General features: G+C 42.5%; 3 protein-coding genes across 7 annotated transcripts; 2 read left to right on the top strand and 1 right to left on the bottom strand.

The window, feature by feature from the left end:
- Positions 1 to 10,314: 10,314 nt before the first annotated feature.
- Positions 10,315 to 16,397, bottom strand: LOC134414532 (microtubule nucleation factor SSNA1-like). 2 transcript variants are annotated; one of them, XM_063149248.1, is made up of 2 exons: positions 16,287 to 16,397; positions 10,315 to 15,345 (listed from the first exon to the last, which is right to left on the bottom strand). In XM_063149248.1, exon 2 carries the CDS (start codon positions 15,298 to 15,300, stop codon positions 14,956 to 14,958), a length of 345 nt encoding a protein of 114 aa, XP_063005318.1. In that variant the 5' UTR covers positions 15,301 to 15,345; positions 16,287 to 16,397; the 3' UTR covers positions 10,315 to 14,955. The 2 variants fall into 2 exon arrangements, with proteins under 2 accessions (XP_063005318.1, XP_063005327.1); XM_063149257.1 differs by having other exon boundaries at positions 16,291 to 16,394.
- Positions 16,398 to 16,974: 577 nt separating this feature from the next.
- Positions 16,975 to 68,778, top strand: WAC (WW domain containing adaptor with coiled-coil). 4 transcript variants are annotated; one of them, XM_063149219.1, is made up of 14 exons: positions 16,975 to 17,105; positions 17,231 to 17,267; positions 18,653 to 18,848; positions 36,637 to 36,743; positions 37,483 to 37,598; positions 38,161 to 38,273; positions 39,711 to 40,019; positions 52,779 to 53,024; positions 54,940 to 55,062; positions 56,004 to 56,152; positions 58,091 to 58,209; positions 62,957 to 63,140; positions 66,112 to 66,239; positions 68,556 to 68,778. In XM_063149219.1, exons 1-14 carry the CDS (start codon positions 17,065 to 17,067, stop codon positions 68,623 to 68,625), a joined length of 1,938 nt encoding a protein of 645 aa, XP_063005289.1. In that variant the 5' UTR covers positions 16,975 to 17,064; the 3' UTR covers positions 68,626 to 68,778. The 4 variants fall into 4 exon arrangements, with proteins under 4 accessions (XP_063005289.1, XP_063005281.1, XP_063005305.1 ...); XM_063149211.1 differs by having other exon boundaries at positions 16,976 to 17,105; positions 62,954 to 63,140; XM_063149227.1 differs by having other exon boundaries at positions 17,011 to 17,067; positions 62,954 to 63,140.
- Positions 68,779 to 101,607: 32,829 nt separating this feature from the next.
- On the top strand, positions 101,608 to 106,241 carry BAMBI (BMP and activin membrane bound inhibitor). Its single transcript, XM_063149197.1, has 3 exons — positions 101,608 to 101,734; positions 104,703 to 104,993; positions 105,441 to 106,241. The coding sequence occupies exons 1-3, from the start codon at positions 101,659 to 101,661 to the stop codon at positions 105,857 to 105,859; spliced, it is 786 nt and encodes a 261-aa protein (XP_063005267.1). The 5' UTR covers positions 101,608 to 101,658; the 3' UTR covers positions 105,860 to 106,241.
- Positions 106,242 to 121,896: the final 15,655 nt, after the last annotated feature.

The raw sequence follows: 121,896 nt of genomic DNA, 5'->3' as shown, positions 1-121,896 counted from the left end.
ATTACGGTTTATGGCAATGGTAATTCGTTACCTCCCCAAGGCAGCAATCCTGAGAAGGAAAGCGAGTACAGTATGATTGTTTAGGGGAGAGGCACTCTGCACTGTTTTAACCATTTCTCCATTTTAGAGCTGTGTCTCTTCCCCACAGATTGCCCTTGCACACAGCAACACCATGAGCTCCTCCCATGGGAATACTCCACATCCACATCAGAGAAATCACTGTGTCTGGAGGCACAAAAAACTAGGTTGCATATTTAACCATCAGAACAGTGACCTTTGAGAATAAAGTTATGGTTTGGATACATTTTTAGATGCTGTTTTGTGGTGAACAGACTAATGAGGTATCAAGAAGCACCAAAATTTTTTCTTCCAGCTGTAAAGGTCCCAGGGGTTGCCCTCCCCACCTCTTTTTTTAAAAAATGAAGTTTCATAAAAAAAACATGTTCTTACTCAGTTTCTGGAATGCAAGTCTGTGAAAGGGGGATATATTTCCTCATGGATCAAGTTTGTGGCAGCCAAAAATATACTGTGGCTTTGCATGAAGGAACGGGATGAATGAAACTGGGGCTTGCACTGCTTTTCTGTGTAGGCAAAAGGCAGAGGCAAATGTTCCAGTTCAAAGTGTATTGAGAGCATTTGAGACAACGTGAAGGTGGCAGAAAATGATGCCTATGTGCTTTTTATTGTGGGTGGTGTGAGGCATTTTGAGGCAATTACAATTGCAGTAAGATACTCCATGTCAGTTTATAAGATACACCTCATTCTTTTATTGCTTTCACTTTTCTGGCTTAGTTCTACTGGCAGTTCCTTGTGTTTCTTGAGGATTTTCAGTTTGCAATGTGAGAGGCTATTGAACATGCCTTTAGCGCCATTAAAATGCTCCTGGATAGAATATACTCTTATAGACTTGGGGGATGACTTCAAAATTATTTAATTGCCCTTCAGGCACTATAAATACCACCCTGTTAGTGAAGACAACTGATGACTACATTTCTTCCATAAAGGTGACCACAAATATTGCACTGGGAAGTGCAGGCAGCTGGCAAGTTTTACAAGTTTGATCCTGGTGCCTGGCAGAAACACAACAGGCAGAACTGCTAATGATATTTTATTTTTGTTTGCTTGTATAATACAGTTTTAAAAGCTTAAATGTGTTTTTAAATAGGCCCATGCACGTTTCAAATGGGACTTCCAAAGTGCAGCAGGACTTCCCAGGGACACACTGTATCTTGCCATGAAGTCACCAAGGAAATGTGATGAACAGAGAATATCCATAACATTTTCCCAGGAAGAAGGCAATTTCCTAACTCATCATACATAAGCCCTTCATAAAAGTAATGCAAAACTTCCACAGAGCAGGAGAGGAACAAAGCCCTAGCAGCTCTTGCTGCTGCAGTGACACAGCAAACTTGCTTCAAGAGTCCTTTGTAAGTCAAAACATACACTTAGTTAACACTAAGGAAGGATCCCTCTGTTACTTTAATTAGACTTCTAATATTAATGTGGAACACACAACTTGTGAAGAATATCATGTGAAGGAAAAAAGCATTTATTGCATGTGTTTGTCCATTTTCACTGCTATGAAAGGTGGAAGAGGAGGGGGCTCTCGAGTCCAAGCTGGCAGGGAGGCCCAGCACTGCCCTGCCAGCAGCTGGAGGGTGCCCAGCCTCCCGTGGGGAACACCGGGTTAGGAAAGCTCTCCTTCACTGTGCCTCTCTCTCATGAATCAGCCTAATTACTCTAATGAGAGCTGCATCCCTCTGCTGCGAGCCCTGCTGCTTTACAGAGAGGGGGAAGTAAATAAAAAGGAACAATGTTGGCTGCTGCTGCAGGAGGGACACGGGGAGGGAGAACAATGGTCTTGAGTCTCCTCCCTGCCACCGCCCCCTTAGGAGGGAAGAAAGAGATGCACGGCCCTGGAGTTATTCCAGATCAGGACTGAAATCAGACGCTGGGCTTGGCAGCATCTGCTGAAGGAAAAGCACATAAAATAGAGGGCAAAGGCATGTTATTTTCCAGGCTCTGAGAGGATGTTGCTAAAGAAAGAAAAAGGATGGGATACAAGGCCTTGCAATGTCTGTCCGAGCAACCAACACACCATAAATACTGACCTGAGCACTAATAGTGGCATCAAGTCTTCACACCTTTATATTTTTTTAGAGTAAAGGTGGATTTTACTTTTTGTCTCTTAAAAGGATGCATTTTGGTTCCTCTTCTTTCTTTGTATATAAGCATTTCTTTTGCAATTGCAGAAATCAGAAACTTGTTTTTGTGTAATGAAATCTTGGCTTATTTACTACATGAATCTGGGAGCTGAGGCTTTAAGCAAACCACAAAGATTTATTATAAAAATAGGAGAGCCAAAATTATGTGCAGCCCTAATCATTGTTGTCTGTATTTTTGTCATGCTTCCTCTATTGTCCCCTCTTTATGACGACTGAAACAAATCATTCGAGTCTAGATTGCATATTATGACACCCACAAAGCCTCCTTGCTATTGTTTGGGCCAAATTTAAAACATTTGTCAAAAATAATTGTGGAATGGCATCAAAATTCATGTTCATTTTGCCAAGGATTTAATTATTTCTATTGTGATAAATTTTTCTTCATGTTAGATACTAATTTATGTTTTAACAAAAAAAAAATTGGAAAATTATACAATTCTGGCAGTTCTTCTGATGTTCTTCTCTCAGAAAAATCCCTCTAGATGTTGCCAGTTGCTTATTCTCTCTTGATCAGAGTTAGCTTTATTCAAATGTCTTCGTCCTACCCTTTATACAGCATACTTACTTCAATCTCTAGCTTCAGTCTGACAAAATGTTCCATTTCTAAATCACATCTTCAATCCTCAGCTAAATGTTGTGAACATATTTTTGGCCTTTCAGACTCCAAAGCAGGCTCTGCAAGTACTACAAACCCGTTCTGTTCAGTCACCTTCCCATCCACCTTTCCTGCATTCACTCACAGGGAATAAATACATTGTGATGTCTGGAGATCCCTTGGAGCCTCTTTCAGCCCTGAAATTGCTTGTTCCTCTAAGATTCCTGATTCTAGGAGCATCATGTCAGGTTAATAGTTCTTCTGGCAGAAGACAGGCTGCTGCTGCACTGGTGCTGCATGCTCTCTCAGCCAGGAGTCAGCAGCCCTCCCTTCCCCTGCCAGCCCACAGGGTTTCCAGCTTCTGCTCCAGAATTCCATACACCTTGTTCCCTGACACCTGCAGATCACATTGAGGCTGGATTAAAAGCTCTGAGTAACCCATAATGACTGTGGAACGCTGGATGTAGTTGATAAAGGTACTGAGAGGAATTTAAATTCTGTACCTCACAGGTACAGAAAGGCAGTTATGTCCTACAGCCACAGATTATGGGGGCCTTTCTCAGAGCCATCATTGCATCTGGTTTGACTGAAGCAGAACATGGTATGAAATTTTCAATAGGACTTTGACCATTACCAGCTTTAGGCACTGAAAAAGACGCACACCAGGCCAAGCACGAAGTGTGAGACTGTTGTTAAATCATGAAAAAGATTTAGAATTGTTTATATTTGCATTTCTGAGCCTTTCTACTTGCTTTGGCGCTTTCAGCCTTTTCTTTACAAGAAACAGAAGTGTAACTTCAGAGGGTAGGGGGAAGAAAGACAAAGAAAATGCCCTGCTTTCAGGAGCCAGGCCTCTGAAAATGTATGCAGAATCCTGAATCTTAAAAACCAGAGCAACAACAAGCAGAGCACAAGACCCACTAACTTTCAGTGAGTCTTGTGGCATAAAACCCTTAGGCACCTATTATATTCTAATTAATATCTCAAAACTCATTCCAGAATTTTAAGATTAATTTTTGTTACCTTCTTAGCTCTTATACAGGCCACAGCACAAGAATCAGAAGTTTACATTTTGAAATCCAGTGACACTGTACAACTACTGTAGTTAGTTTAAGGGGATTTGTGTTCCTGCTAATGAGATTATTTTAACTACAAGTTACATCACAGCTTCTCAATGTAACAATCCCAGTGTAGCAGAGGTAGCATCTAGTAGCTCAAGCAGCTATTATTTATTTAAAAGACACTTAGATGTGGCACTTAGGGACATGGTTTAGTGGTGGGCTTTGCAGTTCTGGGTTAATGGCTGGACTTGACCATCTGGGAGGTTCCTTCCAATTTAAATGGCTCTATGGCTTTTGATACCTCTTTAAAACATTTGGCTGTGCTCTCCCACCACACAACCAGATGCAGAAGTTATTTGAAACAAAGTCAAGTTCCATGTAAGGCAATATGCAAATCCTAATTTAAATCTGCAAAGTCAAGTTACACTTCCCAATGCTTGGCTGCTTCCGACTTTGCCAACACCTGAAACTATAAATACTTATCAGCTAATCAAAGTTCAAAGGTCATCTTAATGTCTGAGAACCAAGCCTCACTCCAGCTCCATCAGTGTGGTAACACATTAAGTAATTCATGGCATTGCAAACCATGGGGAAAAAACTTGTACTTAAAAGTTATAGGTTAAGTTCCTTACCTATCTAAGTAATAACATACTTACATAAGTAATATATAACATGTATATATAATATACATGCAATATAAATAAAAAATGTATACTGCTTTCTTATGTTTATCTAAAATAAGAAAAGGAATTTTAGACTGAACAAGCCTGAAACCAAAAATCCATGTTTTGGACAAGCAGTACTTGCAGCCAAGAAACTGCACATAGGAGTGAAGTTACTGAAGTATAAAAAGTCTGCAATGACAAGCAAACACAATATTTTGTTGTTTCTCTTTTCCTTACAATGGTTGCTTGCTTTTAGAATTTGCATTTCGAAAAAATAAATAAAGCTCACATGGCTGCCTCCTATGTGGAACTAGCTTTTCTTGAAGCAAATTATCCCATTTATTATTATTCAAAAGAATTTTTTTTTTACTCAGCCCAGTAATGATGTAGGAGGGAGCAAGTTAAAAGAAAGAAAAGCCCTCTCACCTGCTACTCTTGGAGGCAATCCTGTTTGATTCAGACCATGGCCAGCAGCTTGGTTCTTTTGTGCTTTTCCTTGTCTTTGATGGAGGCCAATACCAGATACTGCCCTGCCCCAGGTTCTTTCACTACATTATCAGAAGTCTGCCCTTTCTTTGTCAGAAATGAAATGATGTGCTCTAATATAACAGCATTTGATCTGGAGGAACCACTTTGTCACCAAGACTTTGCTACCAGTAAATAAAAATGGGAACCTTTATGCAAACCAGCAGGACTTCAGCCAGCATGAAAATAACTGAGCTACTGTCCTTGTTCAAAAACTATTTGTGTTTGGTCAGCCCAGCCAGCAGGAAAAGCAACTGTTCCCTAAAACACTGTCAAGGTCTGGACAGACACTGCTGCTACCCAGAGACCTCACAGCATGCAGACTTTTAATTGCCTCTCCTTCTCTGCACACAAAGGCATCTGCAATGTTTATCTCTAGCACATCTTAGTGGGGAATAGATTAGGTTGTAAAATAGAGCAGGATTGCAAAGAAAATTGCTGAATACATACAATGCCTTGACATAACTTTTTCCAAGTAGCCTTATTGTGCCATACTCCACTCTGTCTTAGCACATATTTAATAATTTGCAATACAGATCACACTCAGAGCTTTGAAGAAGACACAGCTGACCTACAACAGGTTCCTCAATGAGATCATTATCTGCAAGATCCAGCACTCTATTTCTTTTCCTCTTTCTAATTTCAAGTTATAATCTTTTCCCAAACACAGAGTAAACATTTCTGAAACAAACTCATATCACTCTGAACACAGCCTTAATACAAATTAAATTACAGCATCTCATATAGACCTTTATCTGCAGAAGATTATATTATTTATGCTCAATGACAAACAAAATGAACTTCTATTCTTTAATCTCCATAGCATATCAGGAAAATTCCCCTCCATCCATTACTTTGACCTACATCCTTTTATTAGGATGAAACTCAGATCAGGTGTCTCTTGTTTCTCTGCAATACAATATTGTCACCCCATCCAATCATAACTTTTGGGGCCCTGTCAAATTGAATGTAATCTGTTTATCATGCAAACAATTTTCCTGAGTGTGCTGGAGCATGCCTGGACAATATCAAGATAAGGATAGTGAAAGCATCTCTGACCCACCACACATCACAAGAGCAGCCTGGTTCTGGTCAGCAGCTTGGGATAACTAAACACATGGAAAAAAGGAGCAAGGAAATAGAGGCAACAAAAGCTGTTGCAGGAGGAAGATGAGGATGGTGCTACAAATGATGGCTTATGTGGAAGCAAGACTGCAAAGACTACTGAAAAAACAGAGTACACAACCTCATGCAAGTTGTTAATGTGCAACCTGTTTAAATTGTCTTTTCTAATGGCAGATAATACTGAAGTATTAGACAGCTTTCTCTATACTTACAAAATGCTGAGTATATTTATATATCCATTTTAATGTATGTGTGAGTATACACACACACACATATATACATACATATGATGTGTGAATATATGAACACTGCTGTCAGGTGCCACCTGTCCTAGGTTCTTAACCTGAATTCATGCAGCCAGCTTATTTTCACTACAGAAGAGTCCCATCCATCCAGATATCCAGAGTTCCTCCCTTGCCATACTACCTCAATCCATTAACCCCAAACAAGCTGTGTTGGAATATGGCTGCCTCACAGCCTGCTCTATGTGCTCTGTATGCTGTATACATGGACTAGAATTCAGACCTCCCACTACCTTCAAGCATCAAGGAGCCTCCATGCCTAAAAAACCTGGTGGTCTTACATGGACTAGTATAAGGTAATAAGCAGCCTGATAAAACAATAGGGTCTATAAAGGCAATGTATCTGAAAAAGGTTAGGATTTGAAAGGTAATTAATTAGCAACTATCATTAGAAGTTCTTTTTGTTTCTCTGCTCCACCTCCTACACGTCCCAAAGCAGGGGCTTGAAAAGAGCAGGTCTGGAAAGTGAAAGTGGCTGCTCAGGAGCTGGGATGCCTTGTCATGCAGGGTCTGTCTATGGAGAAAGGAGTAACACATTTAAACATCATCGTCAAGCTGCATGCAATGTGGAAGAAGCAACAACAAAAAAGTGTGCCTCTAATCAGTTATATCTATCCCTACCCCAACACACAGGTTGAGAATGCATAATCCTGTCCATTTATGTCAAAACACCAAACAGGACATGAATCCCTGGGAACCAGTCCAAGTCAGAGCATTCAATTAAGGCTGAAAAAGCAAAGCCTCTATTCCCAGATCTGTCCCTTATTTGGGGCAGATTACTACTGTCACTGTCAATCAAAGGGATAAAGATATTAACATTCTCTGTGAGGTACTATGTGATCAGTTCATTGGAAGTATTTGTTTATATATCCTATATAAATATATGTATTTATAGATGTGTCATTTCTAGCCACATTTAAAAAGAAAACCAGCATGGCATAAAACCAAATTTTGTTTCAGTTAAATGGCTGCTGTACAGGTAGTTTCCTTCTGACATTCTCAAAGCAAACATTCTCACATGCACACCATGAATGTGTATGGCAGAGTGCCACGGGAGGCCTCAATGGAATACTTCATTAAAAAACAAACAAACAGAAAACCGAAAGCACATTCCAAACTGAGCAAGCAACACTTCATGCAAATCCTTTAAACTAAGGGGAGCCACAGAGTTTGCAACTTGACTGAAGGATTAAGACTGCATTTGACCAAGAACTTGGTGTACTACACAGTGAGTACCAACAAATTACGGGCTTGTGGGCTTCAGTGGAACGTGGGTGGGCATCCGCATTTTTGGTCACTTGAACAACCTGAATCTAGAGCAAGAAGACTTTAGCCTTCTTAGAAAAAACACTAAAATGTACAGGATTTTAAATAAATATCCTTCTCATGGAGTCATGTCACTAAATCACGTATCACTAAGACGCAGGATTCCCTCAGTTTCAAGAACAGGTCACACTTTTCTAACAAGTCCAGTGACTTCAGAGTGTATCAGATTCCTTGAGTGTGTCCACAGGGCCAACTGCTTCTTGGCAGAGCAAAACAACCCTGAGGAAAACAACTAAGCCCAGTTCTGCAGCAGCTTCACTGCTTCCAGCTGTACCTGAGCTCCTGCCTTTAAAGACAACCTGGCTGCAATTGGGTATCACATTCCCTGTGACTGACAGCATGGACTGGGTTTTCTTTTTTTCAGCTTGCTTCAGTGGGCCTTACAACAAGGCTAACAAGGATGCTCCTCTCTTTCCAGATGGTGGTATCTACTAAAAAAGCAGCTCATCTTCCACCTCATGTTCCCTGGAATAGAGTATCCATTCCACTCATGCTAGCAAAAACATTTGAGGAAGACTCAGTATTTAACAAAAAGTACCTTGGAATCATGAGTTACAGCAATTAATCTCACTTACTACAAGGCAGTGAGCAGCACAAATGTCTAGCAGGATTTCTGTTACTGAACAACTGCAAAACCATTTAAGAATTACTGCCAGTTTTTGTTTTAAACACCTGACAGTGTATGATTCATCCCTGAACACTAACTACATTAAAAAAACATTCAAATAACAAACTCTCTCATGCTGAAATTCAACTTTAAGTGCTCTCACTATATAAGGAAAAAGAGGTTTTAAAAAAGTGCAAGCTTGCAGAATATGAAGAGGATTTTGTGTCAGGAACTGACAGACATGCCTGATCAGAACCAGTATCCAACTGTATCAACTTTTTAATAATCATATAACAACAACAAATAGTACTTTGATTTAATTCTGAATACAGACAGAGAAATTTGAAAGCCTTTAGGAAAGAAATAAGATACTTTTTACTATGTTCAACTAAATCAACTATATTTTTTTTTAAAAATGTGAATTAAATTGTCATGAGCTACGATGTAAATAATTTTCTAGAAGTGTTCCCATGTATCCCATTAAATGGAAAACCTGAAGCCAATTATGGGAGCTTTGACTGAAGCAAAAGAACTTAGGCATATGAAGCTCAAAAAGTAACACCTGTGAAGATTTAACTTTAAAATGCTCTGTGACCAGTCTACCAGGTTTCATAATTTTAAACATTTTTCTAAGTTAAAAAGTTAAAAATTGTTCAGCCTCTTTGTTTTATAGTCTCTAACACTCCTGATTTAGGCTGGCCAGAAGCTGCATGCCTACTTCACACAAGATAGCAAAAAAAAAAAAAAAAAAAAAAAAAGAACACAACACTGTTCTAAATCCCTTCAGGACCAAGTACACACACTCTACATGAGTGCTGCTAAGGCTGAGAGGAGAAGCCACTCCATGGAATTTCACAGGCCCTGGAGTGAGGTGGGAGAGAAACAAGCTCCCATCACAATCAGTGGAATCACAATCAACCCCACCTCCAGAGCATGACTGCCAGGACTTCATTCAAATGCCTTTTCCTGAACATGATCTCTGTCAACACATGCTTGTTTTCCTCTAATATGGATGAATCCTTTTCTAAAAGTAACATTTTCTCCATTTGTGACATTCAAATTAAGCATACTTACAAGTATTATCAGCTTTGCATGGGGTCACAAACAATGGGTGTGCTATGATCAAAATGCATGTATTTTATACTGTTATTTTCCACTGTGCTGCTAAATAAGATACCCAAGCATGTACTAAAATTTAGACATTTTCTGTAGTAGTTCCTGCAGCATATCCATAGTCTTGCACAAATAGGTAAAAAACCCCGCAAAGCGTTCCACCCCACAAGATCTTGTAAAATGACTTTTCAAAGCCACTACAAAATGAAGTGTTCCCCTAGCCCAATTCTACTAACACCTTATTTTAGTCAACACACACTGCAACACTGCACTACTTTTCACACAAACCCCACAAGCTAGAGCTATGAATGACCACAGAGCTGCCTGCTCTGCAAGCTTGAACCCCTCCATGTTTCACCAATGCCTAACATGGAAGTAGCTGGGTTTTACAGCTACCAGCCAAACTTCATCAGAAAGCAACTGAGGCAGACAACCATCAAGGACTACTCTGAGGCATCTCATAAAATCCCTGACAGATTTATAAGTAGTTAAAGGGCAAAGAACAAAAAAACCCATCCCAAATTTTAAAAAGGCATAGAACAGACCCCAAGAAATGGCCATGGTGCCTGACTCCACCCCAGTAAAACAACAGACACTGACAAAGCAATTGGTGCACAAATTTATCAAAGACTGTCTGTCCTTCACCCAAAAAAGAAAATATTTACATCTATATATAAAAACACACACATACATTAAAGCTAGAAGAGCACTCTGATTTTAGGAAAATTTGCCTATTCATCTGTTAAGAAAACCACCAACACACACACAAATAAATCAACACTACAGTATTTATTAATAATTCTTTGCTCATTCCTGAAAAGGAAGAAATTAAAAAAGAAAATAACTTATAAAAAAATAACTTTTTTGTCTACTTCTTTGATAAAACCTCAAGAATCTAGGATCTGCTCAAAGTTAAGGCAACAGCCACAAGCTACACCTTATCACTGAAATCTCTCCTAACCAGCAAAATCATCTAAGGAGTAACAGAAATTGGTCTTCTGCACAAGTCTCATCTGTATGATGAACTAACTGTAGACATTTAATCCCTTGGCTAACAATCTTCTGAATGTTCTTGTTACAGAATTACCAGTTCAGCTTAATCCACTTACTGGATTTGGAGTGGAACACACTTGTACCCCAAGTACAGATGGAAATGTCACTGTACCCCTAGATGGAAATGATTCTCAATTCTGAAACAGCAATCCAAGGTCCAGGCACCTGGGCTTAGACTTCAGCTTGCTTCATTGTCTAAATGTACAATTCTTTGGCTATTTGAAGATGCCTGGTCTTCCTGGTCTGAAGAATTCCAAGTCCAAGGAAACAAATCTCTTGCATTCACCAAAAGCCCAAAACCTGCCAATCCTCTGCCTAAACCCTCCAAGGTCAATCTGACATACAGACTACATCAAGAATATTACCGCGCCTGAGTGGGTCGCAGCTGGTGATAGAGAGACAGTGAATCTTGTATCTTGATCAGAAGGCTTGATTTATTAAGATATTATATATAATACATTATGACTATACTAATAGAATATAGAGAGAGGTTTGCAGAGCTGCTAGCTAAGCTAAGAATAGATAGAAAAGAATCTATAACAAAGTTGTCTTCAAGGACTCAGTCCCCTAGCTTGTACTGGTGATTGGCCCTTAATTATAAACATAGAAAATGAGCCAATCAAGGTGAATCCTATTGCATTCCACAGCAGCTGATAACAATTGTTTACCTTCCCTTCTGAGGCCTCTGCCTTCCAGAAGACACAGAAATCTGAAAGAAAGGATTTCTGTGGAAAAATGTCTGCGACACAAGAACACACAGAACTGGAGGTTCTTTATAAAACTCGAGCAATTCCCTGCGGACTGTTCATAGGAGAGCATCCACGACAGGAAACAACATCCTGTGTGAGCCTGGCAGCACACTTACCCAGCACACAGGAGGCTCAGATTGCACAGCTTCCTGCTGGAACAGAAAGAAATAAAAGACAGAAGGAGAAAACAAAACACAGATTGCCTCTTTTGCTGACCATCCGTGGGCTTAAAGGAAGGGGGGGAATGTCCAGAGTTCAGATGAAGCTCAGATGATTTCTGGAATTTGATTTATTGGGTAGCAAGAACTGTAGGCAGCAGCTCAGTAAAGTACACTTAGAGCAGACAGGAATCAGGAGAAACTCCACCTCTCTATCTACCCCCTCATGCTCCAGTCTTCCCTAACCAGGACTTCACATCCATAAATTCTCTTTATTCCCTACCCTCAAAATCAGGGTGAACCCCCAGTGCACTCCCCTCCATTTCTGTAAGGTGATTAACAGAAACTGCATGTGGGAGGCACCTGAACAGCAGGGCAAGCACCTATGAAGAGAGACAGTAACGGGGTGTGAATGGCTGCTGGCATGAGCACTTCACCCAGCGCTTCCTATAAGCACTTCCACACAGAAAATAACTTCTATTCCAACATACCACCCACAAGCAGTTTCTTTGGTAACTGCCAAAATCTCTTCAGTTTACTTGCAGGGAGTCAACAGTCAAATGTTTTGAAAAAACTGTTGATCATTAGTGTGTGAAGTGCTGGGCACATTTTCAAGAAGCATTGCTATAAAAGCAGGGAATCATCAGATCTCTTCCAGTTATCTTCTGTTCTTTGGAAGCCAGGTAAAGTTGCCTTTACATAAATTCAGGACTTTGGACAACTGATCCAGATGCATTTCACTAAACCTCTGAATCAGGCACAGACAGGAGCTTCAAAAACTGTCTCCTCACATACTCAATAAGATACAGAACACTCAACACAGCAGTTTAGATTAGGAACCCAATTTTTCTCAGTAAGGCTCCTAGACTGTAACCACTCCAGTAAAGCACCAGGTCAAACTCAGAGAGTCATAAATATTCAATACAAAAATTAGGTTAGGAATAAGTATACTTTAAACTTAGGGCCTGCCTTATTCCAGGTAGAATTTCTGTTTCAGGCTATCCTTGCAGAGCTGCTGCCATCTGCAAATTATCACTTCCCTTCCAGCAATACTTTGGACCAACTAAGTCTGCATGTCTTCTGAACAAAATGAAGTTGTTTAACAAAAGCTATTCATGTCAAGATTTCTAGTGTCTGGAAAAGCAGTGAAAAAGGCTACCATGTCAATAAAAGGGCTCATTTGGGTAAATACAGAATATAATGCTGAACACTATTTCTGAGGAGCAACTTTTCAGGTGCAGGATGACTGCCACACTAGGGAGTTACTCTAAAAATAGCAGGCCCTAGAGATCTATCATTTCTCTCCACTTTTAAATGTGAATTTAAATGGAAACTTTAGATTGGGATCACTGAATGGAATTCTAGCAACATTTCAGCTTTTTATTTGAATGCTGGGAAGCCCCCAAATGTGCATAAGTACTAGTCAACAGTTACATTTTTCCCTTAGTTTTTTTAGTAAAAAAAAAAAATCAAGCATCTCCAGTTATTTAGTTTTGACACTGTAATAGCTACAAACTATACATAATAATGGCTGTGAAGGAGATTTCTTTAAAGTCTTTTAGGGCTTCTCTTAATGCTTCTTCAGTTTTATCAGCTTCACTAGAGCAAGAAGCATTATTTATGATTACTCTAAGGCAAACAAACCTGTAATTATTGTGTGAGATCAAAACTAGAAATTAACTTTACTGTTCTCTATAAATGAGCCTTCTGTGATACAAATTGCTTTTCACAATTTTGAGTTCCAGTGCAGCTAATAAGAAGCAGCAGCTTACATATGCAACTCAAAGTTCTTGCTCTTTAGGCAGCACTTTTCCTGAATCTTCCTATTTCTTATAAATCAGTTACTACTACGAGTCTAAGGGCAGACAGAATGTCATGAAATGTCCAGTCAAATAAATCACTTTTTGCTACTAAAGAGAGCAAAATTTTCGTGTTTCCCCTCAACACAAACCAGGTGGTCCTGAGTGCTGCAGCACCACAACAGCAAAGCCCCTGAGATAATGCACTTTTATCACCTCTGCATTGCCCACCGGGAACCCCCCAGAGGGAAGCCCAGCCAAGTAAACTCTGATTAGCTCATCCCTGATGTAGCTTGGCAACCAGAAGAACATAAAATTTGCTCTCTATTATTGATGAAGAGCTATTGCCAAGATTATCCACATCTCCATTCCCTCTATATGTGCACCTGACTGACATATCACTATCAAGTCAGGAGATTTCAACTGCACTTCTTTCAATTTAATTAATTGGTATTGAATGAAGATTTGACAAGACACAGTTTAAAAAGTTATTGTTGTAACACACAAATAGGTGGGACAAAATGCACGTGTATGTGCACACACTGCTGAGAGAGATTTCTGCAGAACAGAGAGGTTCAGCAGAAACAAAAAACAGCATTAAATTGAAATTTATGCCATGCTGTTATGTCATCCCTGATCTCTAAGCTAAGTTCTATTTTGATGTCCTCTGTAAGAATGGCTGATAGCTGTAAACCACTTCTCATTTTCTTCTTTCACCTTTCATTTGTATTTCTTTCACATCATTTCAGGGTGTTCATTATACTCCACAATCTTACTATAATTATTTAACAGATCAGTATAGAGCTAAAAGGCACTAAAAAGGCTTTCAGACATTCTATTCTAGCTTTTAGCCAGGATTATCTTCTTTGCTCTTGCATTTACCTCTGTATTTTCAACTGGACCCCAGTGGTTTTTCAGGACTTTTAGTTGCTACTGACACATTTTTTTACCCCCAAGTGAGTTACTGCTCCAGCCTTCCTGGTGTAGCTGTCTGCACTTGCACCAAACCTGACTTTCACTGCAGCACACCTCCTTTCTAAACAAGCTTTGAAGAACAGCCTCAGAAGAGGCATGAACCACATACAGTGCTAAATTTTAAGCCTCCATGCCCTGCATTACTCCTGATTTCTCACCTTATCCCTCTATTATTGAAGTAGGCAATTACTGTAAACGGGTCTGTCTTTGTGCATGCATCAGACAGAACTCCAAGCTCCTAGAGGAAGCTGAATAGCTCATTTCTACTTGGTGCCAGCAGTAAAGCCTAAGCATTTGTAAAGTGAAAAGAAGTAGCATCTGACTGACTTGCATCCACCAGTTTTCAAAGAATCATTTACTGGGAGCCATTTGAAGTCAAGCAATAAAACATGCCTTTTTTCTAAGCCTTGAAGCACAATGATGTCAAAACTGACAGTCTCCCATCTACCTCAACTACCTATCTACCACTTTTTGAAGTCTTCAATTAATTAGATTTTTTAAAGCAAAACGGCAACTTTATTCAATCTATTTTCTAGTGCATTTGAAAATAACAAAACATACAGAAAGACTGGAAGAAAATCCCTCTCTGCTTACACTGTGGCTGTAAGGTTCTGTGGCTGACCACACTTCTCACCTAGTGGAATTTTAGCACTGCAGAGTCCAAACATTTGACTGTTTCAGGATACATTGCTTTTCAGATCTGGTGAATGCTTTAAGCCTCCCACTTCCTTCTTCAGGACATTAAGTAAAGTTCTAGAGCTATCCAAAATCTTCATGTAAGCAGCTTCAGTTTCAGCAAGTATTTTATCAAGCTCATTCCGTGAAGCCACTTTTTGGGCCAGGTTTTCACATACACACTCCAGCTGTTCACTGAGGACTTGGATATCATGCTGGAGTTTATTCTTTTCCTCTTCTGCTTGCTGGATTTGTTTGTTCAGTTCTTCTTTCTGCATACATAAATCTTCAATGCATTTCACTAGTTCATTATTGTAACCCTGAAGAACAGCTCCCTGCTGAGTCATCCTGCACTCACTCCCTCCCTCAAGTCCCTTTTCAGCAACGGCCTCCTGCACTCAAATGAAAGGAAAACAAACAAACAAAGAAACAGAAAAACAATTTGTAAGATGTTGCAATGAATAATGCTTCATTAGCATACACGGAGCCACAGGACAAGGTGCTCTATTTAAGGTTAACATGCCCATTCCCAGATGTGCCACATCTCTTCCCTTTTCAGGAGGGGAACAGGAGAAAACTTGGCAAATGCTCTTAAACCTTTACTGAAAGCTGCTGGTCCCTATGACGCTGTCATGGCAACAGCATCAAAGTATTTATGATATTTATTTATAATACCTTTATACAATCCTGACTATAGGATGCTTTGTACCACAAACTTCGAGGGCCTGGTCAGAAATAAGCAAAAATTACAGAATCACGGAATGGTGAGGGTTGGAAGGGCCTTCTGGAGACCATCCAATCCAACTCCCTGGCAAGACAGGGTCACCTGGAGCATCCAAGTGGGTTTTGAACGTCTCCGCAGAGGGAGACTCCACGCCTTTCCCGGGCAGCCTAATTCAACACGAGAAGTCCTTTCTCACTGCGAGGTGAAACTTCTGGTGTTTTAGTTTATGGCCCTCGCTCCTCGTCCTTTCACCGGGCACCACCCCGAAGCAGCAGGCACTGACAGCGCCAGGGAATCTCCCCGACACGGCGAGCACCCGGAGCTCCCAAACACTGGGTGACGCGGATCGGGGTGCCGGGCCCACGGACGGGTGCCGCCACCCACACCCGCACGGACACAGCGGGGCCGAAGCCCGACCCGCGCGGCCGCCGTCGCAGGGACATTTTAACACCCTCCTCGCCGCGGAGCGCGGTCCCGCGGAACACGCGCCGCGCACAAAATGGCTCCTGTCTGCACATCGAGAGCCCGGGCGGAAGGGGAGGAGGGGGTAGGTAAGAGGAGACCGTTCCATTCCTAGCTCCCCCCCGCAATTCCCCCCGTTGCCCCCACCTGCCTGGCAGGATCGCGATTCCTCCCCACCGAGGGAGCGGCTCTGCCAGCGAGGCCGCGCTGCCCTCGGCTAATCGGCCCCGTGCGCCCGCCAACGACCGCGCCGGCCCGTGAGGGGTCACGGAAATACCCGAGCGCTTCCGAACGTGGCGCCGCCCTGACGGCCGCGCGGAAACGTCTCTCCGGAAAAACGCGATGTTTTCCGAAGACAGGTAGCGCTCGCAAGAGTGGGCCGAGGCGGGAGGGGCAGGGAGGGCCGAGCGTTACGGAAGAAGCCGATGTTTTCCGAAGGGAGGGACTGAAGGGCGTCGTGCTTGGCGGAGGCAGCCGATGTTTGCCGAAGGGAGGGACTGAGGGGCGTCGGGCTCGGCGGACGCAGCCGATGTTTACCGAAGGCAGAGTCGCCCGAGAGCAAAGGGGACAGAGGGGACGGAGCGCGTCGGAAAGAGCCGGAAAGAGCCGACGTTGACCGAGCGCGGCGTCGCCCGAGTTCCCCGGATGTAGTTGGAGCGGCGGCGGCGGGCGCGGCGGGGGGAGGCGGTGGCCGAGTCGGTGCTCCCGGTGTGTCTCAGCGCGCGCGGGGCCGAGCTGCCAGCGTCTCCCCTCTCGAGGCGATGGGCCCGTGAGCGCCGCTCCAGCCGAGCTGCCCGAGCCGCCCCCTTCCCCCGCCCCTGCCCCCGGAGCGCTGCCGCCCCCGCCTCCCCCCTCGGCGCCTGTGGCCCGGCCGCGGCCGTGCCCTCCTGGTCCCCTCACCCTCACACACACAGGCCGGGCATTGATGGTAATGTATGCGAGGAAACAGCAGAGACTCAGTGATGGGTAAATTCACCCCCCGGCCCCGCGGGGCCGCCCCCCCCACCCCCTCCGCCATGTTCGGCCCGGCCGCGGGGCCGGTAACGGGCGCTCGCTAACGCCTCTCTGTCTTTCTCTCGCTTTCTCCTCAGCTGTCACGACCGCAGGGGGGACTCGCAGCCCTACCAGGTACCGCCGGGCCGGGAGGAGGAGCAGGGGAGGCGGGGGGGTGCTACTTCAGCAGAGGCTCCGGCGGCCACTGCAGGCCGCGGTGCCGCGGCCGGCCCGGTCCGGCCCCTGGCGGCGCTCTGGGCCCGGGGCCGCGGGGCGGAGAGGCGGCGGCGGCCCTGGCGCGGGGAACGGGGCCCCGGTGCTCGGCTGAGGCCTGCGGAGCCGGGGCGAACAGGAGCGGCCTAGTGCGACCCGTGCGGGCCTCGGGCCTGGGAGTCGGGGAGGGTGCGAAGGGCGGGAGGGGGAGCCGGGGTCTCCTGCGGTGGAGTGGAGATCCAGGAGAGGTGAATGTTTTTCTTCTAAAAACAAAAGGAGGCTTACTCTTCCACCCCCCTCCCCCCCAGCCCCCTCCCCCAACCCCTCCCCAAAGCCCTTTCTTCTCCCCAAAACTACTGCTGGGGGCTGTAATCTGAGCAGGGCACGGGTTTAGACCCTGACCAACTTGGGGTTGCAAGTGAGGCTTCATTTCTGCAGTTGCCAGCTGCTGGGCATGTTCAGAAACCATCAAATCCTTGACTTGCCGACAATAGCCTCAGTTCCTGTAAGGTGCACACTGCGCTTTGCTGTGTGTAATGAAGAAACCCAATTGTCGAGCTTTCAGTCTGTGGAAAGTCATATGTTGTGATATTGATCTCTGTAGGCCCTGAATTGAACTGTTTTAATGCATTTCTGTGTATTTCAATCACTGGAGTGCAGTACGGCAGTCCAAGGCAGCTGTCAGTGACAGTTCACATAAATGTAAACATTTGCCACTCAGGAGTTCACAGAACCAAGCAGGTTAGAGTGAGGCAGAGCATGTAATTTTTGGTAAAGACTTTAGAATGAGTTATTACATGTTTTGGCCCTCTAGAATTATTTTTTTTAATTACACGTGTTACAGGGGTGTTAGTACTGAAGAAAACATCACAGAAATTCAAGGTAATGGTGAAACTGAGTGGTCTTGACTAGAGTATAGAGGGCATATTCAAAGTCTACACTGATTCAGTGTAACTGTAGGTTTGTTTTCCTAATAACAAGTGGAGACTAGTTCTTCTCCCAAAAGTGTGGAAGAACTGGCCCATTTGCTGCTGAAAGTGTGTAGTCCATCAGTGAAAAGATAGAGAAACTAGGTTCTCCTTAACAAAAAGTGTTGCATTGGATGTAACAGTGGGAGAAATTGGTTTAAGTTCTAATTACAGAACTTGTTGCTTTAATGTAGGTAATTAAAATTAAAGAGACTAATGCTGATTTTTTTAATAGGAAATGAAAATTAATTAAGCTTTAAAAGTACTTTTGGAAGAGAAGAAAAAAACCCAAAATTTCATATCTAATGTCAGTGCCTGTTTTGTTGTAATGTGTTTCAGGCTCTTAAGTACTCATCCAAGAGTCACCCCAGTGGTGGTGATCACCGTCATGACAAGATGCGCGACACCACAGATCCCTCACCACCAAACAAAATGCTGCGGCGCTCGGACAGCCCTGAAAACAAATACGGTGACAGCACAGGGCACAGTAAAGCAAAAAGTGTGCATACTCACAGAGTTAGAGAGAGGGATGGTGGTAAGTTATCTTAACAAACTTTTACTTAAGCAATCACTAATTTCTCATTAAAATTAGCCAGTATCACTCAGGTGATGTCTTATACTAAATGTGCTTTGTACTCAGCAAGGGTGACTGCAGTGAACCCAAAATGGGAATTTATTTGGCAGCAATCATTGAGGCATTGTAACACCTCTTAATTTCCTGATTTTACAGATATGGTGGTTTTCCTTACAGCCCCAAAGATTAAATGAACCTTTTTTTTTTATTATTTAACTAGTATGTCTCATTTATTTAGACATACTGCAACGTTTGATAACATGAAATAGTTTTCTGAATTTTTCATTAGCAATAAATGTTTGCCGTTTTGCATTTTTTTTAATAACTTTGTGTATTATGGTGCTGTACTGTGTAGGTACATGCTCCATAGACTAAATCCCATCAGAAATGAAAAAATCTTCTTTGTATTTAGCTGCTATGTATAACTCTTGTTAGATGATCAAGGGTAGCACATACTAGAGCCTTTCTTGACAGGAGCTTGAAGAACTGTGTTCACAGTCAAGTCAGCCTCCTGTGTTTTTGCAGGTTTATAAACAGTAGTAATATCCCCAGTATTTTAACTGATCTTATTTTGTATCCCTGCTTCCTAGGAAAAGAGTAGGATTTTCCAGGTAATAAACAGTGTTAGGTAACAAACAGCCAGAGTTTAGAAAATTGCATTTGCTGTCCGAAATTGGAAAAATTCTTTTGTTTTGTTAATTGGTCTTTGTGTCAAGGTACAAGGTGAAGTATTCAAGTAGAGAATTTGGAGCTTTAAATCAGTGCTTCTTTGTTCTGTATAAAGCTAACAAATTCTGATGTACATACACATTTATTGCTGCACTACTTTTACTTGATATAGTAGTTACAGTAAAATAAAGGAAATAGCTTTCAAGTACCTTTTTAGGACATACTAGTTTAACACTACAAATGTGTTCATAGGTACCCAATTATTCTTATAAATCCTATTTGTTTTTCCTTCTTTGACTTAATGCTGAGGCTCTGTAGACCACTGTTAATGTCATGGAAGTGTGTAGATGCATTATAAGAACATGCCTCTTTTGTTAATACACTGATTTTCATTGTACCTGATAATAATTGAAAGTGTAGTAATCTCAGAATTAAATGCATGTGCAATGCCCATATGGTGCTATTCTGTGCTACTTTACAGGATACAGAGGTGTCCTCTTTTATTTTCTGTTCACCTGTCCAAAAATTAGTACCACATTCTCTTCCAATTCTACTTAGTTTTGCTACAGTCAGTAATTTTTTCTGCTTGAACAGAGCTGCATTTAGTGGAATCATGCATATATGAAAACATCTGGAGGATGAGGCTCTATATGGGGAGTGCTTCTGCTTATTTGTGTGTTGGAAGTGTGGCAAGATAGGAGAGATATTCTGAAGTCCTTACAAGGTCCAGATGGATTTAATACCTGGGGCATGGTCTGAAGCATGTATGCATGCAGTCAGGATGAAGGAAAAATGAATTGTTTGTAGTTTTGTGAAGGAAAGGAAAACCATCCCCCTGTACCTTCTCCTAGTTGTTAAGACAGTGGAAAGTTTCATTTATTCTGATCTGAAAGCAGGTGTTTTCACATCATGTGTTAACAGACTGGAAGAAGGAAGTAGTCTTCAACAGTCTAAGGGAAATTACTAATTTTAAAAGTTTAACATTTGTACTGTTTAATGTAAATAAGTGATTTTTTTTGTGTGTGTCATTAGTAAGGTTAGTTTGGCCACAGTTTCACCTCTGTAAAATGTAGTCAAAACAACCAAAATGATGTTAAATCCTGTGTACTGTATGTAGTAAACCAAAGCTGAGCAGATGTGGGCAGAAGGGTATTAATTTTTCTTTGATATACTGAATATTTCTGTCAGTATAAATTGAAGGTAGGTGTTAAAATATAGGTGAAATGCTGTAGTGTAATGAGCATTTGCATATTACTAATAGGCAAAAGACATAATAAAATATTTTACCATTTTCTGTATTGAATTACTCTGAAGGGTTGCTATTGCTGTAGTATTCCCTTAGTTTTCCAATTAGAGACATACAGTGGAAGAAAGAAAAACATTACAAAAGTGCTAACATTTTTCATCTAAGCCTTTACAGGACTGAGAACTACTAATTTGCTATGATACTACTGTAAATGCCTGTCTTGTTCTCTTTTTGCATTCTTCATGGAGGAAGGAAGAAGCTGAGTGGTTTTTATTTTTTGTAATTGCTGTGCATTATTTTAAAATTGGTGCTGCTCAGTGTGAAACTAATACAGGTGTTACTGCCTTCCTGTGATCTAGCTGAACTTAGCAAATCTCATTGAAACATCTCTAGTATTTATTTTCCTAAACTGAATTAAAGTCCCATACAAACAATATCTTCTCTCACACCTTAGGAAACAAAATGCGACATAAATTTAGAATATTACTGCTGAACATAAAGCCAATTTAACTTGATCTCTCCCTCTCAACTCAGTGTTTGGAAAGAACTCCTATACATCTCTTAGTAATTTTAGCTCTGAAGAGAAACAGGAAGATTCAGTGGTGTAGCACACTGATTCAGTCATGACTGGTTCATGTTTTTGTGGTAAATGCAAAATGTCATTTAAATGTCATTTCAAGATTTAAGTGTATGCATTTAAAATATAAGCAGGAATTGACTGAAAATTAATTAGTCAAAAATGGTAGAACCACCTGCTATTAATATCTTTAGTATGTGTATAAAGGTATTTTTTGTAACAGCTTATTTTTGTAATATTCATGGCAGAATCTTCTGTAGAATTGTAATCCACGGGGAGAAATTCAATTAAGGTTTTACAACGTGTTATGGGTAAGCCCTCCATACTGATCCAGTGCAAACAAAGCATTTTCAGAACTGCTTACTGCATGGTTTCTGTGGAAAGGGACTGTGTACAGAGACACTCGTTCTCTGGAGAGAGACCTCCAAGTTTACCTTGGACTCAACACCATGGTGTAATTGCAAGTTTTTGTCACATTCCTGGTTTCCTAAGAGCACTTGTACATGCAGCATATCAAAAAAGTGCCTTAACTTTGGTCTTGCTTTCAGGTCCCTGTGCATGGGGGCATTGTCTCTGTATGCAAGTGTTCAAAACATAATGAACAGCTTCCCCCCCTCAGTGCATCTCTTATTTATAGGTCAGCTGCTATAGGCAAGTGTGGGGTTTGAAGAGATTAGGGGGTCTTATGAGACCAGCTCAAGTGTGAAGTTTCTTAACAGTAACAAATAGGGACTTAAAGCCAGCATTGTTTATGGGGAATAGAACTATGAAGGGCCTTGTAGATGTGGAAAAATGTTTCCATTAAAGAAAAAGGGAAATACAAAGATTTGAGGACTCTGATGCTTGAGGATGGAAGGCTGTTGTAGGTCTTTTAAAATGCATGAATGATGAGATACTGGTGTCCAGGAAAGAAAATAAAGAGGCCAGATAAGTAGGGTAACTTTGGGAATAATGAGAGGGAGATACATAACTATAAATAGATACAATTTAAAAGTAAAAATGCTGGATGCAACCCTTGTTATAAAAAGGGCAGAGGGTGTTTCTGCTTAACTGTATGGAGCAGAATGACCCACAGTAAGATACTCAGTAGAACTTTATACAAACAAGGTTTGTTCACTTGAGCCACCTGTACTCAATTGTTTTTACTGTGAAGAAAATACTGCGTTTCACTACATTTGCATTTAAGAGACTCTGAAACTTTGCTTCATACCATGGTCTTACTGAATTGCTTAAAATAACAACTGAAGAGTGTAAATGTACATAGCATAAAATCTGCTGAATTGTGTGCTGTTGTGCAGTGCAGGCTCTTTTAATGAAATTTGACTGTAGCTTGTGGAATTTAAATTCCAAAGTATAATTGAAGCATTATGACTGTTTCTTTTGCACGTGAGTTGTTGTTTTTTTTTAATTGGCAATTAAGATCATTTGTCAGTGAGCACTGTTACTGACTAATACAGTTCTAAGATTAAAAATCTTACTGCTATTAGAGGCTGAATGAAATATTTTAAACAATGAGTTCCTATTTTTATCAAAGTGGTGGTGGGAGCTTCTGTCATTCTTTGTTGACTTGCTTTGTTTCCACTGGTTGCTGAAGGAGTTCAGAGTCCTCATAGCAAGGGGACAGCAAACAGCCCTGAACTGAGAGCTGTGTTAGGTTCCTGTGTTGGCAGCCCTGGCAGCAAATGGGAACTGCTGATTAAATTAGTGTGAGCATTGGCCAGGGAAACAAACAATGAATGGGGTGTTAGGGCAGCCACAAGAGAATGGAAGATGCTCGGGCCATGGGCTTTGTAGAGAGGAAATTGCAGGGTGGTGGAAAGAGGCAAGTCTGAGAGTGATGGAACACAGTGAAGGGTTCAGGGGGAAGCTGGAGTGGATTCCATCCATGTAGTTACTATTAACTGCTGTTACTCATTACTATGAAAACCATTTTTTCATGATAAGTGCATGGTCAAAGCTGGGATGAGAAAAGTCTGATCACAAAGGAGAGTGAGTTCTTCATGAAACTGCTTTGAATATCCCCTAATATCCAAGTGTAGATTTAGTGATTCACTTCACTGTTCCTTGAATGTGGGCTTTAAAGGAGGAATGGGTTGGCTGGTTTGTTTTTTAAGAAAAATAGAATTGCTTCGAGGACCATTCACCTTTTAGAAGTTTTTCTTTGGGTTAAAAAAAATAAATTGGAAGAGTAAGTTTCTCTTTTCTGATATTTATAAAAGCTTTCTTTTATTTTTTATTAGTTCTACTGCCTTCAGAATGGGTTTTAATTTTAAATTTGCTTTCAAATTTAGAACTTTTAGATAGAAAGTAGCTTTCCATTTACTCAGTGGATTTGACAATACTTCTGAGGTGAGTTTTTGTGGGATCAGATGTATAAACAACAGATGTGTTACTCTGTTGTGAGGATCTCTAGTAGAAAAGAAATTGAAAAATATGTGCTCATAGAATCACACTCAAAGATCTGACTTGTGTTTATACTTTTTAAATCTAGAGGTTTAGAATGTTAATATTGAAAATTGCTTTTGAAAAGTACCTGCAAAGCTTGCTTTTAACTAGCATAGAATGGAAGATGAACCCCCCTAATTTTATATTATTGATGTTAGGTAAGAATTGTGATATTAATATGGTGGTATTAAATGCTAAGTCTTTATTCATGTGGGTGGATGGAATCCTCTGTTTCTCTTAATGAAGTTCAAGTATCTGGTGTAGGTTGCTAGAGTAAAGATGTATTAGTGTGAGACTTGATCTGAAATGGAGGCTCCATCAAATGTTAATAAGCAGAGCTATTTGTTTGTTACCTGTTGATGCAGCTGCTTCCCAACCTCTTGCTATTAGGACTTTGGGAATTTTCACTTACTGTTTTTACTTTCTTTTATATGTGAGAGTATAGAATTCAGATGTGTAAATAGCTCCTCTGAAGGTTTCCATTTATCATTGTTCTGTTTAAGCAAATATATCTCTTAGTTTTTAGAATTCATTGGATTGTAAATGTATTATGTTCAAGTCAGTCTGCCTGCTAGACCTGGCAAGCTTTTGTACATAAGCAGATTTTATGTTTTGGAAAAGAGAAGATAACTGATAATATACAGGATTTGGTGAATTTGGGTGGTTTTGGTATGTGAGCTAGTCAGAAGGGAATGATTTTTACTTAGCATCATGCTTTAGTATATGCTTCTTCCCTCTGACCTTATAGAAATGGAATATACAGTTTACTAAACTTCTACTTTTGGGTTGCTTTTCTGAAGATGAAAAGAAGTCATGAAAACTTTTCATTTCTGATGAGCTGCCTGCTACTTACTAGGCCATAGTAAAGATACCAGTTTGTAAATTGTGTTAGCATTTTGCTCTGCATTCCCCAATGGCCCCTGATTAGAATTGTTCCTTAACCATGTTTTGGGACATGGCTGCTTTCTAAGAGAAACACTGTTTATTGACAGCTTAAATTTGTTTTCCTGGCCATTTCTACCTATTCAGTGTGAAGTGTCCAGTAAGGCAAGTATCACTGAAGCTGTGCAGAACTTGGAAGAGACTGCTCTGCCTCTGCTTTGGCTGAGAGGGGAGGTGATGCTGTAATAACTTCTCTGTGAATAATAGTGATTTAATGGCACCCAACTTAGAGTGGTAACTGCATTTGTTTACAAAGTCAGGCTTTTATGCAATTTCATGGGTATTTTCAGGGAAAACCCTCTTGCTATACAGAGAGATCATTCCCTGTGTAGCTCTTCAGTAAGGATTCTCTCCCTTTTTCTCCCTACTTTCAAGCTTGTGAAGCAAGCTGCGTGTTCTAAGGCACAAATTGTACTGCCTGCTACCTGGAAGTGACTGATGGAATACTGTTCAAGGATAATGACAGAGTGGGTCAGATTGGAAGGGGCCACAGGGGTCCAAACTCCCTGCTCAAGCAGGGTCATCCTAGAACACATGGCACAGGATTGTGTCCAGGTGGTTCTTGAGTCTCTCCAGTGAGGGAGACTCCACAACCACCCTGGGCAACCATCTCCAGTGCTTGGTCACTCAGGCAGTAAAGAAGTTCTTCCTCATATTCAGGTGGAACTTCCTGCACCACAGTTTGTGCCCATTGCTTCTTGACCTGTTGTTTGATGCTTCTGGGAAGAGCTGGGATCCATCCTCTGACACCCTCTATTCAGATACTTGTAGGCAGTGATGAGGGTCCCCCTTGGTGTGTCCAGTTGGAAAGTCTATTCTTCAGGTCACTGAAAAGGGAGATAATTTTTGAGCAGATGACTGACTCTTTTTACCAGGTTGAAATTAATGAAAAATAAGGCCTAGAGACCTGTGATTAGGCTCTGTAGTACTTTGGAATAATCACCTGTTCCTTAATGTGGCTGTTGTTACAAAGGAGAGATGCAAAGGAACAGTCTGTCAGAGTTTCTGTTGCCATGTTAAAACATAACTTGTTTTGTTTCTACAGCCGAGGTATGATAAAAAAATTATAATACCCTCCTTTTGTCATCACTCAAAAAAAAGAGATGTAAAACAGCTTTGAAGTGCTTCATGGCAAGGAAAAGGCAGCCAGAAATATGAACAGTGTGCTAAATGAGCTAAATTCCTTGTCTTTGAGGGGCAGCAGGAATCTTCAAAACTTCTTTTTTTGGTCTGAACTTTTATCATTACTTTTCTGATACCTGTCAGTATAATTTCTGTGACCTGTTATGTGTATTTACTAATGTCAGGCTTTCTGAAAATACTTTTATGAAGCAGATTTATATTTCACAGAGTAGTTCCTCTGCAGTGGTTTCCCAGATTTCGTAAATATTGTGCTTTTTTATGTTTTCCTTATTGTTTTTCTAGGTTTGTTTCTGAGTTTGCTGGAGCAGCAGAGTTAGCAAATGTCTATCAGTTAGCAAATGTCTATCATTAGCAAAAACAGAGAAAGGAAATTATGTTCTCATTTTTATGTTTCAAACATACCTATTCACTCCCAAATGTGGAAAAACCCACAAAAAATGTTTTTTTATTAAGATATATAATAAGTAATTCACATTTGTGCATAAATGCCACAATACAAGTTAGGTAATGTGCTCTACCTATTTTTTTTTCTGCTGTGTTTATTTCACATAATTATGTTCTTCTGGATGGTATGTTCGTGCCAGCTGTGCCCCTTGAATAACATAGGGAGGAGTTTAGAGCTCATCTAGTTAAGTTGTTTGAGTAGATTCCTCAGACACCTGCTGCTGACAGATTAACACAGACTTCATTTTAAAAACTGTTCATTTGAAAGAATGCTGTTTCTGCTTACTTTAATACAAGAAATAATATGATCCTCTTCAAATTTAAGTAGTGTAAAGTTCACCTCATACTGCCTAGACATTGTCAATAATAATGATTGCAGTTTTTGTCTAGTCCTTTTGAGAGTGTTTACTTAACTAGAGAAATAAAATTAGACACTTAGGCAATCAAATAATTGTAAAATAGATTTTGAGTTTGTAAACATAACTACAGCTTTTGTGAAGAGGATTTTTTATAGTAAGGTAGTTCCAGGAAAGACCAGTTGAATTTGATGTATTTAAGCATTACTTAATGGGAAGAGGGATGAATTGTCTTGTCACCTATTGTGCTGTAGATGCTTGAAAGCCCTGTTGCACAATACCTTTGTTAAGCTGAGCTAAGCTTTGTTAAGCTGAGCTGGGCCAGCCTAAAATATAGCTGTGAATCTGTTTTTTTTAAAACCACACCACTATATATATTAATTCTTAGGTCAATCCTTGCTTGCCATCTTTGCTTCCTCCCAGAGCTGTGGGCCAGCATTCCTTTATTAGTGAAGAATTTCTGTGTGACAGAAAGTAATAAAGTAATTTGACTTGCCTTTTTTTTAATTTTAGTATTACCAGCATCTCTCAAAAACAATTCCCAGCTGAAAATTAAATAGGCATGAAATTAAAATTATGCTTGTTGCATAGCTGTACTCTAATAAATACACATGGCATAGTATGTCCAAAACAGCAAATGTATTTTTTCTAAACCTAATAATGTCTCAAGTTATATAAAAGTGTAGTGACCAATTGCTGCTTTTAATACTAAATATTTTCAAGTTAGATTTCTCATTTGTGGTGAAGAAATAACATGACCAGGGAAAAAGGAATAATCTTTCTGAAAACAGAAGTATTCCACAATTCTTTATAGTCAGATCAGTCAATATCTAAATTTTAGGTGAAATAAGGCTTTCTCTGTTTTACTGACACATGGACATAGCTATAGTCTTAGAAGAAAAGAAAGTTCTCTTCAAATAGCAAATATTAGTAGCACTCAAGGAATTGAAGTATTGAAGGGGATGTTGGTTCTTCTATTGTGTTTGATGTATCTTAAGAATTTGAGATAATCTGACCTACAGTTACTATTTTTAAGACACATTTAAGAAGGTCAATATATGGTGCCTTTTGTTCCTTGCCTTATTTTAATGTGGTTAGACATTGTTTCTGCCACAGCTTTCTGATTAAGGATATATGTGTGCTATGTGTGACAATCCTTTTTGCAGGATTGCAGTAATGTTTTGTAACAGAGACTCCCTTTTTTTAGTACTTCTACAACACCATGTACTTATTGAATTGCTGTCAATAGTGTATGCTCAGTTGAGATGGAGGAAACTTGAGATGGGATGAAGTTCACAAGTATTTGTCATTGTGTGTCACTACCTATGTGTATAAAAACTTCTGGTTTCACCTTCCTTATTCTAAGCCTAGTAATGGAAACATTCAGTGCAGGTTCATTTGTAAGTAATATTGCATTCACAGGGTTTTCTGTTTAAACTTTCTTGTCCTCAAGACACTATCCTCAAAACATCAAAAGAAATTTGACAGTTGCTAAATTACCTGGCCTTGTCTTTAGTTAACCTTATTTTTGCTCAGGGGATTTTGTTAGGGAGATTAAGTTGTCATATCTTAGTTAACTGTTTGGAGCTTCTGAGTGGGTATGTTAATTTGGTGCTGGAGACACAGAGAAAAAGGGGAAATAGTCTCAGAGCTGTGTTTGGGCAACTGCCTTTTTTTTTTCCTTTATAAGCAGAAATTGTTTTGCATGACCCCTGATTTTAATCAGACTACAGTTCATGATGACTGGCTTATGGTGTGTCAGTCTTTCACAGTCCTACTCTGCTGGTGTAGTCTAAAAATACTGAAATATACAGTTTTTGTGAAGTGTCTGCATTTGAGAAACTCCCATCTGAGTTGTGTTGATAAATATCAGCGGTTCTTCCAATGTTTTGTGTTCTTTAGGAAGCTCCTTGAATGAAAAGTAAAATTTATAATGCTTGCCCCCCTCCCCCTCCTGCAATGTTAAAGGAATTGTTATTCACTTCAATATCCCTTGGGCCTAATTTTCATGAAGCATTTGAGTATGTGCCTGTTGCCCCAGATGACTAATGTATTTTTTTTTAAATGTCTTGTCTAGTTTTTCTTGGCTTTTGAGGGGAAAAAACTTCTAAATTTGGAACTATCTACTGACAATTAATGTGAATCAAGTCTCAGTCTTCTGCTTAATTTTAGTTGATGAGTTTTGTGGACATGTTGCTGGAGGTTGGAGAGTGTGTTGTGGTGCTGTTGGACTTCCCTCACTGAGCTTGGCTCTCAGTGCTGTATTACAGTGTGCTCATGGCAGGCTCATTTGGGTTTTGTGGTGTTGCTGAGCAGCTCTTTGAAGGGGGAAGTTCAGTCTGTTGTCCATGTGCTGAGCTGATCCATATGGAGTTCAGATAACATGGTTATTAGTTTGTGGTAAGGATCCTAGCTGTCAGTTTAACACATCTGGTTTTGCATATAATAATTAAAAAGTCTCTGTATGAACTGTTAGTTGAGGTTGGAAGAAGCTCTCTTGGGCAGTCTCTGACACTGTATTAGAGATGGAAATGTTTTGGGAGCCACAGTCCAGAGCAAAGCAGAGTTTGGCTTTATTCTCAACCTGCCTCCTTTCTTTTTAGAGCAATGTCCCACTCCTTGTACAAATACAGTCATGTTAATTAGTGTTGCAGTTCAAACTTCAGACTGGCATTAGTGATATTGAACAAGGATTTTGGTTTTTTATTAAACATACTGAAATCTTCTGGTGTCATGAGCCAGAGAGTTGGGAATATGACTGTTGCTGAAATTCATGGTACTCACTCACATTTTCCATGGGTGAAGCTGCTTAAGCTGCTTTTTTCAAGTCAATTCATCTCAAATGCAGTGAGTGTCTTAGTAGATCAGCAGTGTTGAGGATGCTGCTAGCATTTTTTATTTTATTAGGTGACCTGAATCTAAAGTTCCCTATAGGGAGGAAATCACAAATGTTAATCTGAAGAACTTGTCTACCCATAAATCCACATAAATCCACTTTGCACATTATAATTTTAGTAACATTTAAGTCTTACCAGAAATGTTTAGAAGCTGGTTGGAATTTGCCTTAATTATTGAGAAACAGGCAAATTCTTTCAAGTGATACTGTTTACCCCCTTACTTCAAAGTAAAGAATAAACATCTTTATGGGTGATGGTAAAATTATTTATCCAGTCTTTGTTTATTGTTATTTCAGTAGTTGAGATATGAAGGAAACTATCGTATACTGATTTTCTTTGAAGAAGAAAATCAGTAGGAATTATGTCTGGAGTGTGCTGAAAATCCATTTTTCATCCCTTAGGCTTTTTTCAGCTCTATAATTTGTGACCTTTGAGTATTGGATCATACAGAAACTCACTGCATTCAGTGGACCTTGTTAATGAACCTGATAATTTTCCAAGTTGTGTCCTAAGTTGAAAAGTGATTTCTCATTGCTGCTGGGAGGTGGACTGAGGGGAGAAGGAAAACAGCCCCAAAATTATTTAAATATTAAGCTGTAGCTGTAACAAGGAAAGGAGCAAATTATAGGATGGTTGTATAAAAAGAAGTTCATCTGCTCTATCAGTGAGGAGAACCCAAGCTGTTTTACTCATTTAGGCTGAAGTACAACCCTAGGAAAGCAGTTAGCTGCTAGAGTAGTAAATCCCTGAATTGTTATTTGAAAACTGAAAGTTTGAGTTTAGTTTAAGGTATTTTATTAACTTTTGCTTTACTTTTTGGTGGGCAGGCATAACTTGGTGTTCTTTCTAGAGCAGTTTGGTCTGTTTGCCCTAAAATTAAAGCTTCAATTTCTGAAATAAATTGAGTATAGCTAATTAAAATAGAAAAGTAAGCAGCAAATAGCAAAATAAAATTTACTGTACATTATGCAATGTGTAAGATTTAACTTTCTTTTTCATTTTAATAATCAGTAATGCCTTTGCATTTGCTGAGTGTTGCATTAGTAAAATGGCTCCTTGACTTTCATTAGTTTACTGCTCCTCACTTTTCCTTCTCAAGGTGTCACTTTCTTACTACCATTTTAGAAAAAAAAATTCCATTATGAATAAAACTATATGTTTACAGTATCACTTTCATCCACATTTGGTCATTTGTGCCACTCCATGTGTGTGTGACTCCTGGTCTGTTTATAGCAATGATTTTGGCTGATGTCTGTGAAATTCTATGTGAGTTGTAACTTGGGGAAAAAGGAACTTCTTTACATTGGAATGCTTGCCCTGTGAGTCGGATATTGCAAAACAGCACCGACTTGGCTGTGCTGGATTGGCACTGTGGCAGGACAGAGGGGTAGGGAATGAAATGAGGCTTTGTAAGTTTTTTTGCTCAATAGAGCTACTTCTTGACTGGTATACAACATTTATTTGGGGGGGCATAACGACTATGTAGTTGGGCAGTACCATGATCAGGCTAGATTTTCTTTCTTTGGCAAAGCATTGCTCATTCAACTTAGTAGGTTATGAATTTCTGGAAAATGTTACTGCACAGTTGGTGTATTCTCTGAGGCCACTGCTCTGCTAGGAAAATTGCAAGTTTTTATGCTTTTGGTTGCGTGTGGAAGGCAGCCATGTTTATTTCAATACACTAGGCCACATAAAAATGCAGTGAAGAAAAATTGTTTTGTCTTATTACTTTTACATTTGGCAAATCAAAATGACCATGATAGGCTGTTCTCTTAGTGCTGGCATGTTGGGTACTGTGTTCCTATTGTGTTGTTTTATTTCCTCCCATATGCAGTACTTTGGAAAGTGTTCTGCACAAAGATTTGCATTGAAGTAACAAAGCCAGTTAAAATACACTTTAGACATTTTAGTTTAGACTTATCCTAGATAAATTTCTATAATTTTTACCTTTTGAAGAAGTCTACTTAATTAGTTATCCCCATATAATATCACCACCATAAACTAATCTTACTGTCAAGTTTTCTCTGTTAACAACTAATTGGCATCTGTCACTTGGTAGTATTTGTTCTTTTGAGGAGGTTCAGATTCTGATAGTATCTAGTTTCATGAATTTGATTGCATGTTAACTGAAAGGTGGAACATGGAGTCATAGAAAGTATGCATGGAGTTGTCACAAAGGTAATGACCTTCCTTTTCTGCTGCCTAGTCTTTCTTTCCACATGCCCAGTATGTGGGCACAGAAACAGTGACTCTCCTAAAGCCCTTCCTGACTCCCAGTTCCCTCTAGAGGGGCTGGAGGAGCAGACCAGCACTGAGTTCTAGCTGGTGAGCACTTGTAAACTTCCTTTACTTTATATCTACACTGGCACTTTTCAGTATGGACAAAATGAGAGTTAGGATATTAACAAGGTATTTTTGTGACTATAAAGAAAACATAAATGCTCTGTCAGCAGTGAACTGTGTAAAGTTAACTGTCGTGTGGTACGACAGTATGTATACTGCAATTCTAATGTCTCTCTGTTCCCACGTGTGCATTTCAGTAGAAGACTTTATGATTCTGATACTGTGTGATGTTATGAACCAAAGAAGAGTTCATTAGGCTGAGATACTTGGATGCCAGAGGATGGTGGGTAATGCACAGTCATGTATTAGGTAATTCTAAACAAATGGCAAGAAAATTCATTTTAGGTGCTTTCAGGTGGATGTTGTAATTGCCAGTGTAGGTATACAGGGTTTGGAGAGGAAGGAGTTTGGGTTGGGTCTTGAAGATGGCAGGGGAGAAGTGAGGGGAAACCAGATGCTGCTTTATTAGAGAAGTCTGATCTTTAGTTAACTCAAATTTTGAACTTCTTATACTTTCGGAATTGAAGTGGTGTTAATGGAGATGCTAATTAACTGTGATAATTGCTAAGGACAGTTGACTATATTGGAAAATGGAGTATTCTTATTTCAGCCTATGTTAAATCTGTTTTTCAAGTCCAGGATAGTTTTGAGCTTTTGTTGCCGTTCAAAGTGTCTTGGATTCAGCAGTTGGGATATGGAAACAACTTACAAAAACATTAAAATGAGTCCCAGTGTAACAGAATCTCAAATCTGCAGTAGGCATTAAGTCAATTTTGAATTGGTTCCCAGACCTTTGCTCTTTGTGCTTTCTGGTGATTTTCATGCATTAGTAAGGAAGATGTGATTTTTGTTGGAAAGGTTAGGAGATAGCTGTGATATTTTAACCTTGACTCTGACTTGCCCTATGACTTGTTAATCACTAGGGAAGACTTGCTCACACAGTTGCACCACTACAGTTTTATATAACTGTAGGGCTGATGCCCTTGTTGGCCATCTTCCAGTTAGGAGTAGCTCTTTCCAGCTTCAACTGCTTTCAAAATAATGATTAAACTGAGGAAACTCACTGTGATTGTGCAGTAAACATTTCCATGGGGAGTTCTGAAACCCAACTGGAGTATTTATAACACGATATGAATTTCCTTATGGTGCATCAGAGATATAGATCAGCAATTCCTAAATCTGAAAATACGCTAATAAGGAGTGCAAAACCAAGTCTTCATTCCTCTTTCCTGAGGAAAGTGTAGCCAGTAATGAAGGTCTAACTGTAAGAGGAGAAGGTGAGAAGTTGCCATGAGGAGCTGTCTCAAGGGACAGTAGTGTGCTCTCTCCCTGTCAGGCCTGTTTCTGGGGTCTGGACCAGTCTTGGCAATCTTGTTCTCATGATCAGCTTTGCCAGGCATGCAGCTGGGAGATGCAGAGCTGGTGGCAAGTCACAGCCACCTTGCAATTGCTTGGGGTTAGGCTTTGCAAATTATCATTCAAGTGAGGGGAACCTCCCTGTTTTTAGAGGTAGACCTCTGCTTGTGGGTTGCTTTCTGGCCTTTTAAACATCCTCAACAACTTTCCCACACAACTTGAGCTGGCATTGCTCTCTGCTGGATTGTCAGATTCCTTGGTGAGAGCTGTGCATGGATTTGACCACATACTAAAACGTTGCTGCCTCAGTATAAAAAGGTAATTTGGTAATATGGTTGTCATGTGTACATACAGTGTTTAAGCCCTTGACTTGTTTGAAGTGCCTAAAATTCTTGTTCCCCAGAGTATCATCTGCTTTGGTCTTGTAAGCTTTTCAACAGCAAACAGCAGTTCAGCAGTCCTTTTGTATGCTCATTCCTGAAGTTTGAGTACACATCCAAACATAAAGTGCTATTCTGTGTAAAACAGAATGGAGGTGTGGGTGGTGAGCCCACACCTGTAATTACCCTGCACCATCAGCATGCATTTGTGGCCAGCTCTGTAAAGGCCCATGTCACTTGTCCTGGTGACATGAGGCAGTTGCTGTTGCAGCCACGATGAGTTCTTGTGCAGCTGAGGCCAGCTGAGGCAGGACAGGGTTCCTGCTGGATGGAGCATGTGGGTGGACAGTCTGGGGGAGCTGCAGCTCAGAGAGGCCCAGGGGCCCCTCCTGGAGGAGCTGCTGCCTGGTAGTGTTTGCCTATCGCGGCCAGCTGCAGGTGGGTGTGACTTGCTGCAGCTGCTCTGATACTCCTGCAGAGCCCTTGGTGGCTCAGTTCTGGGGCTGGGCACAGCCTGAAATGGGGGCATGCTGCTGAGCTGATACACCATGTGGGGTTTGGAAGTCTGCACAGTGAATTTGAGGGATTTGTTGGTGGGCTGGATAGAATTGGCTTCACAATATTTTATTGATATAATAGGTATGTTGTTGGCTCTTTCTCGTGTTTGGGAAATGCCTGTTAGATTTAGGTGTAAACACACCTGGCGGTGTATTTAGGCCACTACAGTGTTTTAAAATCACCATGTATGTGTTGAGCACCCTGAACAAAATGTAGTGATAATGCAACTGTGGTACAAGATTCTTTATTAATTAATTTACAGGTAAATTAAATTGCATTGGTGCTTTCTGATGTTCTGAAGGGAGTGTTCAAACAAAGCCATCTGGTAAATTTTCATCTCATTTTTTTCCTTGAAAAAGGGAGATGATTTTACCTCTTAGCAGAAATTAATTAAAATATGTCTGTGTTGAACAACCATCAAAAACACATGAAAAAAATTTAATGATTTTTACCTCAGTAGAATGATGTAGTAAATAAATACTAAAAGAATGGCTAATACAAAAATATTAAACAGCTATTTCATTACATGATCAGTGTCTAAAAAAATAGAAGTGTTGGTGTAACTGGAGCACAGCCTCGTAATTATGATATACTGCTTATATCTTGGAGGGGAATCAAATGCATCAGTGCATGGGGTGTTGTTGTTAGGCATGTGCATCACAAGTGTGTCATGGTTGTAAGTATTGCTTTGACAAGCCTAACTTTCCCCATGCTCAGTCATTCTGCCTGGCTCTGAACATACAAGATACTTCTGGTGCAGGATTATGATCTAGCTTTTGAAAAACTGTATTTGAGTATGAGACTTACTCTGTTATCCTTACTTTTTTTCCCCTTATATGTTTACAGAGAATAACGTACAGCTTTAGACAACATAATGTGGGGAAAGGTTTTGAGGTAGTGCTGGTTCAGGTTGCAGTAACTCGTGTTTGTGCAAATTGACCTTTTACCTTTGTAGGGTACTAAATAGTTTGGTGGTGGTATACCTCTTTTTGCTTTTGTGATGGACTGTCTTTCTAACCTGCAGGGTTAAAGGTGGGGAGAAAGAAGTTTAAAATAGCAATTTTGTCACTGCTTGTGTAGTTAGAAGGCTAGGAAGACAGAATTTGCATTATAATGGCTCTCATTTTGCACCATACTGTGTCATTTAGTCGTGTTCAGTCTCTGTAGCTCTCGGAAGACTTGGTAACAATTATTTTTTTATGACTCCATTCACTCCTACCTATCAGTCCTTTACTGTTCTTTACTGTAATTGCCCATAAGATAAAGTCTTTGCCATTTTCAAATCACTTTGACTTCTTATTTACTCTGAATACTAGATTGCTATGCAACTTGTGAGGCTGGTGGTACTTCATGTAGTACCTCTGGGTATTGAGAAACTTCTCAGTAGTGAAGATAAAAGCTGGGAGAGTGTTATATTTGCAATATCTTGTTTTTTCCCTGAAATGTGTAAGAAAATTACTTAGTTTGGTGTGGTTTATGTGAACATTTGGAACTCTTAGAAAATCCCATCAAGAATAATGGAAGAGTTTTTTCTTGCTTAGAAATCTTAGAGAAATGGGAGGCCTTAAGAGCAGGAAATTTAAAAGAAGGTTGCAGTGTGGAATGAGTATTCTTGTTTAATTGTAGATGGAACTGTTCAGGTGACTTGACCTTAGGCACAAATACAGATCTAAAAGATATTGAGAATTATCTCCTTTCTCGTTTCAGCTGTTGAAGTGTTTTCACATTGAGGAAAACCAAGTTGCTTTGAAGAGTAGTTGGTAGGGAGGCCAGAAGTAGGTGGCCGTTTGGGAGGTGCTGCTTTTGGTGTTCTAGATGTCAGTACCTTTATTGCAGAGACAGGTGCTGGAAAATGTAGTCTGCTCAGTATGCATAAACAGAAAGAGTAACCTAGAACTAATAACAGGTAGTCTCAAATGAAAACAACAGCTTTAAGAAAACAGCATTGCTTCAGTAAACTTAAAACCTGATTTTATGCATCTAACCATGTAGGCTGTTGATAAGCCTATTTAAATTTTCTGATCTAATGTTGAGGAGAAAATGGCTGTTAATTTCTGAATTGGTATGTTAGGACTCTTCAAAGCATCAAAATTATAAAGGCTGTTGGTTTGCTAGTAATGAAATCAAGTTTGAGAGTTAGACCAGTGAAGGGACATACTGCATTACTCTAATTATAAAATCCAAGTGAGTTTTATGCTATGTGGAAAAGAAATGTGCATGTGATCTGTTGAAATACTTCTGCATCTGAACTATGGTTCACCTGGCTGTGATCCAGGTTTGGGACAACTTTCCTTCTCCCTTTCCCACTTCTTTGCCCTTCCACCTCCTCAGAATGCAGATGGTTGATTACTGTGAAATCAGACATGGTGAATAGTCTTTCTCTTTTCTTTCAGGGACCAGTTACTCTCCACAAGAAAATTCACACAACCACAGTGCTCTTCATAGTTCAAATTCCCATTCTTCTAATCCCAGCAATAATCCAAGCAAAACTTCTGATGCAGTGAGTATTTGTGATTGATTTTTATCAGTGTGTTGCCCTGTTCATACACACCATATTTTCATAATTTTGTCTAAGACAGGCATCATATACATGTACTTGAGTTTTCCAACATCAGTCTTTATTTTATAAACACTCTGTAAACTCAACTTGCAGTTATGTGTTTTAAAACTATTCTAATTGGTAATCATTAGAGCTTTGATTTGCCTGCTATTCATTTTAAAATATTAGATTGTTTAAATGACATAGAAACAGAAGTATTTTCCATGAACTTTGTGGTAAACTTAGAGTAGACAGTGTGATTTAACTTATTTGAAATGCATTACATATTGTGAATTTTAGTCACTTCAGTATCAAAATTTTAGTAGTTACAGTGATGGTATTAAAAAATTGCCCAAAACCAAAATTGCTAAATTTGTGATCGGTGGAAAAATGTTGGAAAGATAATAATTCTGAGGATGTAGTAAGGTGAAGGAAACTAATGTTATCAGTATTGACCTTACTGTATCCACTAAAAGTACTACTAGATTTTGTTAAGGGGTGTGATGGGAATAAACCAGAGGAAACTCTTGGAGAATGCAGCAGGAGCATATTGGTCTTGTGTTCAAGCTGTTATTTAGGGGTGGTGGAAAGCAGTGATAAGGGTACATAAAAGGTGCCATGTATTTTTTAAAGCAGTGAAAGCTATTAAATTTGTATATTAAATTTCTCAAGTTGTCTTTTGTCCAACCCTGTTTTAAAGGCTTATGACTCTGCGGATGACTGGTCTGAGCACATCAGCTCTTCAGGCAAAAAGTACTACTACAACTGCCGGACAGAAGTTTCACAGTGGGAGAAACCAAAAGAGTGGCTGGAAAGGTATATGTTTGTATTTGTTTTAATTGTATAAAGAACAAATACTCTTAAGCACATTTCAGAGCACTTGAGCTTATCTAATAGATTACTGCCATAAAAGATTGGGCTCTAAGTCTGCTGTGTTCCTACCCTTACCACGACCTCTGGCACCTCTTTTATCCCTTGACAATCCAGAGCCGGAGAGGGAAGCCTGGTTGGTTTGTGTGGAGATGATTTGTTGGGGGAGTTTTGTTGTTTGGTTGGTTGGTTTTTGTTTTGTTCTGGGCTTTATTTGTTTGTTTTCGTTGGATTTTTGTTTTAGTTTTCTGGGTGAGTGTTGTTTTTAATGTTTTGTTTCAGGGTGTGTTTTTTGGGTGGTTTTTTATTTTGGACAAGATTAGTGAGCTGAACTGGTGTATTGTGGGCTTCAACAAGCACGCATGTAAGGAGGCAGTGGCTGGAGTTTGCTAACCCCACCTGTAGCAGCAAGCTCTTACCAGTTTAATTCATCTCATGTAATTTATGGAAACTGTTGTATTATTAGATAATGTATGTTTTTACCTAACTTTTGTTTTCTTTTCTTCAGAGAGCAGAGACAAAAAGAAGCAAGCAAAATGTCAGTTAACAGTTTTCCAAAAGATAGGGATTACAGAAGAGAGGTGATGCAGGCGACAGCTGCCAGTGGGTTTGCCAGTGGAAGTATGTGGTTTTTTTACAGCAATATATTCTTGCCTTGTTTGCATGACTGTTTTCTTTTCCAAACTTCAAAAACAATGAAAAATCCCTTTCCTTAGCTCTTTCTCTTGCCTTTTCATATATAAAAGCCAAATGGGTAGCACAGTTAACTCTCCCAAATGTGGTTTATTTAAATAACTTCACTAGTGCAACATATGCTTAATGCTTTTCATGGTTCTCCTCTTTTTTGTGGCTTTTACTGTCGAGTTTAATTATCTTCCTGGGTAGTTCCTTAAACAAGTTGCATCATCTGTAATTTAGTTGGACTGTTGTGATCATTGAGACCTGCTAATGTCTTATTCTGACCTTAAAAATAAAGATTTCACATCTAAAAATAATAACCTAATTCAATGGATTTTGATATCAGGGTTTTCAGTGGTTTGTGTGTGTTATTGAGAGCATATTTTTGCCTCACCAATACTCTTGGCAAAATCTTCCCTGGACTGTAAATTTCTGTAACTTGCAGATTTTTATTCTGATAGCTAGCTTTAATCTCTGTCAGTTTTCTTCTGGTAGATAGTTGTACTGTGAGATCCTGTCTGTATCCTGATGTAGTTTGGATAAATTTGTAGTTTAGTTCTCAGGGTAGTTTAAAAGCAGAAGCTAAAGCATTATTCTTCACCCACGCTCTTGGGATTTGACAAGGTGATGTGTGAAGGGGTATTTTTCTGTGTACACTGAAACTTACTGTGCATGCTAAAATATACTGGATGCTGCAAAAAGATAGCAGTCATGCATAATGCAGTGAGTATTTGTTTTGTGACAGGTGAAAATGTAAGAATCTATAAAAGAATTACTCTCTGTTTACTTGGTATGTTCCCTGAGTAGCATATTTCAGTCTATGATCATGTGACCAGTGCAGATGAGTCATTCATTTAATATATATAAATGCCTTGAATTAACTGTAAGTAAGCTTGTTGTAGTACTCAAGTGACATGAAGAGGAATTCTTTGAAGGCTAGAATGTGAAACTAATAAATGATCCTTGATGTTCAGGGATTTTAATGAACAAAAGAAAAATGGCATAAATTACCTCTTCACACTAAATACAAGATGGAAATAATAGATCTTGATTTAGATCTTTTTAGGAGACTTCAAAAGTTAACTTGACTGTAACACTCGTTATAAAGCAGCCTTTCATCAAAATACAGTGCTTAACTGGAGCTCTAAATCAAGCAAAGGTCAGAGAAAATGCATTTTGTCAGTGAGTAGAATTAGATCAGCATCAAAAAAGGCAAAATTTACTTGAAGATTTTTTTAATCATAAGTTCAATCAGCTCTAGTTGTTGCTGTGCAGCTGTATTAATCAGTTACTGCAATCTTAGACTTGTTTCTAATTTAATCTTTTTTTTTTGTTTGTTTTTGTTTTATTGCAATGTTACTTGGGGAATCCTGAAAAAAGTGGAAGACAAGCATTCCAGTGACACCAGCAGTATGCTCCCACAGAATATTTTATCTCAAACGAGCAGGCACAATGACAGAGACTACAGACTGCCAAGAGCAGAGACTCACAGTAGTTCTACTCCAGTACAGCATCCCATCAAAACAGTGGTTCATCCAACTGCTACCCCAAGCACTGTTCCTCCTAGTCCATTTTCTCTACAATCTGATCACCAGCCAAAGAAATCCTTTGATGCTAATGGAGCATCTACTTTATCAAAACTGTCTACATCCGCATCTTCCATCCCTGCACAGAAAACAGAGAGAAAAGGTATGTCTAATGGAATTCCCTCTAGTATTGAAATGATGCATTGCATTACATTGCTTGTTCAAAGTATGTTAGTATGAGAATTTAATGATTTTTTCCTTTTTGATTGTGTGTGCTTTTAGAACCTGATTACTGTTTTGATGTGTTTACTTTCCCCCAAACCCAACTTGCTGTGTCTTATACAACTTCAAATTGACACTGTGATATTTACTATTTATGGCCTTATTCTGCAAATTAACATTTCAAATGAATTTTTGTAGAACATATTTTAATTCTTGTTTTCTCTCTTGTTGTTTTGGATCTTTGCCATTTATTTGAGTTGTCATGTAGTTACACAATTTGAAAGTCATTTTGGACCATTATGTTTTATGAACTGCTGTTATTGTTTGGAATGCCTGTGTCAAACCTTTCAATCAGCACAAGCACAGTTCCCTCAGAAAGCAAGAGTTTTCTACATTTTTATAGGAGCTAATCTGTATCTTGAGAAATAATTCTAAATCTCACAGTATGTGTTTCTGTTACCTGATAATACCTGGTAGATCCAGTTACAGTCGAGTGAAGATCAGGGCTCCACTGTGCATTGTTTATGACCTCTCAGATCTCTGTCTTTTAGTTAGATTTACTTCATTATTTGGGATGAAGAGCTCAAGAAGATTGTGAGAATGAGATGTGTGTCATTAATGATAGTGGGTTACTTTGGTGTAGTAGAGTTTTCAGAGTGCTACTGTGTAAGAAAATTCTATTTTGAGGGCTTTGGGAGGGAGAAAATGATTTTTGGTAATCATGTTGTGTTTTAATTTAAAATATTGTGTGCTTTATGTGTAATTGAATTCTCTTTTTTAAAGATGGCTTGTTGCCCTGTCCATACTTGCAAGTTGGCCTAGTTAAATAGTTTTAAAAAGAAGGCCAAAACAGACTCTGGTCTGACACTAGTCTTGTGCTCTGTGTTTGCTTTTGACTCTTCCACTTTTGTCTATTGAAGAGTTCCAACTTCTACACAGACTTAAGAACAGGTGGCCACACAAAATATTCAAACAATAGCATACACTGACAAATACTGTAGGGTAATTGTGCATGTAAAGAAATTTTTTAATGTTTTTTCTTGACACTTTGTGCACATAACCTGTGTCATTAATACTGACTGTAAACTACAGAGGAACAGGTGATTTTCAGCAAGCCTTTTCCTGTTCAGCACAGTGAAGGACAGAGTAAGGTGTACTAGTTCAAGCATGGTTCTTGTCCTGAGTGCAGTTACCTGCTTCAGTTAAGCCTCCATTTTCTGACTGCAGTTTGATGCACTTGTGCACGTCACAGTGAGAACATCCGTGTCAGGTGTTCTTTCCTTTAGTGTATCTACTTCATTTCCATTTCTATATTTAAAATACACCTAAACTCCCTCTTATTATTACTCAGTTCTGGCATGTTCTTGATTCCCATTTGGTGTGTGGTCAGATTTCATACTGGGTATTCTTTTGCTGCTTTTCTGCACATCTTCATTAATTGAAGAGATGACTCTTACAGAAATTGAAGGAACTTCCCATCCTGACAACTGCTATAGATGTTGGCAGAGAGTTCAAATATTTCTTACATACAACATTAATTTGAGGAGATACAGCTGGGAATAATATTGAAAACAATCCCACAGGGCAGTCTTGTAAATCTAGATGTTAGAATCCATGGATGGTTCCATATTAAATAATTTACTGAATTTCTGTATTCTTAGATAGGTATTTTTTAAATTTTATATGGGTTAAATGAATAGATTATCTGTAATAATCATGCCTCGTTGATCTGTTTCATGGCTTGATTGTGAGCAAATACTGTACTGAGTTTCAGAAAAGGGTCAATTACAGAAAGTTAGTAAATAATTGAAGAATTAGAGTAGGTAAATGCTGGGCTTGAAATTCTTACTGTAGAAAATGTGAGTTTTCACTCATTGCTTTACCTCTTGTACAAAAACAGAAGACTTCAGTGTGGGTGTTGTCATGATAAAAGCTCATCAAACAGTACATTCAGTTGACTTTCCTTTTTCTGGTGAATGTTGGACTGTCTTTTTAAGAAATTAAACCAGTAAATTTTCCATAGCATTTTACAAATCTAAATTTTAAAAAGGGAAGCAGCAGTGCTTTGGATGATTTACTGTTACTCATTCTCTCAGGTGTGACTCTGAACCTGTAGTACTGGAAGTATGCAGTTTATAAAATATTTTTTATAGCTGTTATACAAATTGAAAATACAGTAATTATCCTGAGACACTTGGTTCAAACAATCTTCTAAAAGTCTTTGCAGAACTGAAAAATAGTTTGAGAGGTTTATGTTTACAGTAGTAAAGCAAATAGCATTTGATCTTTTTCTGTTCACTGACTATGCCATCCCTCTCTCTTTCTAAAAAGTGGTAAAACTATTTTTTTGCCTAAAAAAATAGGTTGGTCCAAATGACTGAATAATATGTACAGTAGTCCTTCCTTAAATGAATTCTTGCTTCTTGTGAATGTGTTGCTGGCTGCCTTATGCCAGCATATATGTACCACTATTTTAATAGTTCTGATTTCAGTGTGTATTTTTTTAAGCAGTAATAGTTTTGAACAGAAGAACAACAGAAAAACACAAAACCCAACGACAATGCTTTTTTCAGCTCAATCTCTTTTGCTGCAGGGGTATGTTGTAGTCCCACAAGGAGATTGAATAAAATCCCTGGCTGAACTATAGCTCAGCTGTTAGCAGTAGTCCTCTGCCCTCAATGGCTGGCAGTAGTGGAGAGTTCCTGGGGAACTATTTGACCTCTACCCTTTGGTTTGAATGTTCCAGTCAGAATCTGCTGCTTCTGTTTGTGCTCACTGTGAGTGCTTTATGCAGGTAAAGTGTGGGGTTGCTTTTCCTACTTTTTGGCTGCTTTATCTGTAGGGCACATCACATTTTCCTATTTCTAATTCAGAATGAAATGTTGTATTGTCCATATCTTAACAGTGTGTCTGTCTGTAGGATGCTGCTTCTCACACCTTTCCTCCAAGTCCCATCAAGGCAGCACTTCTGTTTCTGGTGCAGCAGTCCTCTAAAACTTTCATGAGAGCACAGCAAGCTGCCCAGTGCAATGCTGGGTGGGCTGTGACTCCAGTGCTTCTTTTCCTTTTCTCACCCTTGTGGTTTTCTTGTAACACTTGCTAGCTTTAGTGGTCAGTTATTAACATTGCTTCTGGTATTGTTGCATCTTCTTTGGCTGAGTTTTGCAGTTCCAAGTGTATTACTCAATTCCTATGTCGGTTAGAAAAAGTTACATGTGAGAATATAAGTTTCTTCCAATACTTTCTACTTGTTTGATTAACATTGCTGTTAAATTTATTTTGATAGCAGAGATAAAATACAGAAAAAAAATCAGTTTTAAGACTGGAGTAATCCAAATGTGAGAAATAGGGATTTTTTTTTTTTTTGTATTTTAGGTAATTTGAGTATTTTTGAGACTATTTGCTATTGTTACTATAGTTTCATTTGGCCAAATGTGTTTACAGAATGCATTGCTTTTAAATATTTATGTATTTTGGCTGTGGCTTACAGTCCTTAGTAGATCAGAACTGAACTGTAAAACAGATAAATGTGATGTCAGTGCTCAGAGAGCTTAGTTGGTGGACTGTACACTCCAGGTGCTTCAGCACAGAAAATGTGTTATGATTCTTAATCATGAGCAGAAAATGAAGCAGTTCTGTTAGCTGTTCTGGTAGTAGTTTTTAATCAGTAAAGCAGAGATGAGGTTTAGAGGGTGACAGGATACAAATTTCTGAGAATTTTGTGATGTAGTTTTTCTCCTACTGAGAGCGCACTGTGAGAGCACTAGTTCCTAATAGTTGCTAGCAGTGCAAAGGTAACAGCTCAAGCTCACAAGAGAGTGAGGTAATGTTTCCAAAGGACTTTGGATGCATTTGTTTTGTTTTAAATGGGATAAAAATTACATCAGTAGTAAGAGCTATAGGAACACTCAAAGGGTCATTTTAATAATTTAGGAATCATCCAGTCAGCAGTAGTTGGTAATTTCCATGTGATTAAAAGTAAGTCTTTGTTGCTATAAATCAGAGTAAGAACAAGCTAATATATAGCATTAATTTAAAGCTAGTCATGCAAGGAGTGCAAGTATGTTAGCTGTCAGAAAGAGGGCTGTAAAGTCAAGTCCTTTCTTCACAAAAACGTCATTTCCCAGTTTTGTTCTTTTTTCCCCATCCTCTTCACTGTCACGCTCGTGTGCCTGATGAGCTCTGCACACCCTGGTCAGGAGGGAGAGTGAGCAAGTTCCAGGTGCTCACAGGGCTCCACAGACACAGCAGAGGTGTGGGACTGGCAGTGTCAAACCTCTGCACTGAAGCAGAGTAGCTGAACAGTCAGAAGGCTTCAGTTTCCACCCCCTTGCATTCAAGTCTTGTAGGCTCAGGGTTGCCTTTCACCATGTCAGTCCTGGCAGATCAGCTGTTTGCTTAGGTGCAAAAATTCTTGTCATGATGGGCAGAGATTGGTGATGGCAAGATTCTGTAGTGTGTTTATGTACTGACTCAAACTGAGAAGTTAAGGGTGCTTAGAAAAAAAACTGAGGATCATTTTGGCACAACTGCTGAAAATGATCTGTTTTGTGGTTTTTTTCTGGAAGGATTGTTAGGCCATTATTTAATAACAATTTAATAACCATTTATTTGGCCATTATTTAATAACCCATTATGGGTTGTTAAAAAATTCCCACTGCTTGGAAGAATCACACCAGAATGTTCCCATTGTGACTTGACTTGGTGTTTCTACTTCAGCAAAAACTTTGGCAAACCTCTTCACAAAACTTAAAACAAACTGAGTCTTGTGTCATACAGGTTCTTGTCATGTGACATTCTGACTGATGACTTGGATTTTTTTTTTGTCCAAAAGATGTGATTGTGGGTCACACTCGTAGCAGAGAGGGTTATGAATAGAAAGCTCTTCCCTAATCATTGTGGTTTTCAAAAATAATTTTTATTATAAAAAGGTTTTTTGCAGCTCCATTTTAATGTTGAATGAATTAATAGTTCTTCCCATTAAGGTAATGTCCATATCTAGTGGTGTTTCTTTTTGCCATTCACTTACTTTGTTTTCCTCTGTGGGTTTATTTTGGTCATTTTTTTTTTTCACGTGAATGAAGTTGATGGTCCAGAAAGTTGTTTAGTTCTATAATGCAGGTCTGTGTGTAGGCTGCATCTAATAAACTTACTTGCAGAATTGTCAGAAAGCAAACTGTGTTTTCACATTATTGCTACAAAGGGAATGGATTTTTAAAGTTTTTTGTAAAAGTTCCAGATGTTGAGACTATTGTGCATAGCTTATAATGGAAAAATTGGTGCAAAGTCATGTTTTTAAAATCACAAAATCTTATTTTAAAAATTATCTAATTTTCTTTTTTTTTCTTTAGTTATCCAGAGGAAGAGATAAAACAAATTTTATTTAATGAAGTCCTTACAACTTGAAGAGATTGCAGTATGCTGTATTCTAGTTTTAGTTTTAGATTTTGTTTTTTATTATTTAAAAAACTTTCCTTGGAACTTGCATGATAAAAGATGAAGTTTTAGATGAGGTTAGAGTCATTTGCACAGCATTTGTTTTGAAATTGATGTTGACAGTGAAGAGGCTGCAGCCTTGTCCTGTTCCACTTCTTCAGCCATAGTCTGTGCTGTAAAGCCTGCAATAGTCTCAAATTGTTATAAAGAATTTTTTTATAAGATGTGAATTGATTTTGCATTTTGTGTTGGTAGAATTCCAGTTGTCATTTCAAAATTAGTTTGATGCTTAATGATTCAGGTTAGGTTTATGAATGAGTGCTGTGTAATACAAATCCTTATTTTGCAATACTAGTGTAGATTGCTTGTCAAGGACTTTGAATTGATGTTGACACAGGTGTATCAGAATTGTAAAACTACAGGATTTGAATTTGTGGAGATGTTTAACTTTTCTCAGCACGCTGTGTTCATCTTGACTGTGTTTCGTGATGTTTGAGGGCTTCAAGTGCACTTAAGAACCACAGGATTGTATTATTAACAGGCATTTTTAAAAACTCTAATAAACTAAAAAATAGTGTTTAAATGTTGGAAAGTAAACTTAATTCTCTGGCAAAATAAACAATGAAACAGTCTGTCAGAAAAGAGAATTAGGGAGGAAAAGAAAGGGAGTTAGGAGTTTCTGCTTCTATTTGTGGAAAAAGCAGGGGAAATCCATACACTCTAGTGAGTGATATCTGAGGGTTTTTGTCAGACAAATATTTAATCTTGAGGAGTTTTGGCTAGGTAAATTAACTTCAAAAGGCAAAACTTGCAGGCTCTGTACAGCATCATAAATTAAACCAAGTTTTAAACTTCGTAGTTACATTACTCCAAAATGGATGTGGAAATATTTGGAGGCTTTGTTTTGTTGGCAGTGTTCTAGGATTTAGTATCCTGTCTGAGCTGTGAAGTAAGATAGATGGGTTTAAATTAAGCTAAAGAAAGTACAACTAATTTGTAGTCTGTATTTTTAACATGTGAGTTTCCATCACAGAGGGGTTTCTCTTTGTGAAGAAGCTGTAAAGATCACAGGTTGAGATGAGAACAGTTTACTGGAAACAGCAATGAAATAAGAAATGAGCAGTAAAAGCAGCAATATTATTAGAAGGGTGTACAAGAGAGGTGAAAAATTCACCTGTGAACAAAAGCTCACCACGGGGGAGCTGCAGTATGGGAGCTGCTGCCACCTTCTCCCACTGGAGAAAGGCTCCCTTCCCCAGCCCTGGCAGTGAAGTGAGGTGGTACAAAATAACTGCCCTTCCTGGCTGCTGCAGAAATTAACCCTGTGCTGGCCAGATCCAGGACATTATCCACCCCTTATTCTACACCACCTACATCATGCCCAGATCCTACACCTTCCATCTGGTGTTCTCCTGGCTAATTGCAAGATGTATCAGAATCTCCTGATTGGTATATCTGAAGCAGTCCCTACTCACTGTCCACAGTAGTTAATAGCATACAGTGACAGTGTCATTCAGCAGCCAGTGTTTTAAAATTCAGCATTACAGACTGTTCTCACAATAGAATCAAATCCCCTTGAGGTACTCATATAGTATTTCCTTATCCCTCTGCATTACCCACCAAGTGCGCCCAGGCTCTTGAGCAAAAACTTGGATGGGTTTGCCTACCCTGTGTATGGGTTTTGCCTTTGCTTGAGGAAGGACTAATCCAAACTGTCTTTCCTACCACATTTTTCATGTGCACCACAGGGACTTAATCCCTTTCTGTGGTACATGAAAGTTTTGTTTGGACAGGGCTTTCTTGCTTAGTGGAGCCTCCAGTGTTAATTAACTAGGTGGCTTTGGCTAGATTTATCTGCCAGTGTTTGAAGGCCCTACCACTTACTGCTTTCAGTGTGGTTTTTAACAGTCTGTTGTACAGATCAGTTTTCCCAGAGGCTGATGTCTGATAGTGAGTATTATGTACCCACTCAGTACTGTGGCCCAGGTGTCTGAGGCTGTATTCAAAATGAGTCCCATTGGCTGCTTCAGTTCTTTCAGGGTACCATGCTGCTACAGGACCTGCTTTTCAAGGCCTGAGGTGGTGTTCCAGGCAGTGGCTGAGGCACAGGGTATGTCTCCAGCCATCCAGTGATTGTTCCTGTCACTGTAAGCATGTAGAGCTTGCTGTGGTGGATTTGTGGAAGTGTGATATAATCAATCTGCCAGGCTTCCCTGTGCTTCTCACCATCGTCCATCGTACAGCAGGGGCTTCATCCGCTTGGTCTGCTTGATTGCAGTGCTTGGTTTGCAGTTGTGGGTAACCTGTGAGATACTGTCCATGGTTAAACCCAGACCTCAGTTGTGAGCCTGTCAGTGTGTTGCATCTCTTTCCTGATGATGTGAGGTGCCATGAGCCCACTGAACAGAAATAAATAATTCACCCTTACGTTGCCAGTCCAGATGCATCTGAGACACTTTAAGCTTGGCATCTTGGTCCACCCCTCTGTTGTTGGGGTGTTCCTCAGTAGCCCAACTCTCAGGTACAGAGAGCATCTGCATGACAGACTTTCACAGTCAACTTCCCTACCCAAGCAATTATGTCTTGCCACTGTACAGCAGCCCAGATGGTTTTCCCTCTCCAGTGCCAACTCGTCTTTTTCCATCAGTCCAGCCACCTTCGCAGAGCATTTGCAACTGTCTGTGACTGATTGTATAGGTAGAGTGTTGGCCATTTTGTCTCATTCAGTGATTCCTAAAGCCAGCTGGATGGCTTTCAGCTGTACAACCTGACTTAATCCACCTTGTCCCTCAATAGCTTCTGTGGCTTGCCTCATAGGAGTCCAGCAGCTTTCCATTTTCAGTGTGTCCCTACAATACAACAGGAGCCATCAGTGAAGAGACTATCACTTTTCATTTGGTAGTAGCTGATTATATGGTAAGGTCTCCTCAGCACATGTCACCTTCTCCTCCTCCTCTGATGATGATAGTTTAAATTTTCATCTTTGGGCCAGTTAGTGATGACTTCCAAGATCCGAGGGCGATTGAGGTTTCCTGTTTCAGTTTGCAGCGTAACCAGCATGACCCAATTGCTCCACCTGGCATCAGTGGCATCAGGTGTGGAAGGGATTTCTCCCTTGCACATCCAGCCCAGCAGTGGCAGTCAGGATGTCAGGAGTAGCTGTACTTAGGTGCCAATCACTTCTGAAGCAGCTTGAACCCCCTCATAAGTTGCCAGTATCTTTTTTTCAGTTGGGATGTAGCAGGCCTCAAATCTTTTGTATCCCAATTCCAGAACTCCAGGGGTTATCCTTGTGTCTCCCCAGGTGCTTTTACCAGACACTCCAGGAAGGACCATTCTCCCTGATTGCAGTGTAGAGCATGTTTCACATCTGTCTTGATTGGCCCAAGGAAATTCCAGAATTCTCAAAAGCTGGTTTAATAGGCCTGAAAGTGACAAAGGGCATAAAAAGCTGGGGAAAATTACCTGCCCCCATTCCCCCACAGACTGGGTAAATTTAATGGACTCCCAGAGGTAAGCCCCAAAGGAAGGGTAAAAGGGCATTACTGAGCACACATCCCAAATGACCCTCATTGCCCACCACATGCCATAAACTCGTCTCCCACAGTGCAGCAACACAGCAATCCTGATCCCTCTCTCTCCCTGCTATGAAGAGGTACCGTGGTGGGCACACAGGGTGTATACAGGAATTTATACAGGGTTGTGTGCCACAGCCATGTGAACAGACCAAACAACATTGTGGCTGTTGACTCCCTGCCCAGTACAACAAATGCTTAAATCGAATTTGTTTCAAACCACTCTGGTCAGATCTGATTATCTCAACCCTTTGGGTGCCAAATAAAGCTCTCGAGGTTTATGAGTGGTGTTGCCCATGCACTATTCATTCACTGCTTCCTCCCTCTCTCCTGTGACAGGCTAGAGAGAATTGGAGGCACAAAAGGAAAAGATTGCAGCTTGAGATAGGAAAAATTTACTGGAATCAGCAATAAGAAATGGACACTAACAGCAACAATATTAATAAAAGGGTGTACAAGAGAAACAATTCACACTACACTGACTGGAAAAACTCCCTTACCCCTGCCCCTGGTAGTGAAGAGAGGTGGTATAGAATAACCCATCTCCTCTGGCTACTCCAAAAATTAACCTTGTCCTGGCCAGAACTAGCACAGTTACTTAATACAGACAAGAAATACTTGAATTTCTACAGATATTTTTACAGATTTGTTTTGTTTTTTTGTTGTTTTTTTTTTTTTAGAAACAGGTTTATAGCTTAAATTTCATTAATTATAAATTAATTTGTGTAATGCAGTGATGCTCTGAACAGTAATTTTATTCTGCATCCTCTGTGATGTTAAGTAGCAATTCTGATGTGACGTACATGTAGGTAATCATAATCATAGAGATGTATTCTTTTATATTCTTTTATAACATTTAGTGATTTGATTTTGAGTTGCTAAACATCTCAGAATATCGGAATGTTAGCATTAGGTGTTACCCTTGCTTTGTGTCTTTTCTCTACTTTTGATAGGGTGATTGTACAAAAATACCTTTCACAGTTACATTTTAACTTCTACTTAAAATACTTGAAGTAATTCAGCTATGTGAAATAATGTCTCCATATTGTCTGAAAGAAATAAGTTGACTGTATTGTGTTGATGCAATTCAGTGTGCATTTTTAGAGCATAAAAACTCAAACTAAAGTAGTTTTACAGACCTCAGTGGTTTTGAGTAACATGTTTTGAGTTCTGTTATTCAAGAAATAAGTGAATACCCAGGACTGGGTGGGTATAAGGTTTATTTTAACTGCATTGTTAGCTTGAGTTTGCCTTTGCTTCAGTGTATTTTCTGTTGAGAACTGCATGGGTGAAAAGCACTTCCAGCTGTTTGGTATGGTGGTGTGGTTTGAGGATCAGGTATTTGCTTACATGAATAAATAATATAGTAGTGAGCTGATTTTTTACTTAAAATAACTTAATATTTAACTCTGAAGACAAGCCTAAATGCATTAAATATCTTTTAAAATTAGTGCTGGCAGTTGCAGTATTTTTTCATTTTGAAATGAAGGTGTTTTAATGGTTGTTTTTCTGGTAAGGTTTTCAAAACTGTAGGTAGCAGGCTTGTACATGTAAGTACTAATGTGCTCCATTGTGCTTATTTCCCTTGCTTTTGTGTGCCAGTGTATCTTGATCTTATTTGGACTGTGACAAATCAAAGTTCAATTTCAAGTTCACATGTTTTTGTTTAGTATAATAAGATTCTTGTTTGTTGGATATGTCTTGACCTGAAGTTGTCTTAATGTTTACTTTGAATGCTGTAACATAGGATGCAATACTTTATAACAAAAACTTTTACTAATGGCTTAGTGTTTTATGGTAACTTAATACCTAATCAGCTGTCCTAGTTCACATGTTACTGAAAACCCTACAGAAACTTTATTCTTTTTTTCCCATCTTCAATCTTTGTAACCTCTTTGTCCCTTTTTAAGTTGTTCTTACCAAAGCTCCTGGCCAAATGACCGTGTCCCTTCACAGATACATTGCTACCAACCCTGAGGAGATTGTAATTAGATAGGGGCACATCTTTTTCAGAAGTTTGCCTGAAATGCCAAAATATGTCTCTGTGTCCTGGCTGTTGCATCCTTGCAGGCTTTCAAATTCTTCAGCAGTTTTTTTTTCTGGTTCAGATTTCTCAGCTGCTTGTCTGGAAAAAGTTTTCTGGAGTATTTGTGACCTTTATAAGCTATTTATACTATAACAGCATAGAAGCAGAAATCCTCTTCCCAGTGAGATTAGAAATCTTAGTGAAAAGATTTGCACATTGTTACTTCTGTAATTTTTTGTTTGTTTTTTTAGGGTTCTCCTCCAAATTAGTCTTGGAAGTTGAAGTTAAGGTTATTGGAATACAAAAACTGTTAGAAATTCTGTGACATTTTATTCTTCTGTAGTAAAACAAACCAGACCATGTCACTTCTTTACTAATAAAGTCAGCATCATCTTACTTTGGCCGTTTCTCCAAATAAAAAAACCAAGCACACCCTTAAAGTAAAAGAACTTCCCAGCCAGTTTTTCCCTACTTTTGGGGAAAACTTCTAGAATTTTGCCCAAAATGTAGAATATCCAGGTTGACCTTCTCTGCCCGGTTTGAGGTGGGTTTAAAATCTGGATCTTCATTACTGTGGGCAAACGTCCTGCATGAGATCTTGGATCCATTGCTTTATGCTCTGCATCCATCTTCTTTGGTGCTATAGATGCATTAGTCTTGACTGATTGTATGGGCAGGGGTCTCTGAGGGTTTAATGAGGATGAGAGAAGGAGGAGCTCAGATTGAAATATGGTGGTCCAGATTTCTTAAAGGAAGGATATTTGAAGTGACTGATGGTACACCTATAGTAAGTTGAAATACTTCCATTGCAGAGATTTCTCACCGTATTGGAATGGAGGAGCAACTTTCTGTTAAGTAGAAGTCATATTTAAAATTAATTAACTCATATTAATCAGAACAAATTGCCAAATAGTATCTTTGTATTTAAGTAGTATTTGTTTCTCTGGAGAATAAGTGGTAATATTTCCTAAAATCATATTAATGAAATAAAGGATATCGGTCTTAATGCTTCAGAAGAAGCTGACAAGTTAAAAATTAATTATGGGCAGACACATTTTAGATATTTTTCCACTCTGCTGTGGGGATGTTAACAACACTGTTTTACATTTCTAGTACAGCTCATTGTCCTTTCTAAATCCTCAGCAATGTAGCTGGATTTTGTACAATAGACTTGTATTTGTGGCTTCTTGCACTGGTCTCTTCATAAATGAATCATGGCTTATACCCTCCTGTCAGATTTGACACAGTAGCCTATATGCAAAATCCATGGGCTATAAGGTTTTTCTTCATAGTATATTTTCCAAAGAAAGATAGAGATCATAAGAGAAAGTATAGAATATGAGTGTAGGTGATCAGTAAGGAATTTTTGGCCCACATTTGACATAAAAGTTAAGGAAGATAATGTCCCATTTTTAATACTGGCTGCTTTTCATCCAGTATCTTGAAGTGGAAAAGTTGCATTTGTGTGCTCATAATAAATATTAGGTTCAATAGTGTAAACTGCATTAGAAATCAGCTGTCTTCAATTTTTGTTCTATTAATGTTGTGAGTTTTTTTCTTAAAATGGTAGTTAGGCATTTGATCTTCTGAATTTGAGTGTTGTACTAGTGAGTTGTCAGGTTGTATTGGGGAAAATGAAAAATACTGTCTGTCTTCTGTTCAGAGTCTGCATCTGTGGACAAGTCTGTATCCCATTCTTGCACAACTCCTTCTACATCTTCTGCTTCTGGACTGAATCCAACTTCTGCGCCTGCTTCATCTGCTCCTACAGTTCCTGTTTCACCTATCCCACAATCACCAATTCCTCCATTACTTCAGGACCCAAATCTCCTTCGACAGCTGCTGCCTGCTCTGCAAGCCACCTTGCAGCTTAATAATTCTAGCGTAGATATATCCAAAATCAATGAAGGTAAGGATTCTTCAACGTTCATGTAATCTCTCTTTTACATACATTAGTGTATTATTGCATACCAGGCTGTAGTAAATGAAAGCCTTATTTTTATTGAGAAGTGAATAAATTAATCCCTAGGTAAAGTGGAGTTTTTTGTGGGTTTTTTTTTTGTGTTAAACCTTCTCAACATTTAAGGTTTTCAAATTAATGAATGTTGATGTGCATGAGCAGTGTAATTGAAACTGGTGACTTAATCACTATATCAGCATTTGTCTGTTGCGCAAAATTTCGTTAGAGCTCTTTGTTCTTTTGTTTCGTGCACTGTTCTTTGTTTTCTGTAGTTTGTGCTGCTGTTCTGTTAATGTGTGTTGCAAATAGTGAAACTTCTAGGGGTTCTTAAATCTTGTTGCCTAACAACGTTTTTCTTTAGCATAACAAAGAAAGCTTCTCTGAATACAGGTAGCGTATCAGTAACTTTGCTAGCCAGTGAAATGTTGTACATTTAATCAGTGTGTCCCTTAGATTTTTGTTACATTGGCTTAGGTTGTTAGTAGTCAGTTTATCACTTAGTTATAGTGCCTTTTGCTGCAAGAGCAGGTAGAGAGTTGATGCATTTTGAATGCAGTTTTATCTAATGTGTCTGCATGTGACAGGTTACTGATAAAGTGGTGTAGGATTTTTTGTTTGCTTCTTGTGCAAGGATCACTGATTTAAATAGGAAGTAAAACATTTACATGAAGTGCTGGGAGTTAATTGTCTTTAACTTTCTGAAAGTGCAAATCAAGTAAGGGAAAATGCTTACAGAGTATTCTATACCTTGCAATTATTCATCAGAAAAAGTGGTCAGTTGCTTCCTTTTAATCAGCAAATATTCTGTCTTCATTCAGTAAGTGAGTAGGTCACTGGTTTCTTTTTCCTGTGCAGCGAAAGTCTTTGAAACTGTAATCCACTAGGTTGGACTAAAAAAAGAAGTGTTATGGCTGTGTTGAAAAATGAAAGGTCCACTCAACTCCAGTTGTATTTTATTAAAAAGCTGCCCAGTGAAATTTCTAGTAATTTTCTCTTGCTGTATGAGCAGCAGCTGTGTATGTCTTGGAACAAGAGTGTTCAGAATTGTTCTGATGGCATGAGGGCTGTGTCCACATGGGCAGAGTGATTTCACCTTGCACAGCAGGGCTGCCTTTACTGTGCACACAATTCAGTTACTCTGTGCTTTGCTGGTGAGTCAGTTTTTGCAGGAGTGTGCTGGAAGGTATGTCCAGGAAGTATCCCACAGAGCCTGTAGACCTTTTTGGAAAGGTTAGTTCAGAAGCTCAGAGTTCAGGGTCTTTGTCATCTCATACTGCAAGATGCTCTTCCTGTATTGTGCCATTTTAAAATGATTTTTTTTTTATTGGTGGGGGGATGACATGGGACAGCTAAACCCAGAAGAGATATAAGGGCTTTTTATTAGTAAGAAGAAACATGGATTTTTAACCTGGAAGACATTTGTCTGCCTCTTGAACATTAAGTCTGGCCCTCATCTCTTTCAGTGAGTTGAAGTGATTCTGCTTTTTTGCTTTTTTAAAAAATTATTGTAGTATAAAAAAATCTTCACACACGTTCTGCTTACTACAGCAGCAAATTGAACAAATTTTCTCTTGCTGTTTACAAGAATTATTACTAATCTGTACGGTCAACTGGAAGATTAGACTTTATTTTTTTAAAGAATTTTTGTTAAATGTATGTCTTAAAACTGCTAAAGAAAGGACTTGCTAGACATTCCAAGTCAACTTGAAATCAAGTAACTGAAGAACAGTTGAGGTGCATCTTTGGTCATGGTAGATATGGGAAATAAATCTGGAAGAAAACGTACCTTAAATGTAATTAGCCAGTTTCAACAGTTTAAAGTGGTGTTCTAGAATTGTCAGTAAAACAGAATGTTTGTTTTCAGTTCTAACAGCAGCTGTGACACAAGCCTCTCTGCAGTCTATACTCCATAAAATTCTTACTGCTGGACCATCTGCTTTCAATATCACCTCCCTAATTTCTCAAGCTGCACAACTGTCTACGCAAGGTATTCGGAGTTTTTTTTTTTCACTTATGTAAATTTGTTACACAACGTTTTAAAAAGGCTGATACAGTTGTGGAATCTGTCTCATGTCATATCTTCGGCCACACGATGTGGAGAATGTGAAATGACTTCTTTTTCCAAAGATAGGATAAAAAATTGTTATTGAGGGGCAGAACCTGACACACTACTAAGTAAACAAGCCTTTCTGTCTCACCTTTTGGGATTTTCTTTGTATGTTGCGAAATTCTACATGAGTAATGTGAAACTTCTGGAATTAGGTGTAAGTTAACAGTATAAAACACAACTCTTCCTTACTTCAACACTCATCTTGTAGTACTGTGCAACTGTGACTCTTGGGGGAGGCTTTAAATTCTTAAAAGAAAGTTTCCTCTCTCTGGTGGGGGCTTTTTTTTCATCTTCTAGGCAAGATACTCTTTCAGATATTTCCAATATGTTCTGGCTTGTAACTTAATAAAGAACTTTAAAACTTAAGTTTAGAAACTTAAACCAAAACAATAAATGCAGTCATCTTACTGAGTAGATAAGCAGTGCTAATGGTAGTTTTTAACCATGAGTGGGGAGCTGTTGGTATATGCCTAGAATGGATTAATAGGTTTCTGTATAAACTGTTATGCTTTCTTTTGGTTAAATCAAATTGAGCACTCTAAAATAGGAGTTGCATATTACTTATATGCAACTTATAAAAAACATTTCCTAATAGCTTCTTCTCTTTCCCCTCCCCTGAAATTTTAGAAGTGGGGAGTTTGGGGGAAATACAATTCCTTAGCTAGGATTGTTGTTGAGCATTAGATTGTTCTAGTTGTTCACAGTGAGCATGTTTGTATATCATCTAATATAGCATACTCCAGAGTACCCAGAGAAAATCTAATTTGCATTTATGATAGGATATGGTTTTATTAAAAGCGTTTTTCTTGTCTTTACAGCTCAGCCATCCAATCAGTCTCCAATGTCTTTAACATCTGATGCCTCATCACCAAGATCATACGTGTCTCCAAGGATAAGCACGCCGCAGACTAACACTGTTCCACTGAAACCTTTGATGACTACGCCACCAGTATCATCCCAGCAGAAGGTGAGCTCCTTTTGCCTTATGCCATATTGCAGTAAGAAATCATTATACATAATATTAAATATTGTTCCTATAGATCCATGTGCTAACAGTTGTGTGTAGGATAATAAAATATGTATGTTATCTTTCCCAATAGAAACAAACAACTGGAAGCAAATACTTGACTGTATTTTAGCAGTTCAGCTCCAGCATGAAATCTAGTTTACTTTTCTTGAGGAAGTTCTTAATGCTGGCCTCAGATGCTCTCTGGAGATTTTACCAAGGCATTGGTATTCTAGCATATTTAAATAGCAACAAAAGCATACCTCAGTGGCAACAACTGATACAATTATTTAGACTTATCCAATAAAAGATGTTTAGAATGGGAGAGAACTTCTTGGGGAAATTAACTTGAAGTAGTCTCAGATTTTGTGTAGAAATGTTCCAGGTGTTTACAGATCAATAACATAATGTCCCTTTCCCTTCCTGCCCCCTTACCTCTCTTCATTCAGAATTCCTTCATTGGATCAGTGACTGGGAAATGTAAATTGAAGCTAACATACAAGTTCCTGATGTTCTTCCTGAGAAACCCCCACCTTCCTAAAATCTGTCTTCTCTATCACCACTTCTGCTTAGCTGAGGTGTCTTTTTCTCAGTTTTCTGCTCACAAGTGAACCTCTAATGTCTTGGATGCCTTTGAGGAATACTTTTCAGGAGAACACATTGCATTCCTCATTATATTCAAAATGCCTTATTTTCTCTCATCATATTTTTTTCATGGGTACAAAGAAAATCAAGTGATTCTCCCAGTTTCTTTTGATTGACAGTGATACAATGAATTGCAAAGCTTCATGTGTGTACCAGTACTGATTGTTACTTTTCCTCTTAGACATTTAAGAGCTTGAATTTACATTAAGACCCCCCCCACTGCATATTTAAATGAACCAAGTTATGTCTTGAGTTTATTTTACCATCTGTGGTTTGTTTCATAGAAGTCATAGTTTCTGAAGTAGAGAATTTCTGGAGGTTCAGGAGACCGCTAGTTAGTAATCTACACTAATGTGAAGTCAGCAAATGCCAGAGAGGCTGGACAATTTGGCTTTTTTGTCTTTATGGATCCCTAGAAGCCATTTTTTCTTTGCTCTCTCCCTTTTCTCTCAATATTGTTAGCTTAACTTTGGGAAGTAGAGGATAAATTTTGAAGCTCAGCCTGTCTTGTACGTATTTCAAAATTGGTATGCAAAGCTTTGGGTGAGATGAAATATATCTTGGACTTCATTTGCTGTAAATTAGACATTACTAGATTCCCAAACTTCTCATCCTGATGTAGTTGAGAAATTCATAGAAAAGACTTTATCTTACTGCTGGTATCTTAATACCTTGCTCTGAATGTGTACTACAAGGGAAAAGCAAGAAAGTACTGATGACTATTTTTGTAGTCACCTGTGAGTTTAGAACTTAGAGAAGAGAGAGCAGCAAACTGATAAATGTGCTTTAGGTTTTTTTTCCATTTTTGATAGAGATGTTTTTAATATGCTTGTGATGTAGTTATGTTCTTGACACTGTGTAATGTATTTTCAAGTAGGGAACTCTTAAATTTATACATGAAGATTTTATTTGGGTGATGAACAACTCTTCTGAGGTTGAAAATGAACTCAGTGCTCAGATGGAATTTACAGTCAAAGATAATACAAGCTTGCAATATTTTGACAAGTCACGTGGGTCTAAATTTGCTTCTCTTACGTCTGTTAATAATGCCTTCTTAGTAAAAAAAAAATCTTTCTGCACAGCTGGTGAACTAGAGTTTTTTTTTTAAATAACACCTTGTGAAGATAATAAAAATTGTGTCAGCAAAAGGCCTTGTAACAAAAAACCCTACAGGTGTTGAAACTGTAATTTCCTTGTTTTTTTCTGTTTGCTCTTTACTGTGCAGGAATTCTAATGAAGTTTTGAACTTTGCAGGTTGCTACTCCAGGTGTTAAACAAGGACCAGCTTCCCAGGCAGCACCTCAGCAGCCAGTAATAGCTGACAAGCAGGCAGGTCATGAACCTGCCTCTCCACGAAGTCTTCAGCGTTCGAGGTACATTGAAATGCTTCTCTGTTCTGTCATTAGATTTTATCTGCTGCATTCAGTGTGTGTTGTGTATGTTGCAGTTAGTGGATTCTCTTTGGCCAGTTTATTGAACTGCTGCTACTGAGATGATGCAGCCAAGTACCTTTGTTACATATTTAATGTGGTAGATTCACCATTTTTGGGATAGTCATTAGACCTTTCTCACAGAAGCAAAATGGAACTCATGGTTGTGTTCTGGCACTCTGGTGTCAGTTTTATAAGTGATTCCTTGGATTGTGATTTCAGAGTTTGAAGTTTCTGTCTCTGTACAGTTAGAGAATCTGTGATGCTTAGTGTTAGATGTTTGTAGTGTCTTGCTGTAGTGTAATTTGATCCTGAAATTAGCATGATTTTTTGGTTTGTCAGGTGATTTTGCTGCTCTAATGAAAAACATTAAAATTAAGTAAGTTTCACAAATACCTTTCTTTGGCCAGACTTTTTTGTCAACATTGCAACTTATTAAGATGTTGCATGATATCAACATTTAACCATTGATTTACAAGGTGGGTTTAGAATCTGTATCTTTGAAATTTTTCTTGTGGGAAGATGGAGTCTTCATAGTGTCAGATGATCTGCATTTGGTCATATTGGTTCCAGGGGCTGTAACCAAAGATATATCATGGGTCAGGTCAGATATGTGATGGAGTCATGGTATAGAGCTCTGGTAGGAAGAAGTTGACATTTTAGAGGTTCTGTAAATCTGCAGTTCATTGTAGCTGGATTTTTAGAGTGATTGAATAAGGTGTGGGGTGTGTAGCAGTGTTAAAATAACAAGCAAAAAACCAAAACCGAATACTCTGGCATTGTCAGCATACCTGAAGCTACATATGGTGGTGGTGGTGTTTTCCAGATCATAAAATAGTGAGATCCTTTTATCTGCCCTTCTGGGACTAATAACAAAGGGGACTTCTGTTTGGTGGTGGGTTGGTGTTTTTTTGAGGTGTTTGTTTGTTTTGTTGCTGTTGTTTGTTTTGGATTTTTGCTTTTTTTTTTTTTTTTTTTTGCTTTTGTTTTTTTTTGGGTTTTTTTTGGTGGTTTTGGCTGTTTTTGTGGGGAGAAGAGATGTGTATTTGGAGGTTTTTTGGGGAACTGGGTTATCTGTTGTGTGCTTGGCAGTCCTGTCCCAGAAGCTGGCTTTATTGGAGACCCTGGAGTTTGAGCAGTTTGAGGGTACAGACACAAGCAAGTCAGAAGTTTTGAGATTTTAATGTAGGCTATTTTACAGACAATTGATTCTAAGCTTTGTTGGATTACAAGTCTATAACTCTTTATCTCTTTTAGGAGAATAAAGGCAAAGTGTCCAGCTCCAGTCCCTAGTAATTATGAATGGTGCTATTTAAATCTTTCTGAATTACAGTACCAAAGATAAAGTTACACTTTGCAGCAAGCTAAATTTTTTTTATGAGGAGTGGTGAGGTTTTGGAGGATAGCTCTCAGTCACAGACCCTTTTATTCTTTGCTTGTCACCCTCTCTGCACAGGAAATCTTAAGGAAGATGGTCTTACTCTTGAAACCACCATGCCTTAGAGTCTCTGCCCACACTGGTGGGCATTTGGCTTGCTAGTCCATGCCTCACCCTTCCTTTGGGTTACATGGCTTTGTACTCCAGCATGACCCTTACCTGCAGTGAGTTTAGGGATCTGCTGTCCCTCTGCAAACCATTGCTCCATTTGGCATCAGCATTTTGCAGGAGGAAGCTGAGTTTGCCCCAGCCCTGCTGAAGCAGGGGCATTGTGCAGGCAGCACACTCCATGGCTGAGGGCAGGAGGCAGTGTGCAGCCAGGGTGAAGGTACTGAGACAGTGTTAATATTGTTCAGTGTCCTGTGTCTCTGAAATTAATACATGTTTGTGACTGCTGTATTGTGCATCGTGAGTTCATGTGATTTCAGTTTGCTTTGGAAGTGTCTCGTTTGCAGCACATGGGAGATTAAGGAATAGGTGACTTGGAAAAACCTGTGTGACTGGTATTTTCTTCTGTTGAGTGCAGTGCAGTTGAACGAAAGTGGAGCAGTTCAGATACTGATTTACTTACCTGCAAAGGATTTGCTGTGTCCAGGCAGTATGTCTAAACTGACATGGAACAGATGATTCCTTTGTAAGTGAAAGTACTTGGTTGGATTGGGAATTGCTCTTGGGAGCAATTTTTACTTTTATAGGAGTGAACAACAATTTAGCAAACTGAACTGCGGACAGATGGTCCAAAATCTTTTTACTCTGTGAATTAAGGTTGCATTTTTCTCCAGCTTGAATGCTGAATAATTGAGCAGAAGTTCATCACAGCTGCATTTCCTTGGCTCATTAAAAGTTTTAATTTAATGGAGATAAAATTATTTTTGACTTGTTGGGGTGGAAACACAGTATGAGAAAACCTGAGTAGCTAATGTTAACTTTCAAGAAGTGAACATTTCAGCCATTTAAGTTGGGAACTTAACACAATGCAGACATACAGTGAATCTGTGTGTTAGAGATTATTCCAAAGACACACAATCAATTATGGCTGCTTTAAATTATTGCTTCCATAACTGGTAGTTTCATCAGGTTGCTAGTTTCTCTCTGTTTTCAGAAAGGACTGAGAAAAATTTTCCTTTACCTTGGGAAGTGCTGTGAAGGGAGGTATTTCATTGCATTTTTTTCTAGGTTGTAAAATTTTGACGTTAGTAGTAACATATTTCAGAACCATCATGTTTTAATACCCTTGATACAGATATTTTTGCCTCTCTGGAGGCATTCTGTTACTTGTGGCATAGTCAGTCTTTAACTCAGCTAAGGCAAGTATTTCCCTTCAGTGAAGCATTTAAAAATGCTGTGGTAGTTTGGAACAGTCATTGCTGCATTCATAGCTCCCCCTGCTGCTAACACAGCAGTGCCTGGGATATTTTGTGACAGTATGTTTTTGTCATAATTAAGGTACAGCTGCATTTTTGAGAAGCCCACAGATTTTATTTATTTATTTTCTTGAAATATTTCTGGTGTGTTCGAGTGAGTTTTACTAATGAAGTAGGAGTGGGAGAAAACAGGCTGATAAATTAAGAGGAGGCAAGTCATAGAGGGAAATTTAATTCTAGTAGAACTAAGGAGTAAATAAGGTTAGGCCTGAATTCTGCTTAATTACTAAAAATAGCCTGACTCTGCACCATTACTATGCTGATGCTAAATGAATACATTGAAACTTAGAATAATTTACTTTTGAATGGAATTCTAGCTAATGTCTACTTTGGTCCCAACTTAGAGTAGGACTGGCAAGTTTGAATTGCTAAGGGCATTAGTTAGGTGACTTTTTTTTTAATATCTCAGAATATCTTCTTCTGATGTTTGACTGACCTTATGGTGATTCTTTTTTTCTCATGTCTGATTAGAATTTCCCTTGTTGCAGCTTGTCTCTGCCTCTTGTGCTGTCACTGTGTGTCTCTGGAAAGAGTCTGTTCTCCCCAAAAGTAGTAAAAATCTGCAAAAAGATCCCTCAATCCCCTTCCCCTCAGTCTTCTGTTTTCCAGACTGAATAAACTTTAAGCTTCTTCTGATACAGCATGTGCTTCAGCCCCTTGTCTTCTGCACATTCCTTTGCTATAGCAGTTTAATTCTTGTCATATTTTAGACTTCCCACTGCATAGTGCTCCAGATACTGTGGATCTCATAAGCTCTGAAAAGAGGGGAGGAATTGCCTTTTTTACAGGAGAAGTGCTTTATCCCTTGTGTCAGCTTGGTGACTCTCTGGCTTTGTTCCAGCAGGTGCAGTCAGACATCCAATTTTTTGGCTGTAATTCTTGGCTGTAGTTCTTTGCAGGTGTGAGTTGATTAGAGTAAATGTCTGGGCATTGGACTAGAGAGATAGTTGCCTTATGTAAGGATGCTTTCAGTCTTCAAAGGGACCAACAGGTTAGGTGATGAATCACAAGTCCTTTAAAATTTAGTTCTCCCTTATAATATTTTCTTCTTGCTTGCAAGTTATACGAAGTTTTAAGAAGTAGACTGAAATTATGGCCTGTGTTGAAAAGCTTCTGGCAGTGGGAGAGTTGCACTTACACAATTAATGCTGCTATTTCTCAGTACGTGTAGTGCCAAAGAACATTTAACTGAGGTACCATCACTGTTACGCTATGTTCCAGTGAAGCAGTCAGGTTTGGTGGCTGCAAACACACTGCTCCTGTGATACTTCTGTTATCCTGAGTGCATTCAGTAAAGATGTGCAGTGTCACAAAACCATGTAGATTGTGTTTTGACGTGAGTAGTAAACTCCTCAAATCCCATATGGATGTATTTTCAGATCAGGACATCAGACATTCTTCTTAATGATTATTCTGGCAAACCTCTTTTGAATAAATGTGTTTGCCTTGCATCTGATACATCATTACTGAAAATCTTAGGTTGGCAGCTGTTGGAAGGAAGAACGTAAATATATGTATGTTTTCTATCCAGCACCATTTAGGCACGGCTTACATCTCTTGAATAGCTCTCAGAGTTAAAAACCAGACAAACAAAAAACCCTGCCAAATAACAGAATCTTGTGTTACATTGTAGCACTCTGTTCCAATTAAATTTAGAGGTTTGTAGAAAGGTGGCCCAGGTTTGGTCTACCAGGAGTATTTACTTGCGATTTGAATGCTTTATGTATTTTTGTGTCTGGAGGCAATGAATTTTCAGTGTTCATTTCTCTATAGGTTCACATATGTTTTTAAATGCTCACTTGCTTTTTTTTATTCTTTCTTCTAGTAGTCAAAGAAGTCCATCACCAGGTCCAAATCATACCTCTAGCAGTAGTGCATCCAACTCAACACCTGCACCACAGAATCCATCTGTACGACCCACATGTTCATTAACACCTACGCTAGCAGCACACTTCAATGAGAACCTTATAAAGCATGTTCAGGGCTGGCCTGCAGATCACGCAGAAAAGCAGGTGAGTGCTCCTTTGCTTTGGTACCTGGGAGAGGGCATCATATGTAGCTTCAAATTTGGGTTGCTTTTTCTAGGTTTTATGTTTGCCTTTCAGTGGTTGGGTATTTTCAGTCTCACTTGAAGTGTCAGTGCTTTTGATATTCCCTCAGATGAATAGCTGTCCTCATAACTATTTTCTTACTGCTAAAGTTCTGTTGAAATTTACAGAGAACATAGAGTTCAACATATTTTTTCATAATTATATTTTGGTTTTGTGGAAAACATTATAAATTAGGTACAGAGTTAAACTATTTGAGAATACTCCACAATTTTAGTTACTGGCATGTTAGTTATACACAGTGTAGAAGAAATTCTACCTTGTTTGTGAATTGATGAGTACTCAGACTGAATTTGGGCTATTTTTACATAATGGGAAATCCAGTCAAACTGCCATCCATGTATTATAGCTAATTCCATGAAACCTGTTCTGTTGTAGTAATACAAGGAAACTGGATGCATGTCAGCTGCTTGGAATGTATTACTCAAAGGAACCATACTGGTTATTGAATCTAGTTAAGTTATGTCCACAGGCAGCCATATCTGATGCACTCTGTTTGGGGTAATAATCTTACCTAGCCCAGTTTACTTTGGTCTTTTAGAGAAGTGATGCATGCTGGCACAATTCTACACTGGAGGCTTTTGGGTAGTAACTTGCAAGATGACTCTCACAAGCACAGCCTAAACAGAACCTGTCAGGATTCCTGCTTCTTTTCACTGATTTGTTGAAGTCTGTTTTAAGAAATTACCTACCTGTACTGAGTCAAACACTGAGGCATTGCTGTGGGGTGTCTTGAAGGAAATGGTGTAGCACAGGCACTTACCTATGGCCTTGGTCCGTAGTTTTGAAAGTATTATTTTCACGGTGTACTGAATTCATAAGTATCTTAATATAGGAAGCAGATTTGTGCAGTGCATAGGTTTTGGGGTCTTTTTCCCTTGTTGTTAATAAAGAGATCAGAAAACTCAGCTAATGCTAGGCAGTCATGTACTCAGTTCTCCCTTTTTGCTGCATGCTGCATTGTCCTGTCTGCTATTTCTGATGCCTTCACATGGTGGTGTTGTTTATAGACCAGTTTTGAATAGTAGTACTTGAGGCACTTGAGTGAGATATTTGAAACAAAAGTGAATGAAAGTATCAGTGCAGTACATAGTGAAGAAGATAAGGTAGATCAAAGTGGAGAGACTAAAAATCCAGTGCCTTGGTTTCTTCAGATAGCTGCCAGATATATAGTGTAATTTGAACTTAAGGCAGAAGAACACATGCCAGAATAAACTGAAAAATAAATAAGTAAAAGCAGTTGAACTTGAAGAAATGTGCTGTGCAGTAGTTAATAGCTAAAACATTCTTGAATTACAGCAATTACCTCACAGAACTCATAAAAAGCACTTAACATGGGAAACTGAAAAACAATTCAGTAACTGGAGTTGTGCAGAGAAGACATGGGCAGTTATATCCTACTGGACACCAGGGTACTCCTGGATGTTAATAAACTCCAGAAATGAAAACTTTTAATGTAGGGAATTAGAACACAAAATGCTGCTTTGAGCTGGAGAAATGCCAAAAGTTTGATGAAGACCTGTGCTAAATAACATTATTTTTGGGAAGGAAAATTAAATGTACAAGTACCTGAGCAGATGTGGATGAATCCCTGTAGGCAGCTAAGCACCACACAGCCACTTGCTCACTCTGCCCCAGTTGGATAGGGGAAACAATTAGGCAAAAATGGGAAAACCTGGGAGTTGAGGTAAAAGCAGGTCAAAGAGTCAAAGAGGGTGGGGGAAAGTGTTGCAGAAGCAGTCACTAGCAGGCAGCCAGTGCACTGCCAGTCCCTGAGCCATGGCAGCCCTAGAACACTGTCCCCCAGTTTTACTGCTGAGCATGGCACATGTGTGGTGTGGAATATCCCTGAGGTCAGTTCGGGGCAGCTGTCCCAGTTTTGTTCCCTCCCTGCCTGTTGTCCACCCACAATGTATTTGCTGTGTGGAGAGCAGGTCAGAGAGAGAAAGGGAGAAACCCTTGATGCTGTGTAGGGTCTGCTTAGAAATAGCTAAAACTTTATTATGTTGTCAGCACTGGCTTGATCACAGCTTCAGACCATGTAGCACCATTCTCTTCTCTATGAAGAGAATTTATTCCATTCCAGTCAGACCCAGTGTAGCAGAGGATAACATTGCTAAACAGCAGTGCTGCAGGGAAGGCTGTATTTTGAAACAATTTCTCCATGTGCCACTTGAAAGAAGTCCTGTTCCCTATTGCAGTGTAATACACAGGGCCTCAGATAATTATACTGCTCTCCTTGGTGCTGTTGAGGAGTTCTCTGCAGGCATATCCAGTACAGTGATGACACTTCAAGAAATGCACAAATTGGGAATTGGATAGGTTGTGCTTTTTAAATTTACACTTCTGCTTATCTCCAGCTGACTCAGTGGGAATATTAAAGTAATGGAGTTGATCTGTTAGAGAACACCTGAAGAGGGTTGCAAAGTTTTTTTCTGTTAGGTAGAAGGTAGCTGGGAAGATGATGGCATTCAGTTATTTTTGTCACTACAGCTTAATTAGATGGGAAATTTAAGTCTGCCATTGGAATAATGGTTGGAGACTTTGAACTGCTTGAAAAGGTTATTTTAGAAACTCCAGGCCCTGTCACATACTGTCTTTCAAGATAGCTGGGTAAACATTTCAGATCAAGAAGGTCTAAACTAGCCCTGCCTTAGCATAAGCATAGGTTAGACAGTTTCTGGGCAGCAGTGTTGTTTATTTGTGATTCAGAATGGGCTTTTGTAGACAACTTAATGTGCTTCTGATTTAATACTGCCTTTTGAAATTAGAGTGCTTTGCTGTTTCAAGAGACACCGATCCAGCAATTCTCTGGATGTTGCCGGTTGTTTCAAATGCATGATTCAAAATCCTAACATTTGTTTAACCCCTGCAGGCATCAAGATTACGTGAGGAAGCCCATAACATGGGAAGTGTGCATATGTCAGAAATTTGTACTGAATTAAAGAATTTAAGGTCTTTAGTTCGAGTATGTGAAATTCAAGCAACTTTGCGTGAGCAAAGGTAAGTGTGTGCTCTGTGCTTGTTTCAGTTTTTAGGGTGTTATTAGAACTTCATTCTTGCATTATTTTGCATGAGTTCTGTTTACTGATGACTGTAAGTACACCAGTACTTGCCATGTTTGCAAGCTTGTCTTCCCTGTGTACATTCTGCCTGTTTCTGTCCACTAAGCAGAGCCAGATATGCAATTTCTGTATCTACATTAACTGAGATAGAAAAGAAATCTCCTTGCAGAAACCTTAGTGCATTACAAAGAACTGATGAACTCACAGTATTTCAGCATGCTTCTAGAGTATCAGCCCATACATAATGCATAGATTGCATAGGGACACATCTGCACAGTTTATCCTGATCTGAAACACTACAGTTTATATGAGAGATTCAATAGGTCTAAAGCCAGAGCAAGTTTGAACAGGTGTAATTTACATTACAAGTGGAGGAGAAATTAATGTTTGTTTATAGCAAAGTAGATGTGCTATAAGTCAGTGATAGCAGGTGTCTTGTGTATCACACTTCAGTGATACACAGCCAGGCTTTTGAATACTTTTGTGCAAGATTGGAAACTGTAATCATAAAATACATGCTCAAAATATTCACCAGTGGTCCTGATTTTGTACCTGCTTTCATACTCAGTTTCCTCTTTCAATGGTATTATCCCAACTATTAAATCACACTATAATTTGAATACAGTGCTTCTGACTTACTGTTTGAAGCCACCTTAATTGTGTTGCATGCTGCTAAAGTAGCTGCATTTATTCTAGAAGCTCTTGCATTTTGGCAGATAGTGAAACAATCCTTTAGAATCAGGCTATAATATATTTGTAAACCTTTCCTGATAAAGAACTGAAAACACCCCTTTTTTCTGAAGCTTTATTTCATAACTTCACTACATGAATTATAACTTCTATATAACATTTAATGAATGGCTTGGTTTCTTACAGTTTTAATTTCCTAAGGTGTCATTTGTCTCTGCACATCTGATCTTAAATAACATGTCAAATGTCATTGTTCAGCTCATTAAATAGCACCTTCTTTCTTGTACACTTTGTATCCTTAAACTATCAATGGTTAATTATTATTATGACTTTGAGCCTGTAGTAACATGTATCTTTTATTTCTGCTGCGATCCCAAAGATGTGGAACACAAGGCATAAGTAACCAAGTTGATGGGGAAGGTTTTGGCAAAGGATGGGATTATCAAAATCAGTACATTTAAATGATGGTACTATCTGTGTACTTCTGCACACAAGAGTGCTACTTAAATGTCTTCCAAGAAGGAACTTCATCTCTAGATAAAGCACATACATTGTTTGAATCATAACTGACAGCATGTAAAAAGGCACTTCTCATTGACTGATATATTTTACATGCCCATGCCTTGAAGCTAAATGTTATCTTTTGAGTTTCTCTATATATTAGTATATTATTTTCCACCTACTTTTCAGTAGAAAATTCATTTTAATGAAGTCGGCACATATTTGTAAAGTGTTCCACAAAAGTGCTGAAGTGTTCCTTTTTCTGCATTTATTAAAGTTGCTTCAGCCTTCATAGAATATTTATATAAAACCTAAATTCTCCCTGAGTATTTTATTTCACTGACATGTTTGCATTACACTTCAGCATCATGAAAAGTGGTTCAAATTGTTCATTAAAAATTCCTGTGAACCAGATGTTTGTTAGTCATGGTAATTGGTTATGTCACTTCAGAAGAAGAGAAAAAAAGGTATAAGAAGTTGTGAGCAATATAATTTATTTTTAAGCAAGGTGTAGTTATAACTTTTTATCTTAGATGCCCTTTAATAATGCTTCAAATGTTTTTGAAATTGGAGCTTACCATAAGTAGAGACTGCCATTAGCCACAGAGCCAAATACTTTCAAAAAAGCAAGTGAGAAGACTTGCTTTTTTTTTAATAAAAGGAGCACTTGAGCCTGTTTTGCAATCTGGAAAACTGCATGACAAAGGCATAATGCTGTTGTCCAGATTATTCAGTTACCTGGCTTATTTGCCAGTGTCCTGCTTTTTCTGGGAGCTACATTCAAGTGGAGAGCAGACCTAAACACAAATGTGTATCAGTCATAATAGAAATGCAGCAACTTAGTTTTTGAACTAAAGTGTCAAACACACCAAGCCTTTGTGCATCTGCACATGGCTGTAGTTTATTGAACAGTTTGGGAATTAACTTGATATCTGAATTTTTTAATGGGGCTAAGGAAGTTGGTATCTCTCACTGAAATTGTAGAAGTGCTTGTGTATACGCTTATTTAATACATCTGTATAGTGGAAATGTTTATACTAATTTATTTCTTTTTCTCTTGCAGGATACTATTTTTGAGGCAACAAATTAAAGAACTTGAAAAGCTAAAGAATCAGAATTCCTTCATGGTGTGAAAAATTGTAAACAATTGCACATGGTTTTGAGTACAGGAACTATTAAACTGATGCCCAGTCTTAACACTTTTGAGCTGCATTTGAGTAGACTTTGGACCGTTGAGCTGGGCAGAAAAAAAAAGTTGACATGGGGAAGGGGACAGGAGGGAGTCAAATTCAGGGGAAAGATACAAGAATGATTTGTAAAACCCTTGAAATGTAGATTTCTTGTAGATGTATTCTTCACGTTGTAAATATATTTTGTAGAGTGAAGCCATGGGAAGCCATGTGTATCAGAGCTTAGACATCCAAAACTAATCAATGCTGAGGTGGCTAAATACCTAGCCTCTTACATGTAAACCTGTCTGCAAAATTAGCTTTCTTTTTTTTTTTTTTTTCCTTTCTTTTTTTTTTTCTTTTTTTTCTTTTTTTTTTTTTTTTTTAGTTAATTTATCATTCAGAAATTTTTCATTTCCTAAAATTCAATGCAAGCGCCAGGCGATTTGTGTCTAAGGCTGCAACAGTTTGGGCAATGTACAAAATACCACGAAACAACTGTTTCCACACTTGCACCGAGTCGAGAGCAGTGCTTCTCCATTTCTGTTTTACAGAGAAATGTTTTTCATCTTCTGTGTTCCATTTCCCCGTGAAATCCTAAATCTGATTTTATCAGCTTTTTAATGCTTCTAATTTTCTCTTTTCTTAAGGCACTGTTGCTATGGCACTTTTTCTATAATCTTTTCATTCCTGTGTACAGTAGCTTAAAATTGCAGTGATTGAGCATAACCCACTTGTTTGTATAAATTATTGAAACGTATTTCCATTTGCACCCTGTAAGAATGGACTTAGAGTACTGCTGGGCATGTGTGCTGAAAGTACATTACTTGCTCAAATATAAGGAAATAGCCCAATGAACATGTTAACATGGTTGTGGGAGGGGAAAGAGGAAAAAAAAAGCTAGTCAGATGTGAATTGTATCTGTTGTAATAAACATGTTAAAGCAAAGAAACACTGGTTTTCATTTCCTTTGGTCAACACATTGAAATTTGGTCTTTTTGGGGATTCTTTATTAGAACTGTTCTTGTTGAACATTTTTGTACTTAAATAATTCCTCAAGGGAGGTTTTGTTTAAAACTTGTAAACAGGAAAATATGTATAAAATATTTAAGGAAATATAAAATTCAACAAGGATGATTTAAGACACCTCCCCAACAGTTGTCATATGTTAACTCCTGGTTTACCTGTCTTGATATTATGACATTTCATTTCGAAGGATGTTTGTGTTGTAGCTAACTGTTTAAGTCTGGTGCTGACTGCTGTTCTTAACCATCACAAAACGCTGAATTTGTGTAATTGGAGCAACTCACCGTTTGAAAATGGTGGAAAAGCTCAGCTTTGTATATTGTTTCCTAAAGTATATTAAAAATAAAAAAGAAACTATTGCTACTACAAAATAAACGTGACTTTTTCTTTGCTTAAAAACGACAGAAATCGTGATGGCAGTACTAGTTTATTATTTGTAGAGGTGTATATGTCACAGCAGTCTGTTCAGTAGGAAAGATATAGGAGATGGATTAAAAAAAGAAAGAAAAAGAAAGAATTTAATGATACAGATGTTGACATGTGAACATGTGATATTTTGTGGTTTGTTCCTAAAAAATAATCTCAGCACCGGAAATGGTACTCGATTTTTGTGTTGAGTGGGCTTGGACTGATTTTTAAAATCAGGTTTTCATCAGTGGAAGCTGAATGCTCTGATTTATCAAAACATGCAAATGGAGCAAGTTGAAGTACCTAACTAACAGCAACAATGGGAAGTTGGGACAGATGAACTTGTAATTTTTCCTCACTTTGTAACCCAGTATGTTCTGTTGTGTTCAAACATGCAAATGTTTGATTTTTCTCAGAAGATGGGAGTAATCTTGAATGAATTGGAACATACATTGTTTCTGTGTTTTTAGAGACCCAAGGCTGAGTGACAGAATTCTTCCTGAGACTTTCGTATTTGCCTTGCATCCCATTTTTGGAAGTTGCTTAAGTGTAGGGCAATAGCATGTGAATTGCATGGAAGTGTGCAAGGGATCTCTCATCAGTGGCTCTCCTTAGTTTAGGTATTTTGCTGTTTGGTTACTTGCTGAGACAGAGGTCGTTCCTGTCTTAATAGATATGCTGGGTCTATTTTCCATGAGCTTATTTTGTTTCCTTTTGCTTGTTATATTGCCCTCTGTAGCATCCTGTATCAATAAGCCTCAGAAGTTAGTTTTAGTTTTAGAAAATTACTTTGGATAATTTTTTTTAAACCTCTGTTTTGAATTAATTTTCTTATGTTTAACTACTGCCTGTTGAGCTTGCAGTTTTGCAGAAGAGTGTCCTTTCCAGCCTAAAAAAATGCTAGTCTATCACTTGAAAACTTCCATAAAGTGTGAATGGTCACAGATAATTTGGGAGTCACAAGGATTAATGTGCCACTTTAACCCCCTCAAACCACCTGCATAAATAAATACCCATCACACAGAGACATGCTCTTTCTTCAGGGGATGCCCTCCCTAACTCTGCACTAAAGGTGGCATCTGGTGACACGTCCACAGCTGGTTGGGTTCTGTATTTGCTCCCCATGCAATAGCTTTCCTCCCCATTCCCCCCACCCTTCCAACACCTGGAGCTGTTGTTAGCTGAGGAGGGACAGCCTGCCAGACTTTGGCTAGTGTTAGACAAGTTAGGGAAGAGGATTGCAGGCACTGCTTTGAAGTCAGCTTTAATCAAAGAGATTAGGTTAAGGTCCTTCAAAATGGCTTCAGTAAGATGCAAATACAATCCTGGCCTGTGTGATCTGGAGATCCTCTTTGGCTTCTGTAGTGTACCAAAGCCAGCATTCTGTAAACTCCTTGGGGAAAAACCACGGATTGTTCTCCTCCTTAACAAAGCTTGTATCTGAAGCTGGACAAAAATGGGCAGGTGTGCTGAGACCTATTACTAGATTAGCAGCTTTTCATTAATTATCCACCCTGAAGCTGATGCTATCCCTCATGTTGGTTAATTAAAGGGGCTTTATTGAATTGCTCTGCACCTGTAAGTCCAATCAAGTGAAATTCCCCTGGATCAAACCTTGTATTATTCCTAGGCAGGTGTTCAGAAGGTGTTGATTGGAGCTGTGGGGATGTGTTTTCTGTATTAATTACTTCATAGAGCTGGTTAAGGAGAAGTGATGACAAACTGGGGAAAGAACTGTTGTTGTCTATGTTGCTCTTGATTTTCTTGTTATGCATTTGCTAAGCACGTATTTAGTGGAATAGAAAAACAGCCTTCAGAATGACTGAGGAGATTGAGCTGGTGCAGTCATACTGCAAGGAGTGCCATTGGGCTAGTGCTTTATCAGATGTTGTGGCATGCTCAAGGACTACAGCAGGAGCAGCTTAATATGATTATAAAATGACATGACTGATCCAAGGAATTCCTTTTTTTACTTTATTGTTAAGGCACTCTAATTCTTCTGCAGGTGAATGTATTCTTTTCAGTGACCCTGATCTGAAGGTGCTGTGGTCACCTGCTCAATTTGCATCAACTTTCCCTGCCTACACTGATCTTCTGTGGCAATGCAGTTTTGTTTTCAGACACATTTCATTAATTGCATCTCTTTTGGCAGGAGCATCTTTTGGTGGATACTGGTTGTATTTACTGTTGTACTGGCTGTCTTTACTGTTGCAATTGAAAATATATTCAGAAAGAGTTGTATAATTGAGGCCAGGAAGAATTTTTAACATAGCCATTCTTTTCTGGAGCAACCTCATTGCAGGACTATCCCCAAAGATACATGAGAAAGTACTGGGTAGTTGTGCCGTGCCTCCTAAGTCAGTGGGTCAAAGAAGGCCATGTCTTACTGTCACCCTTTCATTCCAGTGTCACCTTGCCTGTGGTGACAACCTGAGGACTTAGCAGAGTCCTTTGTGGCTGTGAGTTTGGCTGCCATGGCCAGTACCATATATTCTGCTGCAAGAAGGAGTGATGTACTCTGAGCATCACTGCCATGGTGCCTCAGGGACTCGAGAGGCCACTGGGTGTAAAGGGCAAGAACTTCACCTCTGTATCAGCACACAGCTGTTCTGTAGATAGTTAAATATCAAGTCCATTCTTGGAATTAGCTGGATGTTTCTGTGAATATGTCATCCTTACTGCTGATCCTGGAATAATTTCTCCTCACCAAATCAATCTCATTTACGGTTACAAGATTATAAAGAAGAAAATCTGGATGGTTTAAAAATAATGCCTTGACTTCTGGAAGTTTCTAGCAGAGGAATGCTCTGAGCTAGAGTGCCATCACATTGACATCAGCAGTACTCTTCTGCCCATCATTGCTGATTAATGATATGTGGAGGTTTCTTTTGTTTTGGTTTTCTTGTTTGTTTTATTTTGTTTCTTAGGAATTGGAGCTTTTGATGTGGAAGGAATCTGTTTTGTTGCCTAGCAAAAGGAAAAAAATTCCTTTTTTTGACAGTTGTTTTCCTGTAGTCAGTCAAGCAAAAGCTTTTATTTGCAACTGAGATCCATATAGATGTTGACTGCTGCAAAAAAATACTTTCAGCATTGTTAGTTTTGGATTCCAGTTACACATCACTCTTCTTAGATATCTGCTAAGTTTATCTTCCGTCTCTGGTCTACAACAGATGCTTGAAAATATTCAGTCTTTCATAGCTGTAGGCATCAGATTTATCCTTTTAACCTCCATGCATGCCTGTGGTGCTGCTGCTGTGCTAACCCATCTGGAACTGTTTCCTAGATGTTCCTTGATACAGATTTCTGTATTTTCCAACTATGGCTTCTTTGTTTGGGGAGCCTGTCTGAGGGAAAGGACTGATGTAGACTCTCTAGCACTCAGGGCTCCAGGTAGCTGAGAATCTGAAAGTCACAAAGCACTTTTCTCCTCCCTAATAAAGGCACTAACTCACCTGAACTAGGACTTTCTGGAGAATGAACTCCCATGGGAAGTAGGAACATTCTAGGAAGTCTTGTTGCAGTCTCCTGGACAGTCCTGCCTGGAGCTGATGGGCCATGTGCAGCTGTACTACACAGCTCCACTTAGCAGAGTGAGCACGGCAGGTTTGCAAGCACAGCTTGAACAACCTGATCTTTCCAGCAGTTACTCAGTATGTGTGACAGTATTTTGTCATTCTCTGTTAGTCACACGTGCCAGAGAGCTTTTGCAAAGGGATGTTACCTACTCCTGCATGCAGTGCTATGCTCAAAGACTAATCCCTGTGCTCCAGTTTGGAATCTCAGAATCTGGGCTGTGTAAAATTGTGTTAATACAGTGATGCTCAGAATGTTAATTTAGGCTCATCTTCCTTTTCACTGTATATTACAAGAAAATCACTCATGGAGAATACCGTCACAGTCCTCTGTATCAGCAGCTACCATTTAAGTGCAAGTCACAAATTGATTCTCTTCATTCTCCCAAATCTAAAGTTGGCCCATGGAGGTCAGTTAGTGTGTTGCCTCTGAGTTCTAAACAGACTGGACAGTTCTATTGCCTGGCCAGGCAGATTTGCTGACAAGGTCTTACATTACTTCTCTGGGTAAAAATCTGTGGTTGGATCTTTTTTCAGTGTAATTGGGATGCTGTCAGAATTTGATTGGAGTTCCTGTTCTGCTGGATGCGTCCTCGTTAGTAGCAGAAAATTTACCCTGGGAAGGGTTATTTGGTAAAATGACCAAGGCCCATGGCAGATGGTGCTACAGAAGGTGAATGTGTTGTCAGCAAGTCTGGACTATGTGATGGTGCCAAGGAGCTCTGATCCCTCTGCATCCTCAGAGTAAAGGCTTTTCCTTTCTTCCACATTTTGGAAGGTTTATTAAACTTGTTCCTGTTTGAGATTCAATTTCACAGTAAGTCTTCTATCTTTTTTTAAGTGGAAAAGCTATTAAACCACTGACAGCATGTCCCTGTCTTCACTTGCTAAATAAAACTGCCTTTCTGCTTGCAATAACGTTGCCAGTGGAATCATGGATAACTGAACCTCTCCATACTGCTCTGGTTTTAGGGTAAGAACTCCCAGAGTTCACTTTTACCTAGGGTGGTATCTGAATTTCATTTAATTTAAAGAAGAGGAATAATTTGTTGTGTATGTTATTCTCACATCCCCTGGCACCTCCTCACCTGAACACTTAGAGATGGGGGTGTGGGTGTGTGTAGAGTGGAATACATGTATCATATTGATAAGAAAAGATCTTTCAGGACTCTGGTTTGCCTCACAGGTTGTTTTACCGATAGTATTGCTCATTGAGGGTGAGGCTTCACTCAGCTTATCTGACACCCAGCTCTCTGCAGAAAGAACAGACTTCCCTGCTCCTGCTGAGGCCTTTTTGCCAGCCCTGAAGTGTTCCAGGGAGTAAAGCCCCAGCAGAAACCTGCCTGATAAATATGTCACTGACTTCAGAGGCTGACAGGCTTCACACCAAGGAGCCAAGCAAGGGCAGGGCTGACACCTGACATTGAAGGGCAGGTCAGAGTAACACCTGGGTTAGCTGTGAGCTCAAATGGCAAATGCTCCTAAAACTCTGAGCTACATAGGCAGAGAGCAAGGACTTGAGACGTGGAGACTGCTCCAAGTTAAGCCTGTTTTTCTGGGGTTTGGATGCATGTATGCTTTCATCTGAAAATCTCATCTCTGAATTTGTACCTGCTGTGCATCTGAACAAAATTCCCACAATCGAACTGCTCTATTAACATGAGCTTTCAGGTAAACATAAATCAAAATCTAAATATCAAACATGTTCTTAATATATTTTAAACAAAGCACCCATCCCAAAATAAACTCTGCATCTTTGGTAGGTGTGGTATGTAAAGGAAGCAGTGTCTCCAAGGAAATCCTATTTCTCTTCAACTACTACTCCTTGTTAAACTAACACTGAACTACTATTCTTGCCCTGGATTGTCTCATCAGATACCAAACCTCTCTCAAGAGAGAAAAAATCTGCTTGGCTGTGCTCATCTGCCATCTGATGAGTTTGGAGCATTTCCTTGGTTGTGGTGTGAGGATCTTGCAGAGTCCCCAGTGGGAGCCTTGTGAGCCAGCACGTGCCCTGGCTGCAGGTGCTGAGCAGGCAGCCAGGTTGGGGATGTGCCACAGCTCCTGGGCCAGCTCGGGGGCTCAGCAGAGCTCTGCCCTTGTGCTGCTACACAGAGACACTGGCTCTGGCTCTGCTCGTGTTTTCTGTCCCTCTCCAGACAATCTGCCTCACTCCTGTGGCAGCTGAAACTCTTTGGTGCCAGATTGGGGTGGGAGGGGGTGTGCAGAACTTGGTGTCTGAGCTGATCCAGTGCTGCCCCTGACTCAGCAGACACAGACCAAGTGCATGGCCTGATAAAAAGCCTCTGCTTCAGCTGCCACTTCTTCACCCAGTTGGAGTTTTTAGTGCAGTAGTAGCTGAGGAAGCTCCAAAGTGCAAGAATCTCTCTGGAACATGCAAGGCATCCAATTCTGGAGGGTCAGAGCAAGGGAACCACCAAAAGGAGGGTTCAGAAAACCACATCAGGATCAGCACTCACCAAAACTGCATTGAGCACTGCTGTTATGGCCAACTCAGATCTAATTTTGGTAATGCTAGGCCAGACCCTTGTTCCTCTGGAAATTGGCTTCCTTCTGCTTAGAAAGCAATGTCACCAATTTTGGGGCTCTGATACCCCACCTAGAATCATCTTTGGTATAAGCCTCTAAATCTTTGTATTTGTTTCCTAGACAACATCTGTGGCTTTCTCTCCTAATTGTTAATATATTTGAATTTGTTTACATTCTCTAGTACCCAGAGTCAGTCCTTGCTCAGTACAAGGTTAAGTGGAGTTTATATGTTAGGTGTAGTTTTGTGACTGACTTTAATCTGAATTGTCAGCAATTGTTTCAAGCTACTTGAGATTAAAGGTTCAATTAAGAATAGTTTATTGATCGGAAGACAACATTATGATAGGTGGTTCATGGGAGTTTGTTCCATGCTTTTGCATTTTCACATGACTGCCCTTCATGGCATTGGTAAAATGTAATGGTGGTCTGAGTTTCACAAGAATCTGCTTTTTGCAGTTGGGAGTGGCACACATCATCCCTGGATAGTACTTAGTAAGAGACTTTACTTCGGGCATGCTATGGATTGATTACTCAGCATTTAGTAGTCTGAAAATGAATTTTCATTATCATGCATTGACCCAAAAAGCTGGTACTATTTTTAGGTAAGCTACTCATATCACAAGATTAACTTCTGCTCACATCCTCTGTGCTGACCCATGGGCATGAGATTTTGTAAGATCTGGTACGAAAACATTGATATACCTCAGGCTTTTGTGGGGATATATAGCACAGAGTTATTCAAGAGACAGAATTTCTGCCTGGGAATCTAGCACAGTTGTGATGCTTTTGATGTGCTTTTATAATACCTTCATATTTTTTTTTTCCAAGCAAATTGTACATAAATGAGAAGTGTTGTCAGAAACAGTGTACCCTAAAACCCCTGAATTCAAAAAAAAGCTGTGGGAGTCTAGTAGTTTGCTGAGGGAAGGAAAAAAGGAAAAGTTATATCAAATTTGCCTGTTTAATTTGTTACACACTTGAGGTCTGCACAGACTGGAAATTTTGGAGTGAATTTGTATTCAGTATCATTAAATGCTGTCTTTTCTGTGTGCTTTTACATTTTGTGGAATTTCCTGGGATGAGTGACAGGACTTTCATGAACTACAGGAAATACTTTTAACTGAATCTGCTTTTCAATATTAATCTAAAACTCAGAGATTATTAGTCCATTTTAATCAATGCAGAGGTAGGCTATAGTGGCTTTAGAGACTTCACTGAACTGAGAAATCAACCAGATTGTTTTTTCCATTTTGAGCCATTGGGGTAATTTTATTTGAAATGTTGCTCTTCCTTTTAATTATTTAAGCCTTGTTTTTCTTCTCAGCACACTTTTATATCTCTTAAATTGCTTGCTACATCCTGTTAGTGATCTTAATTTTTGGTCAGGGATTGTGTTCCCTCTTCATGCACCAGTGTCTTGCTGGGATAGTTGTCATGCAATTTCTCTTTTTCTAGGTGGGATTTTATCATCCATTGCATTTTTATCATCTTGGTGCTGAAGTTTTGACTATCATGGCCTCATCTTCCTCCGCATAGTTTTGTCTTCCTGCTGCTCTCTACCTCCTTTTGTCAGTCTCCTTCTGCTGTAAAAGGGCAGTTCCCTTATCCCTCCCACAGAGTTTTCAGTGGACAGCACATGTAGAAATACAGAATCATAAGGAAAAAGACTTCCAAGATCACTGCATCCAGCTGTTAACTCAGCACTGCCATATTCACCACTAAACCATGTCCCCAAGTGCCCCACCTACACACCTCTTGAACACTTTCAGGATGGTGATTTCACTGGCCAGTCTGTTCCAGTACTTGACCAGCATTTTCATGGAGAAATTTTTCATTATATCCAGTCTAAACCTCTTCTGGTGCATCTTGAGATGATTTCCTCTTATCCTGTCACTGCCTATGTGTGAGAAGAGACTGACCTCCACCTTGCTGCAGTGGTCTCCAGTCAGGCAGTGGTAGAGAGCGGCAAGGTCTCCCCTGAGCCTACTTTACTCCAGGCTGAGCAACCGCAGCTCCTTCAGCCATTTCTCACCAGGCTTGTGTTCTGGGCCCTTCCCCAGCTTCATTGTCCTTCTCGGGACATGTTCCAGCCCTGCCGTTCTTGTGCTGAGGAGCCCAAAACTGAGCCCAGTACTCGAGGTGCAGCCTCACGGATGCTGAGTGCGGGGGGACAATCACTGCCCTGTCCCTGCTGGTCACACTATTGCTGGTGCAAGCCAAAATGCCATTGAGCCTTCTTGGCCAAACAGCGCATCAGGTCGCTGGCCATTTCCATTGGATTGTGAGGGTTTCATTCTGCTCCCCATCCTCATCTTCCACCTTAGGGGCTGAGTACCCAGAGAACAACTGCTCTGTGGGAACCTACGCCAGTACAGCACTAGGTACCTCAGCCTTTTTTTGCTCATCCCTTTTGTTTCTCCCCGCACCTAGCGGAGGTCGGGGAACTCCTTTTGTTGCTGATGTGAGCCGGTGTCCCAGGAGCGATCCCGATCCCGATCCCACTCCCGCTCCCGCTCCCGATCCCGCTCCCGCTCCCGCTCCCGATCCCACTCCCGATCCCACTCCCGATCCCGCTCCCGCTCCCGATCCCGCTCCCGATCCCGCTCCCGATCCCACTCCCGCTCCCGATCCCGCTCCCGATCCCCATCCCGATCCCACTCCCGATCCCCATCCCGATCCCACTCCCGCTCCCGCTCCCGATCCCGATCTCGCTCCCGCTCCCGCCGGGACACCCTCGTTCGGCGGGAGCCGCCGGCCGCCGCTAGGTGGCGCTGTGCGCGCGGGCTCTGTCCGCGCCCGCCTGGCTCAGCGCCGGCTCCGCCGCATCCATCGTGTCCACTGTACCCATCGTATCCATGGTATCCATCGTGTCCATCGTATCCATCGTATCCATGGTATCCACCGCATCCATCGTATCCATTGTACCCACCGCATCCATTGTATCCATCATATCCATTGTACCCACTGCATCCATCGCTTCCCTCTGCCTCTACGGCATCCACCGCATCCACCACATCCATTGTATCCATCATATCCACTGCATCCATCGCTTCCCTCTGCCTCCACTGCATCCACCACATCCATCGTATCCATCACTTCCCTCTGCCTCCACCTCATCCACCGCATCCATTTCTTCCCTCTGCATCCCCCACATCCACCACATCCACTGCATCCATTGTATTCACCACATCCACCACATCCACTGCATCCACCACATCCACCGTATCCACCTCAGCCATCGCTTCCCTCTGCCTCCACCTCCTTCCACTGCATCCATCACCTGCATTGCCCCTGCTGCCCCCACCTCTGTCCATCCCCAGCTGCCCTAGCACGGTGAGCTCAGGCTGCAGGGATCTCTCCGGGCTCAGGACAAAATTCACCTCATCCGGCTGTTTTCCCCAAAGTGGCAGCACCAGCAGCATGGAGGGGAGGCTCACACTGGAGGATGAAGGTGACAGGATGCCAGTGACAGGATGCCAGCCTTGTGTGACACATCCCAGGGCTGTTTTCCATACTCATGTGCTGTTTCCCCAGCTCTTGACCACCCACACCTTTCCTGTACCTCCACGGTGTTTCCCAGGAGTGGGTGCAGGACAGAGCTCAATTCGAGGCCAGTTTGAAGTTTTGTAGGAGTCACCAGGCACAAATACCACCAGCTCCCTCTGGAAAGGCTCTGTCTTCTCCCAGCACTACAGCTGGTTTCCTGTAAACAAACCCCCAAGGGACCCAGATTTTTCCCTGATTATAGATGGACTGAAGACACAAGGGTGGGTGAAAAGCTGAATGTGTTTCATCATTATTTTGGTGCATCTTGCTGTTACCTAAGCTGCCGTTGTATGCTTCTGCAAATGGTGTTATGGCAAATGGAATTTCTAAAGGGCACTTCTTAAAAAAAAACCTAAAAATTTAAAAGTTTGGCACTTGATCTGTGTGAGTGTTGCAGATCTGTCTAAACCTTGGCATCTCCTCTGTTCACATGGGCTTGCAGCACCTGGGGGACAGGGCAAAACTCAGCCTGCTGATGGTGCTCAGCCTCACCTTTCCTCCTCCCTCACAGTGCTCATCCAAATCTGCCCCTGAAGGCCCTGGCCTCAGCCTCTATAAAATAATGGTGAGCAAAAGCTTGTTAGGAAGAGCAGGGTTTTGAGTATTCCTATGTCATGCTGGATAAAAATGCTTGATTTCAAAGCCTGTGTTTGAACTGGTTTTGCAGGTCAGTGCACTTCTTTGTTTTTCCCTTTTGAGTCCCTCCTTTCTTAGCTGAAATAATCAGAGTTTAAATGTAAAATATAATAACATAACATTTGCTAAAGCAATAAAAGGATCCAGCCATGAAGGCTTTGCTCTCCCAGCTGGTAATTAACTGGAGCGGATTATGCCATTTTGCAACCACTGCAGCTTTCACCAGAGCTGCTCCAGTGGTGTGGCTCAGCCCTGTCTGGCCTGTCTGCATGTTCTTTCTTTCAAGAATTTCTTTTTTACTTGGGAACACAACTGGGAAATTACTGGGGAAAACATTGCTTTCATACTGGTTGTTTTTACTGTTAGTGCTGGCACATTCTGTCCCTCCAAATCTCAGTGATTACGTGAGGAGGCTTTTGACCCTGGAGATGACAAGTAAATTCACTTGATTTGCCAAACTAGAAATGAAGTGTCTTGTGATGTGGGAGTGGTGATGATTTTTTTCTGCCTCTATTACCCTTGTTCTTCCTCTTTGCACCCATCCTGCTTCCCCACTCTCATATGAGGCAGAGCTGCTCCAGCCCCCTGATGGGTGACCCTAAATTCCAACACACATGACTGCAGGAGCTCTCTGTTTGGGTGTGCATACCTAGCCCCAAACCTCAGCCAGCCTGGAGGTCACCAGCTGATTTTAAGGCTTGCTCATTCCTAGAGGGACAGGGTTTGATATTGCTTCTCTTTTCTCTCCACAGTCCTGAGTGTCTGCAGTGTCAATCCAGGGAAGGGGAAATATCAGCCAAGATGTTCACTCAGCGTCACTGCTGATGGAAGGCAGAGCTGAGCTGCCCTGGCATGGGCAAGGTCCTTTGGTTCCTGCTCCCTTGTGCTCTGTTTGCTCCCCTGTGGTGGGAATCAGGCAGGAGACCCCTCCAGGCACAGCGCTTGCCCTCCAGGAACCCCGCAGGAGGAGGCAAAGGGACAGGAACCGGTCACCGGGATTGGCCTGCCCTTTTCCCAAAGAAATGCAGCTTGACTTCCAGCTGACCTTCAGGCTTTTACAAGCTAAAAGAGGGAGAGTTACAGAATTGTTAACAGCTATTTTATTGCACTTACAGATTGTGTGAGTTGCATTTTATTGGAACGCAGCACTTGGCAGGTTCTGAGTTTGGCTGCAAGGGGAAGTTGGAGGGCTGTGGTTACTCCAACATGTTTAACCCCCTGCTTCCAGCATCTCCTGCTGTGCTGAGCTAAGCCAAATGCTGGGCTACAGCTGCAACCTGTTTCTTTACAGAGGTGCCATGCCAAAAAGCTGTGATGTGAAGGTAATAGTTTCTAACCATGAGAGAATATACCAGGGGGCTGAGGGTGTCTAGAGACAGAGGAATAGTTTTTGATCAAAGTTCCATTTACTAAGGCTATGGTGTGACAAAAGTCCTGTGTCAGAAACTTTCTGTGCATTGAGAACTTGGATTCTGAGGTGCTTAGAACCTCGAACCTGGAGGCAGAGTGTGGCAGGGCTCAGCCTCTGCTGGGAGGCCCTGGCTCCTGCTGGCGCTGGCTGGAGCTGCATTCCCAGTGCCGAGCTGGTGAGAGGGGGGAACTGCAGGCTGTGACTCCCAGAGACATTTTCACAAGGTGCTTCTATTCGTGGAGGAGAGCAGGGATGTGGGGAATCCTTGTTTTTTGAAGGAAGGTTAATGTGTGCTTTTGAAAGTGCTTTTGATTAATATCTATACTGGTGCAAAGCAAGAAAATCCCCTTGGAGCAGCTTTGTTTTCCTGGATGCATCTTCTCTTTTAGCACAATTTGTTGCTGCATGAGACCAGCTCTCCTTCACATTTCTGCCTCAGTGTCTCTTGCTTCTTACAGGGCTGCATAATTTCCTTTTATTTCTGGCTTTTGCACTTTGGGAGGTAGAGCATTTGGACAAGAGACTGGGAATGCTGTGACTGCCCATTCCCTTTGCTCTGCTCTCTGCCCCGATTTGTCATCCTTCTGTCTTCACAAAGGCAGAGGCCCTGGCAGCTCCCACAAGATGTGGCATTTTCTAGCCTCTTATGCTCATCCTGGGGTATACTGGAGACAAAACAAATTCTGTTGGCCATCCCAGCTTGGCAGCATAAACAGAGTGTTGCAACCTAACTCATTGATTTTAATGTGGGAACTGAGATTGGCTCCTGTGTATTTGACTTCCCAAATATGCTTGGACACAGGCTGGTTTCTCAGCCAAAATACCTCCTCTGTGCCACAATCCCATATCTCAAATTAAGAATACATTTCCCTGGGAGTGACCTGGGTGGAGATCCTGTCCCTTACTTGCTCATTCATGGGTCAAATGTAGTCCTGCTGCTGAGAGGTCACAGTGTGACCCTTCTGTGGGTTTGGGTTGTGCCAGCAGTAGATCAGTGCTCAGGCTGAGTGAAAACTTGCCTAGATTTGGGAGAAATTGCAGAAATGGCCCTCATAATTTTAGCTGAGGATAGGAAATAGTTGCTTCTCAGTCCCAAAAAGGATTTGGAACATTTCAGAAACTAGGAAATATCCCTCACACTGCATAGCCAGTATGTTTCAAAACAAGATGCAATGACAACCACTAAAAGTACTGAGAAAAGAAAGAGGAAACTGCGTATCTTGGCTTGATTATTAATCAGTTTAAACCCCTATCAGCAACAATTTGGTATATTAGGTGAATTAGCTTGTCTAAAATTCCCTCTAATATTCGCATGCTTTTGAAGTAATGAATTTTGAGATAGATTTTCTAACCTAGGCATGATTATTCCCCCATGCCTACACTGCTTTTTCCAAGTTACCCATCAGTGACAACTCTATGAGCTTGTTACCCTTTCCTATCACACCCCCAGTGCCCAGCAGTCCCTGCCTCTGAGAGCTCAGCCTTTCCCAGGTCCTGTAGTTGAGGTACCATGGTGCAGGTGCCCACTTCAAAGTGTTGCCAGTTTAAAAAAAAACCCCCAAAATCCAAACCCTTGAGTGTTTCTGGAGATGTCAGAAATATGTAGGCTTGCGGAAATCTCTTGACTTAAATACATAGAAACACTTATTTCAACGTTGAGAGGAGACACAAACTTGTGTTATTTATTTCTGATTCTTTGGAAAAGAATTTAAGGCATCAGCTCATAAACAGTTGGAAATGGCTCTGTTTTAGTAGCCACCTGCCCACATTTAGGCTAGGAATGAATAACCTTGATCTTCACCCAGTCCTTCTGAGACTGGAGAAATTTGGTTACCTGTACTAGTATGGAGTGACCTGACTGTATGGAGAATAGACTGTAAAAACGTAGGGTTACCATCTCTTTCATAATGTTCAACACAAAAAGAGCCAACCTCATAATGTTTTCAGAGATATTGAACATAAATGGTGAGAAAAATAGCTAAAATAACACAGCTGAAAACTTTTTCCTGACTCCTTTAGAATATTAGGGGTTTGAATGCCTGATACACATGGTAACTGCTGACAAAGCCAATGGTACCTGTGCACACTGAGGAAAAAACAGATCTCCCAAATGTTGGGCTTCTCTTACACAATGCAAGTGCCTACTTGGAGGAGACGCCAGCTCACCTAGGTGAATCTTGGCTCTCCTTCTGACAAGGGAATCTTGTAATGAAAAGAGCTGATGTCTAGAATTGGCGCAGCCTGCCCCATTTTTGCTGTTGTGAGACAAGCTGCACTGGCAGACAGAAGAAATACCCCTGTTCAGAAACTAATGAAGGGGATTTGTTGTGGCTCTAATGCTGCTCCTGCTCCTCAGCTGCTTTAAGAGACTTTCTCATTTATCCTTTTCAGATTATGAGAAAACTGGTTCTGTCTGAGATGAATTTATGGGGAATCCCAGCACAGCCCCATAATCCCTCCAGCCAGAGCCATCTGCTGCAGCTTCCCCAGCTACATCAGTTTAATGAGAAGTAGAATCTCTGCCCTCTTTTTGCTACCTAATGAGACAGCAGGAGGCAGCTGGGCTGGGAGAGAGCCTGTGAACCCCAGCCCAGCATCTGTGAGTGAATGGGGTAACAAAGAGAATTTCACATGGCTGGCGGGTGGGCTGGGACACAGCCTGAGAGGCAGAAATGGTGGAGCACAGTGCTGCAGAGCCCAGACCTGCCTTGCCCTGGCCCATGGTCACCACAAACACTCTGTGCTTCAGCCTGGCTCCTGGGCTGGGGTACCAAGGACTGAACTCCACGTTTTTCTCCTGGTGAGGGTGAGGAGATCAGCATGCTCCGGTGTGGAGAATAGTCATGGGGAAACTTCTGGGGAAGAAGACTGCAAGAGCTGGGTGGGGAAAAGTCAGGTAGAGATCATCATTCCACAGGCCCAGATAGAGTGGATGCTGAAAATGCAAAAGCTGGGAAGCTGAGGGTTTGCAGCTGCACTGCTAATGACAGAGGGAATGCTGCAAAGGGAAGTTGGAACCTGTTCCTTAGCAGGGAAGATTGACCAGGTCCTTGCCCAAACAAGAAGTGGGGACTGAACCTTGTTGGTGCAGAAGGAAACACCTCAGCTGTTGGGGAAGATGAAACAGGAATGCCTTATAAATATGATTGTCTGGCAAAAGATTTTGAGAATATGAAAACTATAAGTGAGATTGAAATGAAAGCAAGCTCTGAGATACCTTAGTTACTGAACAATGGGAAAACAACGGTGTGGCCAGACTGAAGGCAATCCCCTTCTGATGAAACAAGACTCTCTGCTTGCACACAGGTCCAAGGGTCTGAGCAGACCCTACTAGCTTAGCAGAAAGGGTCCAAAGAGGAGGTTTTAGGGTTTAAAATGTAACACAGGATGGTAATGTAATGATTCTTATAGGCTGTATGTAAATGCTATAGGATTTGTATATTGTACTAGATTGGTTAGTGAGAATCAGAATATTCAACACAGAAGATTTATTGTATTGTGACAGGAACCTTGCTCTCTTAGCTCTTGCTTTTTACTCTCTTATGCTTTTACTCTCTTATGCTCTTACGCTTTTTGGTTGTCATCCTCTCTCCCCCTCTCTTCTCTGGGGCCTGCTCTGAGCTGTGGCTGGCAGCTCCCAGCAGGGCCTGGCACCCAGGCCCTCTGCAATAAACCCCAACTTCCCCGACCTGGCTGCAGAGATCTCTCGTCTCCGTCTGTCCCGACCGTCCCACCCCCGATGCTCTGACACTCAGCCCCAAAGGCTGCGGCTGCTCACACAAGAGGAGGTGAAGGCTTTCACAGGAGACAAGGAAGGAAGTGTCGGAAGGAAGTGTCGGAAGGAAGTGTCGGAAGGAAGTGTCGGAAGGAAGTGTCGGAAGGAAGTGTCGGAAGGAAGGAAGGAAGTGTCGGAAGGAAGGAAGGAAGGAAGGAAGGAAGGAAGGAAGGAAGGAAGGAAGGAAGGAAGGAAGGAAGGAAGGAAGGAAGGAAGGAAGGAAGGAAGGAAGGAAGGAAGGAAGGAAGGAAGGAAGGAAGGAAGGAAGGAAGGAAGGAAGGAAGGAAGTGTCGGAAGGAAGGAAGTGTCGGAAGGAAGGAAGGAAGGAAGGAAGGAAGGAAGGAAGGAAGGAAGGAAGGAAGTGTCGGAAGGAAGTGTCGGAAGGAAGGAAGTGTCGGAAGGAAGGAAGGAAGGAAGGAAGGAAGGAAGGAAGGAAGGAAGGAAGGAAGGAAGGAAGGAAGGAAGGAAGGAAGGAAGGAAGGAAGGAAGGAAGGAAGGAAGGAAGGAAGGAAGGAAGGAAGGAAGGAAGGAAGGAAGGAAGGAAGGAAGGAAGGAAGGAAGGAAGGAAGGAAGGAAGGAAGGAAGGAAGGAAGTGTCGGAAGTGTCGGAAGTGTCGGAAGGAAGGAAGGAAGGAAGGAAGGAAGGAAGGAAGGAAGGAAGGAAGGAAGGAAGGAAGGAAGGAAGGAAGGAAGGAAGGAAGGAAGGAAGGAAGGAAGGAAGGAAGGAAGGAAGGAAGGAAGGAAGGAAGGAAGGAAGGAAGGAAGTGTCGGAAGGAAGGAAGTGTCGGAAGTGTCAGAAGTGTCGGAAGTGTCGGAAGTGTCGGAAGGAAGGAAGGAAGGAAGGAAGGAAGGAAGGAAGGAAGGAAGGAAGGAAGGAAGGAAGGAAGGAAGGAAGGAAGGAAGGAAGGAAGGAAGGAAGGAAGGAAGGAAGGAAGGAAGGAAGGAAGGAAGGAAGGAAGGAAGGAAGGAAGGAAGGAAGGAAGGAAGGAAGGAAGGAAGGAAGTGTCGGAAGGAAGGAAGTGTCGGAAGGAAGTGTCGGAAGGAAGTGTCGGAAGGAAGGAAGGAAGTGTAGGAAGGAAGGAAGGAAGGAAGGAAGGAAGGAAGGAAGGAAGGAAGGAAGGAAGGAAGGAAGGAAGGAAGGAAGGAAGGAAGGAAGGAAGGAAGGAAGGAAGGAAGGAAGTGTCGGAAGGAAGTGTCGGAAGGAAGGAAGGAAGTGTCGGAAGGAAGTGTCGGAAGGAAGTGTCGGAAGGAAGGAAGGAAGGAAGTGTCGGAAGGAAGTGTCGGAAGGAAGTGTCGGAAGGAAGTGTCGGAAGGAAGTGTCGGAAGTGTCGGAAGTGTCGGAAGGAAGGAAGGAAGGAAGGAAGGAAGGAAGGAAGGAAGGAAGGAAGGAAGGAAGGAAGGAAGGAAGGAAGGAAGGAAGGAAGGAAGGAAGGAAGGAAGGAAGGAAGGAAGGAAGGAAGGAAGGAAGGAAGGAAGGAAGGAAGGAAGGAAGGAAGGAAGGAAGGAAGGAAGGAAGGAAGGAAGGAAGGAAGGAAGGAAGTGTCGGAAGTGTCGGAAGGAAGGAAGGAAGGAAGGAAGGAAGGAAGGAAGGAAGGAAGGAAGGAAGGAAGGAAGGAAGGAAGGAAGGAAGGAAGGAAGGAAGGAAGGAAGGAAGGAAGGAAGGAAGGAAGGAAGGAAGGAAGGAAGGAAGGAAGGAAGGAAGGAAGGAAGGAAGGAAGGAAGGAAGGAAGGAAGGAAGGAAGGAAGGAAGGAAGGAAGTGTCGGAAGGAAGGAAGGAAGGAAGTGTCGGAAGGAAGGAAGGAAGTGTCGGAAGGAAGGAAGTGTCGGAAGGAAGGAAGTGTCGGAAGGAAGTGTCGGAAGGAAGTGTCGGAAGGAAGTGTCGGAAGGAAGGAAGGAGGGAAGGAAGGAAGGAAGGAAGGAAGGAAGGAAGGAAGGAAGGAAGGAAGGAAGGAAGGAAGGAAGGAAGGAAGGAAGGAAGGAAGGAAGGAAGGAAGGAAGGAAGGAAGGAAGGAAGGAAGGAAGGAAGGAAGGAAGGAAGGAAGGAAGGAAGGAAGGAAGGAAGGAAGGAAGGAAGGAAGGAAGGAAGGAAGGAAGGAAGGAAGGAAGGAAGGAAGGAAGGAAGGAAGGAAGGAAGGAAGTGTCGGAAGGAAGGAAGGAAGTGTCGGAAGGAAGGAAGTGTCGGAAGGAAGGAAGTGTCGGAAGGAAGGAAGGAAGGAAGGAAGGAAGGAAGGAAGGAAGGAAGGAAGGAAGGAAGGAAGGAAGGAAGGAAGGAAGGAAGGAAGGAAGGAAGGAAGGAAGGAAGGAAGGAAGGAAGGAAGGAAGGAAGGAAGGAAGGAAGGAAGTGTCGGAAGGAAGTGTCGGAAGGAAGGAAGGAAGTGTCGGAAGGAAGTGTCGGAAGGAAGTGTCGGAAGTGTCGGAAGTGTCGGAAGTGTCGGAAGGAAGGAAGGAAGGAAGGAAGGAAGGAAGGAAGGAAGGAAGGAAGGAAGGAAGGAAGGAAGGAAGGAAGGAAGGAAGGAAGGAAGGAAGGAAGGAAGGAAGGAAGGAAGAGCACTGTGGCTGCACATGCTCCTGCAGGCTCCTGGAGCAGGACAATGGGGAGGACCAGGCTGCCTCTCAGTGTCACCCAAAGCACAGAGCGTGGCAGGGGGTCACTGAGGCTGTGATCATCTGCACAGCTGCTGGGAAAGGATGAGTGGGATGCAGACTGGCCAGAAATTCCAGCACTTGTTTCCATAATGTGTTTCATGACTATATGGGCCTATTCCTACCTGTATGAATGACATGGAAATTTTTTTTCACTTTCTTTATATATATAAAATGTAATTTAAAAAAGTAAAAAGTAAAATCTAGATTTGAGTCTAACCAGTAAAACAAAACAGGTTGACTATGAAGATAAAAGGTAATGTATTTGCTGTTCAGGAATACAAAGTGATAGAAGAGCAAACTATAGACAAAAGTCTGGAGTAAAATCAGAATTAGTAGGTAATTTCAGGGAGGAAGCCTGAAGGAAAAAGGAGTTTAGCAGAACTGGCAATTCCTTTAAATGATAATTAAAATATGAGTCCCAAGAATGCCAAAAGAAGTTGTTCCAGCATGGACCAAGGAGAGCAAAAGCAGTAAGAGGTGATACTGGCTACAATGTGATCTCTTCTTTCACAAGGTAGGGGTGTACAGTAAATAAAAAGTATTTTTTCTGAAAAAACATGGGATGAAACTCCTTGGTGGAAAGAACAACCTTGGTGCCCAGAGGAGAGCCCATTGCAGGAACACAGCTGGGGAGCAGAGCTTTGGAAGGTGCCTGAGAGCCCACGTGTGTCTCACAACCTGGATGTGGCACTGGCTGTGCATTTGTCAGACACACCTTGCCTGGTGCCAGCTTTCCCAAACCCCCTTCCCAGCCAGCAGTGACCTCCTACACTGGAATTTGCACTGCCTCAGCTGGACAACTCCTCAAGAGTATCCTCTGGAGTAGCCTTAAAATTTGCAACAGGGAGATTAACTTCTTCCCTTCGGAGATCAGTTCAGGATATGTCTCAGTGTGTTGATGTCGCAGGAGAGCAGCACATTCAGAGATTTTGCTTTGTTCCTGTCTGCAGAATCAGGCAAGGGGAGCTGAGGTGTAGGGTGGAGTCTGAATTTGTAGACTGCACTTTGGAAAGAGTCTGGATGAGAATGAGGACAATGATCTCCAAAACATGACGTGACAGAGGGGGCTGAAAAACAGGGGGAGTTTAGCCTGGGGCAGCCTATGAAAGAGGGGAACATTCAAATCTTCAAATAGATAGAGGGTTGTTGCAAGAAGCCTAAGTTTTTCTCTGTCCTTGGCAGGTAGGACAAAGAATAAGCAGCTCTGACTGCACTATGTTGGGGTTTTTTTAGACAACTGTTACTTTTATTTTTCTTTGGTTCTGAAGTGATTATGGATGCCATGATAGTTTATAGCTGCCTGCAGCTCTTTCCTTGTCATTTCGGGATGACTGTAGATGAACTTTCAACATCTGTAGAACTTGATGACTTCAACTTTGGATGCTGAACAAGTCTCACACATTATTTTATGTACTGGAGCAAGAGTCTAGCGTGGGGTAGGGCAGCACTTTGAATAATTGAATTATTTCTGCAGAATTATTGAGAAATGTGGTTCATTTCTGTTCCTTTCATCTGTTCTTAAAGGGTCAAGCAGGATAGTCTCTGATGATTTCTGCAGGATATGTCTAGTATCCTGCAGTGGAGCACTGTCCTCAGGACACTGCCTCTGCTCAGGGAAAACCACCTGTTGGAGTAAATGGGATGTTTTCCAGTGGGGATGCTTGAATGGGTGTTACTGCTGGGTGTGCAAATTCACCAGCCCATCCTGGCTGTAGGTGCTGCACGGCTCTTGCTGACACCTTGCTCTGCTCCCACGTCCACCATGTTCAGCCCTGGTTTGTGCCCGTCACCCTTTGGAAATGCAGGAGAGTTTCTGTGGCAAATGGGAACTTAGCACCCCTGAATTCCCCTGAAGGATCCCACTCTAAATCACTGAGTCTGGAGGAAATTAGAAGCTCATGAATGAGTTATTGTGCTTTCTGAACCAGCTGTAGGATTGTTTTTGGTCATGGTCCAGTGAAGTTTGATATTGTGATAAGAGCCATGGGGGCTGGTGACAGAATTACGTGTTTCCAATTTATAGAGAATCAATTAACATTTATTTCTCCTGCTTCAGAATTTACATGTGCATTTTTATTTAGGATCATCACCTGTACCATAGTTGAGAAAATGCAGGTTTTTTTAACAAATATAATGAGAATTAATAATTTTTGCTGACTGATTTTAATACTGGGCTTTAGGGACGTTGTAGAAGAAACATGCTTTATAAGCTGAAGGTATCTCCTGACACACTATCTGCCATTCCCTGCTGGTTGGTGATGGTAAGTCATTGCATACCACCACATTTTTAAGCAATCTGTGCAAGGGAGTCTGAGGCAGCTGTGTAGTTTTAAGGATTAAGGTAGGACCCTGGCTCAGTTTCCATTTTCAGATTTCTGACAACCCCTTCTTTCAACAAAAATGAAGTAAATCTATGACACAAATGTAGTGAGAAGGACTGCTACAGATGTGCCAGCAAAGAGGAAAGGAGCATGCCTTCCCAAAAAGCCTCATCATTTGTGCTTTCCTTTCCTTTTCAGAAAGGAAAAACTCAGTCAGCCACAGTGAGGTATTCCTCACCCAAGTGTTCCTGCAGGGATGGAGTAGACCATGGGGAGGCTTGTTTTCTGGGCACAGTGAAAAACTCTGAGCTTGGCATGCTGGAAATCATGATCTGTTTCTGGAGCATGGTACCAGATTTTAGGAATGAAAGTGTGAGCACTGCTGCAGATTTGCCAGGATGGATGTAGAGGGGCCCTCTCAGCTGAGAGAGGGATCCTGACAGCGCTGTCCCACACAGTGTCCCTGAATGCTTCTGTCCTCCTGCCAAGTATCTGCTCCTCACATTTCAGGTGCACCTCATCTTTGTGCTCTCCCTGTACCTCCTCCTTGCTCCCAGTTCTTCCAAGCACCTCCTCAGAGCCAGCTGGGCTCCTAGGTTTGTCAAGCTGCAAACCAGTAGAGGGGATGGTGAGGACAATTTTTCACGTGTCAGTGTTTGGCAGTGCCAGTGCCTGTCAGTCACTCTGTCCTCAGCCTTCATTACCACATCTCTTTTTCCTGGCACATCACCCCTTGTTCCCTCAGCAGAGTGCCAGGACCAGCTTTTCTCACTCTGGGGTTTGTGCTCAGATCTGCTCACTGCTTTTCACTTGGGTGGCTCATTCCTCGTCCTTCTTCCCTGCTAGCTTTTTGGACTCCTCTCCATTTTGGCCAGTTTTCTCTTTTTTCAGCAACTCGGTTCTACTTGCTGTTGCTACTTTCTAGCTTCATGTGTAAACACAGTGAAAAAAAGTGTGAGCAAGAGGGGTGAAGGGAAGTTCAGGTTTTTGGGGAGAGGCTTGAATAGCATGTCAGTAGGGATGATCTTGAGCAGCCTCGCTTCTGACCACATGTGAAGATCAGAGATGTACTTGGGTGCCCAGCAGCCCAACAAAGCTGGTGGGTTATTCTCTGAGTTATTCTCAGCTCCTCTCCATTTGGACAGGCACAGAAACCCTGCACAGCCTCCTCAGAGCTGAATCAAGTGTTACCTCCTGCTACTGGAAATAGATGTGTTTCAGTTGGCATTTGTGTCATGAATTAGCCAATGCTGTTTTAACCTGAGGGTTTCGGGAAAGGCAAAGAGGTTTGGTTAAATGAAATGGTCCTGACTGGACACACACAGGGGCAGAGTTGCTGCCTGTGCCCCCCTCTGCCAGCCCTGCTCTGAAAACAGCAACCCACAGGGTCCTCCTTCCTTTGGCACAGAGCTTGAGTCCAGCTTTACTCATGGGAATGCAATTCAGATGAATATTACATGTATTTATTTAGAAATGCATGTATCTAGTGTTAACAACAGGGATACTAATTAATGAAGATCGTTGTGTCTGATTTCTATCATGCTAATAGCCATTCAGTTGCTAAGTGCTCAGCAGCAGTTTCCCTTAATGGGGCTCCTAATATCAGCCCTTATGTTACTCCCATGGTTAAAACAAGATGAGTTTAAAATCTGCCCTTAGGAGGGAAAAGGACATTCTGTGCTTTATCAACCTTTCTGCCAGGCTCTCCACGGGCACCTAAAGAGACACACTCAATATCAATCTGAATGTGTCTTTAGAGAGATTGATAGAATTTTGTTTAATTAGGACTCGATAGAGAAGGTGAAAGTGAAAACTAAGTTATTGTTGAATTGATTAAAATAGAAGGTGGTCGTGGATGGGCTGCTGGGAGAGGGGGGTGTGCCAGACAGGGCTGCAGCAGCCACAGGCAGCACGGTGCTGCCATGAGCATCAAAGGCAGCAAAGAAGACAGAGCAGTTGGCCAGCCTGTCCACAGTCTATGGCAGACTGGTGATTTGCTGAGGGCCATAATTTAGTCTCTTCATTACTTTTGGTACATTGGAACTCCATCTCTGAAGCTCCCTTTGGGTCTCAGATGGCAACACTCACTGTCTCCTTTTTTAACTTCTTTCTGTCAAAATGAAGGAAAAATATTTGTCCATAAAGATGTAACAGTATTGAACACACCAAAGTAGAAGAGCAGCATGTCGGAGGTTTGGCTGAGGAAGAGGATGGCAGCCTGGAGGAGGCAGGACCAGTGCAGTTCTGCAGTGCAGAGATGTGGATCTGGGGGCTGGGGCAAGGCTGGGGGGCTGCCCAGCAGCTCTGGCTCTGGGGCTCTGTGCAGCTCTCTCCTGCTCCCCACCTTCAGTGTGCCCAACTCTCATGTTTCACTACTGCCTTGCAACCTGGGGAGAGGACCTTGGTTTACTATCCTACTCTGCTATATAATACTCTTTGTTATAAAAGATGCTTTGAGAATAATCAGGGCTGCTTTCTCTCTGAGGCTTCTTAATTTTGTTTTAGTCCTGTGTAACTTTAATGTCTTGCACTCATGGCTATGAAAACATTGGGGCCACACTGCTCCCCCCTCCCAGGACTCTCAGCTCTGTGAACTCAGCCCCCTTGGCTCCTCACTGCCTCTGAGGCCTGCACTGTGAGGAATCTGAATTTCTGTTGCACTTGGTATCGCTTTCTGCCAACACTGCTCTCTCCACCCATCCTTTCCTCTGCCTGATCTGCCTTTGATCTCACAGTGCTCCTGCAGATGAACCCTTGTGGCTTCTCGAGGTGTTCCTGGCAGCAAGCTGTGGATCCTCCTCCTCTGCCTGCGATTATCCTCTCAGTCAGAGGGTGCTCAAACCTGTTCCCTGGGTGCTTCTGTGCCAGGCTGCAGGTGATAGGGATGGGTGATCCCACCTGCAGTCCCTGTCACAGGGGTGGGGGTCCCTCAAGGAGGGCTAGCAGAAAGCTCAGGGTATCATTACCTTCACCCTCCCTGGTTAAACCCACCAGAGGTGGTGGGCTTGGGTCTCCAGATGCTGCCCTGCCTGGGATCCCAGATATTGAATGCCTTCAGCTTCTTACATATTTGCCAAAGCTCACTGCAGCTCCCCTGGCCCTGTTATTTGTCCTTTTTACACTTATTTTGACTCAGAGGTATCAGAATCACAAGCTGTCTCTGATGTACTTCTGATCCTGCCCTAGAGCCAGGGCAGGGAATTGTCCACACTGTCCCTTTGGAGCACATAGGCTGCTAGAATTTAAGTGTGTCCACAGCCTTTACTGACTTCACTCCTCATGTCTCCTCTCACAAATATTTTTTTCCCTTCTCCTTTTCATGATAAATTAAGAATTAAGCTCGGAGGATTAAGGTTTTGTTTTAATTGCACATCTATGCTTAGCTGTCCTGCTGCCTTCTTTTTCAAACAGAAGCTTTGTGGGACTGAACTATTAAAATCTTATTAAATACAATTAAGATAGACATTCATCTTCTTGAAACTCCTGGTCCTTGCTCTGAGGTCTAGCTCTGCCTTCATTTTTTTCTACTGTATTTACAAATGCCTGTCAGACCTGGAGCTCGGTGTAATGTGGCAGAGTGCTGCCTATTTAAATAGCTGAGGCTCCAGTCTGTTACAGTGTGTATAGGCTTTCCTGCCTTGAATTGACGGCCTTGGCTCTGGCATTTGGCTCTGAAATATGCGACTCAGAAAACAGAGCTGGAGCAATAAATATTGACTAATACAAAGTAATGTATCTCTGGAGAGTTTCTTTATCTGCATCAAAAGCTTTTAGGGCTGCTGTTGTGAAGGGGCTGCTGACAATAGATTTGCAAGAATGTAGAGCAGTCTCACATGGCCTTGCCAAGCACGCAGGGTTTTACTGTTGGGTGAAAGTCTTCCAAGCGTTAGGATAAGTCCTCCAAGGAGCTGGTGTTTGTGTTCAGATTCATGGACAGCCTGTCTTGCATGTGCAAATACAAGCCTGAGACTCTTGCTTAGGCAATAAGCTCTTATTCAAAAGAGGCTCTGGTTTCACTGGCAAACATGACTGTTTCTCTCCATGTCCTGTATCCAAACTATAGCTTTCTGTAAGAAATGTTACTTGAACTGTATGTTCTGTCCTGCTGCAATGATGCTCGAGTTCTAGCGTGGCCATGTCCAGTGTCTGCTCTCCTCCCCCCCACACACATTATGCTATGACAGGACGTAACTAACGGTTTCTCACGCTTGGGATCTAAAGCAAATTCCTAACATTTGCCATTCCTTATCTCTAGACACCTGGTAACTCCGATCTGATAGGTGGTGCTTGACTTTTTAGGTACCGTTTATAAATCCTGACATGTAACACCTTTCCATGGATCTTGCAGAAGGTGATGGCTGCATACTGGATGATAACTCCTGTGTGCAGGATGTGCCTGGGGGTGGATGCTGATGTGAGCCCCGGTGTACCCACGCTGCTCCTGCTCCTGTAGCAGCTGCCTCCTCCTGTACCTCCACCCGTTGCTCTTTCTCCCTGACCTGGCAGGGGTCCGAGAGGTTCCTCGCTGTCCCTGCTAGGGCTGGCTCTGCCGGCAGAGGGCAAGAGGTGCCCGCGCTGAGCCGGGAGCGCCGCCCGCCCCGCCGGGCTCCGGCCGCCTCGGCCGCTCTCAGCCCGCGCCGGCCCCGGCTGCCTCCATCTGCAGGAGGGTTCGATAGACCTGCCCCTATTGGTGTGGGTACGCTTCTTGAACCCTCCCTGGCCCCTATTGGTGTGGGTACGCTTCTTGAACCCTCCCTGGCCCCCCGGCTCTGTGCCCGAGGAGCCCAAGGCGAGGGCGCAGCCGAACGCGTCCAGTGCGGACGCCTCGCCTAAAGCCGGTGTGAGCTCCGCTCCGAGAGCAGCGACCGTGCCGGCCGGACACAGGGACAGAGACACCGAACCACCCGCACCGTGCCCCGGCAGAGCCCAGGGCCGGTGGAGCTGCTCTCCAGCATCCCCTCCCTCCTCCCGGGAGTCGCACCCCACACCGGGTGCGGTGGCAGAGGGGGAATCTGCAGGGAAGGGCTTGTTAAAAATATGTTAGAAACTGTTGTAAAATAGTTGATAGATCGAAGGTTAAGGGGCTGGGGCTGAGCCTGTCCTGCCTCGGGACAGGACGGCGTTTGGCGTGACTTTCACCGCACAGCGACAATAAACACACCGAGAACTTCACAGACACGGGAGTGAAAAGGAGGGAAAGGGGGCCCTGGGACCCTGGCAGCAGGCATGTCCGGAGTGACTGTCCCAAAAGCAGCAGCACGGGAGACAGGCCTGTGCCGGGAGCAGCGGGAGCCGGCCGGGCTGGAGCGGGGCCAGTGCGGGGCTGGAGCGGGGTCGGTGCGGGGCTGGAGCGGGGCTGGAGCGGGGTTGGAGTGGCGCTGGTGCGGGGCTGGAGCGGGGCTGGAGCGGGGCTGCGGGGCTGGAGTGGGACTGGAGGGGGGCAGCGGGGCTGGAGCGGGGCTGGAGCGGGGCTGGAGCGGGGCTGGAGCGGGGCTGCGGGGCTGGAGCGGGGCTGGAGCGGGGTTGGAGTGGCGCTGGTGCGGGGCTGGAGCGGGGCTGGAGCGGGGCTGCGGGGCTGGAGCGGGGCTGCGGGGCCGGGCTGGGCCGCCCGGGGCCGGCCGGGCTGGGCCGTCTCCTTCATGTGCGTCTCACTTTGTATTGAGTGATGTTAAGCAGGGCTGGAGCTGGCGCCTCGGCCTCATTACCTTCAATTACAATAATTGTTGCCTCTCTCCAGTGTTTTGCATTTCTCCCTGGGGGAAATCTCTCTGCTGCTTCTTTTCCAGTCTTGCTCCAGCTTTCTCCTATCGATTGGATCGCTCTGGCCCCGATTCTAGGAGCCATGCCTCCAGGAGGATAAATGCAAATCGCCCTATTGATTGGGAGGAGTTGGAGTGCAGCTCGCTTGGGGGAGGGAGGATTAGTTTTAAATGAAAAAAAAAAAAAAAAAAAAAAAAAAGTAAAGTGATGAGCATGGCAGGAAATGCTTCACTTTCTGGGCCTCTTAAGTAGTGTCCCTTTATCATGTCCTGTGTCTGAGGGGGATGCAGATTGGTGCCATCTGGATAATATTTCACGTACATGGAGAGGTGGATCCTGCGACATAGACACTAGTCTGGTTTCTGACTTATTTTAGGTGAACGTGTATCACTGATCATCTCTGGAACGCAGCTCCCCTCCTCCAGTTTGGAGGTAACTGGGTTTCACTGGGACACGCTAATTGCTGCTGGAAATGAGCAGGGAGTAATGTGCAGGCTCTACCCACCTCCTTGGACTGCCCCAGTTACAGGGATAAAGCTCCCTGGGAGTTATTAACCTTGAGGGAACCTGCTCAGCAGCCTGTTTGTCACTGGGGAGCGGCTGGAGGAGCCAGCCTTTGGGATCTGCATAGCCTTAGATCCTGAAATGGCTACTTGCTCCAGGAAATCCATGGCCAGACCCTGAAGTGGGAAGCCAAAAAAATTGCACAGTCACATTATGTTCCCTGCCCCCTGGCCTTCATGCCAAGCTAAGCTAGCTTAAGCTTTAATTATTTTTTTAAAGGCAATAATCAGCATAAACAAATGTAATTCAGTAGAATTAACTTTTGTGTATCATATCCCAAATGCTAGCAAAGCAACTCAAAAAACAATGGTTGTTTGTTGGCTAGTGTTTAGCATTTAACAAAAAACCCCAAACTACTCTGATTAATGCTTCTCCAAAGATGCTTTAAACAGTCCCAATGCTTTTAACTTCACATCATTTCCAAATGAGAAGCTCCCAGCTGAATCATAATTGCAAGGTGCAAAAGGGAATGGATATGGTGTGCAAATGTTGCTTTTGACACCAATTTGAAATTACTCCAAAGCAGCAGTACTAACCTTTCCTTGCTAGTGCAGCGAGGCACTGATGTGGCAGTACTGACAAGTGCTGGTGTGGGCATGCAGATCCAGCAGTATGCAAATCCTCATCTCCCTGAGGAATGTGGGTCTCCCCAGGACAGGGCTGCAGCCATGCCTTGACTAGAGAGGTGATGGTAGAAACAATTTACAAATTGCAGCTCTAACAAATTTTCATTTTTTCCTATTTTTTTTCTTTTTTTTTTTGGGGGGGCGGGGGGGGTGTGCATGCATTGTTGAAAGGTTCAAACAAGTATATAACAAACAAACAATAATACTGTGAAAACACGGGGGTTTTGCTAGAAATGGACAGAAAGGTTACATCCAATCATTTCGGGGAAATGGTGGTGAGCTGCCAGCATGCCATGAAAGTTTATAGAGAGGTGAGGAATTAATGATAATGTTCAAAGCTGTCAGATGAAAGAAATATCTTTGATTCCAAACTGTTACCTATATCAGGGGCACCTGCAGGCTGAAGCTGTAGCTTTGTTTTGCAGACAGGCTGCTGTGGTGGCACATAAACAGTAGGCAGTAGCAGCAGGTACAGGCATCAATGCCAATTCATGTGAAAAAGAGAAAGAGACTATATGAAAGAAGCAAAACAATGGGAGGAAGTTGAATTTTCTAAAGCTCAGTTCCCATAGCCAGAGAAGAGCTTTTCTCTTGTTCAGAGTTCTGTACTTAGAAAATGCTGCCAGGCTGACCTCTGTCTTGGCTTGTTTTATTTTCCTCCTTGATGCAGGAAAGGCCCAAACTCCTCATGGCAGCCATCCTCTCATGCCTGTGCTGGGACTCTCAGGCACATGGAGATTCTGGAGCAGGTGATGGATGTGATTTGGCATTTCACTGGAGGGACTGCACCCTGACATTTGGAAGGAGACTCTTGCATGGTGGGGAATAGTAAGTCTGTTCTGGAATGAGATTGTAGAGGAGAGCAGGTGCTGTCCTGAGCTGTTACTTGCCTGATAGGAGAAATCCTGGTGTGGAATAGACCACAAATTGGTTTAGAAGGACTTGTCAGTTCTAAAGTCCTCCTCCCAGAAACTTGGCTCTGCAGCTATTGCCTTGTGAAAGAATTGAACCAGCGTTAGTGTGGCCTGCAAAGACTGATTGGATGGATCTCTTATTTTAGCTGGCAATTTCTTCTTAAAGACAAAATTCTGCATCTGTGACAGAGCTTTGAGCTGATGCAGAGAACGTGCTCCTGTGAGACGCTGCCCAAAGCAGTCCCTTTCCCTGAGGTGCCCAGAGGCTGATTTTGCAACCAGGTCCTTCTGTTCGCGTTGGCTTCAAAGGTACCTGGTGGGAGGGAGCAGCCCTGTGCTCTGCAGGCTCTGCAGTCCGCTCCAGTGGAGGCTCCAGGCTGCTCTCCCATGGCTGCTGCAGACACGTAATGCAGCCTCGGGCTCCTGACGCTTTCCTTGATGGTTCCTTGTAGTCATTATCCCACATTCCTTCTGGTTGCAGAACATGTTGTTATTATTGCTTCGCGCTGGGTCTGTCTCCTGTCCCTTTTTTACAGGCCAATCTGGCCCTGTTAGCTCTTGTCTCTAAAACAAAAGCAAATTAGCACTGCAGAAGCTGAATTATCTTGTTTATGTTGTAGTCTGTCAGAGGACCCCACACAAACCTTGCATGTCTCTCTGAGCAGTGTACCAGAGAGTGAAGAGACACAGTAAATCGGTAAAACACTGACACTCTGACTCGATCCACAGGTTTACAAAAGACTCTTTAATTGCTTTGAAGACTGGGTAGTGATCCCTGCTGTCCCTCCCTCACTTTTGGTACTTCATGCACACTTGTAGCATACAGAATTAGAAAATTTTTTACAGTAAATTGTACTTCACAATTCAAACTTGACAGCTGTCAATGAAATTTGCTGTTCAAAACTGATCTCAAGCACATTGCCCTCTGGTTAGTCTGTCTGTGCTGCCTTGGCCAGGATGTTTATAATATTCAGGGAGTCTCTCATGTTACTTAGAGCAGTAATGTGGCTCCATGAATAAAAGCCATTTCCAGTCTGTCGGTACTGCATGTAACAAATGAGATCTGTTAAATGCGCTTGTCACCGTTGATAGGAGCAGGAGAAGCAGAACTGCACATGTTGCTGTAATGATTCTAGGTTATAATGAATGATATTTCGTATATTTGCAAATGAGTGTCTGATAGCCGGTGCCAGACTGGGAGATATGAGTTGGCTGTTCTTGCTGTTTTTGTAATTTCAAAACAGAAACAAGAATTAGCAAATTACTTTGTGGTGGGGTGCAAATATGTCTTAACATAAGTGTAAAGACTGTGCAGCACACGTGTATCTATCGTATACATATGCAAATCACAAAACTCACAGTAAAACCATTATACCGTGTGATGGCATCAGCAGTAATTAGCCAGAGATCCAGTCTGTTCTCCTCTGCCAAAGTAAACTGGAGTTATCTCAATCTCAGATTTCATATTTCCTCCTTTCTCTTTCAGGGAGGAATGTCTCCAACATGAGGTATTATGTCCCCTATTGAAAATGTCTTTAAAGACTCACAAAAAATTTAAAATGAAAGTTCTCAAGTATTTTTTTTATTATTGTCTACACATTATCCAGCAGCTTTAATACTACTAGTGGACCCAAATATGTAAAGCATTTTGCCCATAAATGGGAAACAGCCTGTACTGTAGAAATCAAGGCTTATAAAACGTAATGAACAAAGAAAGAAGAAAACTAAGTTAGCAAAGAAATTTTAATTAAGGGGCAAATTTTTTCAGGACCAGCACGTGAAGGAAAATTGTCCAAGTTGAACAGGACCCACAGGAGTTGTATCGGAGCTCAGTGGTAGAACACCAGCTCAGCTCGTGCTTCCATCCCCACCAGCTGTTCTTGGAAAGGAAACACTGGAAGGAGAATAGTTACAGCAGGGTACATTCGCTAGCAGCTCTGTGCCACGGGCCTGCCCTTGCTGCGCGGCTGTGACAGCAGCGGGTGAGACCGTGCGGGGCTGAGTGCGAGGTGAGGTGCAGGAGCCCCCGAGCCGCGGGGCGAACCCCGGGCCGGGACACCGGGATGGACAGCCCGGCCGCACCGCGCTTCCAGCCGGCGGCTGCGGCTCCGCGCTGCGCCAAGCCCGGCCGCAGGGTTCCCAAAACCTTGGGGAAAAAGCCCCGGCTGCAGTGGAACCGCCGCTGTTCCCGCTCGGGAAACAACTCCGCACCCTCGTGCGGGACAGGCAGGGCTGGGGCAGCGCCGGGACAGCGGCCGCGGGCGGGAGGGCTCGGACACCGCGAGCTCCGCTCCGGCGCTGCCGGTCACCGGGCTGAGGACAGTCCGTCCGTCCGTCTTTCCGTCCGTCCATCCATCCATCCATCCATCCATCCATCCATCCATCCATCCATCCATCCATCCATCCATCGCGGCTCCGCCGAGCTCGCAGTCTCATCACAATGTTTTTTAGTGGAATCCCGCGCTGCTGCCTCCGTAGGGAATTATCTCGGGGACCCGGCGGCGCCCGTTCCCTGGCCCCCAGAGAGCCCCGAACCTAAGGCAGCGAGCGAGGGCGCTCGGTGCCGCCAGCGGCCGCTCTCCCGGCAGGTCTCCGGGACTCCCGGCGCTCAGAGCCCATCGCCGAGCGCAGAGCCCGCCCCGCTCCCGGCCCCGCTCCCGGCCCCGCTCCCGGCCCCGCTCCCGGCCCCGCTCCCGGCCCCGCTCCCGGCCCCGCTCCCGGCCCCGCTCCCGGCCCCGCTCCCGGCCCCGCTCCCGGCCCCGCTCCCGGCCCGCCCGGTGCCGGTGCCGCCGCCCGGGGGCGCCGCGGGAGGGGCTCGGGCCGCGCCGCGGGGCTGGGGGCGGGGCGGAGAGAGTCCCCGCCCACTCCAGGCAGGCGCAGCCAATGGGGAGGCGGGGCGGGGCAGGGGGAGAGGCGGGGCGCGGCTCAGTGGCGCCCGGCGCCGGCCGTATTTACGGGGCGGGCGCCGCCGCCGCCTCCGTGTCAGTGAGACAGCGCCCGCCGGGCACCGCCAGCGCGCCGCCGCCGCTGCTCCTGCTGCTGCTCCTGCAGCCGCGGCGAAACTGCGAGGGAAAGGCGGAGAGCCGCGGCCGTCCCCCTGGCCCGCCGCTGCCGCAGCAGCGGTGGCCGCACCGCGGCTCTGCCCGCGGACGAGCGGCTCTTCGGCGCTCCGGCGGGGCAGGGGCGGGCGACGGCGGCTCGGCCGTGCCTGCGCTGTGGGCTGTGGCGAGCGGCGCCGGGTAAATGGATCGCCATTCCAGCTACATCTTCATCTGGCTGCAACTGGAGCTGTGCGCCATGGCCGTCCTGCTCACCAAAGGTGAGGGCTGCGGCGGGGCGCCTGCGGGGGCCGTGCCGGAGGGAGCGGAGTGCCCGGGGACTGCTGCCCGAGAACCGCCGGGCCCGGCGCTGTGTCGGGAGCCCGCGCCGAGCGGTGCTGGCGGAGGAGCCGCCGGGCCGGTGCCTCCCGTCTCTGTGTCCCTCCCCGCCCACCTGGCCGCCGGTGCCGGGCTGTCACGGCCCCGCCGTGTCCCGGCGAGGCAGCCGCGCCCGGCGCTGTCCCCGCCCGCGGGGAGCTGAGGGCTATGGGGGCGCTGGGGGCTGTGGGCTCTGTGGGGGCTCTGTGCTCTGTGAACTCTGGGGGCTCTGTGGGGGCTCTGTGCTCTGTGGGGACTGTGAACTCTGGGGGCTCTGGGGCTGTGTGGGGGCTCTGGGGGCTGTGCTCTGTGGGGGCTCTGGGGGCTGTGGTCTGTGGTCTGGCCGCCCGGGGAGCGCCCTCGGGGGCAGAGGCGACCCGCTGGCTGCCGGTAATCGTCGTACTCCGGGGAGGAGGGTAAAGGATAAGTTAGCGTGGTGGTGATGTGCGACGGTATTTATTTATTTTGGAAGTAAGGCTGTAATTAACCCTAAATAACAGCCTTGCAGCGTGCAGGGGGGAGCCTGCTGGCCCCATCAAAGCGGCAGAACAGGGAGTGACTGAGTGATGTGAAGTCGCAGATACTGAAACTATGTGCCTGATAATGGTATAATTAGGGGATCACAGACTTCTGGCTGCTGTTGACTTCAAAAGCTTTAAGAGAAGCCTGCAGTCTCTCCTGTAGCCATCTTGACTAAAAGCAGACATTTTTCTTTAATAGCTACATACAGTAACAAGAAAGAGGAGGGAACAGAAGGGCATTGTTCACTGTTTCAAAATACTAAATACCCTTTCTGGCCTTTTGCATAGCACAGGAAGAAACTTTATGAATTGACAGAAATACAGTAATACAAAGTCCATTTTGTTTCACTGAAAACGTGGCTTTAATTAAAAAGCAGTTGAATTAACCTGATGACTAGCCTGTCAGATTTTGTTTGTAAGATTGTCTTGAGGCAATAAAATATAGATTTTTGAACGTGATTGTATAAGCAGTTGAAATGAAAGTATGTGTATTGTTTCTCTTTATTTCCGTACCGTGCTGAGACTCATGAAAGAACTGTCAGCTCTGGTACTGTGCCATGTTTGCATCTTAAATTTAACAGTGCAGAAATTATGAGAACTATTTTTTTCAGAGGGGCAGGGGGGAGACCTCATATAGAATGCTTAGAAAATTATTGAGTCTTTTTTTCTGTAACATGCTGGATGAGAGTGAGTGTGAATTCATGAAAAATTAGGTTAGTTGGTCTGAAACCCCAAGGGAATTGGACTGGAGACAGTGAGACACTCCATCATTTGGCTTCTATTAAGCAGAGTTATTAACGAGCAGCGGGAACTTCAAGGCCTTGAGGCTGCAGTAGCATTTTGGGGAAACTATTAAGGTAGCCTGACGAGAGGAAGGTAACTTGTTTGGGATGATTTTTTTAACGTCTTGCAGAACAGTTGGGGTTTTGTTTTTTTTAGATATAGGTAGTAGGTAACATCATGAGAAGGGGTGACAGCAGAAACGCCTGTCGATTGATTTTTTTGCAGTGCAGACTGTAGGAGGAAGACATCTGACTGTTCAGTCAGCTTTGAAAGCCTCGGTGCTACTGTGGTGGCAAGTTCAGTAGGCACACCAGAAGTAGTTTTAAGTCCATTTTGGAGACCTCTTCCAAGGATGTCTCCAGAATCTGGCTTCCTCTTAAACCTTGGCTCGATGGCACACTGAATTATGTTTGAGTTGTAACTTGCCTGGAAAGAGTAAGTTTTTGCTTCAGCACTGGACATGTTTAATTCATACCAGAGCAGTTTAGAGAGCACAACATGAAGAATTTTATGAAGGGAACTTTTTTTATCGCTTCCTTCAGAAATTTTTGAGGTTTCCTGATATTTTTCGTAGAGCCGGTAGAGGATTTTCAGTCTTAAGTGTTTCCTCTTTTCTACTGCATATTGGATTGCACGTGAAAGTGGGGAGAGGCAACGGGGAGCCTTTAGCCTTGCAGTTTCACTAGATTAAAAACCTTCACATTTGAGTTGAGGCTCATTGTCTCTGGTGAGCAGAATAATTATAAACTGGAACTTTTTTGTTCTATAATATTAAAAAGTCATTTTTCATGAAGATCTAGTTAAAGATTTTCTCTTTCTCTAGAAATTTAGAAATAGTTGCGCAGTTTCACACAGTAAAACCTTCCTGACAGAGAGACTTAGATGGTAATGGTTCTAGCTAATAGCTTTATAAGGTGTTAGTTAAGCCTTTTAAATTTTGGGGCAGTATTGAGAGGTAATAAACAATTCAGCAGTTCTGAGTTTGTCTTTTTCATTTGTCACGTAAATATTTAAGCTTGGTATTTTTGTTATGTGCTTATGTGCAATTAAAAGAAACGTTATTTTATAAAAATAGAATACTGTTCCTGGAGTAATGGTTAAAAACATAGATGTGACTTTCTTCCAGGACTGAAAGTGTGTGTTGCTTTTAGAACTGGTATTTCACTTTAAATGTGGTTCAAGGCAACTGCTGACAGCGAGTGGAAGTAGCTATAAAATGGTCTTGTTAGTTATTTACCTTGGAAAAAAAAAAAAAGCCACTGTGATCTTCCCCCCCTCCACCCAAGCCCTCCCCAGTCCCTGATTCAGTGAAATGCTCTCCCTTTAATTCAAAGGACTGTAGTACTAGTCATTAAAGCAAGTGCCCCAAGGCGTTTACAAGGATCAAGGTTTCAACCTGTACAGTGATGGGAAGGGAGCAACCCCAGCTCTTGTGGCTCTATAGCCTAAAGAAGTACCTCAAAACTGGCACTGAGTTTGTGTGATGCATGTGGCTAATAAGCATATATAGTGAGGTGTCCTTAGAGGACCAAATTCTTACCTTTCTTGCCCAATTTTTGTTTTTTAGGTGAAATCAGATGCTACTGTGATGCTGCACACTGTGTTGCAACTGGCTATATGTGCAAATCTGAGCTTAGTGCCTGCTTCTCCAGACTGCTTGATCCTCAGAATACACATTCCCCACTTACTCATGGCTGCTTGGACTCTATTGCAAGCACTGCTGAGATCTGCCAAGCCAAACAAGCACAAAACCACTCTGGCACCACCACCACGTCCACGTTGGAATGCTGCCATGAAGATATGTGCAATTACAGAGGACTGCACGATGTTTTGTCTCCTTCCAGGGGTGATGCTTCAGGTAGGGCAATAAAGCTTCAGTGAAACCCCTCTTCTGGCCATCAGGCCAGCTACAGTCAAAACCTTGTGCATCTGCTGTTATTGATGTAGTTGTTGATTTAAGTAGAGACACCAGAGGGAGAAGCAGGTGGCTGGATGCAGGAGAATATCTCAGCCAGTTAGGTTTTTTTGTCTGTATTAATATTGGAAGTTTCTCTTGCCATCTTGAAATTATGTCTAAGAGTGGCAGTGGTGTTCCTAGTTAAACTGGCTATTGGGGTAAGAAATTCTATGTTATAAGCAGACTTAGAAACTAATTTTTTTCTTTACAGGAGTATTTTCTGTAGATATTGCAGTGTGTAGCAGTTGCTCCTTAAACTTGAAAGTGTGTGATTTAAGGGAGGTGCTTATAAATAAATCAGTGTATATATAAATCCTGAAATAAGCTTCACATCTTTCCCCTTTGCAGGACAAGGGAGCAGATATCAACACGACAGCAGCAGGAATCTCATCACCAAGGTGCAGGAATTGACTTCTTCAAAAGAGTTATGGTTCAGGGCAGCTGTAATTGCTGTTCCAATAGCTGGTGGGCTCATCTTGGTGCTCCTCATCATGCTGGCCTTGAGGATGCTCAGGAGTGAAAACAAGAGACTGCAAGATCAGCGACAGCAAATGCTCTCTCGTTTGCACTACAGTTTTCATGGACATCATTCGAAAAAAGGGCAGGTGGCAAAATTGGACTTGGAATGCATGGTGCCTGTGACTGGTCACGAGAACTGCTGCATGACCTGTGATAAAATGAGACATTCAGACCTCAGCAATGATAAAATTCTTTCACTAGTCCACTGGGGAATGTACAGCGGACATGGGAAGCTGGAATTTGTATGACCAATTATTTTTTAATCTGAGCTAAACTTACTCTCTGGACTCTTGAAGGCCTTTGGGTTCTGCTGGACAGGAGCACTTTATCTTAAAACAAAAACTCTCATAAATCATCTTTGAGAAACAAAGGACCTCTGCAAACAGAATCTTGGATATTTCTTCTGAAGGATTCCAAAAGTTGTCTTATTTGCACAGAGTAAAATACACTCAAATGTATTGTTTGCTTCAGAATTGTGAAAGCAAAAGTTAGAAGTTGTAAACACTGTCACCAGGGTTATCTGAACTGTAGGGAGCTGAGAACTGAGTTATTATAATAAACTGTATGCAAGCTCCTATGTTTCCTGACTTATTGTAAAGATTTTTTAAAATATATATATTTTCTCTGAAACTTGCTTGTGATTTCTGTTTTGGAAAATGGGTTTTCTCGTGGATGACAGTAGAAAACAAATCAAGGTGTGTGTGGTAATGCCATGCATAACAATTAGATTCTGAAAGCACATTCTTTTCCTACTCTGCGAAGGACTTTAGGTGGTTATTTGAGAACGAAGGTGGCAGCTTTGTTTTATACTTCAAGTAGCAGTGAACCCACATCCTTGGTTCTTGGCTGTTGCATTTTGTTCATAACCTCAGTGAATTCTTTCAGGGCTTTGTGTGATAACTTTCTTCCTCTGTTAATGAAGAAAGACTTCCTCTGTGCAAAATGTGTGAGAAAGATATGAAGAATTAGGAGTCACTGGTTTTCCTCCCTTGTCTCACAGTTCTTGTTTCTATGATCTGTTTTCCTTTTGTACCTTTTACACCCAAACTTTTCTTTGGGGAGGAGAGGGAAACCCCAAAACCGCACTGTCTATTAGGTTTGGTGGTTTGTTTTTTTTCTGTTTATAACCCCTCTGGGCACAATGGAAAGCATCTGCCTTGCTCTTCTATCATGTAACTAAGTATCATATGCTCCTAGTTTTGTGTGGGACTGAAGAAACAACATTGTACTTTAATCTTTGGTTCCTCCTTTATGTTGTTCTTGCATAGGTGGCTTTTCTTCCTGGCCAATATTTGTGCACTTAGTTGCTTCTTACTCCTTCTGCTAGTTGGCAGCACTTTATCATTCATTTATTCAATGCTTAGTTGCTGAAAACACACAACCTCTGGATTATTCAAGGAATTTATTGTATTTATTTTTCTTGCTATATTAGACTTTGCAATAATTAAAGTATACTTGCTTAAAAGGCTGAAGCCACATCATGGTCAAAGAAGCATCCAAAATGCTGCCTCAGAAGACAAAACCTGGCACCAGTCTAGTATTCATCTATGTTTTAAGAAGCCCTGGAAGTGCTTCTGTCTCCGGTTCTGACTGTGTAGTTGAGGTGCTCCTGTTGCCCGCAGTGAGAAGGGGATGGCACACACGGGGTTACATCAGCCTTGCAGCAGTGCTCTGATCCTGTGCTGTGGTAGATTGCTTTGGGGTGTGCAGGCTGAAATGCAGAGGGATGTGAGCAAGGAAAGCTGCCCCTCTAAAGTCACAGGCTCACGTTCCTGAAAGCACACTTAAACGATGTGGTAGGGTTCTTGATGGAGATAAGGTGGGCACTTGGCTGTGCAAAGGGAGGTACTGAAATTGCAAATTTACCTCTACAGTTGAACACTCATGTAGGGCAAGTGCAGTGAGAGCCTTGGGAATGCCAGGGTCCCACTGTGCCCATGTTTGTAATATTAAAGTGCATTTTAGAAGGATTAGTTTCATCTGCGTACCTCAAGCTGCTGACCCTTCTTACTACTTCAGTGTGCCTGGAGAGTTGCTTTTAAGGCAGAGAATCAGATCTGATTTTTACCTCTTTGTGCTGCTGAAGTTTAAGAAATTACGTGGCCACAACTTCTCTTGGAATCTGGCCTGTGGTCTTCTGGCTGACCTTTCCAAGTGCTGCTTTCCTATAAGAGCTCTGCCCTTCCTTTGCACTGATCTGAAAATCTAGGGCAGTTGTCTGCTCTGCCAAGTGTATTTTTTTTGGGAATGGCTGACTGGGAACTTGATGCTGGAAGAGACAAACCTGAAATACCGTCTGTGGCTGCACCAGTAGTTACGGTGACTAGACAAGTTAGAAAATCTAATGGCTAAACCTTTTAAGTGCCTTCTCCAGCAATCAGAGGGAGCATATTGTATAGTCATTTAAGCATCCTGTGACCTTCACTACTCATTTGCTGCTGATTTGAATACATAAGGGCCTATTTATGCTTGCCATTAAAAGGCTAGTAAGACCAGGATGCTCTAATTGGCCCCTTGCTGTGGAGATGTTTTAAAGAAGAGCTTGTTTGCCATCCCCTGCAGTCATGGCAGCAGGGCCACAGAGCGCTGGGGCTGGGGTTAGCAGCTGCCGTCTCCTGGGGCTCTGTTACCTGCTGCGGCACTTAGAGTTTACGTGGTAGCTGATATGGCTTAGGAGTTCCTGGGCTATGAGTTTTCTAAGCTTTCTTCTAAGAAGAAAATTACCTCTATCCCAACCAAAACCTGGACAGTATGAAATCTGGATTTCCAATTTATTTTTAAGCCTTTATACTCAGGAAGTTGTGTTATGAGCTCTGGTAGTCTGTGTGGCAGCAGCTATGTGAGTTATGGAATGAGCCCCAAATCTTTTCACTGAAACCACTGCCTGCAGAGTCCAAAGGGCGTTGGAGGCAGCAGTACCAAGCTTCATCGCCGGTATTTCTGCAGTGCCTGCGAATATGGCCTGCAGGGCCCAGCACCATTTAGAAATTCCTGTGACAAGGAGGGTCCTTAGTGATGTTCCCTGGGCTTCCCGGCTGCGGGGTAAGCAAAGCAGTCCTGGACCATCACCTCAACCTAGTGAGGCAGGCAACAAGTATTAATAGCTGAAGAGCCTGGCCAGGGGCTGGAGGCTGACGAGGTGAGACAGTAATCGAAGGCTATCCATTTAAAAGCATCTGAGTTAAGAGCCTGGATTTGCCATTGTGCTAAGCACTCTCAGGTTTCCCCTGCAGACAATAACAAGCACTCCTTTCTTTGAAACCCCTGCAAGCCTGGGAGCGAAAGGACAGCCCTCTGTTTCCAGCTGAGAAAGTCTCTCAGACTGGAATAAATGAAATCAAATGTCCAAGATTTAGTTTGGCATACCCCGTGCCTCTCTTTTTCTCTGATTCTTTCCTCACAACAATAATGGCTGTAGCTTTTCTCGTGTCTCCGCCGCTCCTGGCTTTGCGAGCCGCTGGGTTGGTATGTCTCCTCTTAACTCCTGCTGAACTGATTCTATTAAAAACCCCTTACTCCACAGGGGGCTTGACCTTTCTCTGAAATACCAAATGCGTCTGCTTTGGAAATCACAAACTTCTCCTCTAAAGAGCTTGTAAATCTGGTTTCAATATTGAGTGATTACAGGCTGTGCGGAGAGCTTGAAAGCAAGCAGCCACTCCTGGTAGCGGAGTGCCGGGGCTGCGCTGCCGGCGCTGAGCGCCGCTCTCATTTTTCACCCCGGTGTGTGTTAAGCATAAAACCCCTGATGTCAGCTGATTCAACCAGATTAGCCCTGGGGTGACTGGTCAGGCTCTGCTCGCAGGACGCTTGTCTTCCCTTATCGGGACCCCGGAATCCAGTTTTTGTTGTACAATCACTTGCTCTGTTGTAAATCCTGGGATCTCATTGCAAATGGATGATGCCCTCGAGGCCAAACACCAAAAAAAGCCTGGGAAAAGAGCAAGACTTTTTTTCTTAGGTGTAATGGATGCATTTGCACCGTCTATTGCTGCTCTTGTGATAATTAAAACAAGGTATGAAGAAGGGAAAATATATCACCAGGCTGCCTGAGTGAGATGGGATGTGCCTTAGCTACCAGTCAGTGGGGTTCCACAGTGAATAAATGAAAGCAAAATTTGGCCTTCTCATGAAAAAAGGGGAGTGATAAGAAGGCGATCTACCAAGAAAAAAGCATCAGGCACAAGTTGAGTGAATAAAAAAATAAAGTCTCGGAAGGAGGCAAAGTTGCTTTTATTTCTTTTTTTTCAGGTACTTTCCCACACGGAGATCACTGGAAGTATATTTGTATTGTTCCAGTGTCTGGTCACTGCAGAAAAAAACTTCTTCCTTGTTTTGGTTCTAGGAGCTACTTAGGGAAGTAGTATTTTGGATCTGTCACTGTGTTTTATTTCTGGGGAAAACAAGTGGTGGAGAGGCGCTGGTAAATTACGATTATCTCTTGGGAGGGGCCCAGTGTCTCCAACATTATGAATTCTGTCTCCCTCTAAATAAACACGCAACCTCATTTTCTTTGTTTCACCTCTAACCCTCATCTGCAGCCTTTACAATCCCAGGGGGTGAATCCTGAAGTAAAACAAACTGCAAGGGAAGGAAGCCAGGAGGGAGCCGCAGTGCCTGCAGATTAACAGAGCCTTCTGCTCTCCAGCCAACCTTGACAAAAGGATTCAATCCTGAGCTGACCTTCAGGGGGAAAAGCAAAACAAAAACCACCTTGACTTGAACTTTCAAGACCGCAGGAGTTTAATGCTTGGTTTCATGTCTCCTAAAGGGAGCCGGGAGTTAGAAATGCCAAACACCTGTATTGCAAACCCAAATCCTAACAATTTATCATGAAATCTGAGCCACAAATCACATGGATTTGAAAAATTTAGGATTTGCTCATCGCTGTTTCTAAATCATTCAGTGTTGCTAAAAGGGCCTAAAAATTCGTCATTGTGATTGTCTAGGCAAATCTATAACATTTGGTTAAGAAAATAGTAGGTTCTGTTGAAACATCAATATTTAAATGCAAGTTTTCACTGAATAAATATTTCTGCCTTGGAAGCAGGTCCTGCCTCCCAGCCGAGCCCTGCTCTTTTCCCTGTAGGCAGAAAGGAAGAGAACAAGTCAGCCCTGACTTCATAAAAACTCCCACTGGCATGAATATGGGGTGACTCAATTTTTAAAGAAGATTTTTATTAAAACTGAAATGTTAGAGTAGTATCCTCTTCCTAGTTATCACGCTACTTAAACAGATCAACGGCTGTGCAGTTGGGAAAATGTATTGTTTGAGTGAAATGTATTATTTGAGTGAAATGTATTGTTTCAGTGAAATGAATTGTTTCACTGCCCTTGGCTATAGGCTGTGTTTAAAAAATACTGAGTTGTGACAGCATGTTAAGAATGGAGCCTCTCCTGCAATTGCTTTTTTACCCATTAGCAGGACAGTGTCTGTGGAGTAGCAAGGTTGCCTTTCTCTGAACATTAATTTTTACCTGTTTTCCAAGCAAAAAAAAATAAAAGGTGGACACTATGATGAACTGAAGTAGGCACTATGATGAACTAGCATCTGTCTGGGAGAGGCTCTGGTGGGGCAGGGGACTGTCACCCTGGCAATGGCAGTGGTGTAGCCAGTGTGCCTGCTTAGTGCCAGACTAGTCTCTGCTTTTGGGACATTTTCATTCCAAAGGTCTGAGGGTTGCAGATGTAAATCCCCTTCTTATCACTCAGGAGGAAAATACTGATGCACTAAATCTCCTCCTGGCACTTGGCTGTGACAATAGGGAGGGAGGAACAGAACAGGCTCAGGGTCCTGCCCAGGCTGGGGATGTTTGTATTGGTGTGCAAATCAGGACTTGTGTCAAGCAGGTTGCTTTGAAATGCTCAATTTGTTGAGTTCTGGCTGTGAAGTAGCTATTTCATCAGTGGAAGAAGATTTATTAACCAATTTTTTATGGCTATCGACAATGGCTTAGCTCCAGCAGGGTCCCAGGCATTTTTATGAAGTGCAGTGGGTTCCAGAAGTAGAAGTGTTTTATATTGCTCCGGTATTTTAACCCAGTGAGCTAAGGCCTCTATCCTGCAAATACTTTAGGTTGTGCATAATTCATTCCGGTCCCAGGGGCTGTTTTGTCCCTGCTGCTGGCAGGGTTTTGTTGAGCTCTAGGCTGGGTACCTGCTCTTGCAGTGGCCTCATTGTTGAGGAGCTGCAGCAGGCTCTGGGAGAGTCCCTCCTGGCCATGGCATTTGCTTGGCTAAAGCGTGGAGGGGAACTGAGTGTTAATGCCAGCGCTCAGTCACAGTCACATTGAGTGTTAATGCCAGCGCTCAGTCACAGTCACACTGCTGGTGGTGGCTGTTTAGTCGGTGACCCGGCTGGCCTGGCTGTGGCTGGTGATGGGGGAGCAAAAACCCACGCTGGCCAAATTAGTGTGGATGTGTGTTTGTCAGGGCAGCGTCTCACCTGTCTCCGGAGCCATATCCTAGGCTGCAGCTGCCCCTTTCTGCAGACAGTGTAGGGAGGTTCCCATCACCTAAAACCTTTTATGCTTTTACACACAAGAAATGATGAGTGCTAAGCCTGCAGCAGTCCAGCTCTCTAAGCCTACCCAGTGCCCAAAGCTCTCAGCCATGATCCCCCTCTGTTCCACTCAGTGTGTGATGGTCAGGGTTTTAATTACATGAATGCATACAAAGGTTTTTTTCACAAAACCTCCTTATTGAATCTCCCCCTCAACTATCTGGGTCCCTGTCTGGCTGGCTGCAATCTCTCTGCAGCTCTTCATCTCGTGTCCTTGCTCTGGCTCTCCCTCCCCTGGATGCCTTTCTCTGCTCTGTTCACACGGCTGGAGGTGCAGGAGCAAACTCTCCCTGGCGACAGGTTCCTTCCCAGCCTCCCTAGCTGTTATCAGTCCACAATAACCTTTCCCTTATTTGATTTTTTTTTTCCCCTGGGGGACTCTAGGGGACAGCCACAATTATGTTTCTTCCAATCCAATTCCACCCGGCTGTTTGGTAGTGGGAGAGCAGACAGCAGAGTGGTTCCCTCACTATGGACTCCCAGGTGGGTGGGCAGAGCCAGGCTCTGCCAGCCCCCACTGACCAGCAGTCTGCTCTCAGGATGGGACAGGCCCAAACATTTGGGTCTTCCTCTTCAGAAATAAAAAGTACTAAACACTCTCTTGTGATTTTTTTGGTGAAGCATTTATATCAGAAGCTGGAAACACAGAAATAAGTTTTTTTGTTGTTTGTAAAAAATGCACCAAATTCGGGACCTGCTCAGACATTCATTTATCACAATGCAAAAGAAACTTGCCATATGTTTTTGTTTCAAAAAACATCTTGTACCAAAGCATAATGTTTCTAATTGTGTTTATAGGCTGGGTTAAAATTGCTTTACAGCAGCTTTTTGCTATGGGATGGACTGGTTGTGGAGTTTTGTAATCTCTGTCTTCATTACTCACTCTGTTATCTGTCCTGATTGCTGCTGTGCCTTACTGACTGCAGGATAATTTTGTCTGTAGAAAGGTTGTCACCCTTTACCTCTTTGAACTGAACTTTGTCTCCTTATATCTGCTGGTGGCAAGTGGTGCTCCTGCCTTTCTCCTGCAAGGGAGAGGAACCCCCACGGCCCCAGGGACCTGTGCAGCCTTCTGGATCTCTGACCCATTCTTCAGTGCCCCCCTTGCTGCCCCCACTGTGTGACACAAAACCCTGGTGCTTCTGCGGGCATCTCACAGCTTCCAGGAGAGCTGCAGGCTCCAGGAGGAATTTTATGGCGAGCACCTTATCATAGATTATGGCTGAACATACACAAGCACTCCCAGTGACCAGTGTAATCCACTCTTTACTGACATGATTTGACTTTATTTTTTATTTACACAAGGAGGCTTGGGTGGAGTGTTGTGTACATGGTATCAGAAAAACAGTCTGCTCCACCTCGGGGCTGCACACGTGCTGGAGCCAGCGCAGCGCTGCCCCAGGGCTCCAGCAGCCCTTTGTACAGAGCCCTGCACACGTGGGGAGCCTCCACTTTCCCTGGGAGTGTCTGAGCAAGCAGGTTATAGTGCCCCAGCCATCTCCAATGCACGGCATTCAGTGACATTCCCTGTTTCACAGTGGCAATGGGTGAGTACAGCAGTGGTGCCTGCTGAGCACGGCTAATCCTTATCAAAGCAGTGCATCCCTTCTGGGCTGCACCCTAGCTACACGTTAATATCTGATCATTCATGAGCAATTGGCAAATTTGTAATGAGTAATGAAATATCCTGCAAGCTGTTTGCTCACAAATAGTTTCCAGAGTATTTCATTACATAGGAGAAATTTGTAAGTATGTAGTTGCTGGAATTAGGGTTCGTGAGTTGTCTCTTCCTGAGGAAAGTGCTGCTGCAGGACAGATGGACTGGTATCTTCTTGATCACAGCTGGGGATGCTGTCAGTGGTTTTTTGTCACAATGCATAAAAACATCCAACAGCAAGATTACAGGGGTCTGCTACATATATTATTGAGTGAAAATGAATCGGAAATACAATGTACAGGGGTAATTTCCAGTCTTCACTTGAGTATCTTATCTCACTGGTTTCTTCCACAGCCAGACATTTTTCCTCAGTTGCCCACCTGGATTCATAGATACTAAATCCATTTTTCCTTGATTTTTGCTAGTGTTTTGCCAACAGCTTTCTAAAAGTCTGGTACAGTTGAACAGCAGTGAAATATGGGGTTTCCGAACAGGACAGTGGAGTACAGACAGCAAAAGTCACTGGTAGTTTTTTCCCAGACCAAGGCAGAAGAATTTGGCACAAAGGGAAGATCAGAGCATGAAAAACCTATTTTCTCACCTGAAAATATCCATGTATGCTATACCAAATCAGCAGAAATAGTAACACATGAACTTATCCCAGCAGTGGAATACAACATGGACGAGCTGGCTTTTAGCCTTCAGTGCTCACACGGCGTATGGAGGCTTTTGCTGTAGCCTGTGGATGACTGCGCTGGGCAAAGATCTGATGGGATGGCTGCAGCCAGCATGAGGAAGAACATGGGGTTGGACTCAATTGCGCACAGCTCTTTGCCGATGCCGTATTACACAGCATGTGCACCAGGTGTGTTTCATGGGCACTGCACCAGGCATCACCCCCAAAGCTCAGAGCTCCCAGAGGGGGCAAATCCTCCAGTGGTGTTGGCTTCTGCTCGTCCATGTCATCAGCTGATTAGTAGGAAGGACATTATTCCAACTCCTTCTCAGCCAATGAATAGGACAAATAAGTTGTTGGCCATGATTAGGATGAGTATAGTGATTAGGAAGAATAGTAGGTAGGTGAAAAATTTTGTGATATAGGCGTCTGACGCTATATATCATGTTGCAATTGTAGGATAGATCATGATACGAACAGTGCAATAGGAAAGAAGGTTAGGGAGTAGAAGTCTATTTTTAGATTGCACACAGCTCTTTGCTGATGCTGTATTACACAGCATGTGCACCAGGGGAGTTTGGGCTTCATGGTGCTGTGTTTCATGGGCACTGCACCAGGCATCACCCCTAAAGCCCACAGCTCCCAGAGGGGGCAAATCCTCCCCAGAGCCAGCAGCGGTGGGAGCCGCTGGGTGCACAGCAGAGGCAGGTGTTTGGAGCAAGAGATCTGCTCCTCCAACAGGCCAGCCTGCAGAGAGAGCACAGACACAACCCCACACCTTGAATTTAACACCTGGCTGCAGGCTGCAAAGGCTGGCAGTGTGTGCTTGGGCCCAGCCTGGGTCACATTGCCTTGCAGGGGCACTGTCACTGTTATTGCTGTCACCAAACAATCCTCTGGACATTGCATAAGTGAGAGCTGGACCAAAGGTCTCCTGTCTCTCATGAAAGCATCTAATTTGGTGAGCTTTGGGTTAAACATAATTTAAAGTACAGAAAAATATGTGCTTATAAAATTGATAAATAAAATCATCTTAGTCTTCTGGCTGAGGGTGAGGATTTTGTAATTAATTTTTATATTGGTAGTAAATATTTTATAACTGTAAATATTTTTGTATAATTAGCAATATATCCAATAGACCCTGAGTGAATACCCTGTCCAGCTGACCACACACTCATTCTTTGCTCTTCTCCCTGTTTTCTCTGGCCAATCTATATGTTCTCCAGCTAGGAATAAGAAGCTCCTGAGGACTTTTCAGGTCCATTCCAGATATGAGCTGCAGATTACCACCAAATATGGGGTGTGGGAATGGGATCCCAAATGTAGGATGACTATATGCAGTGATACCTGTATTTGCACAAGCACGTGCGAGAAGCCCCAGGTCTTTAGGAGTGTACTGCCCAGGCAGCAGCCACAGTTCTCCAGATCAGCCTTTGAGATGATCGATGGAGATCGTCTCAGGAGAGGTCATCAAACAGGAGACCTGTTTCCAGGGGCACCACGTTTCTGGGCCATGTCCTTAGAGAAGTCATCCTTACAACTGATCTTTCCAGGGCTGATGTGGACTCCTCCAGGGTGCTGGTAAGCAATCTGCTTTGCGTTGTGACAAAATTCTCTGCCCAGAGCAGACCAGCCCTCTTCTGCAGACAGGTTAGAAAAACATTTCCCCCAGAGACTGCACAAAATCAGAAATTATTCTTTGAAGTTTCCTTCCTTCTTTTCCAACCAGTCAAAAAATGTTCACACTATTTCTTAGAAACACGAAAAAGTATTTAAAATGCTGCTCTAAAATTATGAGTGTGTGGGAAAACCCCTACTCGGCCAGAGGAGGAAACAGTAGAGACATAGCAACAATTACTGCTGAGTCTGTTTATGTTTGTTCTCCCCAAAACAAGAATGAAGAAAGGGACTAAATACAATTAGTCACCAGCCACTGGTGAGGGAGAGGAGGCTGCTGAGTCACAGCCACATCCAGCTTTGTCCCCAGAAGGGCCAGAGCCAGCCCAGGGTGGGGGAGCCAGACTGCCATGGCCCCTGCACCCCCTCTCCTTGGGCAGGGACCCCAGGACTGGGTGCTGCAGGGACAGGGGCTGGTCCCACCACCCACTGCTCTGCGCCAGGGGTGATCACCCCTACAAAGGGACAGGATTGCTCCTCTGGGGGATTTCTCTGCTCCCTCTTGGTGCAGCCACACTGGTGTTTCTGTTCCAGCCTCAGCAGAGCGCAGGATCCAGCCACTTCCTCCTCCCTGCTGTCCGAAAAATTGCAGCTGCAGATGGCACAGGTCTGGAGAGGCAATCACACACTCTGGAGGAAGGGACCTGAAGGAATCTTTCTAGTCTGTGAATTTTTAAGAACCTGTTGCAGTTGGTTCTCCCAAGCAAACACATCTTACCTGAGACTCCCCTGCCTGGTGAGTGTGCAATGTTATCACACAAGCATCTCTTGAAACCTCTCTCTGATTTCTCTGCTTTGCCCCCTCAAGGCAAACAGATGGAAGTTTAATCCTCTCCCCTTAGTGTCTCCGGATTGCAAAGCCTTTGTCAAAAGGGAGCCTGAGATCTTAAAACCTAATGCTTTTTCCTAGATATTGAGATAATTGCTATGGGCTAGACACAAGGAGAATAAAGAAGCCAGGCTAGGCAAACGGGAAATGGCAGGAAGTGAGAACTAGATAATGGAAAAAGTAGTTCAAAATTATTTTCTTCATGTCTCCATATACTGATTTGTTGCTAGAACAAATGGAAATGAGCTTAATGGATTCTTCTCTGCTCTGAAGGTTTGAGAATAGGTGCATTGAATTTATGCCAAATTAGGGAAGAGTCTGGTCATTTTCCAGCCAACAAGATGAGAGAAAAGCAAATCAAAAGAAATAAGAAGTTTTTCCATTCCAGATTTCTGATAGGTTAGGAAGCAATGCAGGTCGATGTAACAGAAATTGGGGTGACCCTCTTCCAGCAGCCCACATGTGAGGCACATACAGCCAGGCACAGAGGGGGAGCAGAGCTTAGTGGCTTTGGGATGGACTGTCCTTCATTAGGAGATGCTGTGACTGCCTTGGCTGGACTCTAACAATGGCCCTGTCTGCAGGGGGATGTTGAGGAAGCTGACACCCCTTCCAGCCACAATTCCAGGGTATTGGGGTTCTGCAATGGCTCTCATGCCTGGAATGGCTTTTCTCCTCAGAGACTTTGGAAAGCAGACTTTCTTCACAGTGTGCCTCTCAGTGTGTGCTCACACTTAGGTGAGTATTTGGAAGTCAGAAAAAAACAAAAGCTGGGCAGAAGATTTTGCTTTCCAAGCCAATTTACTGCACAAATTTCATTATTATTAATCTATTATTTGTGTAGCTCTTGCTGTCTGAATAAAACTAATGACCATAGATGGCTGTCAACTGATGCTTTCTCCTGAGCAGGAAGAACAGCAGCCCTGGAGATGCTTGGGCAGATATCTGCTGCTGCAAACCATCTTTGTGGCATTGACCAGCAAGACAGCATCCATTTCTGCATCTCAGGCTCTGTAAGAGAGCCTGTCCTTGTACATCACGGCTGTGGCTTTATTTAATCCTCACTACATGCAGGCAACTGCAGGAAAACTCTTGACAATTTCAATTTTCAGATGGGGATCACATTCTTGCAGAAATTGTCCTGTCTGAAGCAACCTCTTGAGAATGGTGCCTGTGCAGAGAGAGTGAGAGGAAGGTCCTTTCACCTCTGAGACCCCAGCCCTATTTGCATGCCGTGTGCTGTATGGTTTGGTGATAGAAACTTGCTCCAAGAAGAACCTCAGAGTCTGGCTTCCATCCCCATCAAGAAGTGATGAGCAAAGTGGAAGCAACTAATTCAAGTGTTTGGTGGTAGTGTTATGAGCAAAGGTACTTTTGTTGCATGGAAAATATATGGTTGTCCCTTTTAAATTGGAGGTACTGTGTAAAATACTGTGGTGTGTCACAGGAACAGTGCAGCTCCCAGGCAGATGAGACCAGTGTAAAGGCAGAGATCAAACATTACTTTTCCTGTATTGACATAATGCACACTGCAGTTTCAGTCCACCATAGCACAAAAAAAAAAAGATTAGAAGGCAAACTACACAAATGATCAATGATGTTAATTACAGTTCTCAATGAGGGAGATAATAGCAATGCAAGGGAAAGTAAATACTTATTAGCTCTAAGGAGCATCCTGTTATCTGTATGAAAAATAAACACATTTGTCTAGGCACCACCTTAATGGCTCTGGCTGTGAGGAGGCAGTGTGCTTACTTCACCCACATGTTGGCATCATCACCATGTCTGGTGGAAAAGAGAAGAAACTTCACTGATGCTAATGGGTGTAAAACTGGTCTGAATGGCCAACTGGACCTTAAAATTCACCTCATTTGGTGCCAGAACACCAGCCTGTCACCTAACAGCTAGGGCAGGTGTTAAGTACCACTTAGCAATATGCTGTGTATTATATGTGTAATATAGTACATTGTACAGCCCTCTCTCCCTCCTGGCCTTCTGAAATCCTTTTGAAGATCTCATTAGCCCTATTGCAAAGACAATGGGGGCTTAGATTGCAGGTAGGTGGGATGTACTGAAGGCCTCTGGAGCAAAGATGGAAAATGATTTTAGTCTTTTCTTTAAGATCCAGATGACAGTTTTGCTGAAAGCTGTTGTGGTTTCATGTTTGGAGGTGCTAAAAATCCCAGTGGTTACAGGGCGGGTGGCAAGAGCTGAACAATTCTGGATGTCAGGCCAGGCGTGTCTTCACTGGCCACCTCTCTTCAACCACCTCCAAATGATTCCCCAATTTATTGCCACTAAAGCTTCAGCCCTGTCTCAAAGGTTCTCCATTAGTGGTATAATGAACTGATACAATGCTAAGTCAAAGGATTCAGAGCTGGTGTGCAGTAAACATAAACATATGTTTAGTGTTGGGTTATAAACTACTGTAGCCAAAGTGGGCAAGTGTTACAAACTTCAAACACGAAACAGATGCAAGTTAATTCGAGGCATGAAAGTGATGACAATAGAAGTGAGTTGTAGCGAGGAAATGAAATGTTAGTTTAGGCAGAAGTTGCTGCAGCTCTGCCGTGCACTGGAAATGGGAAATGCCTGCAGTTTCTGCTGAAGATGGGAAGGCTTCATTGGGATAGGCAAACATGTTGTCCATATGTCAGAAATGTAAGTCACTGCTGAGTGAATGTGTGAAGGAAATGCAGTCTGACAGGCTTTTGAAAGCTGGGAATTGGCTTGCCATGATGTCACAGAATTACAGAATCACAGAATAAGCTGAGTTATAAGGGACCCACAATGAGTCCAGCTCCTGGCCCTGCACAGGACAGCCCCAAGAGTCACACCTTGTGCCTGAGAGCATTGTTCAAAAGCTTCTTAAACTCTGTCAGGTTTGGTACTGTGAACACTGCCCTGGAGAGCCTATCCCAGTGCCCAACCACCCTCTGAGTGAAGAACCTTTTCCAGATATCCAACCTAAACCTCCACAACTTCAGGCCATTCCCTCGTATCCTGTCACTGGTCACCAGAGAAGAGTTCAGTGCCTGTCCCTCTTCTTCTCCTCACAAAGAAATTGAAACTGCAATGAGGTCTCTGCTCAGTATTCTCCAAACTGAGCAAACCAAGTGACCTCAGGCTCTCCTTACACAGCTTCTCCTCAAGGCCCTTCATCGTCCTCGTTGCCCTCCTTTGGACACTCTCTAAGTGCTTAATGTGTCTGAGGCTGGGCTGCAACAGAATTGTAGAATGGTTTGGGAAGGAACTTAAAGGATCATCTTGTTCCAGCCCCCCTGCCATGTGTGCCAGGGCTTACAGTGCCCAGTGTGCCAGGAGAAAGCAGATGTCTCACAGCACCCTGGGCATCTCCTGGGACAGGGCTCCTGGGCTCCTCAGGCAGTGCTGTGGCACAGCAGCCATCCAGCACTCAAGGGCTCAGTTCTGCCCTTCCCCTCAAACTCCCCAGTCCTTGTTCCCTGCCATGAGAGACTCCCAGGCCCTGGCCAGGGGCTGGTAGGTGCCCATCTGGTGACATGAGTCCCACCAAGGAGGCAGAGGGGCTTCAACAAGGTTAGGCAACCCTTGTGACCACAGGGCTGCCTGCAGTTCCAGGGCCTGTCCCTGCCTTGTTCTTGGCTTTCCTCTTCCCTATCTATGTAGACAAAAGATTTAGTGACTCTTCCTGCCAATAAATCTTTGCCCTAGTTGCTTATACTCTGCCTGTCATCTGAGTAGTCCTAAGAGCAGTTTTTGTTTTATTAGGTCCTTGTGAGCTGATGTTCTCCCGGGCCATGTGTGTTTCCATGGTTCACACGGAGATTGTGGAACAAGATGGGTATTTGGTGTTGGAAGGAGAAGAAAAACTCCAAACAAATGCCTTAAAAACAGTAGATCTCAGGTAACTACAGAAGCATTGGGTATGTTTGTTCCCTTAGTCCCAGATGAGCAAGTGTGTGTGTGCCTCTCAGTCCTGTGCAAGCCTGTGCTTCAGCAGACAGACTGTCTTTGTCCCCCTGTAGTGCTGCTCTGATGTTCTGCCTCCCAACATGTTCTACACCTCTGCCTCAGACAGACCTGGGAGCCAAAAGGGCTACCCACAAAGCAGAGGGTTTAAAATAGCTCTCCTGACAAAAACAGCATTGCTCTTCAGCTGCTCCTTCTTTCCTGCCGTGGGCACCAGTGCTGCCAGCCATGGAGCTGCCGTGCCCATATCAGCACTGACCAGCAGCAGCCCTCTGTGGTGCCAGCAGCCTGCTCAGCCCATATCCAACACTGACCAGCAGCCTGCTGTGGTGCCAGCAGCCTGCTCAGCCCATATCCAACACTGACCAGCAGCCTGCTCAGCCCATATCCAACACTGACCAGCAGCCTGCTCAGCCCATATCAGCACTGACCAGCAGCAACCTTCAGGCTCCCAGGGCCAGCAGGCTGCCCAGACCTCTGCTGCTGGGCCCTGCAGCCCCTGCCCTGCCTGCTCAGCCCAGCAGCATCCCCGTGTCCCTCCATGCCCTGTCCTGCCATCACACAGCACAGAGCAGAAGCTCACCCTGCCCTTTGCCAGCCCTGCCCAGTCCAGCCCCACGCCCCAGCACCCCCGTGCAATTTAGGGCCTTGGTGAGGTACTTGAGGGATTAGCTGCAGTAAAAGTCCTCCTCTAAATGAGAATTTCAGGTTGGGACCTGAAAGTGCAGCAGTTTGGAAAGCACCCAGTGGCTGTGCTGTCAGGGAGTGTTCACAGGCAGTAAAATAAAAACGTTGCCTAATTACAGTTTCACCAAGGGGCACTGTAATGCTGGGGTATTAACTCCCTGCACACAAACAGCGATGGGCAGGGGCTTGCCAGCACTGCTTCTCCCTCCAGGACACAAACAGGGAACGGTATCACCACGGTGCCGC

This window comes from Melospiza melodia, chromosome 1, assembly GCF_035770615.1.
Source record: "Melospiza melodia melodia isolate bMelMel2 chromosome 1, bMelMel2.pri, whole genome shotgun sequence".
Taxonomy (NCBI): Eukaryota; Metazoa; Chordata; class Aves; order Passeriformes; family Passerellidae; genus Melospiza; species Melospiza melodia.
This window is presented reverse-complemented; position numbering and strand designations above follow the sequence as displayed.

What these genes read in the sequence shown, in the direction of transcription:
- LOC134414532 (XM_063149248.1), bottom strand. Translation starts at nt 15,300, where the DNA reads ATGACTCAGCAGGGAGCTGTTCTTCAGGGTTACAATAATGAACTAGTG.
- WAC (XM_063149211.1), top strand. Translation starts at nt 17,065, where the DNA reads ATGGTAATGTATGCGAGGAAACAGCAGAGACTCAGTGATGG. An exon ending in CGAAGTCTTCAGCGTTCGAG is followed by an intron (nt 58,210 to 62,953) that starts GTACATTGAAAT and finishes TCTTTCTTCTAG; the next exon opens with TAGTCAAAGAAGTCCATCAC. An exon ending in CAGATCACGCAGAAAAGCAG is followed by an intron (nt 63,141 to 66,111) that starts GTGAGTGCTCCT and finishes TAACCCCTGCAG; the next exon opens with GCATCAAGATTACGTGAGGA.
- BAMBI (XM_063149197.1), top strand. Translation starts at nt 101,659, where the DNA reads ATGGATCGCCATTCCAGCTACATCTTCATCTGGCTGCAACTGGAGCTG. An exon ending in GGCCGTCCTGCTCACCAAAG is followed by an intron (nt 101,735 to 104,702) that starts GTGAGGGCTGCG and finishes TTTGTTTTTTAG; the next exon opens with GTGAAATCAGATGCTACTGT. An exon ending in TTCCAGGGGTGATGCTTCAG is followed by an intron (nt 104,994 to 105,440) that starts GTAGGGCAATAA and finishes TCCCCTTTGCAG; the next exon opens with GACAAGGGAGCAGATATCAA.